The 144,179-nt window shown below is 37.4% G+C and overlaps 6 protein-coding genes and 1 pseudogene across 10 annotated transcripts in view; all 7 read left to right on the plus strand.

The window, feature by feature from the left end:
• psma6l (proteasome 20S subunit alpha 6, like) overlaps positions 1 to 967 on the plus strand; it is a 5,944-nt gene extending 4,977 nt beyond the window's left edge. The window contains exons 5-7 of the mRNA XM_048161289.1: positions 1 to 9; positions 489 to 583; positions 707 to 967. The exon at positions 1 to 9 is cut by the window's left edge and continues 170 nt beyond it. Of these exons, the coding sequence (XP_048017246.1) occupies positions 1 to 9; positions 489 to 583; positions 707 to 764 (162 nt within the window). The 3' untranslated portion in view covers positions 765 to 967. The remainder of the gene's footprint in view (positions 10 to 488; positions 584 to 706) is intronic.
• A 3,746-nt stretch (positions 968 to 4,713) lies between these two features.
• On the plus strand, positions 4,714 to 14,740 carry LOC125249075. Of its 5 annotated transcripts, none has more exons than XM_048161264.1 (6): positions 4,714 to 4,998; positions 6,103 to 6,253; positions 9,359 to 10,442; positions 10,550 to 10,705; positions 11,051 to 11,143; positions 13,542 to 14,740. In XM_048161264.1, the coding sequence occupies exons 3-6, from the start codon at positions 9,384 to 9,386 to the stop codon at positions 13,833 to 13,835; spliced, it is 1,602 nt and encodes a 533-aa protein (XP_048017221.1). In that variant the 5' UTR covers positions 4,714 to 4,998; positions 6,103 to 6,253; positions 9,359 to 9,383; the 3' UTR covers positions 13,836 to 14,740. The 5 variants fall into 5 exon arrangements, with proteins under 5 accessions (XP_048017221.1, XP_048017220.1, XP_048017223.1 ...); XM_048161266.1 differs by having other exon boundaries at positions 4,955 to 4,998; positions 6,146 to 6,253; XM_048161265.1 differs by lacking the exon at positions 4,714 to 4,998 and having other exon boundaries at positions 5,022 to 6,253.
• Positions 14,741 to 15,749: 1,009 nt separating this feature from the next.
• Positions 15,750 to 47,675, plus strand: LOC125249074 (annotated as a pseudogene).
• A 13,087-nt stretch (positions 47,676 to 60,762) lies between these two features.
• LOC125249073 (NACHT, LRR and PYD domains-containing protein 12-like) lies at positions 60,763 to 109,510 on the plus strand. Its single transcript, XM_048161262.1, has 11 exons — positions 60,763 to 60,904; positions 62,526 to 62,622; positions 63,715 to 63,828; positions 65,604 to 65,717; positions 67,119 to 68,846; positions 70,097 to 70,177; positions 75,717 to 75,890; positions 88,614 to 88,784; positions 95,985 to 96,158; positions 107,885 to 108,058; positions 109,072 to 109,510. Exons 1-11 carry the CDS (start codon positions 60,868 to 60,870, stop codon positions 109,082 to 109,084), a joined length of 2,877 nt encoding a protein of 958 aa, XP_048017219.1. The 5' UTR covers positions 60,763 to 60,867; the 3' UTR covers positions 109,085 to 109,510.
• On the plus strand, positions 75,897 to 88,597 carry LOC125249069. The gene is made up of 3 exons (XM_048161258.1): positions 75,897 to 76,444; positions 76,961 to 83,670; positions 84,195 to 88,597. The coding sequence occupies exon 2, from the start codon at positions 77,204 to 77,206 to the stop codon at positions 83,303 to 83,305; it is 6,102 nt and encodes a 2,033-aa protein (XP_048017215.1). The 5' UTR covers positions 75,897 to 76,444; positions 76,961 to 77,203; the 3' UTR covers positions 83,306 to 83,670; positions 84,195 to 88,597.
• A 10,160-nt stretch (positions 109,511 to 119,670) lies between the features above and the next one.
• LOC125248297 (proteasome subunit alpha type-6-like) lies at positions 119,671 to 120,812 on the plus strand (the record flags this gene model as incomplete). Its single annotated transcript, XM_048160016.1, has 3 exons — positions 119,671 to 119,919; positions 120,341 to 120,435; positions 120,559 to 120,812. Coding segments are annotated over 3 exons (402 nt in total), but the record flags the coding sequence as incomplete, so codon positions are not given.
• A 22,574-nt stretch (positions 120,813 to 143,386) lies between these two features.
• Positions 143,387 to 144,179, plus strand: part of LOC125248298 — a 14,933-nt gene continuing 14,140 nt past the window's right edge. Inside the window, exon 1 of the mRNA XM_048160017.1 lies at positions 143,387 to 143,447. Within this exon, the coding sequence (XP_048015974.1) occupies positions 143,387 to 143,447 (61 nt within the window). The remainder of the gene's footprint in view (positions 143,448 to 144,179) is intronic.

A 144,179-nucleotide genomic window follows, 5' to 3' on the forward strand; every position in this document is an offset into this window, starting at 1 on the left:
ACCGTAGAGGTGTGAGACACAATTACGTAGTGCTTTAAGCAATACAGATTCATTCACAGTAATAAAGTTTGGATGAAGTCTCTTCTGCTCACCAGGGCTGCATTTATTTGATCAAAAATGCAGTAAAATTGTGAAAAATTCTTACAATGTGAAATATCTGTTTTCTATGTGAATATATAGTAAAGTGTAATTTATTCCTGTGATCAAAGCTGAATTTTCAGCATCATTACTCCAGTCTTCAGTGTCACATGATCCTTCAGAAATCATTCTGATATGATGATTTGCTGCTCAAGAAACATTTATGATTATTATCAGTGTTGAAAACACAACAATAAGCAATGGAATTACATATCATCAAAATATTAGGCCACAGAAAAACACCACTGAATCATAATCATGCATTAAACAGAGTGCTGTATATTAATAATAATGGTTGTTTGTCAGCAGTGTGTTGACTGAATATTGCAATGCTCACTTTTGTCCTCTAGATGGCGATCTCGTGTTTGTCTACTGTGCTTTCCATGGACTTCAAAAGCACTGAGCTGGAAGTGGCTGTTGTGACCAAGGAAAACCCTAAATTCAGGTACAGAGAGAGAAAGAAGCATCAGACATCAAACATTCACTTCACAAGAAAATACAATAAAAGCTTCTGCTGAAGGAATGAATGTAAACATATTTATAGAGAACATCTGTCTGTGTGTTTCAGGACTCTGACAGAAAAAGAGATCGAGGATCATCTGATAGCGATATCAGAGAGAGAATAACCTTCAGGTTTCCACGTTTTTATAGAATCCACTGAAATGAAGCGCCTTCATCTGGCGTTTGCTCGTTTCTCAGCTCATAGTTTTACACTGAATTTGATACAGATTATATTTGGTGTCTGTCACTTGGTGAAAGACAAACTCTCAGTATGTAAGCCACCAGACAGTCAAATAATTCTCAAATAAACATGGTTTTGTCAGTCTAAGTCATTGAGTAATATTCAATTTCTTCTTTAATTAAAATAATACATTGATTTCTTTCATTGTGTGCTTTCATCGTTCTCCAGCAGGTGGCGTCATTTATTCACTAAATTATTTACTCCTTCAGTATTGTATCTTCACACAACTTTGATTTTTTACTTTAATTACTTGGACACACACTAGGGTGGCCAATATAGAGTTTTTAAGATCTATCGATGTATTTTCTAAAGCAATATAGATTGAGACTATATCATTTATATCTATATAGCCTGATGTCACATTGCTTGCTCTGAATCAGAGCTCGATTTCACCAGGTGAACTAAAAGCAGACTGCACACAAACTGTCCAATTCAGAGCTGAATCATGGCTATACGCACAGAACATGTCAAAGAAATGAAACCAGACACCTTGTAATCACTGTTGGCTTTGCTTACATGATGGATTATCATACATCTTACAAGTTATTTTGGCAAAAATGACATGTGACCAAATTCAAGGTTATTTTGGCTAGCAGTGGGTTACTCATAGCCGGACTGTATCGGGTCTAAAGTTAAACTTGACATTGAAATGACGGTTATTGCTTGCAGGGTACTCTCATAATTCATATTAAAGGTATCGACACATTTTTTTCATAACTTCTGACACAGATTAAGACACAACTATGACTATAAGTCTCTCAGAATAAAATGGAGGTCAAATACTGAAGTTTGAGTCTTAGATCTTTTTAATGATGTACATTAACTTTGAACTGATTTAAACATGTATAAATCCAGTGTGTCAGTGTCCTGGTGAAGGTTAACAGGTTAAGGATAGGCATGTGACGGTATCAAATTTTCATGTTGCGATTAATTGCTGAAGCTTTTATCACAGTATACGGTATTATCACGATATTGAAATAAGTTGCAAAAAAAAAAGTGTTGTGATAGTATAACAAGTTTAAGAACTCTTTTTGTAATAAAAAAAAAAACTCTGAATGTTTAAATACAATAATACAATACACACACCAAAAATATATAAAGTAAAATTTTCAAACAGATTAAAGTGCAAAAGAATTGGGCTATAAAGAACAACAGGAAACACTTTACAATAAGGTCTTATTATTTAATGCATTAACTAAGATTGAGAAGCTACATTTGTTACAGAAAGTATTATTTTTTGTTAATGTTAGTTAAGAAACACAACTGATCATTGTAAGTTTTATCTCCGCTCCATTAAATAAGTTCTTTTGATTTTAGTAATGCTATTAAACAGTAACTAACAAATTAACATTAACTAAGAATAATTAATGCTTAATATAAGTATTTTTCATTGTCAGTTTGGTAATAATGAATTAACATGTTAACTAATGAAGCTGTACATCTCAAAGTTTTACTGAACAATAACAATCAGAGCATTTCTAATCATGTTGTAGTCCAGATTAAAATATAAAAATGTTTAAGTTTGAAAATAAATAGCCTATTAAGTCTTTAAGTATTAAGTATTTGGTGCTGTGATGAACAACATTGAGATTACAAACAAATTAATGTCTGTTTGAAGCTTTTTAAAACTTTACTAGCATAGCTGCTTTGTTTGCGGGGTTTCCGGGGTAACCGCTGCATTTCTGCTGTTCCATCAGCACCCTCTGCTGTCAGAGAGTGAACACGCACTTTCTTTAAGCGCATGGTCTCATGCAGGGGTGAGTTTCCCGAAAGCATCGTTAGCCAACTATGGTCGTAAGTCCCATTGAACTCTATTGGTAATGGCAGAACTTGCGACCATAGTTCGCTTTGGGAAACGCACCCCAGGTTGTTTTTTTTTTACATCTGAGCGTGTGTCCCTTTGACGCAGAATACAGCCGTGTTGTGCAGTTTACGGTTGATGATGGGGAAAGTATTCTTAAATGCATTATAAAAATTAATTATTTGCAATTAAAATTATTATTTACATTATTTTGAAGTGCCCCCGATAACAATATTGTGCATATATCGCATTACCAAATATCGGCCCGTTAGTTAAGGAGTTCTGTGTTTCAGAGCTTGAATACAAAGATTTGATGTTTTGAAGTTGTAAGTAAATTATCTGTGACAGTATTATTTATATGTAATTTATTAATAATTCACCATTTCTTTTTTCCAAAAATATCTTAGGTTTTTCCACCATGCTCAAGCCACTTCCTTCTGGAGCAAATTAAAGCAGCTTTTGCCTTTACTTCATAATGTTCATTTAAATCCCCTTTGTAATTTGATGATATTTTCAGCTTCTTCCTCTGTTTAATCTGTTTTATCACATCGGACACCAAACTCTTGGATGATGTCTTGTATCTACATACATGATATATCTATACATCAAGTCTTAAATTATTACATAACCCAGAAACAATCTTGTTACTAACATCATCTTTTACACCTTTGTGAGGCCATCTATCTCAGTTATGTGGGACACATTATAATCACCCCCAAGTATAATTTTGTCATTCATGTGTTTAGTTGACAGGTCTGCAGTTTGAGAATAGCGACCCCTGCTGATCTATTTGAAAAACAGATATGACTCAAGAAAATGTCCCACTGACTCTTCCAAAAACTGTGATCAGCCCTTCAACTGTGTGATTTCTTGTAATAAATAAAAATCAGCCCTTTTATCTTTCAAGAAATCTTCAAGATCTTTCTTCTTTTATTTATATTGTGGATTAACCTAACAGAGAAATAATGAAAAAGTCAGGATTAGAAATAGCTTGAACAATTACTGCACCTTGGTTTATAAGCATCGATTCAGGGTTAACCCCTCAATGTTTATGAACATGAACTTATTAAAAAAATTCTATATATTTTCTATATTGAAGGTGAAGGAGAGGGGGTGATAAACTGTCCATGGCATGCTAAAATTTGCTGTTAACAACAAATTTGATGTTAACAACGTGCCAATTCAAGTTAGCAGTATTATCATGTTAGCAACATGTAAAATCATGTCAGAAAAATGCTAAATCATGCTAACATGTTAACTCATACTAGCATTGTGCTAAATCATGTTAGCAACTACTAATGTATTACAATACATTACATTTATATTAGGGTGACCAAACGTCCTGTTTTCCCAGGACATGTCCTGGCCGTCCTGGTTGTTTTTTTATGAAGTGATGAAAATGTCCTTGTTTTCATTGTTTTTCACTTGGGCCAATAAATTGACCGGTGTTACGAGATTTTCAGTTTCCGAAGATGGAGCATTAATATAAATGAGTTTCGCAGACATGCGCGATTGCACGTGCAACTGAGAATATTAGTTCACATTGTATCTCAAAACATTTGTGGATTATTCCATAAAGGTAACTATATTCTCAGCGTCACGGCTGACTTATGCCTAAACTCCAGTTGTTTACTACTTCTAGGTAAAAGTTTATAATGTTTTCATTAGTATGCATGATTTGTGCAGTCGTCTGTAACTGAATAACAGATACTTCGTGTAACAGCAGAGCAACCTTCAGCTATCATCTACAATGAGTTCAGCTCGTTGTGCTCTTCCTTTGTACCTTGCGATGTAACAGCTGATAGGCCTATATAAATTTCTTTATAACTTTCATGCTTATTTGTTAAGTAACAAAAAACTGCTGGGAAAGATCAGCTCTACAGCAAAATATAGATGGGCAAACAAGGAGGATGAGGAAGAAAAACAGGATGAAGAGGAAAACGAGGATGAAGAAGAAAACTAAAGATATATTTTTTGTTAGTTTTTGTAAGTTTGTGCTATTTTTTGTTAAATTTGGATTGCTAATATACACTGAAAAAAGTGATTTTGGAGAGTGGTAAATATAATCTGTGGAAACCATATAAAATGTACATGATTATTGCAGCCAGCCAACGAATTCTAAAGTAATGGGTAAATTCTACATATGCTACCCATTCGTCAACAGTAAGAACCATCACATAGAAAAATGCAGTAAAATATACCCCCAAACTGTGAGTTTTTTTTGCTTTAAATTGCGCATGCGTCAGCCCGCGTTTTTGAGTGAGTGTGGACGACGCTGGATCCTCTCTCTGGCTGCCATCGAACAGCAGAAGTGAAGGTAAGCTATTTACATAGGAGTGCTGTATATATATATATATAATATATATATATATATTTAATTATGAGATATTACACTTCACTTGTATTCGGCTTTCGTTTGTTTAACATGCCATTACTTGAAATTAAAGTTTGAATCTGTCGCTGGCGTCACCATGGCCCGGGACACATCAAGCCACGTCGGACAACGTCGGACCGTCGGTCAGGCAACTTGGTTTATTGTGTTCCATGCGTCGGTTTGATGTGTTCAAATAAACAAATTGACCCCGACGAAAGCAGACGTGCCGTTGCTAGGATGAGAATGCGTTGACACGCAACGGCACATCTGCTTTCGTCGCTGCTAGTTCTTTGCCATCGGTTTGTTGTGTCCCGGGCTTTCACCGTCCTTACTGCCGGTAAGTTGAAATGCCGTCGTGGTGTGCTTTTTACAAGATTGGTCAGCATGCATGACTGTGTCTGACCGCTGGTTTTAAGGTTAGAAACTAGTCAAAGCCAGCTTTTTCTAATATATTGAATGGGCGCAGGATTAAAAATAAAAACATAGTAACGTTACCACTGTATCCCACGAGTGTGTGTGAAAACACCAACTGTTGCTGCACCTAAGTTTTTTAAGGAATTGTGGGATCACGTACAACATTTTAGAATTGATTTTATATTATATTTGTTATTGTTAGAACATCAGTGCTTAATAAATGTTTTCATAATTTTGTAATATGTTCTATGAAACACATTACATCTATGAAGCTAATTATATGAAGTATGAATATTAATATATGTAATTGCAATGCCTTTATTTAAGTCAGTACACAGTCTGTTATTTCTGCATGACCGTCCCTTGTCAGACAGACAGACTGCCCAGATCAGAGGAGCACTGATAAACTACCATATTTCCCCAATTAATCACCGGTCTGCAAATAGCCGCCTGGTTCTTTTAAACGTCTGGGGTTATAATCCATTTTGCATATTAAACACCCACCCGAATAACCAAAGGGGGTGATTATTTGCATTATATTGAGGTAAACCCAAAATCATCTGTACAAAATCTAACCCAGGTGCATGTCTGATAATTTGTTTTGTGTAATTTTTGTTTTTATTTCTGTTGTAGGCAGTCTGTGTATGTGGACACTCACTATTTGCCCTCTCTTCAGTTCCTCTTGTCTGTCCTCCACAAGCAGAGACTCACTGATAGACCACTGTTACCAGTTCTAGTGTTGACACATCCACCCACATCCCCACCACAAGTGTATCCTTTACAGGTATGCAAGTTTTCCAAATAAAATAAATCACATTGTCCTTAAAGGTATAGTTACCTTAACTAAAGTCCTCAGTTATGGGAAAATGAACTGGAAATGTAAGTTGTGCAAATTCACAACATCAAAAAGATTGGACCTGCTGAAACACAGCAGACTAATACATGAGCATTTAGGTCGAGTCCACTCCATACCCTGCCTCTATGCAGATTGTCCTTGCACAGTCAAGACATGGGGTGCATTAAGGACACATTTGTCAAGGCATCATTCTCAGTCAACCCAGCCAGGAAACATTTTGTTTACATGCATTGTCTGTAATTCATGCTCTTTTGACAATGAGAGGCATTTTTTTGAACATCTTGGTGGCCATCTAAAAAAATTTGAAACTGTGACATGTGTTTTTGAGGGTTGTGATTACAAGACCAACAAATATACAACATTCCACAGCCACAAGAGTAGAAAACACAACCCACATTTGTTGGAAGATTTCAAGACTAATGTTCTTTATCAACACCAAAACAACCCGGATGAAGAAAGTGATTTTGTTGAGGATGAAAACGACTGTGGCTTAGTCCTTGAGGAGGATGAGGACTTGAACAAAATTATTACTAAAAGAGTGGGGTTGCTCCTCCTGAAAATGGAGAACATTTTTAATGTCTCAAATTCATGCATTAATGAACTAGTAGAGGAATTTCATTTCCTTACAGCGTCTGCATCTGGCCCCGTCATTAAAGAGATCATTCTGAGTACTTTGAGAAAACATGGCTGTACATTTGAAGACTCAGTGATATCAGAACTGGTCAAAGACCTTTGCCAGCTAAGCCCTGTCTGTGCTGCTTTACGAGTGGATGGGCCTTTCAGCAGTAAGTTCAGGAGAGAGCAATTTAGTAAGGAGCATCTCTCATCGATTGAACCAGTTGAGTACATACTTGATAGTACAGAGAAAAAATCATTTCAGTATATACCAATCCTCCCATTATTATCTCAACTTGTGAACAACAGCCACATTCAAAACACAATATTACAAAACAAAAAGACATCTGATGCCTCTTCTGGATACAAATCGTTTAATGATGGATCTTTACTAAGAGAAAACAGCTTTTTATGTGAGGATGAACTTAAACTCCCACTCATATTATATATAGATGACTTTGAGATATGCAACCCTCTGGGAACATCCCGCAAGAAGCATAAAGTCACAGCAGTGTACTGGGTGTTCGCAGACATACATGCCACATTGAGATCTACACTGACTTCCATTTACTTAACCATTTTGTGCAAGGCAAATGATGTCAACCAGTATGGCTATGCAAAGGTTTTGGACCCACTGCTCAGAGATTTGAAGTCCTTTGAAGATGAAGGTATTTTTGTTTCAAGTCTGGGCAAAGTGGTCAAGGGCACTGTACTTGCTGTAGTCGCTGACAATCTTGGTGCTCACTCAATAGGTGGCTTTGTTGAAAGCTTTTCAGCTTCACATTTCTGTCGCTTTTGCATTGGAGAACGGTCACAGATCCAGGAGCATGAAGTAGGAGAAGGACTGTTTCCTCCACGGACTAAGTCCAACTATGCCATGCATGTCAAAGCAGCACTGTCTGATCCAGCAGAAGGTCACCACTGCGGAGTTAAAAGACAGTGTCCCATCTCAGACAGACTCAGTAAATTTCATGCTATATCAGGTTATCCCCCTGATGCTTTGCATGATTTGCTCGAAGGAATTGTACCTGTGGAAATATCACTCTGTCTTGATGTGTTAATCAGAAAGAAATACATCTCTCTTCAGGAGCTCAACCATTCCATACGTTGCTTTCCTTACAAATGGAGTGACAAAAGAAACTGTCCACAACCCATTGCCCCGCATTTCAACTTACGAAAAAGCGTAGGAGGTAACGCACACGAAAACTGGTGTTTGTTGAGAATGATGCCACTCATGATTGGTGACAAAGTCCCAGAAGATGAGCCTGCTTGGGAGGTTTTGATGAACCTTAAAGATGTTGTGGAGCTTGTCATGGCTCCTCTCCACACAGATGAGACAATAGGATACATGCAAAGTAAGATCTCAGAACACCGTTACAGATATTTTGAAGTGTTCCCAGAGGAGAAAGTTCGACCAAAACACCACTTTCTCGAGCATTATCCATGGCTTACAACTGTTTACGGGCCACTGGTACATTTCTGGACTATGCGGTTTGAAGCCAAACATCGATTCTTTAAAAGGATTGTGAGGCAGACTGGGTGTTTTAGAAACATTCTCATGACAATGGCAAGAAAACACCAATCAATGATTGCGTATCATACCAACAATTGCAACAACCAAAGGCCAGCACTGTCAGTGTCCCAGAGGACTCTTGTGGCAGTTGATGTTCTTAAAGATGGCATTAAGGAGTCCTTCGCAAGGAAGTTCCCTGGGGAAGAGTTTGTGAACATGACAAATAAAGCAACCATTTTAGGCACAGACTATAATATTGGCATGGTGCTGCCGTTTGGCTCAACAGGAGGCCTACCTGACTTTGGAGAAATCCAGCAAATAATCATTGTGCGTGAAACTCCTGTCTTTGTTCTGAAATTGCTTAGTGGTTGGTATTGTGAACACCTGAGGAGTTTCAAAGTAGAGCCAACAGGAGAGACAGAAATCCTTAAACATTCTGAATTAAAAGAAACATACCCCTTGGCTGCATACAATGCAGCAGATGGCCGTATGGTGACCCTTAAACACTTCATTTGCACATAAGAGTAAGTGTAATGGGTTGATTTTATTTATGTTGTCATATCAAATATGTGTGCACTTTTCAAGTAGATATTGAAACAATTACTTAACAGCTGTATGGCCAGGAATCCTGTCTTATTTATTTATTGTAATGTTTATTTAACGGGGATGATTGCCACAGAAAATGGGAAAATGTGATGCATACTTACTCTCCTTTTTTCTCCTCCTTTCCTCATCTACCTCTTCTTAAAATAATAATGATAATCAAAGATTATTTATTGAAATTTCCACTGAACTAAATATCTGTTTATTGCTTTGGCAGAAGAATATTGAAGCAAACCTATGCAAGTAAGCTCATCAACTATTAATAACCTGTCTCAATTTCGTTTCTTTCTCTGTCTCTACAGCTGAGGAAACACACACCAAACAACAATGGCGGTCCATTTAAGAGTCGTTTTAGAAGAACACAACATTCAAAAGCTGAAACTTCCAACAGGAATTCCAAATACAGTGGAAGATCTTGTTTCCATAGTTACTGAAACTTTTCAATTGCATGGGGAAATTGGACTACTATACCAAGACAAACACTTTGACAATGAGTTTTTCAGTGTCACCTCAACTGCTGACTTGTATGACAAGGCCACTGTTAAAGTGATCCTAAAAGAGCCGACGATAACCCTTGACCTACACCCAGTACTTGAATCATCTACATTGAGTTCAGTGAGCACCTATCCTGCAAGTACTACTGAAACGGACATCTGCCCTGCAGATCATGATGCATCCTCAGAGGTGTCAAACTACGCATCGTCAAGTTCCAGTGACACCATTATTCTCCCTGATTCATGTCGCTCTGCTGCATGGCCAGTGCCATTCCAAGTACCGGAGTTTTCCCGAGACCTAGAACTCATCCTCGCAGAGGCAAACAACTCATATGATGCCACTGGAAGACACTTCATGGATGCCAGTGTTAAATCAGCAATAATGCAAGAGCTTGCAAAAGTAATTTTTTCTTACACTGCTTACCCAACCAATCAGCAAATCCTCTCAGTGGCTGAAGCCTTGGTTTCTAAGTTTCCGTGTCTTAGGGAGCCGGGATCATTTGCAGGCTTATATGGCTGGCAGCAGCGCATAAAAAACAAGATGCACAATTACCGTGCCAAGCTAAGATCTCGAAAATATTCTTACCCGGAAATTGAAATCAACACCTTAAAAAGGAAGCATCCGGGTGATGCAGTGCCTTCGAAAAATGTAAAAAAGCCCAAAAAAGCAGAGGTTAATTACCTCCCTCCGCACCCTACTGGTGAAAGCCAAGAGACTCTGGAGAAAGAGAGGCTTGAATTAATTTTTGAAATTACAAAGAAAAACAATGCAAAGATAATTGCAGATAAAATGAATAAAACCTTCTCTAGCCGAAGAGTTGAAGTGGTCAGCCTCAGCCCCTCTGTGGGTGTGTTTAAAGAAAGGTGGCCAGCATTATTCACTGAGGCTCAGGTGAGAATGTCTTGTAATTTTTTCTTCCCACTAGGATACATTCATGTGATTACTATGAGAGCTGGTCTTTAATTTAAAATGTAATTTTTGGTCCTTTTACTTCCTAGATCAAGGAGGAGTTTAGACGCATCACAACAGTTTCCTTGGAGGAGACATTCATGAGGAAGCTCGATGAGTACACACCAGGTCTTTTGCGGCTAATGCGTGCCAAAGGAGGAGCAGCTGGTTGCAAGATGCGTCCTCTGCTGGACACTTTAAATGACGTATGTTATTTTATTTTTTCACAAATATGTAATTATTGATATGAGTGAATTAAAAGTAAAGTAATTTGTAAACAGTTGCTTTGTTGTGCGCAAAGTTGAGCTCCTTACCAACTTAAACCTTTTAACATCAATGTGTGAATTCGGTCTTATCCATCCATTTTCTTTACTGCTTTGTCCGTTCGGGTCACAAGATTTTTGAGCCAACCCAGCATTTATCAGGCGAAGGGGCAGGGTTCACTCTGGACAGGTCGCCAGTCTGTTGCAGGGCCAGAATTCGGTCTTAGTATATGTAAATCACTCCCCACACCGCTAACAGTCTTATCATTAAATTGTATCTCCCTACAGACACAGAACATTGATAAAAAAAGAGATGCTGTTGTCTGCTGCCTCATTAACTACCTCGGTGAAAGACAAGAAGATCTTTTCCATGACTGCCAGGTATGTCATATTGATAACAGATTTTTGATTAACTCAAGGGATCCTCCTCTCCTCTCCTCTCCTCTCCTCTCCTCTCCTCTCCTCTCCTCTCCTCTCCTCTCCACATAGGGCTGGGCGATATGTCGCATGAGATTGTCATGCGCATTTCGTCAGTAAAGCCGGTTCCCTGATTACCGCTAAATCGCCATCACCTGCTTTCAAATGGAGCGGCATTTAATAGACAGAGCCGTAGATCACTGACAAGCTACGCAATATCGCGTTCATTATCGCAGATGAATCGCCTTCGATAATGAACCCGATTTTGCGTGGCTTGTCAGTGATCTACGGCTCTGTCTATTAAATGCCGCTCCATTTGAAAGCAGGTGATGGCGATTTAGCGGTAACCAGGGTACCGGCTTTACTGACGAAATGCGCGTGACAGTCTCATGCGATATATCGCCCAGCCCTACTCCCACATGGAAAAAACCTATATAAACATATATGTTTCAATATAGGTTTTGATATAGGTTTTTAATATATATGACATATATAAAATTGGCCGTTTTCCTATATTATATGTACATATATGTACATATATGTGTATATATATGTGTATATATACAGTACAGTCCAAAAGTTTGGAACCACTAAGATTTTTAATGTTTTTAAAAGAAGTTTCGTCTGCTCACCAAGGCTACATTTATTTAATTAAAAATACAGTAAAAAACAGTAATATTGTGAAATATTATTACAATTTAAAATAACTGTTTTCTATTTGAATATATTTCACAAATTAATTTATTCCTGTGATGCAAAGCTGAATTTTCAGCATCATTACTCCAGTCTTCAGTGTCACATGATCCTTCCGAAATCATTCTAATATGCTGATCTGCTGCTCAAGAAACATTTAATGTGTACAATTGTACAAAATATTTGTGTACAGTATTTTTTTTCAGGATTATTTGATGAATAGAAAGTTCAAAAGAACAGTGTTTATCTGAAATCTAATCTTTTGTAACATTATAAATGTCTTTACTGCCACTTTTGATTGATTTAATGCATCCTTGCTGAATAAAAGTATTCATTTCTTTAATTTCTTTAAAAAATAATAAAAATAAAAATTCAAAAATTCCCCAAACTTTTGAAAGGTAGTGTATAATGCTACAGAAGCTTTGCATTTCAGATAAATGCTGTTCTTTTGAACTTTCTATTCATCAAGGAATCCTGAAAAAAAAAGTACACAACTGTTTTCAACATTGAAAATAATCATAAATGTTTATTGAGCAGCAAATTAGCATATTAGAATGATTTCTGAAGGATCATGTGACACTGAAGACTGGAGTAACGATGCTGAAAATTCAGCTTTGTCATCACAGGAATAAATTACTTTGTCAAATATATTTAAATAGTACACAGTTATTTTAAATTGTAATAATATTTCACAATATTACTGTTTTTTACTGTATTTTTAATTAAATAAATGTAGCCTTGGTGAGCAGACGAAACTTCTTTTAAAAACATTAAAAATCTTAGTGGTTCCAAACTTTTGGACTGTACTGTATGTGTACATATATATGTGTTGTCACAGATCCCTTGTCTCCAGAACTCCAATTCCCATGATCCTCCTGTTCTCCACACCTGCACTCACTTCCCTCGTCATCTCCCCATCATCACATATCATCATCACCTGGACTTCCTTGTTAGCACTCCCTATATATATATGGACTCACTCCCTTCACTCCTTGTCTGTTCTAAATGTTACATTGTATGTGTTGGTTGTTGTTATGCTCCTTCGTTTCATTAAAGTACCCATCTTGTGGATTTCCGTGACTGCCTCGTCTTTGCAAACACCACCCGTAACGTGTGTACATATGTACATATAATATAGGAAAACGGCCAATTTTATGTCACATATATTAAAAACCTATATTGAAACATATGTTTATATAGGTTTTTTCCATGTGGGACCAATTTCACGTGTTTGCACATACATAAATTCTTGCATAATTTTTTTTCGTTAATTCTTAGTTTTTGCCTTGATAATAGAAAATATGAGCTAAGGCATCATGTATGACAGTCAAAAATTAGATATGAGCTACAAAATGACCAGATCCTGCCATTAGCTATATAGAAGACATATACTGCATATATGCGGCATATATGCAGTATATATGCAGCATATATATTATCATATATGTGCATATATGCTGCATATATGTGCATATATCCACATATAGGTTCTTTCCATGTGGGCTCTCCTCTCCTTTCCTCTCCTCTCCTCTCCTCTCGTATCCACCTTCTCCTTTTGCCTTCCACTCCCCCTCTGCTCTCCTTTTAGATAAACTGAAATATATTGAAACAGCATCTTAAATAAAATAAAAATGTGTATGCTTTTTGTTTGTTTCTTTTTAACATGTAGGAATGTGAGGACTACACAGACAAAACGATGAAGGTGATTGTTAAGCACAATGTCATGGCTGAGGAGGATCCATCAGATTTGTCTATTGTGATCGAGGGAAACCAAGTGATGGAAGGATGTGGAAGCCGAACAAAGGCATGCATACTGCTGATGGGACTCATTTATGCAATCAACATCGAATATCCAAAGGAGCTGAAGAACACGTTTGAAGCTTTTCAAAAACTTTTTTTGGAAATTGACGGGGCAAAACTACTGAAAAAGGTCCACAGCCTCAAAAATAAGCTCATGCAGTAGACACACATTTCCCCTGTTGTTCGAAGAGGATCTTTTGTCTGGACATACTTTTAATGGAGTTGTAATGGAGTGTAGTTTTATATTTTTCTTCTTTTCCTTTATTTGCTCCACACACAGACACAGATCCATCCACTCTCTCTCAGCCCACTCCATTGCTCTGTGATTTCCCCCAGATTGACAGAAAAGGAATACCAATAGAAAGTGGCCTGAAGAATTTTGATCTCTCCTTCTACCCTCTTTCCCTCCCCATTTGTTTGTTTCTTTTATTCTCATCCTATCTTTTGAGAGTGAGAGCAAGCTCAAAAACTAAAGAAATATCTTTATCCAGATATTTGATACTGTACATGCACAGAAACAACCATGTGGAGTTTGTGTGTGTGCTTTTGATTTTTAAAATAGAATAAGTGGCATGTGTTGTTTGCAGTAGCCAATTATCCAGAAACAACATTTGAAACTGTTCTTAGTGAGTTATAAAAAGTCAATTCGTTCATTGTTGTGTGAAGCTGTTGTACTTTATCTAGCACTTTATTCTGTGTTTTTTGATAATTTGGTGCATCATTGCTGCATATAAACAAGGCTGTTCGGTTATTTGTTATATGAATACCTGGACCACAGATTTGGTCAGTCACTGTTGTGTAAATCTGAAGAGACACAAAGAGTTTAGTCTAAGAATTTAGATACAACAAAATCTTAATGTGATTGGACATCCAGCACTGCTCTGATCTCCTCACTTCTCCTTTCATTTTCTCTTCTCCCTTCTCTCCTCACTTCTCTTTTCCGCTCTGATCTGGATGTCCTAAAACAGGGATATGTTTTATTATCCAACATTATTGAAACAACATTTGATAGATCAGTGAGTTATAAAACAGGTTCATTACTTGACATGTTTGTTAAAGCTGTTGTGCTGCACTATATTTTGAGTGTTTCATAGGATTTTTTGGATTAAAAACATTGATCTGATGAACCATCTGAATGTCTTTATTGTGGGGGGTAAATTTTACCTTCTCTGAATAAGTAATTGTTATTAACTGATATTAATTAACTTTGATTTGAAGAGATAATTTTTACCTAATTTTAATGAGTAAGTAGCTGTTGAATATATACATAAATGTGAGGTATTGTTACCCAATTTATGCAAGCATTTAATAGCTTTTTACTTCAGATAGTTTATACTCAATATATGGGATTAAATCTACCCCACCAAAGTCGATGCAAATTGTTACCTCACATTTATTGGGTAAATTCTATAGATTAGTTTTTACAGTGTAGCAGAGGTATTTTTTTAGGTATTTATTTTTCTAATACAGAAGAGACATTATTTCTATCATTATTTTATTCGTTATTTTTGAAACTTGTCATAATAAAACATGTTGAGTAACCTCAGAGTCTTTGGTTATAGATAGTATTTTGTAATATTACAATTTTCTAAACATACAGAGGAGGCATACTTTAAATGTATTGAAATTATAAGGCATATTTGAGTAAACTTCGAGTATAATTTGAGTATCTCATTGCCGGGCCGAGTGTCCTGGTTTTCGGTAATCAAAATATGGTCACCGTAATTTATATTAATAGCAAATTTGTCGAGTAGCTATATGAATACATGAATGCATTTTATAAGAATAAATAGACTAATTGTTTTTAATACAATTTTCAGATTAAAATTGCAACAAAAAAATTCATAAATTACTTCTGCTGCTGAATTATACGTTCAGTTAGTTTACTATTTTCTTTGTCATAGACATAGTGACAAATATTTTTCTCTTTTTATTTAAATATATTTTTCTCTATAATGAAGTAGCCTAGTTTATTTAGTGGATTAAAGGATTGTGTTTAACAAAAGGGTGACCATTAGTGTACATGATTCATACAGTATATGAATAAAGAGGAGGATGAGGATGTTGGTCAAAAAAAACAACAAAAAAAAACTTTTCCAGTCGCCATTTTAAGCTGGCAAGATACCAATACAATACGGGAAAAAAGAACAACAACGTGTTTAGAAACGTTTATCAAAGTTTATGCAGGAATTTCCGTGTATCTTGATGTTAAAGCTGGAGGATTTGAGAAGTTGTATCTTGTAAAAGTTTGATCGAGGTGAGTGTTCATGTGTGGAGACTTCCTCATATTAATATGAATCTCTGCAGGACATTTTAAGTGATGTTATGCAACTAACTAAAACGACTTTTTTCCTCGCGATAAGTCATTTATATCCCAGCCACTGGGCTAGCCATTATTTTTAATCAAAGGAGACATAGGCGTGTTATCCAAGCATTTATGAAAAGCCCCTTGTAGGAGCGACTATGAGGTGTTTCTCCCTCCTGCAGATACCTTTGAGGTCTTGATAAATTCAAATTGTGGCGTTTTTTTTATTTATTTTTTATTTATTTTTTTATGTTTATAATCCAGTAGTTCCGTAATAATTTTGTCTTTTATGCGTTTAATGAAGAACTCTCGTCCTCTGTCCAAACACACCGCGCCCTCTTTAAAGGGGGGGTAAGTAGATTTTCACAAACGCTGTTTGGAAATTAGTCAGGCTGACACCAACAACAAAGGCTGTGTTTACACTTGGCATTAACATGTGACCTGTACCTGGATGTTGTCCACATATGCATTGAAAAGACAAGTATAAACGCGTTTGTGATTGGAATGTTATACGATTAACGTGTCCTGATTCGGAGGTAGTCAAGGACGCTTTGTGATCTCAGTGTAATGTAAACGTGATCCAGCCATCGCATCTACATTCAGAGGGCGTAATACTGCCCAGTCTCTCTGCTTATCTGTGAGAAAATAATGGACAGACGCAGTTTTGACAAGAAATTAAACTTCTTTGAACTTTACAATAAACGTGAATCTTTAAAACAGTTTATTTAGATTTACATGATACCTTGTGTGTCATTTTTCATTTGAACTGTGCAACATTATCTAAACGAGGCAATGGCGTGTGTTTTTATTGTTTCAGTTTATTCATCTCCCATTTCTGTCAATATAGTCATCGCTATAACCTTAAACCCGGATGATGTGTTGTTTAACATGATCAACCCAGTTAATTTTTGTATGATCAACTCTGGAATATTTCTTCATTTATTAAAAAAAAAAAAAAAAAAAAAAAAAAAGAGAGAGAGAGAGAGAGAAACTTAATTTGATCTAAGACTGGAGATTGCATTGGAAAATAATGTAAATGAGTGAAAGCAATGGGATGTTGTTTAATTTGTATGTATTTAAGTATCTTAAAGGATTAGTTCACTTTCAAATAAAATTTTCCTGATTATTTACTTACCCCCATGTCATTCAAGATGTTCATGTCTTTCTTTCTTCAGTTGAAAAGAAATGAAGGTTTTTGATGAAAACATTCCAGGATTTTTCTCCTTATAGTGGACTTCAATGGCCTCCAGACGGTTGAAGATCAAAATTACAGTTTCAGTGCAGCTTCAAAGGGCTTTAAACGATACCAGATGAGGAATAAGGGTCTTAGTGAAACTAAAATCTGTCATTTTTGATTTTTTTTTAAATGTATATGCTTTATATAAACAAATGATCGCCTTGCACGTGCTTCCGCCAAAACTGCACTTTCGTATTCTACTTACGGAACGAACGCAGCACCAGTTCTGTTTTATCTGTAAGTTGAATAGGGAAGGTGAAGGACATACAGCGTAAACTTTTTGAAGAATACGAAAGTGTGGTTTTGGCGGAAGCATGTGCAAGACGATCATTTGTTTATATAAAGCATATACATTTAAAAATTTTTTTAGAAAAATGTCATTTATTTTTTGTTCTTCCTTGTCAATCATTAAAGGGTTAGTTCATCCAAAAATGAAAATTCTGTAATTTATTACTCACCCTCATGTCGTTTCACACCCGTAAGACCTTTGTTCATCTTCGGAACACAAATTAAGATATTTTTTGTTGAAATCCGATGACTCAGTGTGGCCTGCATAGCCAGCAATGACATTTCCTCTCTCAAGATCCATTAATGTACTAAAAACATATTTAAATCGGTTCATGTGAGTACAGTGATTTAATATTAATATTATAAAGCGACGAGAATATTTTTGGTGCGCCAAAAAAACAAAACAATGACTTATTTAGTGATGGCCAATTTCAAAACACTGCTTCATGAAGCTTCGGAGCATAAATGAATCAGCATATCGAATCATGATTCGGATCACTTGTCAAACAGCCAAACTGCTGAAATCACGTGACTTTCGCGCTCCGAACCACTGATTTGACACACTGATTCATTACACAGAGAAGCACAGAGAAGGTCCTTTTCCTGGAACACGCAGAAGAAGAAGCCTTGAAGAAGCTTTGAAGGTTCTGATGTCTGGGCAGATGATCCTTATTCTCTGGAACACACAGATCTGGAGGATCTCTGATGAGAGGATTTTGAAGTTGCTGCAGAAGATATTTTGAAGATGGGGGCTAAGCTTGTAGTCGTTGTCTCTGGTGCAGTTTTCAAACTCCCCAAATTCACTTCTTGCAGAACTTCCTTGTTTCTCTCTTTAGAGCTTCAGAGTCTTGAGAGAGCAACTTCACGACTCTGTAGAGAAGGAGGTAATTGCAAATTGGCACAGATCCAGTGTTTTGATTGGCTGATGCTGTCAGAAGTGGCCGCTGAATGGACATGAGATTCATTTAAATATCTTAAAGTTCACATTTAGAACAATGTCCTTAAGGTTTTTTTCCTATGCATAATTCACTTTCCAAACCAGTTTCAGGTTAACCTTGGCATCGTGCTGAAAACATAAAGACCAGACATCATTGAGTTATGTTGAACTTTTACCTATTCATTAATGTATACCTTAATAGGCAAGTTTGTATATTTTGCATGAACACAAACAACACTCATTAAGTAAATAGAGTTCTGATAATAGAAATGGAGAAGATTTGCTCTATTTTGTCCACTGTGTGTCTATTTTGTGTCATTTGTGACTTCAAGCCACTTGCAGACTTTTCTGGTAAGTGGAGTTCAGCTCATACCTCAGGCCTTAGGACTGAGTGACTGGGGTGAACAATGGGGAAAACTGTGATTAGGATTAGCCTGCTCAATGACATACTAATGTCATCATTCTTCCTTTGCACAAATGGTCCTTGATAGGCTTATCTTCTAGCCTATCTATTTCCTTGTTTGCTTCTCTTGGAGGTGTGAGTTTTGGAGTCCTGTGCTTTTCATCATGGCAGATGAGGTGATGAGGAGAGTCTTCCTTCATGTCTGCCTGCTGATCACTTACACTCGTATTGTGTGTGTAACAGTGGCCAGCTAGTGAGAGTGACGCACACTGACAACTGCTAGAGAATTCTGTGTTTAGCGTCATTGTTAGTGCACTCAACTCGCCTGGTGAGACACCTCGACCGACTCAGAGCAGGGTGGTTAGGATTGGAGGGTGAGTTTTAGAGGCGGAGCAGTGAAGAGAGGGGTGGGTTTGTTTGGGTTGATTTCAAATAATGTCTAGCAGTTTAAAGAATGATCAACTCTCTTGCAAGTCTTCTACGTTAACAGAGAAAGGGGTTGAGAATGTTGATGTCGTTATCAATAGCAGGAAAAGTATTGAAAACGCTGATTAAATTCTGTGATTTGGGATGTCAGCACTGTCGAATATTTATCCATTTTACCAGGGATGTTGGAGTCTGAAAAACTCTAGATAATTTCGGACACAGCATTGCGGTCACTGATTTGTCTCTCAAAAAACAACAACAAAGGATTTCAAGTGCGCATACATTTCCGATATCAGCTTGTTCTTGCCCTGCAGGCTTTTATTCAGTGCGTTCAGGTGACTGGTCAAATCAACTAAAAAAAGAAAGGTCTGCCATCCAGTCAGGGTCATTGAGATTTTTTTCTTTCAAAAACAGGTCAATTTCAGACCTCAGCAAATAGAACCGTTGTAGAAGAGAGCCGCGACTCAGCCACCACACGTTGGAGTGATATAGTACGTCACCGTATTCTGCATCAATATCAGACAAAAATGCCCGGAATTCCCTGTGGTTGAGCGCTTTTAAACGAATCAAGTTTATAGTTTTCACCACAGTGGTCATCACATCGTCCATCTGGAAGGCTTTGGCACAGAGCGCTTCCTGGTGTATGATACAGTGCATTGAATCTAAAGGATTAAACTGAATGTGTTCTCTGTTACAGTTCAGTCCAGCAGAAGAGCTCAAACCCAGAGTCCAGCTGTGTGTCTATAAAGAGTGAACAGATCTATGGATCCACCACGAAAGTTTAAGAGAGGAAAAAAACAGCCTGATCTCAGGTATAGAAGTGTGAGTGAATGCAGGGCTAGTTGTAACACAAACACAGTAATCTAAAGGATTAAACTGAATGTGTTCTCTGTTACAGTTCAGTCCAGCAGAAGAGATCCAAACCCAGAGTCCAGCTGTGTGTCTATGAAGAGTAACAGATCTATGGATCAGCCACGAATGTTTAAGAGAGGAAAAAAACAGCCTGATCTCAGGTATAGAAGTGTGAGTGAATGCAGGGCTAGTTGTAACACAAACACAGTAATCTAAAGGATTAAACTGAATGTGTTCTCTGTTACAGTTCAGTCCAGCAAAAGAGATCCAACCCAGAGTTCAGCTGTGTGTCTATAAAGAGTGACAGATCTATGGATCAGCCACGAATGTTTAAGAGTGGAGACAAACGGCCTAAACTGAGGTATAGGGGTGAGCGGGGCACAACCTAATGCGGGGCTAGTTGTAACATGAACACAGTAATCTAAAGGTTTAAAGTGCCCCTATTTTATTTTCCTAATTTTGTTTTGGGAGTCTCCTACAACAGGTTTACATGCATGCAAGGTCAAAAAACACTTTCGTTTTATCATAATATACATTTAATTTTACCTAAGTTCGAAGATAGAGGTGTTTGTTAGAAGCAGTTTGAAGAACTGTCTCTCTAAACTCCTTCTTTCCGTGAGCCTACGCTGCTCTGATTGGTCTACTGTGTGCACCGAAACGCCAAACGGAATGCCCTTTGCCATAATTGAATGAAAGCTATACATTTTACTGTATCAATTCGAGCCCGAATAATGAAATGTCTGAAGTAGAGGTCTTCACGGGTCCAAAAATTCATACCCGAACCCGAAGAGACCCATAATTGTGCTACACGGAACCGACCCAGGCCCAACTATTATTTTGAAAGTTGGACCCGGACCCGTGCAGCACCGAGAAATGCCACAAATGTACTACCCGGAACCAACGCGGACCCTTCATTATTTGAAAGCTGGACCCGAACCCGGCCGGGAAGACACAGACCCGACTGTCCCAAACATTTTTTTAGAAAAACTAAAATCTGAATGTTTATTGTACTGAAATCTTACTGATATGTCACTTGCATAATAATTTGGAACGCAGTGTAGACCTCTAGTCTGAAGTAGTCAATCAACCAGAAACTGATTCGCAATCACGACTGGAGTACGATGTTTCTCTATGGTAAGTGTCACCTTAGTTTGCGTAATTTATAAGACATGATAGCAGCGTCACTGTTATACTTTATGTAACGTTAGGTGCTTATTAGAATGCCAAGCGAAGCTGAAAACCTCTAAACATTTAGGCCAGATGTGTACACACTTTTTCGTCATAATGTCATTGTTTGACATTACAATGGGTATTTACTGTTTACAGAGAGAATTGTAAGACAAATCAGCTCAAATTAAATTAATTAATTTATAGGGAATTATAAAGTGTCACTTAGTTTACAACTGAGCAAATGAATTGTCCAGCGTTCATTTGCTTGGGCCGTAATAAGCTCTTTTAGCAGATATGAATATCCAACTATCGTGAAAACACTATTTAGTAGCAAGGTAACATTTAGATTGGCAGTTTAAGAAAGTAAATTTACAAGCACTTAACAAAGACACTTCTTTTAAAAAATCTACAGGAGACTGTTATTCTAACACAAACTAATATCTAACACAAATACGCACACACAAACACACCATCATACGTGGAGCAAACAGATAGGAAATTAAAAAGAGAGAGTTGTAAGAGAGAGTGAAATGATGAGCATTTCTATCAAAATATGCATTTCATAAGAACTGACCTGAACGAACCATGAATCACAGTAATTTAATGCACCAGTTCAGCTTTAGGATCTGGAAGCACTTTCTTGTTGCTTGTCTTTGAATGTGGATCCCCTTTTCAGCGTCCTTGGCTTGGAGAAAAGGGTTTTGCCAGGTTAAAAAGATGCGTTTTTTGTCTAGACTTAAACTGACAGAGTGTGTCTGCATCCCGAACAATGCTAGGAAGATTGTTCCAGAGTTTAGGTGCCAAACAGGAGAAGGATCTACCGTCTGTGGTTGATTTTGATATTCTAGGTATTATCAGCTGGCCTGAATTCTGAGATCACAATAGATGTGAAGGACTATAATGCGTTAAGAGCTCGCTCAGGTACTGGGGAGCTAAACCATTTAGTGCTTTGTAAGTAATTAGCAAGATTTTAAAATCTATACGATGTTTAACAGGAGGCCAATGCAGTGATGACAGAACTGGGCTAATATGGTCATACTTCCTAGTTCTAGTAAGAACTCTAGCTGCTGCATTTTGTACGAGCTGTAGTTTATTTATCAAGCGAGCAGAATAACCACCCAGTAGAGCGTTACAGTAATCTAGCCTTGAGGTCATGAACTAACTGTTCTGCATTCTTCATTGAGAGCATATGTTGTAGTTTAGATATATTTTTAAGATGGAAGAATGCGGTTTTACAGATGCTAAAAACATGGCCTTCAAATGAAAGATTGGTATCAAAGAGCACACCCAGGTTCCTAACTGACGACGAAGACTTAAGAATCAGGTATGGCCAGGTATCGTCTTGTTTCAAAGGTGGCTTTTTCTCCTCCCCAATCATAAACTAAGCATTCTCTCTAAGTGTTCCCACTCTCGGCAGAGAATACAGAGAGTACTGTTTAGATTTGATTTCTATTAAATGGAATATGATACATTTTACACAGATTTCATTCAAGCCATGATCTAAACTGAAAATAGAGATTTGCGTTCATACCAGACAGGACATGCTTTCAATCAGCATTCAAAAGTTATACAATTACGTGAATTGTGAATGTTTCTAAGGATACTTGGTCACATGTATAAGTTGTAGACAGGATATAGAATTATACATGTTTGGTAAGTCCATTTAGAATTGGTTTGGAACAATATGATATAGTTTATTTCTGTCTCTGTGGGTTTTTCTGTGTCATTCAGAGGTCAGTCAGTGAAAGAGGCCTGCCTTGTCTCTCTGTCTCTTTTGATCTGGAGATCAAACACTCTTTATCTTCTTGTGGCATAAAATTGTGTCGTCTTTTCAACCATTTGGTTTCTACAAATGGCTTGAAGGAACACTCCACTTTTTTTGAAAATAGGCTCATTTTCCAACTCCCCTACAGTTAAACAGTTGAGTTTTACCATTTTTGAATCCATCTCCGGGTCTGGCGGTACCACTTTTAGCATTGCTTAGCATAGTTCATTGAATCTGATGAGACCAATAGCATCTCGCTCAAAAATGACCAAAGAGTTTCAATATTTTTCCTATTTAAAACTTGACTCTCTGTAGTTAAATTGTGTACTAAGACCGACAGAAAATGAAAAGATGCGATTTTCTAGGCCGATATGGCTAGGAACTATACTCTAATTCTGGCATAATAATCAAGGAACTTTGCTGCTGTACCATGGGTGCAGCAGGCGCAATGATATTACGCAGCATGTCTCACAAATGTCTCCATGGTTGCAAGGCATGCTCCCTGTGCAAACGGGGTCACAGGCGCTGCGTAATATCATTGCGCATGTATTATAATGTCTGCATACATTGATTGCTTTTTATGAAACTTCACCTGTGTGTTTGTTATAGGATGCTGATCACACGGATATGACTATTGTGAGTCAGTTATAGCTAGGGGTGTGACGAGATCTCGTGGCACGAGAACTCGCGAGACTAATATGTGACGAGATTTCTCGTCGAGGCGAAAAGTAGTCTCGTGATGTTGTTGCCATGACAGAGTGTTAGGATGATTAGGAAAGAATATGCCACCGCTTCGTTTACATTACGCCTCCACTGTCGTTTTGCTTTGTATTTAAATAAAAAAACATTTAATTCAGTTGGATAACGGTCACCGCCGCTCCATATTTACAGATTTATGCGCGATCGCTAAAAGTGAAAGTAAACGCGAGCGCGCATTCAAACGCGTTTTCAATACCCTCATTTTGAAAGCGGCTCCCTGATGAATGCAAATACCTCTCAATATGAAAGCTATTTTAGGCTGGGCACTGTAGTTGTAACCATCTCTTAGCTCTGTATCAAAGAAAAACGTTGGTCTTATTTGCTCTTTGAATATTGAGAGAGTGTGATTTTGATTGCACTTATTATAAAGTGTTACCATAAAACTGAATAACAGTTTCTCTTAATCTTATTAAGCACAAACAATAAGGTTTCATTTGTTAACATTAGTTAATGCACTGTGAACTATCATGAACTAACAATGAATGACTATTAACTAACATAAACAAAGATTAATAAATACTGTAGCAAATATATTGCTCATTGTTAGTTGATGTTGGTTAATTGATGTTAATAAATGAGACCTTATTGTAAAGTGTTACCATTTTTATTTATACTGTTTTTATGATCAGTTTGGGGAAAGGAGTTCAGTTAGGAGGTCAAAAGTCGTAGAAGTTTATAAATCATGTACAGTAAGGTCTGAAGAGACTGAAATCATACAGAAGAGAAGTCAGTCAGTTGAGTTAGTGGCAAAACCTTTTACAGTACTTGAGTATTGTTGTCTTTTACTGCATATGATAATTCATACTCAGAAAGTAGAACTGAAATGACATTGATTACAAGATGATTAGTTAAAACATTTCAAACACACCTGCAGAATATTTTTTCTAGTCATGTATTTCGCCATTGAGGATTTCTTAAAAATAGTGTGTAAAAATCTCGAGTCTCGTCTCATCTCGTGAGATACCTGTCTCGTCACACCCCTAGTTATAGCACCACAAATTGGTAGCAGGAATTGTTTCACTTTCAAAATGCTTTGAGGTCACTAAGGTTGTAACGGTATGAGAATGCCACGGTATGATAACCGTCTGAGTAAATATCACGGTATCACGGTATACTGTATTAAACAATCAATTTTTATTTATATCATCAATTAAAATGACCAATAAATTAATTAAAATGTTTGTTTTCTCTATTCAGATTTCAATAATCAAAAACAATCAAATACATTTAATAAATTATTATGGATTAGAAATTGAACAACTTTTATTAATAATTAAAATTCAGAAATTCTGCTTTGACAATTCTTCTGGCTTTTATTTTTTTTAATACAAATATTATCAAAAATCATGGAAATGAAATTAACTTTTTTATAATTATTTTGAGAAGTACATTCTATTTAACAATCATAATAAATTTGTCAGTTAAAAACCGGTCTTTTATTTTGACGGGATGTAGTGAAGAGCTTTGAGTTTCGGTGTATTTGACAATGGTTTTTCTCAAATAAAATGATGAAATGCTCATTAAGCGCTATCTCAGAGCAACCGTGGATATGTTTGTGTTCATGTCCTCTGATAACGAGACGGCAAACACTTAAAAAACAATAAGAGCGCCGCGCATACTTAAAGGTGATAGAGAGGATTTTTTCGTCGACTGAGAATCCAAAGACTGTTACTGAGTTTTTGAAATGAGCGCATGCGTAAGAATAACCCCCCTCGTTCACAACACATTTCAAAGGAACGCCTCCCAAAACTCGTAAACACCCGTATTGGAACATAAGTGTTTACCACCGGCATTCGCTGTGTCATGTTTTTTGGATTCATTATGTCGGACTCACCGCAGGTAACTCATAATCTGCAGTTGTTACTCCTGTCTCCTGACAAAAACATTGCATGCGGCGCCTGTAGAGTGTGGAAAGTTACTGGAACGCGCAGCTGCGCTCGTCTCTCACACAGAACGCCATGGCAGTGATTGACAAGCCAGAGGGCCAATCGTTTACGCCAGTGGTTCCCAAACTGGGGTACGCGTACCCCTAGGGGTACGTGAGGTGACAAAAGGGGGTACGTGAACAAACTGCAGAGTAGTTCATTTAATTCTACCTTAAAATAATATTAAACCCGAACATGTTTTTCTAACTGCCAAAATGCTGTAAATCCAGTACATTTAATCAAATTACCTCATCATTTGCAGTCAAAAATTACTGTATCCACACATAAGATAGATTGCATGCAAAGTGTGCTGCCTTATATCGCGCTAAATTACTGTCGTTCTCGACAATGCACCTTTGTAAAAGTGGGGATTTAGCACTTACTTGCATGAAAAACAAATATAGACACACATAATGGATTCATTTCGATTTAAGACTCAAACTTTCTCCGGTACAAAAACATACCTTGTGTGAGTTCTTGTATTTAATGATGATAATGAGCAAGAATGCAATTGTTCCCAAATATCCACACGACTGCAAACGTGACATTATTATACAACAGGTCAAAAAACAAAACGTACATTTTAAACACAGTACTGTCAGTATTTACTCTATTTTGCAATGAAATAATAGTTCAAACGAAAACCACAGCAGAACTACAACACACGTCTGTGTTTTGTGAACAATTCTGCGGCTTTGAACGAATCGAGAGAGTCAATGATTCAATGACTCATTCACAGCCACTTGCTTCGATGACTCACTCATAAAAACAGTGACTTGCTGCCACCTACTGGCGGTTTTAGTTTAATATTTAAAAGTTTTATTTAGTTTATTTAGTTTACCATCTTTGCATATTTCTCTATTGAACATTTTTATTTAAAACATTATTTATTTTATAAAGTTATTCATAAAGGTAAAAAAAATGCACTGGAAAATCAATTTAGGGGGCAAATTTTGTCCCTTAATGGTAAAGGTGTGACTGCAGTCGAAGTGGAAGAGAGGGGGTACGCAGAAGGATGATGATCTCTTCAGGGGGTACATCATGCTAAAAAGTTTGGGAACCACTGGTTTACGCGATGATCGCGTAAATGATTGGCTGATGTTTTTAAGGCCCTACCTTGTGCACAGATGATGTATATTAATATTATTACTTTAAGTGCACCTAATAAATAGTCTTTTACCAGTTAGTAAAGACAGTTTCAAGTAATATTGCAAAAATGTATAAAACAAAACATCCTCTTTAGCACCTTTAAGTATGTAGTACACGAAACAGCGCAGCTCTTTCACACAGGCAGACACGTTAAACAGACAGATATATTTATACAGCAGTCTGTTTGCGTTTAATATTCAAAGACCCCGCCTAGACCATGTCGTGATCTGATTTATTGTACAGCTTTGCTTTCGTTTTATCCATCAGTCCAACAAATCGCGCGTTTTTACCTGACATCGCTGCGTTATACTGTACATTCCATTTTCATGACTGGATTCCGGGATTCCCTCTCCATCACGCACATCATACGACCTAAGTTATAAACGGAACACACCTGCATCTACACGGATGGCGTTCTCGAATATAGGTCAACATGTTTGATGTGTTTCCTCCTTTTGCAGGTAGGCCTACTTTGCGCCCGCATTGTTTTTGGATATCTACACTCGAGGACAGTGTAGATATCCGCGTTTGTTTTTCTATATCTAAGTATTCCCATACTGCAAATTGTAACTTATTTTTCAACGGGGCACAGAGAATAGAGATGGCAACTTTTGTCTCTGACATTGTCTGCTGTATGTGTGGGTGTGGAGCAAGTTTTGTGAAGTGGAAAGTTGTTGTCTATGTGCAAGTGAAATTCTGCGTCTTGATTTTTAAAAAAAATTTTTTTTACCATACCGTAAGTAAGCAAATGTACACGATATGATAATCGTACGTGTTCATACCGGTATATCGTTACAACCCTAGAGGTCACCCTCTTTTTTTTTTACCCGATTTGTTTCAAACTTCATCAGTGTAATGTCAATACACAGCAGATTTAGACCTGTGATAAGAATCGTGATATCTCAAACACTGTTGCCATGGCAATGCATCAAACTTTAATTTTCATTTTGGATGCATTTCAGATGCTTAGCATGCTTCAAATAGCATGAAACTCGATACAAATGTCAGAGATGTCAACTAGTGGGCAAAACCGTAAAAACAGGCAGGGAGGAGGGCCTCTATAGCGCCATCTTTGATTGTGGGGGGTTAGTTTAAACTACAGTCACCAAACACGGCACACATATTGACCTCATTAGGCTGGACAACTTTCTAATTTACAGTCATTAGCTCTGACCAACAGGAAGTCAGATATTTTGGTTTGAATGTGGATTTTTTTACACACAAACGCATAGACGTAGACTCTCTCTCTCTCTGTCCAACCCCCCTACCCCCTACCACCTCCTCTCCTCTCCCCTCCCCTCTCACTCCTTCAGTCTCTGTGTGTGTGTCTGTGTGTGTCAGTGTGTGTATTACAATCTTGATTACTGGTTTTTAACCCTTTTACGGATTTATTGATAAACTTATAAAACTTTTGAACTGCAAATGATAACTTCACATGCATTTGAAATTGAGCCATGACACTATATCACTATTTGGACTGGACTAGTTTTCTAAATGTTGTTTGAGTTACAATTATTATTACATGACATCTGTGATTTCATGTATTGGGAGGTCAAAAACACATGAAGAAAAGTGTTGTCCGCCATTGCCCACCATGCACAGTTGCTCTTAAGCCACCGGAGTGGCGGTGCCACCAGGCTTGGGCCCATCATCGCTGCTTGCAGCTATATTTTAATGTGTTTTTCGCGGTATTCACACTGAAAACCAATGCTGCCGCTTAGTCTTTGTGCCACTCACTGGGTGTTACAGCAGTCATAGCGGCCAATAGTGACGTCAAGTGCTCACCCTCTGTAGCTGTGTTTTGCAGTGTTCTTTGCCAATCTCAGTATTGTTCATTTTTAATGATTAAAAAATGTCATTATTTTAAAATGTTTATTAAAAAGTTATTAAAACATATAGTGATTTATATAAAAATATTGACAAAATATTTTAGTTTTGTCTATTTTTTTGATTACATAAAACAACAATTTAAGCTGTCATATGGTCGTGTTACAACGTGCCCTTCACATGTTACAATGTACCTCACCTAGGGGGCATATTTTCATATTTCACTTCCATTTTTTCAGGGAAAATAAAGAAAAAAGTATGTCATTTAAAAGTGTCATGTGATCGTGGTTGATGTTCACCTGAGTTGAATTAATTCTGTAATTATGTAGTTGATTTGAATCCCTAATTCCTAATATTACCCTTTTTCTCAGTTGCTTTGTTACATTTTTCGAATTTTGATTAAAATTTGCAAACCAGTAAGTTCATTTCTCAAAATAATTGTAATCAAAGTTTGACACAGAATATTCCAGTAAATGTGCACAACATGTATAAGTCTGTATGCTTTTTATTTTACTTAGTTTTGAAAGCAGTTCAGTCCAGCAGAAGAGATCAAAACCAGAGTCCAGCTGTGTGTCTATGAAGAGTGACTGCTCTATGATGAAGCCACCAATGTTAAAGAGTGGAAACACACAGCCTGATCTCAGGTATATTATTTCTATATAAGTAATGGTTATAGTATTTTATTTTTATTAAATTGTTATTAATATACAGCAGTGTAATGATCTGGATTTGAACAAAAAAAAAAAATTACTGAGTTCCAATCCTGCAAGATTTTTTACACTCCTCATTCTGATTTAAGGTTAAATCTTCTATCCAGACAAGGTGAAAACAAAACTTAAAATTTGTTGTTGTTTAATTAATTTAGGTGCTGCAATGCACATCATACATCACTCAAACACATGATTAATAATTGAAACATTTCAGAAACCTAATTATGTTCTGTGTCCCATTATACAGCAAAACAAAAAAATAATATTTTTTTGTGATTTATGGCTGTTTACTTTACATTAACTTGTGTAATAATGTGTTGTGTTTTTTTTTGTTTTTTTTTAATTTTACAGCCATGAGTCTAAACCTGCTGAAGTCCTCAACACATTGAGATCAAATCTGATGAAGAAGTTTGAGTGTTTGTATGAGGGAATATCAAAGCAGGGAAACCCAACACTCCTGAATGAGATCTACACAGAGCTCTACATCACAGAGAGTGAAAGTGGAGAGATCAATAATGAGCATGAGGTGAGACAGATTGAGACACAGTCCAGGAGAGCAGAAACAGAGGACACACCGATCAAATGCAGTGACATCTTTAGACCTTTACCTGGACAAGACAAACCCATCAGAACTGTGCTGACAAAGGGAGTCGCTGGCATTGGAAAAACAGTCTCTGTGCAGAAGTTCATCCTGGACTGGGCTGAAGGGAAAGAGAATCAGGACGTCCAGCTCATATTTCCACTTCCTTTCAGAGAGCTCAACTTGATGAAGGACAAAACACTCAGTCTTTCAGACCTTCTTCATGTCTTTTTCCCTGAAACAAAAGAAATGGAAATATTCCAGTGACAAATATAAAGTGTTGTTCATCTTTGATGGTCTGGATGAGTGTCGTCTGTCTCTGGATTTTCAGAGAGATGTGAGGTTGTGTGATGTGACTGAATTAGCCTCAGTGGACGAGCTGCTGATGAACCTCATTGTGGGGAATCTGCTTCCCTCTGCTCTCATCTGGATCACCTCCAGACCAGCAGCAGCTGATCTCGTCCCCTCTGAGTGTGTCCATCGAGTGACAGAGGTACGAGGCTTCAGTGACCCACAGAAGGAGGAATACTTCAGGAAGAGAATCAGGGATCAGAGTCTGGCCGACAGGATCATCTCACACCTGAAGTCATCAAGGAGCCTCTTTATTATGTGTCACATCCCAGTGTTCTGCTGGATCTCAGCCACTGTTCTAGAGAAGATGTTGAGGAAATCACGGAAAAGAAAGCTCCCCAAGACTCTCACTCAAATGTACACACACTTCCTGATCATTCAGACCAACATCAAACTTGAGAAGGACTATGAGACAGACTATGAAATGAACGTGAAAGATGAAGACGTGATCCTCAAACTGGGGAAACTAGCTTATCAGCAGCTTGTGAAAGGAAATCTGATCTTCTATGAGGAAGACCTGAGAGAGTGTGGCATTGATGTGACAGAAGCATCAGTGTACTCAGGATTGTGCACTCAGATCTTCAGAGAGGAGTTGGGCTTGTATCAGGGGAAAGTCTTCTGCTTTGTTCATCTGAGCATTCAGGAACATCTAGCAGCTCTATATGTGCATCTCTCCTTCTTAAACAAGAACATCAATGTGTTTGACCAGATTACCAAACCAACTAATGGAGACAAAGTTTCACTATCTGATATCCATCAGAGAGCTGTGGATGAGGCTTTAGACAGTAAAAATGGGCATCTGGACCTTTTCCTTCGTTTCCTTCTGGGTCTGTCAGTGGAGTCTAATCAGAGTCTCTTACAAAAACTAATGACACAGACAGGAAACAGATCTCACAACAATGAGAAAACAGTTGACTATATTAAAGAGAAGATCAGTGAGAATCCCTCTCCAGATAAATACATCAATCTGTTTCACTGTCTGAATGAACTGGGTGATCTTTCACTAGTGAAAAAAGCTGAACGCCGTACGTATGGAGGATTACGTCATGTGAAACTCTCCTCATCTCAGTGGTCAGCTTTAGTTTTTGTGTTGTTGACCTCAGAGAAGACAATGAAGGTGTTTGACCTGAACAGATTAATTGGAGGCAGAAATGATCAGTAAGTAACACTGAGTACAATCATTACAGTCTAAAACATTATGAACAAAGAGAAACAAAGAAATCAGAGATTTTTCAATTACAGGGCACAGACTGATTTCTGGGATGTTGTACGTAATTTGCGGGTGCTTCTCAAATGGCAGATGTAGACATTAACAAAGTACATTTACTTGAGTACTGTATTTAAGTACACTTTTTGAGTATCTGTACTTAAGTATATTTTTTTCTGGAAACTTGTGACTTTAACTTCACTACATTTGAAGACAAATATTGTACTTTTCACTCCATTACATTTCTATCAAGCTTCTCGAGTAAAAAAAGTCGTTAACAGCTTTGAAAATCAGTGGATGATTTTTTTTCTCCTTCTCTAAAACGTGATTGTTTTTTGCAGATGACAGACAGCCTATCAATAATGACTCGTGTAATGCCATGTCGGGAAGTTCAGTGATTTCCCAGCATGTTTTGAACACTGATAAGTTAGAGTAGAATAGAATAGAAAACTTTTATTGTCACTGTACAGCTGTACAACGAAATTTAGTCTCATTCAAGTGCACACACATACAAATAATACACGTAAGAAAGAAATATATAATAAATAATGAAAAAATATGTGCTCTTTATATTTTGAATAAAGAGTATATTGCACATCAGAAATTGCACAAAGCCCTTATTGCAAGGGGGAAGAGAATCTTATAGCACCATGAGAAAAACTAGAACATTTGATTGCAAAAAGCTTTCTTGCATATGTAATGTAACATTATGTTAGGTGGCATTTAGAGCTTGTACAGCTATTGGATAAAAACTGTTTTTGAGTCGGTTTGTCCTTGTTCTAATGGATCTGTACCGTCTGCCTGATGGAAGCAGATCGAAAAGAGAGTGACCTGGATGAGATGTGTCCTTTATGATGCTGTAAGCTCTCTTGAGGCAGCGAGAACTGTGTAGGTCCTCCAAGGTTGGGAGACGGCACCCAATGATTTTCTCAGCAGTCCTGATGACCCTCTGAAGCTGTTTTTTGCACATCACAGTGCAGCTGGAGAACCACACACAGAGGCAGTAAGTGAGAATGATCTCTATGGTGGAACGGTAGAAGGAAACCAGCAGACTCTGAGTGATGTTGTTCTTCCTAAGGACCCTCAGAAAGTAGAGTCTCTGCTGTGCCTTCTTCACTAATTCTGTGGTGTTCATGCCCCATGTCAGGTCCTTCTCAATATGAACTCCCAGGAAACGGAAGTCTGTTACCCTATGGGATGAAGCAGCGGGGTAGGCTGACTCATCACCCCCTGAGATGAGCCCTACTACTGTAGTGTCATCAGCAAATTTAACAAAGGTGTTGCTGGAGTGGAAAGGTGTGCAGTCATATCTATAGAGGGTATAGAGCAGGGGCTAAATACACAGCCCTGAGGGAAGCCGGTGCTGAGACTAAGATGAGACTAAGAGCTGTTGAGATGTGGGGGCCTGCTCTGACCCTCTGTGTGCATCCTGTCAGGAAGTTCTTAATCCAAAGACATATGGAGTTAGGCAGACCCAGGTCTAACAATTTACACACCAATCTGTGGGGGAGGATTGTGAACGCAGAGTTGTAGTCCACAAAGAGGAACAGAGTGTAGTTCCCCCGCTGCTCCAGGTGAGTCAACACAGTGTGACGAGCTACAGCTACTGCGTCCTCCGTGCACCTATTTGCCCTGTAGACATACTGATGTGGATCAAAGTTGGGGGGCAGAAATGATAGAATATATCTCCGTACCAGTTTTTCGAAGCACTTCATTATCACAGGGGTAAGTGCTACTGGCCGGTAATCATTGAAGCTGGTAATGGATGATCTTTTGGGCAGAGGGACTATAGCGGAGGATTTCAAGCAGGGTGGTACAACAGACAGGGATAGGGATTTGTTAAAGATTGTAGTAAAGATCCCAGCCAACTGGTCTGCACAGTCTTTCAGAACATGTCCGGGGATGCCATCAGGGCCCGCAGCTTTCCTGGGATTGATGGCTCTCAATGTGTGCCTCACCTCATGCTCCTCCACAGAGAGGGTGAATTTGCAGTTGCTGTGGGCCGTTGGGTGCTGTATGGCTGTATTGTGTAATTCCACCACAAAGTGGGCAAAGAAGAGGTTCAGCTCCTCTTCCAGCGAGGCGTCACCCTCAGCAGTTCCATGGCCGGACCTGAAGTTGGTGAGATGCTGAACTGCCTGCCACACCTGCCTGCTGTTGTTACTATCCAGATGGTCATCAATCCACTTCCTATAGTCAGCCTTGGCTCTTCTGATGCCTCTCTTCAGATTGGCTCGGGCTTTGCTGTAGAGAGCCCTGTCGCCAGACCTGAAGGCATTGTTTCTCTCCTTTAGCAGCTGCTGGACCTCCCTGGTCATCCAGGGTTTCCGATTGGGATAGACCCGGATGTGTTTGTCCACTGTTACAATGTCTGTGCAGTTCTTTATGTAACACAAGACAGTATCTGTAAACACTTTGAGGTCCTGGTGTCCAGTATGTTAGCTCTTCTGGTAGCACACTTTACATGCTGGTGAAATTTTGGGAGCACTGCTATAAAATCTGCATGGTTGAAATCCCCCGCTATTATGTGCACGGTGTCAGGAAACATGCTCTGCTGTAAGCTAATGTTGCAGTACAAGTGTCTGAGAGCCGAGTTAGCGTTAGCATCCGGTGGAATGTACACGGCAGTTATCATGACCACAGGGCCTGCATTTAACAGTCACACACTCCAGGTCCGGGGAGCAGTGACTGGCTACAGTCACTATGTTAGTGCACCAGTTGTTATGAACATACACACATAATCCCTCTCCCCTGCTCTTACCGGAGTCACTGGTCCTATCATGATGTTGTACCGTGTAGCTTGTTAGCTCGATAGAAGAGTCCGGAATGGATGAATGTAACCAGGTTTCAGTTACAAGTAAAATGGAACTGTCCCTGCCGGCAAAGTTTGTTGCAGCCAGTAGTCTCAATTCATTCATTTTATTTGTGATGGATCTTGCGTTGGTGAGGAAAAGGCTGGGAAGTGGTGGTTTGTATGGCTGCTTACATAGCCTCGTTTAGGAGATTGTGCCGGTCATAGACGTTGTTTGCCCAACAGAATATATTGGGAATTAGAAACACATAAACCACTAATAAAACAAAGCACCGAAAGTGAGAGTACTGAGCAGCAGTGTCTATGCACGCTGTCATCTTGGTACTACCTTGGTACTACCTACCTTTTGATTGCAAAATGGAAGGAGTCAAGTCATCTTCATTCATATAGCACTTTTCACAATACATATTGTTTCAAAGCGGCTTCACAGTGACAATAGGAAAATTCTAATCGAGCTTAAGTTGGTTCTTGATTGAATCACTTCCGTTGTAAAAACTGTTAATGATTACTTTAGGGGCTGCTTAGATGACATCTTTCCTACTGAAAACCGAATAGCTTTAATGTATTCTTGCCTATAGTCTATAGTCTATATTTGCGTGTTTGTGTATTTGCGCAAAAGCTTGATCTTTTTTTTTTTTTAAGTGATATTTGCCAAATTACTTTACTGGTACGCATAATACAGAAAAATTTGTTGTGTCTGTGGATCTATGCGAACTGGAATAATTTTGATAACATTTTGTCTATACATAGAAAGGAAAGGGAAATGGGCCTTCGCAGGTTATAGATTAGTTGAAATGTCAGGGCTGCGTTCCAATTGTCTATGAAACCTATATTATTCTGCGAAGACTGTAAATAGCGTGAAATATGTTAATATAATTATGTGTAGAGCTGCAGGATTAATCCTAAAAAGATCATGATCTAGATTCAAATACCCACACAATCTCTTTACTAAATGATAACAATTCGCCTTTCTATTAAACCTTTGACAAATATCATACCGAAACATTCAAATCTGTGTTGTTGCTGCTGCTGAGCCGGAAAGAGCAGTTATCATATAATGTTACAGGTATGAAACGGCTCCAAAAACAGCCATTTCAACCACACAGTATCATTATTTCTTTCTTCGTAACAAATATTCAAATTATCACAGAAGAACTGGGATAAAAGTTTACATTTTGCATATAAACACTGATGTCTATGATCAAAACAGGGCAAAAACCTTTTGAGTGTATGGGTTCATTATGAACTGTAATGAACAAAATAAACAAAAATTGTGTTTTCAGAGATGAAGGCATACTTGCTTTTTTTTTTTTGTGTGTGTAAATTAATCACTGAACACTAAACTGCCAATAATGTAAGCCACTGGGAGACACAGACGGCTGTCATTCACTGCATTGCATTAATAAAAAAGCCAGTTAATATAAAGATTTTTAATACAATAAAGTTTCAATAGTATTTACGTGCCGTGATCGTGGTGGCGGGAACGTGTGACGTAGCCATGAGCACTTACTAGAGCCTCTCATTCTAGTGTTTAATGCTGAGGAGGACTCGAGTCTACAAGCTTCAGAAGAACTGGACTAGGAAAGACACAACCTCACTAGGATGCAGCCTTTTGTTTGAGAAGCTCCCAATATCAATATGTGGGAGACTCCTAGAACTGGAGGATGATTGACATAGTGATAACCATAGCAACGGACGGGACAAAAAAATCTGATGTCAAAATTGATCTGTGCACTAAGTGTTGTAGTGTAAATGAAGACTAATGAAGACCTGCCACAGCTACATTGACAAGAAAAAGAAAATAATTACCTTTTTATTTTCAAATAGTGGCACAGAAAACACAGCAGATGAAGTTCTTCAGAAGCTGCTGCCTGTGGTTACAGCAACTAGATCAGCTGTGTAAGTAACACTGAGAACAATCATCACTGTTAAAACATTATCACATTTCTAGCTTAAACATTATAAATTAATGATTTAATCAAAAATATGTCACTCTTAAGCTTTTAAACATAACCATTTTTATGACATTTGTATTATTTTCAAATGCGCATTTATAATGCATGTATGATAAACATTTATATTTAGACTTTTTTATATATTAATTTTAATTTGATATAAATGTTAATACATTAGTGAGATCAAATCAGAGTGATTGAGATTGTAATGAACATATAATGATTTTAGATGAATCACAGTTAATGTGTTTGATATCTGATATTGGATATCACATCACATCAGTGGTGAGGCTACATAAGGTCAGGGTGGCACTGACCCACTCAGATTGATGGCTGCTCCTCCCAATCAAATGACACACCAAATAATTTATTTGTGGGAAAAGAGAAAAATCACACATAAATGGCAATATATATTGCTCAAATACATGAATTTAACCACTCCTGGTTAAGCATGAAAAACAAAAGATTTATTCAAATTCTGAATGGATTGTATATAGTATAGAAAGTTTAGAGCGTTCCCTTTATAATAATTAAAAAGCTGTCACCAATCTTACACTGAACAAAATTATAAACGCAACACTTTTGTTTTTGCCCTCATTTTTCATGAGCTGAACTCAAAGACCTAAGACTTTTTCTATGTACACAAAAGGCCTATTTCTCTCAAATATTGTTCACAATATTTGGCCTTTTATTGTATTAAAATATATGACCTTTTACTGTGGCCAGCCTAAGGCACACCTGTGCAATAATCATCCTGTCTAATCAGCATCTTGATATGCCACAACTGTGAGGTGGATGGATTATCTTGGCAAAGGAGAAGTGCTCACTAACACAGATTTAGACAGATTTGTGAACAATATTTGAGAGAAATATGCCTTTTGTGTACATAGAAATAGTCTTAGATATTTGAGTTTAGCTCATGAAAAATGGGGGCAAAAACAGGTGTTGCATTTATAAATTTGTTCAGTGTAATTTTGTTCTTTGTTATGAGAGGATTTACCACCATGCAGAACTCAGCACTGGACAAAAACTCTGACTTTGAGCATTGAGTGGATTCTAGCTTAAACACCTCTGATTGGCCATTGTGTTTAAGAAATCAGCAGACTGTGATTGACTACATTGCTCAACGCTGCAAAACATGCTGTAATTAAAAATGTTTGACGCTCAGCCTATGATTATTTACCTTATGTTTTTTGCTCATATTTTTTCCATTGGTTATTTTAGCAGTCTCATTAGACATGATGTCACACTGCTCAGGCCCCGCCCACGGCTGCATTACCTTGCCACTGCATCACACAGCACCTTTGTTGAAGAGTGATTTACACACAACAAATCTAAACCAATGGAGCAAAAAATAGTATACAAATAAACACTAACAATGAACATGATGATGGAAAAAGATGTGCAGAAAGATGAGCAAAATGAAAAAAAAAAAAAATTTCTGACAACTGAAGAGGAATCTCATTTAATTCACATTTATATTGATCAAATTCATCTTTTTTCCATCTATAACACTGTTTGTGTGAACATGATTAGATGAATATCAGTTACATTATATCATGCAGAGTTGCTTTTATTAGAAATCTTTAAAATTTACATGGGCTACAGAGAGAGTGAAGAGTGTGTCATTGTTCTCTACAGGTTGGAGGATTGTGGTGTCACAGATGAAGGTTGTGCTGCTCTGGCTTCAGCTCTGAGATCAAACCCCACACACCTGAGAGAACTGGATCTGTCTGGGAATAATCTAGGAGACTCAGGAGTGAAGCTATTCTCTGCTGTACTGGAGAATCCTCACTGTAAACTGGATACACTGTGGTAAGATCATATGTGTCTCTTACATGAAACTGTGTTACTGTTAATATTGCAATTTCAATAATTCATAAAGTAAAAAGCAAAACTGTTGAACAACATGATCTAATTACCATTCATCAATTTAATGTCAGGTCTGTTCATATGATGTAAGAGAATTAATATATTTTTGTTTGAAGTGTACTTATTTCCTCCTGCTGTAAGTTCATGTGATTAACCTGCAAATGATTAAACACATGAGCTGCTCCTCATTAAGGTGATACTACTGTACTGATAGTCACACTGAAAAACACGCTTTGACATCAACATTTAACACTCATTACTTTAAACACAACAAATCTCAGCACAGTCATGATTGTATAATTGCTTATTTATCATTTAACAAATAATATCCCTATTATTTATAACAAGCTGACCTCAAGTACCTGTTAAGTGCAGCTGGAAGCAATGTGAAATGCGAGCAAAAGTCTTTTTCCTCGTCAGGAAAGAGACTTTTGAAGGTATGTAGGCTTGTGTTTTATGTAACCGTTTTTTTTGACATATGTTTGACAAATGTATTATCAAATATAGGCGTTTATAGTGTATGTATATTAACATTTATCTATAGACTTTTAAAGGGAAAACAGATGGTATTTAATGTATTTCGTAGGAATTTAACTTCGTCAGCTATAGAAAAATCCTATAGTTTCCCCCTGATATTTAGTGACAGTTGGCATGGGCCGCTGTCAGATGACAGTTGCTCGCCCCCTCTTTCTTCCCTGTCCTGTCCTGCCCCACCCACTCCCTCCCTTCTTCTCACAGCCGTCCACACACACTTAAGATGATTGTGAGGTAGACTTGAGCTGAAAGAGACTCTAAGGTTCGTAAAATTAACCTCTTCTGTAACAATTTTCTAGATTTCTAGATGTGATATACAGTTTTAATTTATGTCAGTTTTTATATAGTCTTTCTCACATAATCTCTTAGAATAACATTAAAACTCACTGACATAATTGTTTAAAAAGAGATATTGCACAAATTATGAACATACAATTATTTAATAAATATTTCTGTTGAATTTGACTACGTGTGTTATGATAATGTTTTGTGATCTATGACACAGACCAAGATCATCTAACATGGTGATTTGAGTTTGTTATTGGTTTCTCTTTGATAATGAAGTCTCTGTTGATCTAAGAGAGTGAAGAGTGTGTCATTGTTCTCTACAGGATGGATAAGTGTGGTGTCACAGATGAAGGTTGGGCTGCTCTGGCTTCAGCTCTGAGATCAAACCCCTCACACCTGAGACTACTGTATCTGTCATGTAATAATCTAGGAGACTCAGGAGTGAAATTCTTCTCTGCTGTACTGGAGAATCCTCACTGTAAACTGGAGAAACTGTGGTAAGATTATATGTGACTCTCAAATGAAACTGTCACTGAATTTTATAATTTAATTTATGTAATAGGGGAATCAAACCATTATTACAGTTAGGGCTGTCACTAACGGTTATTTGGTAATCAAGTAATCTGTTGATTATTGTGATAATAAAAATAGAGTTAAGCAAACAAAGGCCTTTTTTTAATGACTTAAAATAAATATATACAGGGTTTGAATTGAAGAAAAGGGAGTGAATATTATTTATACTAGATAAATTATTCACAGTTGGCAACGCTATTTACGCTATTCACACTAGCTCCGTCCACCAGTAACTTGTTTTAAAAAAGAGTCACAGAATTCATCATCTTCAGTGGCGTAGAAGTAGAGAGCAAAGGCCTTTGCACGAAATTCACATGCAAAATTTTCACACGTTAAAAAATAATTCAACCTCACATTATGTATATAAAATAATGCTTTTTAAAGCAGAAGTTAAATTCTCTTGACTAAAAATTAAAATAAAAACAAAAACACACACTAATTAGCTATATATTTATATATTATTAGTTGCTGCTATCATAAAAATAGACTTACTTGTAGGTTTAAAATTCTACATATGGCACATTTATTATTCAACAACAAACATTTTATCAAAATGTATAATTTAGTCAAATTATGGCGATCCCATTCTTTTGAGCTCCATCTATTTGGCGCGAATGCGCATGGCGGCGCTCACTCACGGAAGTATGAAGTTTAGAGGAGAATGAGATTCGCTAGCAGAAGGCTCGTCTACTCCTGACAGCAAAATGGAAATTTTGTATGACTTTCTAACATTTACAGATGGAGAATATACCTGTGAAATATAAGTTATGCGCTTAGGAAAACACCACATCACAAAAGCATTAAACAGTGCAATTATCTGTCAGCACATGAATCTGTCAGAGCATCTGACGGGGCAAGCCGCTTTAAACGATAGGCCTACGTGTTAACTATATCTTAATATTTCAAGTTATTTTTAAAGCCTTTAATATTAAGCATGTCTCATGTTTAGGCCAAACTATATTGTGCATTTCCCCCACAGCAGCACTCTGCATCCACCGATGTTTTTCAGATGCGCTTGTATAAAACTAAGTGTATATTGATATAAACAGTATCGCCTCATTCCATATCGTATATTTAAATATATCGGTATATCATACAAACTCAATATACCACCCAGCAGTAATATATATATATATATATATATATATATATATATATATATATATATATATATATATATATATATGTGTGTGTGTGTGTGTGTTATCTGTGATGTAGTTAATCTGGTTTATTTATTTTTTATTTTTGACTGGTAGAAGTTCTGAATGGTTGGTAAGTTAAACAATTGTGTAGGTAGGCTGGTGAGAGGCTGGTTTCAACACCCTGCATATATAATAACAATGGTGCAATAATGTATGATTCAAATAAAGTATCAAAAGCAAGTAATCATACAGTTTTATAGAACAACACTTTTAACATACATAATATAATGTACATTGTATAAACAACCATATTATGTATTATAACAAATGCCTGCAGAGAGTGACTGCATTGTTGTTGTCCTACTTTACATCAGATCAAATCCCTATTTAATACTGGCCAAATGACATTCAAATCAAATTTTAACTTAATCTTTAATATTTGGCAATTGCTTTATGACAGGAATGCTACAGCCACTGTAATTTCTTGAACAAGAATATTTGGACATCATACTGCTTTTTTGTTACATATTGTATTGCAATAACTTTATTGCATGTTCACGGGGGCTGGGTTTATGTAAATTTCAGGGTTAGTGATGTCACTAAGGTGCCATCTTCTCAAGTCACGTTTGATCTCGTTAGTCTCCGTGAGATCTCGTCTCACTGTGAAATCGTTCCTACAATAAACAGGTGTGTGGTCTCACGGTCCTACTCAATCATCTAGTGTGTACGTTCAGAGGATAACAATGTTAAAAATCGGTTGAAACTGTCATTATGTCTGTGATCTCCCACAGTTTTGAAATTAAGATTTGAAAATCGTCTACTGTGTCCCAGGCCTAAATGAAGTGTAAGGAATAATGTTTTTCTATGTTCAAGTGTCTTTAGAGTTGAGGTGATTGATCTGTAAATGATTTAACTAGGGTTGCACAGTGTACCGGTACTATGGTAGTATCACAATACTAAAGCTTCAAAATACTGGCGATGCCATTGTATTTTTTAAACGGTAGTATCGTCACCATAAGGAATGTTGTATGTGTGGCAGGTACACTTCAATTGAACATGCATGCCTGCAGATTTTTATATTTGAAACATTAATCTCATAACATTATTTGTGCAATTGTAATTGAAGTGCAATGCAAGCGTAATGTCACTTCACGCAGCTTCTGTGCAGTGCTAAGATGAATTTTGTTTACAATGATTCATTTGACTGGTAATAAAAGCCTGTTATTCATTCTTAATACTTCATAATGAAGTATTAAGAAAAAAATCTGGTCAGTTTTCATGTGTTTATGAAAGTTTGGTTCATTTTGTATACTGCATGGTATCGCGATACTGCTTGGTATCGTGATACTTCAGCTGGTATATTATTGTAAGAAATTTTTATGGTATCGTGACAACCCTAGATTGAACACAAGGAGATACGATCAACATTAAACAATCTCTACTTTAAACACACTCAATCCCAGCACAGTCAGGACTAGTGTTGTCAAGAATATTGATATTTCAATATTTGTATTGATACTGAAATATATGAAAGGATTCCAATACTCCTTTGTGCAGTATTGATACACCAATACCAGATGCGCTTTCTTTCTCTACTCTCTGACAGCGAGTTCACACACCCTCCTGTCTCATTCACTCCGGTTAAATACTTTTGGTGTGTCCCGGTCTGAATTTCAGTGTGGCACTGTACAAATTCTACTCATTTCTGCAGATTTCACGCTCCCATCCGAAGCGTGCACATAATAATTCTAGTGCCAAAATGAGCTCTCTTTGGTGGCTTACTAACTGTCAAATACACTCAGAAATAATGTCAAAATGCTCATTTTGGTGTGTATTAATCTAAACACAGTCATAAACAGTTCAGGAAGAATGTGTAACAGTATTTTGGATTTGTGTGGGTCAGGTCTTAAAGGGACAACAGCCTAATAAACATGCCGCTCTTTATGTTCTTAATTTTAATCAAACAACAAAAGACAAAGAGAAAATGACTGATTATCTTGTGTAACTTTAATTGATTATTCTGTATTTCATTTTACAATGATTTTACAGTGATATCCAATGTTATTTTAAATTTGATTAATCTGTTTCTTTATTCAGTTTCATACCTGAATGCTACTGTTAGACCTACCTGAAAAAATAAAGCAGTCCATTTCATTTGTATCTTTATTCTAATGTATTTATTTTCTATTGTTAATTTGTTCTTATTTCATTACAATTTACTTGTTATTTTAATTCAATTTACCATTTGAAATCAAGGTTCTTTTTGCTGTGTGTAAGCTATTGAATGCAAAATTCATATGAATTTAACTTTGTCAGCTATAAAAATCCTACAATTTCCCCCTGATATTTAGTGAGAGCTGGCATGGGCCGCTGACAGATGACAGATGCTCGTCCCCCTCTTTCTCCCCTGTCCTGCCCCACCCACTCCCTCTCTTCTGCTCACAGCCGTCCACACATTTAAAGGATTAGTTCACCCAAAAATGAAAATTTTGTCATTAATTATTCACCCTCATGTCATTCTACACCCGTAAGACCTACGTTCATCTTTGGAGCACAAATTACAAAAACAAAATGACAACTTTATTCCACAATTTCATCTCTTCAGTATCAGTCTCCAATGAGCATCAGGGACTGATACGGAAGAGACGAAATTGTTGAACAAATTTGTTATCTTGTTTTTTGGTGCACAAAAAGTATTCTCGTTGCTTCATAAAATTAAGGTTGAACCACTGTAGTCACATGAACTGTCTTAAATATGCCTTTACTGCCTTTCTGGCATTGAAAGTGTAAAATAACATGCTGTCAAAGGAGGCTTCAATGAGCCATCGGATTTTATCAAAATATCTTTATTTGTGTTTCGAAGATGAACAAAGGTCTTATGGGTGTGGAACGACATGAGGGTGAGTAATTCACGTAATTACAGCTTCACAATTAATAGAGAGACGGTATGACTAATTCACACACAATCACTCTCTCATGCATTAAAATAAATGTACTGATACTGTGCTAATTTATCTGTATCTGATTTACAATGAGCAGAAATCTGTAAGAAATATTACGTCCCATAGACATAATAACTGCTGAAAGTGAGCTGTTAAGTTGGAGCATGCTTTCATTAGGAAAAAATATCCCACCTTTTAATAGTCAAGCATATTTGCAGTACAAACCTTGTCAGTGAACTATAAGGGTAAAAGAAAAACAAAATAAACGTTCATTAATCGTAATCAAAGTCAAATGTTCAATTAATCGAGATTTTGATTTTAAGTCATAATCATACAGCCCTATCTTAGAATAACAGTAAAACTCACTGACATATTTAATCATCTAAAAAAGAGATACTGCACAAATTATGATCATACATTTAAAAATATGTATTATTCCTGCTTGAATTTTACTGCAGGTGTGTTATTATAATGGTTTTTTTTTTCTATGTGACACAGACCAAGATCATCTAACATGGTGATTTGAGTTTATGTTATTGGTTTCTCTTTGATAATGAAGTCTCTGTTGATCTGAGAGAGTGAAGAGTGTGTCATTGTTCTCTACAGGTTGAGTAATTGTGGAGTTACAGATGAAGGTTGTGCTGCTCTGGCTTCAGCTCTGAGATCAAACCCCTCACACCTGAGAGAACTGGATCTGTCTAATAATAATCTAGGAGACTCAGGTGTGAAGATCTTGTCTGCTGTACTGGAGAATCCTCACTGTAAACTGGAGGAACTGTGGTAAAATCATATGTGACTCTCACATGAAACTGTTACTGAATTTTATAATTTAATTTATTCATAAAGTAACAAAATGGAACAGGGGAATCAAACTGTCATTACATTTATTTTTTAACGTAATCTTTTTAATATTTGTCAACTTCTTTATTAAAGAAATGCCACAGCCTCTGTAATTTCTTGAAGAATATTTGGACATCAAAACATGCAAACTCAACTCAGAGATTAAACATTTATTTTAAAATCACGATGAACAGTTTGCATATTTCAAAGATATTGACGTACTCTCTTGTGTTGGTGTAGGTCAAGGGTTGGAAAGTTTGGTCCTAGAGAGCCGCGGTCCTAGAGTTTGGCTCCAACCCTGAAAAAAAAAAAAACTTACCTGTCTATAGCCTTAGTAATCCTGAAGACATGATTAGTTTGTTCAGGTGTGTTTAATTAGGGTTGGAGCTAATCTCTGCAGGACAGTGGCTCTTTAGGACCGAACTTGCCTACCCGTGGTGTAGGTTAATAAATTATTTACCTTACTAATCTGATGAAATGGCACACTGTGATCCAGATGAATTTTATAAACAACCCAAACTCACAGCATATTCAGAGATGGAGTTTGAGACGCTCCATCATAAAAATAGTCATAAACAATTCAGGAAGAATGTGTAACAGAATTTTGGATTTGTGTGTGTGTCAGGTCTTAAAGGGACAGCAGCCTAATAAACACCAAATTGATCAGCATTTATGTATGTAAAAAAGCTTAAAAGCTTTATCATATAAAGTGATCTCTTCAGAAGAAATTTTTGATTGGCTAAACCAGAATATGCAGCGTTTTTTGATACCCTATGGCAGTGGTTCCCTTCCACATTCCTGAAGGCCCTCCAACACTGTACATTTCCATATCTCCTTAATCAAACACACCTGATTCAGATCATAAGCTCATTAGTTGAGACTCCAAAAATGCTCCTAAAAATTCCCACAATGCACCGTGAAAACCAGGGAGCATTGTCGCCAAACTCACTGGAAAGCAAGCCTGCAACCTTTAGCCAAAAAAGGGTAACGGCTAATGCTAACTGGCGGTACACAGGGAAAGAGCTTTGAACAGCGGGCACTAACATCTCTGCCATTACACAATAGGCTGAGAGGTGCCGCACATGATTATGTCAGCCATTACGCTTTCTCCAATGGTAAGAGATACAGACCCTCTTATTTCCCTATAATATACAATCTCTGCTCCAAGGGGTGCTTCCAGGAATGTGGTTGGGAACCTCTGCCCTATGGTATTGCATATCGATATCATGACATGTATCAAGGTATCGTATCATGACAGCACAAGTCAGAACATTGATACATGAAGAACAAAAACTCATCCTTAATGACCATCACATCCATCTCTTTTCCGTGATCATCTTTACATATTATTTAATGTGATATACATAATTTGTTATATAAGTTTTTTATATAAGGTTTCCCTCTCACACAAACACACACAAATAACATGGTAAATCTCACTTACATCAAACATGGTGATCTGTGCTTTTTTTAATAATGAAGTCTCTGATCTGAGAGAGTAAAGAGTATGTCATTGTTCTCTACAGGTTGAGTAAGTGTGGTGTCACAGATGAAGGTTGTGCTGCTCTGGCTTCAGCTCTGAAATCAAACCCCTCACACCTGAGAAAACTGGATCTGTCTGGGAATAAACTAGGAGACTTAGGAGTGAAGCTGCTAAAAGATCTGAAGGATGATCTACATTATAAACTGGAGATACTAAGGTAACAATAGTTTTTAACAATTTTATCAACATATTTTCATTTAAAGTTCAAATGACTGTTTTACTCACTAGAAATAAAAGGAAATTGTTCAATGTAGAGACCTGTGTGGGAAGGATTTTTTCAGTCATGCCCACTCCTGCAAAAAATGTTCCTGCTCCTGCCTGCAACATTCCTGCATAAAAGTAGCCTATATAGAGTTTTGTCAGTACATCCATGAAATTAAGATGAAATATTAAGTTATGTGTCACCACAACATCCCAGCATAAACGCTTCTGATAAAATATTTGTTATTAAAGCATTAGCATTCACAAAACACAGTTAGTTTTACCAGAAAAGCAAGCTGCAGCGTGCATGGTTTGGTATGGCAGAATGCGTGCAAAGAGCGCTCCCTTTATAATGGCGAAAAAGCTGACATCTCACTTCAACGCAATCTCACAAAGCTTTGTTACAACACAATGAATATATGAACAATGAATCTTTCATAATGTTTACACTTTGTGTGTTATAATAATAGGATTTAAAAAGTCAGTTTTTTTATTCTAAACTTTATAAAACCATTGCTCAACACTGCAAACAATAAATAGAATAGAATCTGGCATATGCTTGCCACTGTAAATTGTTTTTATTTAATTTTTTCTTGTTGCTTTTCTGCAATATATTAATAACAATGTATTCGTTTTTTTATATTTTATGTTTAGATATTTCTATTTTGTGAGAGTCCTGCAAATCATTTTATTCTCCCGCAACCCACACACATGAGCATCTTACCACCCATGCCCACACGCGCCCATCAAATCTTGTCCTGTACCGCACTCTGTTTCGTTGGGTCCCGTGGGAGTCCAGGTCTCTAGTTCTAGGTTCAGTAACAGCATATTTCAGATAATGAGTCTTAAATTCAGCTTCAGTTTCTAAAGCAATATTATCATGTTAGAGAATGAATTAATATAGCTTATCTAGTCAGTGCTAAGTTTTCTAATGAAAAGATGTGACAGATGTAATGTCTCATACTGCATATGTGACTGTTTGTGTGTTTTATTTTAGGATTTAGATGACAGTCTGATCTTCTGAGGATCATCTGATGGTGAATAAGAATCCACTACAGAGACTCACAGTCAACAGAATCAGAGACTGAAGATACAGTGACTTCACTGTTATAAATTAAAGGCCTGTACACACCGGGACGAATATCGCGCACGATTATCGTTGACATTTAATGCCTCGTGACTAAACAAAGGGCGCCAATGTGAGTGTGCACACCGACACGAAAAACCCTGACTAGTGAACTAGGGAGCTGATTGAGACACATGCTATGGATGCTCTGCCACTTTTTGGCCACACCAATAGATGTGTATTATTTCTGTATTTTGTATTTGTTTTTTTTTCTTTTGCATTCAAGAAATATTGTTGAGAATGTCTATTTCATAAATATGTTTATTTGCACTACCGTTCACTTGCACTACTGTCATTATGTGACTTATTTGCACTACCGTTTCTGACTACCATCTCTCATATGTCATATATATGCCATTTAATATTTGCATTTTTATCCTTAACGTTATTAATATCATAAATATGTTTATTTGCACTACCGTTAAGCGCAAACACCACATACTGTCAGGGAGTGAATTTGCACGTTCACTCTGCGCATCGCCAGTGAAAATCGCTTGGGTATGAACACAAAAAACATCTCGAAAAACGCTGGTGATAAACGCGTGCGATATTTGTCCCGGTGTGTACAGGCCTTAAGACTTCATTTAGATTTCAATGATCCTCTGACAAACATGATGAGGCGGCAGTGAAACACCTTTTATTTCAGAGCAGCAAATTACAGTTTCTCATTCAGAAATTAACCTTTTTATTTGTATAAAGGAACAGTATAAACAGTATTTGTTACAAAGAAAATAGAGCCTGAATATGTTTGTGTTTGTGTTGTACCAGCAGAGGGAGACAAAGGCTAGAAAGATTAATTTCTCATATTTATACATATTAAAAAAACAGTTGCAAGCTCACTTTAAGAAAACAAATAATGGAAGCTTGAGTGTGTACATCATGATTTTAATAATAGTTGTATTACATTTTTATTAAAGGTGCAGTATGTAATAATCTTGTTTGCTAGAAGTCACTAGAGGCCAAAACAAAGGCGTAACTTGATGATGCCAAGTTTGAGTGCAGAATCTTGGGACATGTGATCGTCACCTCAACAGACGGTGGAATAGAATTGGGATAGGACTCAGGGAGAAATCATGTTCATGGATGCGATTATTAACGTTACTGTAGTATGAAGCAGAGCAGGACCGAGTGTTGTGGAGCTGAACGAGGCCGCTGGAACAATTGCGCAACACACATTATGTCACAGTCGCTGGCACCGCTTCGGCTTTTCCAGTCATGAGTATGTGGAAACACGGCTCTGTTTATCATATTAGATACATTTGAGAGTGTTGAAAATGATGTTATAACGTTACTCTGTGCGTTCACTTGGTGGCTGCTGTGAGACACTGTTACACACTGCAGTAAGATAGATCGATTTTACTATATCATATTAAATATTGGATGGCTTGTGTTGATAAATAACATACAATTAATTTTAAAACGTATTGTATGATGGAGAAAATGCTGTATAACTGTTATTAAAAATAAAGCTGCATCTGATTATGCTATGTTAGCTATTTGACAAAATAGGGTTTTTCTCTGAGGCATGGTAAAGCATGGTACTCGCAAAAAAAATCAAGAAAATTAGATTTAAACAAAAAGACTAAATGTGTTGAGCGTATTTGGTGTTTCCATGGTTTCTACAAAATAAAACCGGAAACAAGGATAACGCGGGTATGACGCAATTGACAGGCGACTCCTCACACGTCCCGGAGCATTGATTAAAATTGCAGTTTTCTCACGATTTAGAAACAGTTGGAAACAATTGGGATATTTTATGTACTCAAGTGAACAAAATATATAACACTGGCCTAGTGGTTTTTTGATATTTTACTGCAAAAATATTACATATTGCACCTTTAATGTATTAAAGGGGCCATATGATGCGTTTCATGTTTTCTCTTTCTTTACTCTGTTATGTAACTGTTTGTGCATATATAAGATCTGCAAAGTTACAAAGCTCAAAGTCTACAAAAAGATTTATTCTATCTAATGCCTGGTACACACGATTTTGGGCTGTCCCAGATGAAATATGATCATCGTGAAACAAGCTCCTAAACATCGTACAGTGAGCGAGGTTCAACACATTCAATGGATTCTTTAAACATGACTGCTAAAAGAGGAGAAAACTGACCACTGAACATTCCAGAATTCACTGGTAAACCAATCGTTCCCTGGATACTTATTATCTTTCAAGCCTACACTAATATCTTTGTCACAAAATAATTTTAATTCTTCATCTAATTTCTTTGTTGTGTCAGAAATGTTACTCAAAAATAAATCTGTTTCTCTATGAGGGTCTGAAGTATATAGATTTTTATAAAACTGGGTGACATATTCAGCAATATCTTTATTGTTTTCACATGCTTTATGCTTTATTATTAATCATGAGTAACGTATAGATGATATATCCCTATTACGATTTTCTAAATATTATTCTAATAAATATTTTGTATTTTTCTCACCTTGTTCCATCCACTTCTGTCTAAAGTCACCTCTAGCGTTGTCTGCATAAATTGTGTCTAATTGTAATTGCAAGGAAAAAGTTCGTCATTTGTTAATATTTGTTTACTGGATAATTCCATTATTTCTTCAATTAATTTATTTTCTTTCTCTCTCTCTCTCTCTCTCTCTACTCTCGAGCTCTCTTAATTGCAGCTACACTTAGTATTCAAATTTCCTTCATTCCCAATTGTGACCAAATTTATTGTAGATACATGCCCATTTCTAATATTTTCCTATGATTTCAGTGGCTTTATTTTTAAACTATTCATTCTCTAATAAGTTTTTATTTAATTTCCAATCATTTGCTTTATATGGAAGCCCGTATCTGCCACTAAATAAAAAAATAAAAAGAATAATTGCGCCTTTTATCTCAGAATTCTGACTTTTTATCACGCAATTGCGAGTTTATATCTCAGAATCTCTCACAATTGTGTGATAAAAAGTCAGAATTCTGAGACTTTTTATCTCGCAATTGCGAGTTATAGGACTACTATCATCTCATTGATGTAACTGCTTTATTTACATTGCGTGTTGAGGAGTAGTTTAAAAGTCTGAACTGAGAGGATGACCCTTTTCACCCGAAGTGCTATCATTTTTATTATTTTTATTATTAATATAATAACTGTGCTAAATGTAGCCTAAAAGGCAGACTGGGCATCACGAGCAGCCGGGAAAAAGAAATCCCGGTGGCCTGGCTGATTTGCCACATTGCCCAGCTTGTATTTACCTAGACTACATGTTCGTTATTACTTTTAATATAGCCTACTCTTGGTCAGGGGATAAGCAGCGGACGGAGGGCAGCTCGCGAGCAGCAGTCCTTGCCAAGATCCTTCACATCAACATATCTACTTGCTGCAAGTTGGATGTTGGATTCCCGCAGTAATGGCATGGCATTAAATAAAGTAATAATAAATAAGTCAATATAACTATAAACAAGATGGGCAATGTGCCAAATCAAACTAGGCCTATTTGTATTAATTTATTGGAATTAATAATAAATAAACCATAGTCTTGCAAACCGCATCTAATGAACAGAATTAATACCTGTGCTAGATTTTAAGCTAATGAGAAGCGCGTGAAGTGCAGAAGCTCAAGCGCAAGAGAAAACATCTGCATCTTTACTGGTAAATATTGTATTTCAAACGAGAGCTAAAAACCTAACAAAATCATTGCTCTTTATATATATATAATGTATGTGTATATATATATATATATATGTATGTGTATATATATATATATATATGTATGTGTATATATATATATATATATATATATATATATATATATATATATGTAGGCTATATATATTCGCTTGGTAGTCTTTTTATCTTTCATGCTGCTCGTGGCACCTGCCCTCCGTCTGCTGCCTATCCCACTGAAAATGAACTGGGATCTCGTGGTTATACAGTATAGTACCAAGTAAATGCATCCCCCTGACCAAGAGTATAAGGTATAAATAATAACGAATAAGTAAATAAATACAAACAAGCTGGGCAGGCCACCTGGATTTCACTTTTCCCAGCTGCTCGCGATGGCCAGTCTGAGACTGCCTTATATTTAGCACAGTTACTATATTAATAATGAAAATGATGGCACTTCGTGTGAAAAGGGTCATCCTCTCAGTTCAGACTTTTAAACTACTCCTCAACACGCAGTGTAAATAAAGCAGTTACATCAATGAGATGATATAGTCCGCGGCCACACCCCCGTGCCAATGGTACAGCCCACGGCGCAAATAACAAGACAAAAAATGTAAAAATAGAAAATTGGTTAGATTTCATTTATTCAAATGATTGTTTCTAAAGTCATAATTTAGCATAATTATCTATTAAAGAAGTACGCGAAAAAACAAGAAAAATGGTCCGTGTACCGGACCGTGTACTTTTGCGTCCATTCATTTTTTCTTTTTTAAACCAGAAATGAAATATGGAAAATGTGGTTTCTTTGTTTTTTATTTTAACACTGATGAATAGAATTAGCAGATACAAGCTAATTTTCCTTATGCAAGATTATTATTTTGTGAAAAATAATATAGGCCTAAATGATATACAACTTGTTTTTCTAATATGTAAAAATGCTAAATTTAAAGGTGCGTTCACGCGGCCTTGTAATTCCTGTAGTTACGAGATTCTAGCTTGTAAAAAGCGTTCACGTCCTCATAGAGATCGTAGTTACAGCTTGTAAGCTGGGAGTTTTCTGAAAGCTCCCAGATGTACCACGTGGCCACTATACCACCTGACCGTGGCCACTATACCACCTGACCACCTAGATTAATTTAGGCGTTGATAGTGGTGCCATGGAAACGCATAATTCCCAGTCCAAGGACCAAAAGGACATGAACAGCTCCGAATATAACGTCACGTGTTGTCATTTCAAGATACCGGTAAATACAAGGTGACGTGAACGCAGCAATACACACACACACCCCACGAAGTCTTGATTTGCCGAGGTGATCATTTCTGAGCGTTTTCTGTGGACTGTTTTTCTGTTACCAATTGGACTGTTTATCTACCTGTGATTCTCCGCCGCCTACCCTGATCCTTGCCTGTTTCCTGGACTCTGTTTCTGCCTGCCGCCTGCCCTGATCTCTGCTTGTTGTAAGACCCTGATTCATTGCCGCCCGCCACGACCATTGCCTGTCCCTGTTTATGCTTCTGCCTAGCCCTTGCCTGTACAGTGCTCATTTGAATAAAAGCTGCAAATGGATCCTCACTCTGTTGACCCATCATTACAGTAATAAAGTTTGGTATGATTTTTTTTTAAAGTCTCTTCTGCTCACTAAGGCTGTATTTATTTGATCAAAACTGCAGTAAAAATTGTGAAATATTATTGCAACGTTGAAAACAAATAATAAGCTATAGAACTGCATATCGTCAAAAATATTAGGCCACAGAAATACACCACTGAATCATAATCATGCTTTAAACAGAGCGCTGTGGAGTAATAATAATAATAGTTGAGATGTTGATGTTAGTCAGCAGTGTGTTTGACTGAATATTATAATGCTCACTAGTGATGTGTCGTTCTTGAACGATTCGTTCATTTTGAACGAATCTTTAATGTGACTCGGGAAGAACGAGTCGTCTCGGGGGGTGATTCGTTCAGTCGCGCATGTGCAATATTCTACAGGTTCTGTACTGCTAGAAGTAGTTCACCTGATGATTCAATTGATTAGTTCATTTCATGAGTCTTTCGGGTTTTGAGTCGTTCCTTAATCACGTGACAGACTCATACACTAAGACAATGCATTCTGAGCCAGAAAGAGAATTGATTAGTTCTTTTTATGAGTCTTTCGGGTTTTTGAGTCGTTCCTTAATCACGTGACATACCCATACACTATGCTGTGTGACCCAAGCACATTATATTTATTAGTAAATAACGTTAACTCTCCAGTTTTGTTTGAGTTTGTGTTACAACTGTTAAAGCTGAAGTTATCATAACCTTGATGTTTTAAACTAACATTAATAATTCAAATTCAAAATGTTATTTGCTTTTAATTTATGTCATTATGTCCTTTTTGAGCAATCTTCTTATATTAGACCAATATGTCAAGTCTGCCTAGGAAAAGCAATTATTATAACAGCAAACTCAAAATTGGAGTAAAAATGAACAAACTAGGCTATAAATACTTTGTATTGTAGGCTTGGATTATTATATTATTATATAGCCTAGTGTTTATTTACAGATAGACAGTCAAAAAGATAAATTAATCAATATTTTATTTATAACAGGGCTTTATTTATTCAAGAAACAGTAACAAAAACAGTGACAGAAATGTCAGAAATAGCGTATGGGTCTGTCACGTGTTTAAGGAACGACTCAAAACCCGAAAGACTCATGAAGAGAACTAATCAATTCTCTTTCCGGCTCAGAATGCATTGGCTTAGTGTATGAGTCTGTCACGTGATTAAGGAACGACTCAAAAACCCGAAAGACTCATAAAAAGAACTAATCAATTATCTTACCGGCTCAGACTGCATTGGTTTAGCATGGGACTGCCTGTCACGTGATTAAGGAATGACTTAAACCCGAAGACTTGTCAGACAAGAGGTGAGGTGAGCTTAATCAGCTTGTCATAAACTGAAGACCCAGGTAATGAATTAATCATTTCTGAATCTTATAGCATTGTAGTTTTGTATTGTTTGTAGTGGGATCAACGTTTGCATAAGTAGTAGATGTGTTGGGGAAGTAACACGTAACATTTTAATTACATTTTGCTAAAATGAACGAAATGACCGAAAAAAGATTCGTTCATTTTGTTGAACGAGACTCAAAAGTCCGAGTCAGTAAAATGATCTGAACTTCCCATCACTAATGCTCACCTTTGTCTCCTGTCCTCTAGATGGCGATCTCGTGTTTGTCTACTGTGCTTTCCATGGACTTCAAAAGCACTGAGCTGGAAGTGGCTGTTGTGACCAAGGAAAACCCTAAATTCAGGTACAGAGAGAGAAAGAAGCGTCTGACAGCAAACATTCACTTCATAAGAAAATACAATAAAAGCTTCTGCTGAAGGAATAAATGTAAACATATTTATAGAGAACATCTGTCTGTGTGTTTCAGGACTCTGTCAGAAAAAGAGATCGAGGATTTACACAGAGAGAGAATAACCTTCAGATGTTTTTATTTGATACGCCTTCAGGTGTTTGCTCGTTTCTCATTGTACACTTTGTCAGATTGTATTTGTCACTTGGTGAAAGACAAACTCTCAGTATGTAAGTCAGCAGACAGTCAAATAATTCTCAAATAAACAAGGTTTTCAGTCTGAAACAGGATTTCAATCCGCCTGCAGGATTTTATCTCAGGGGACGCACAGAATTAGCCCAACCCGCAAAAACTCGGGTATATCGCATGAGATTGTCATGCGCATTTCGTCAGTAAAGCCGGCTCCCTGATTACCGCTAAATCGCCATCACCTGCTTTCAAATGGAGCGGCATTTAATACACAGAGCCGTAGATCACTGACAAGCCACGCAATATCGCGTTCATTATCGAAGGCGATTCATCTGCGATATGAACGCGATATTGCGTAGCTTGTCAGTGATCTACGACTCTGTCTATTAAATGCCGCTCCATTTGAAAGCAGGTGATGCCGATTTAGCGGTAATCAGGGAACCGGCTTTACTGACGAAATGCGCGTGACAATCTCATGCGATATATCGCCCAGCCCTAACGCACATAAACACATTTGACTTTACAACACACAAATGCACACCTTTATTTATTTTCATTTTCTCTTGCTCTCTTAATATGTCATGAGTGTACGCAGATAGATTTTAATAATCAATTTAAAAATTATGTAAAAAATAAAAACGGCATAATTAGCGCCCTCTCAAGGTACGCAGAGTGCGTACAGCCATACGGCTGCAGGCGCCACTGATTAAAATAATACATTGATTCTTTCATTGTGTGCTTTCCTCTTTCTCCAGCAGGTGGTGTCATTTATTCACTGAATGATTTGCTCCTTCAGCATTGTTTTCTTCTGTAGCGTGTTCCTGTTTGCTGTGCTAATCTTCACACAACTTTGATTTATTTTTATTTTTTTACTTTAATTACAGTAATTGTGACAGGGAGTCATTCTCTTTTGCTTGGACACACACTTGGGTGGGCAATATAGAGTTTTTAAGATCTATCGATGTATTTTCTAAAGCAATATAGATTGAGACTATATCATTTATATCTATATATCCTGATGTCACATTGTTGCTCTGAATCAGGGCTCGATTTTGTCAGGTGAACTAAAAGCAGACTGCACTCAAACCATCCAATTCAGAGCTAAATCATGGCTGTACACACAAAACATGTCAAAGAAATGAAACCAAACACCTTGTAATCACTGTTGGCTTTGCTTACATGATGGATTATCATACATCTTACAAGTTATTTTGGCAAAAATGACATGTGACCAAATTCAAGGTTATTTTGGCTAGCAGTGGGTTACTCATAGCCGGACTGTATCGGGTCTAAAGTTAAATGTGACAGTGAAATGATGGCTATTGTTTGCTCGGGACTCTCATAATTCATATTAAAGGTATCTACACTTTTTTAAATTTTCATAACTCCTGACACAAATTAAGACACAACTGTCACTATAAGTTCTTAGAATAAAAGAGGTCAAACACTGAATACATGAAGTCTTAGATCTTTTTAAAGATGTATAGTTTGTCAAGGTAATAACAATAAATCTAACAGTAATTTTGATCTGATTTAAACAAAGATCAATTCAGTGCATCAGCGTCCTTGTGAAGGTTAACAGGATAAGGAGTTCTGTATTTCAGAGCTGGAATACAAAGATTTGATGTTTTGGAGTTGTAGGTAAAGTATTATTTATGTGTAATTTATTAATTGATAATCTTTTGCCACAATCTTTTTTTCCAAAGAATGAAAATATCTTGTGTTTTTTCACCATGCTCAAGCCACTTCCTTTTGGAGTGATTGAAAGCACCTTTTGACTTTTCTTCATTATGCTTATTTAAATCCCCTTGTAATTTGAAGAGATTTTGAGCTTCTTCCTCTGTTAAATCTGTTTTATCACATCGAACACCAAACTCTGGTATGATGTCATGTCTATACCTGATTAGTCTATACATCAACAAGTCCTAAATTATTACATAACCCAGAAATAATTTTACTGACATCATCTTTTACTCTTTGGGAGGCCATCTAAGTTATTTTCTGGGACACATTAAAATCACCCCCAAGTATAATTTTGCCATTCATGTATTTAGTTGAAAGATCTGCAGTTTGTTTCTCTGATTCATGAAGTAACAGCAGATTTGTAGATTTGCAAGTAGTACCATAAATATGAGCTATAATATTTTGCATATGTGAGTCCTCTAGTATGAGTTTTAACCTCCTTCATTATTATTACTCTTATTGTGAACAATTTTCCCCCTGAAATTTCCTTTGAGAATAGACCCCTGCTGATTTATTTGTACCATGACACAAGCAAATGTCCTTACCCCACTGACTCTTCCAAAAACTGTGATCAGCCCTTCAACTATGAGTTTCTTGCAATAAACAAAAATCAGCCCTTTTATCTTTCAAAAAAAAAAAACAAAACAAAAAAAAACCTTTCTTTTATTTATATTGCGGATAATCCTAACATTAGAAACTAATGAAAAAGTCAGGAATTAGAAATAACTTGAACAATTACTGTACTTGGTTTACTAAGTAGCGCATCAATTCCCCTCAATGTTTATGAACATGAACTTATCAAAAATAAAACATTATATTTTCTATATTGTAGGTGGAGGAGAAAGAAAGGGAGGGGGGGCAGCATAAATCATGCTAGCAACATGTTAACAACAAGCTAATCATGCTAGCAACACATGCTAGAAACATGTTAGTTGCGTCCCAAATGACGCACTATACACTATGCACTATTATGCACTATGTACTCATCCATGTAGTGTGTAAATTTTATATGGTTATTTTGTCATTAAACATCGACGTCTGATCCCCCTCCGCACTTCCTTTTTTCCGTTAATTTAGTGCATCATCCGGGTATTTAAAGTGCACTTTTTCTTTTTGGAATTTTCTGTGTGAACACACTACTTGCACTATTTGCACCTTGTGCATCCTTATGGACATTTTTTGTCCATTTCAGTTTTGTTTTTTGTTATAAGTGTGCCTTTGTTAATGCCAACTACATGAATTTTGGCTCAGGTGTTTATTTTTATTGGAATTTTAATATTTTACCCTCATTTCCTTCAAAAAATCAATTTTACCCTCTGTACAAAAAATACTCACACTTAGGACCTTAAGGACAAAAATGTCCACATTGAAACCCATTAAAACTGCAATTTTTTAACCCAGGGACATTTGACTATAAAATGATACAATATTTGCAAATAGGCATTCATTCTATCGGCAAGGCTTCAAATTTGACATTTTTACCATTTTTTACTAGATTGTGCCATATTTTCAAATTTGGCATATAAAAGAAATACTCACTTTATTTGTATTTTCTGCTTATGCATATTATAGTCTATGATAAAGTCAATTTTAAAAATAATGCAGCTATAATTGTGTGGGTATATTGGTAAGGATGCCAGAGTGTAGTTTGCATGTGTTTACTGAAAATTTAATTTGTGTAATTAGTTTGAAAGAAATTATATCATACTGGCAATCAAAAATCCCACTCCATGTATGAGTCACACCCTTGGCAGGGTCATAGGGTCATGTGAAAACTATGAAAAAGGTCAAAGAAGGTTTTGAGGTTTTTTTTTTTTTGACCAAACACGCATTTTAACCCTTGATTGCACTTTTTCACTTGTTATTGTTTTTGTACGGAGATAAGTTACGCTTGAATTTGAAGTAGAAGTTCAGAAGCCCCTAAACACATTGTTTTAGTTTTCACCACAAGAAAATGCTGATTTTTTTAGTCTGGTAGATATTATACAAAGTTTGAGTTCACACAGGTATCCTCACAGCCAAACCTATAAATATGTGGTGCTTGAGGGGTTGATCATTTCATTGTTTGAAGAGACGTTACTCAGCAGAGGAAGCTCTGAAGCTAGTGCTGCCCACTGAGAGTGAGCACACAGGTGCATTAGAAGCTGAGGATGTAAAGAAACCGATTTCTAAAGCGTTAAATTTCTGAAAATGAATGAATGTTTGGTAATTATGAATAGAAGAGATGCTGATAAAAAAAAAACAGTCAGTGAAAGTGGAAAAAAATATTAATATATAATATTTCTATGACAGTTTTTTGGCATGGACATTTTTGTCCATTATGGACCTAAGTGTTAGTTTTTATAAAAATCTGACACTACATAAAAAATATAAATGCCTCAAAATTAATGTTGTTGTTCTTCATTGACCCACCCAAGAATCTAATAAGCAAAAAAAAAATAATTCTGCTTAGCATTTAGTTTATGAAAATTAACTACTATTTTTAATTTTTTCATAAAAAAACACCTATGGCATTATGTAAACAAACCAGCATTTAAAGGGTTAAAGTTCTTAAAATGAATGAATATTTGGTATCTATGGATAGAACAGATGCTGGTTAAAAAATTTACATCACTGAAAGTGGAAAAAAAATATTAATAAATCATATTTCTATGACAGTTTTTTGGCATGGACATTTTTGTCCATTTTGCACCTAAGTGTTAGTTTTTTAAAACATTTGACACTACATAAAAAATATAAATGCCTCAAAATTAATTTTGTTGTTCTTCATTGACCCACCCAAGAATCTAATAAGCAAAGAAAAAAAATTCTGCTTAGCATTTAGTTTATGAAAATTAACTACTATTTTTAATTTTTTCATAAAAAAACACCTATGGCATTATGTAAACAAACCAGCATTTAAAGGGTTAAAGTTCTTAAAATTAATGAATGTTTGGTATCTAATTGACATCAGTGAAAGTGAAAAAAAATATTAATAAATCATATTTCTATGACAGGTTTTTGGCATGGACATTTTTGTCCATTTTGCACCTAAGTGTAACTTTTTTTTTGAGTGCACAAGGGTTAAAAATGTCATAGAATAGTGCATAAGTACATGAATTGGGATGCACATGTTAATTGTGTTAACATAATTATATATATATCTCAGTGGTGTGCAGTGGTGTTCTGAAATAAGGAGGCACATTTTTTATGTATTTATGAATCAATATAAATTCATGCATTACTCTTAATGTTGACACATCTTCCTTGTTAAATGAACATTATTTTACATTACATCAAAAAAGAAACCAAATACAATTCTATTTTGTAATTTTACATTAACAATGTATTGTAATAAATTATCTATTTATCAAAACCAAGTCAATCTCATCAAGTTAGTGTTTTAAGCATTTCTACATTCATTCCAAAATAATAACTAAAGGCAATAATAATTTAAACAATATATTTTATTTGTGTTGTGATGTTTTTCTTTTTAATAGTCAACTTAGGCTATTTTGGATCATCAGTCATGCTCCGTAAACACCGTCTGTCACAGACACGAAGATGTATTTTTAATTTCACCAATCATATACAATCATAACCAATTACATCCAATCATAGCGCGATGGAGACATTGCCTCCTCTCATGTGACTTTCCTCCATTCATTCTCAATTACCCCCCACAAAACCCACCACATGCTGGGAGTCTGATGATTTTCTATGGTTTCCTATGAAAGCAAAGGGAGGCACGACTCCTGCTGTAACTTTACCTGCAGGTGTCGCTGTTGGGCAGCGTTCCTTTAGAAATACGAGTGACTTGTGCTCTTTTTAATGTCATAATTTGTGTTGTTTTATATGTAATATGGATTATTTTCTTATCCTATTTTTTTCTCATCCTCTTGCCTACTTGGAGGAAACACCCATGATATATATATATATATATATATATATATATATATATATATATATATATATATATGTAAGTATCTCACAGTATCTCTCTCTCTATCTATCTATATATACACACACACACACACACACACACACACACAGTATCTCACAGAAGTGAGTACACCCTTCACATTTTTGTAAATATTTACAAAAAGTATGAATACATTTATATATGTTATAAGAATACAAATAGTGGCCTAATTTGTTTTTATTAACATTTTCAGATTTTATAAAATTACTCTGCAAGAAAGTTTTTTTCATAAATTGCTTATGCTGCAGAATTATGCACTCACTTAGTTTAATATTTTCTTTGTCAAAGCTTATAATTTATATTTTTATTAATTTGTTGTTTTCTCTAAAATGAAAGTGTTTATTTAATGGATTGTGTTTAACAAATAAAAGGGTGACCATTAGTGTACATGATTCATACTGTAGGCTATATGAATGAAGAGGAGGATGTTGGTCAAACTCTCAGGGATCAGGAACAATCCCTCTTCTACTTCACGTGACTGTCATTACACAGGAAAGCATCTTCAAGAACGAGAACAAGAAAGTTCATTAGAGTTTTAAGTTTTAAGGGTTAGTTCAGCCAAAAATGAAACTTATGTCATTAATTACTCAACCAGATTCCAAACCCGTAAGACATTAATGTATCTTCGGAACACAGATGAAGATCTTTCTAAAGGTATACTATTTAACTTTTGGCGCTTTAGAGGTTAATAAACAAACTACATGCGGAAGAACATTGTAGTAGTGATGGGATTTATGGCTCTTTGAGGGGATCCGGATCTTCGCGATCCGTTCCTTTCAAAGAGCCGTTCAAAAGAACGGCTCTTTTGGCTCTTTTTAAATATTTAGTCAGTTTTAAGAAGCCAGCTTGGGGGCATCTCAGTTTATCCTGTAAATAATCACTGGGAGGAATGATGAGGTGAGATTTGTAGTCAAATAATTAAAACTCGGATATCACACACCAATATCTGAGTTTGAATTATTCTGAAATATTGATTATTACCTCATTTGTCATGTGTGGACTATATTCCATAGGGTTGCACAAATCCCTCTGCTTAGAGAGTGACATCACTATTTTGGATTTACCTTTAGTACAAAGTGTGTGTGTGTGTGTGTGTGTGTGTGTTTTGTTATTCATACAATACCTACTCACAAATAAACATCAAAAACAAAGCCAGCTGCAATGAATTTCTGTGCAAAACAGCTTTTACTACAAACACTTCCACACAAGAACATTGTTATCACACAAGAACATTTTGATAGAAAACAAAAAATATTTAAAGTAGATAAAATTAGAATAAATAAAATGGAAATGTCTACATACTACATACTATTACTACTGTAAACTTTGCAAATAGGACATCAGCCCCTTCAACTTCCGCTCCTACCCAATGACAGAGGAACGCAGGGTTTTTTTCCACTGGAGTACTCACGTGAAGGATGCGTGCACAACTAATAACTAATATCTGCGCTGGGTGCGCCCCTCCCCCTATAACTGTTCTGTCTCGCGGAGGAGCTCATTTGTGTGCATCTGTGTGAAACACGCATAGGAAAAAAGAACGACAGAAAGAACGGCTCCCCTCCAGCCGCGACTCGGCTCCCATCGTTCATGTTTATGAGCCGTTCAAAAGAATCGGTTCGTTCGCGAACGTCACAACTCTACATTGTAGCCGGAGCGCTTTGAAATAGTCTGAATAACTTATTATAGGTGTACCTATCGTCGTGATTCGGGATAAGACAAAAACACAGGTTGGAAGATGGATTCATGATGTACTCGATCATATACATTTCTTAAATTTTTTAACAAAAAAGTCGTTCAGTCTCTGTTTACGTCTCTCTCGTCACTAGAAAGTTAAAGTTCTCATGTCGCCATTTTAAGCAGGTAAAATATGATACGGAAAAACAGCATCAAGTGTTTAATAGAAACGTTTATCAGAGTTTAAGCAGGAATTTCCGTGTATCTTTACGATGTTAAAGCTGGAGGATTTGAGAAGCTGTATCTTGTAAAAGTTTGATCGAGGTGAGTGTGTGTGGTGTTTTCCTCACATTAATATGAATCTCTGCAGGACATTTTAAGTGATTGTTTGATATAAAATCTTTAATAAAGGGTTTCTTTCACATTTCAAGGTTTCTTTTGTGTTTGGTGATGTCTGTGATTCTTCAGTATGACTGAGCTTGAGTTTACACAGTCACATGATCCTTTTTCTCCCACTCTCAAGATATGTTCAGTTAAATTATGAAGGTTGTTAAATTAATTTAATCGTTTCATTTAGTATCTGAATGTTTTGTTCATTCAGAGTCATTGGAGGAGATCAAACTCATCAGATTCTCCTGCAGCTTCATCATGGCTGATTCACAAGGATCCAGAGATGGAGATTTTTCTCCAGGATGCAGGTACTTTCAACAAACACTGTTAAATATTGTTACATCACATAAAAAGATAATTTTTTTATTAAAGGTGCCATCGAATGGAAAATTGAATTTACCTCGGCATAGTTGAATAACAAGAGTTCAGTACATGGAAATGACATACAGTGAGTCTCAAACACCATTGTTTCCTCCTCCTTATTTAAATCTCATTTGTTTAAAAGACTTCAGTAAAACACGCAGATCTCAACATAACACAGACTGTTACATAACAGTCAGGATCATTTATATGTACGCCCCCAATATTTGCATATGCCAGCTCATGTTCAAGGCATTAGACAAGGGCAGCCAGTATTAACGTCTGGATCTGTGCACAGCTGAATCAACAGACTAGGTAAGCAAGCAAGAACAACAGCGAAAAATGGCAGATGGAGCAATAATAACTGACATGATCCATGATAACATGATATTTTTAGTGATATTTGTAAATTGTCTTTCTAAATGTTTCGTTAGCATGTTGCTAATGTACTGTTAAATGTGGTTAAAGTTACCATCGTTTCTTACTGTATTCACGGAGACGAGAGCCGTCGCTATTTTCATTATTAAACACTTGCAGTCTGTATAATGTATAAACACAACTTCATTCTTTATAAATCTCTCCAACAGTGTGTAATTTTAGCTTTAGCCACGGAGCACCAACAAACTCATTCAGAATCAAATGTAAACATCCAAATAAATACCATACTCACATGATCTGATGCATGCATGACGAACACTTTGTAAAGATCCATTTTGAGGGTTATATTAGCTGTGTGAACTTTGTTTATGCTGTTTAAGGCAGTCGCGAGCTCCGTGGGCGGGGAGTGTGAGGAATTAAAGGGGCCGCAGCCTGAATCGGTGCATTTCTAATGATGCCCCAAAATAGGCAGTTAAAAAAATTAATTAAAAAAAATCTATGGGGTATTTTGAGCTGAAACTTCACAGACACATTCATGGGACACCTTAGACTTATATTACATCTTGTGAAAAAACGTTCGATGGCACCTTTAATGTAGTTCCTATCATACAGAATGAACACAGTAATCTAAAGGATTAAACTGAATGTGTTCTCTGTTACAGTTCAGTCCAGCAGAAGAGCTCAAACCCAGAGTCCAGCTGTGTGTCTGTGAAGAGTAACCAGTCTATGGATCCGCCACCAAAGCTTAAGAGTGGAGACAAACAGCCTGATCTCAGGTACTCAGAATAACATTTCTATAAAAGATTATAGTATTAGATTTTTGTATTAGAATATATGAAAGGTTTAGCTCAAATGGTTAGTTAGTACTAATTACTTGATTCATTTGGGAATGTTTATCAATTCAAGGAACCTTGAAGGAATTGATTTCAGATAATTAATCAATGTATTCATCCACTGAATCTCTCCATACAACTATCTGTCAGTTGTATTAAATTATCACTGTTTTGTCCATAAACAGTAACAATTAATATTGATCAGATTGATATTCTGGGCACAGTAGTAGGAATCTGACCGAACCAGTGACCTCAATTTGTGAACATAAATCCAACAAACATCATCATGTGTGCAAAACTCTACTTGACTACTTTAAGACACACTAACACTAAAAGGAAATGCAACACATTAGTATTTGGGTCTTTAACTCTTGTGCGTCCTTGTGCAACATTTTTCAGTCTTTTTCAGTTTTGTTTTTGTATTTTTGATTATTTTGCCTGTGTTAATGCCAACTGCATACATTTTGGCACAGGTGTGTATTTTTATTGGAATTTTACTATTTCACCCGCATTTCCTTTAATAAATCTATTTTACACTAGTAACACAAAATAGTTACACTCAGGACCTTAACCCTAAAACAGGCAAGAGTAGAAGAAAGGAGGAAGAAACATCAGTCATACATGTTTTCTTTAGGAAGAAAGAAGATCCGTTTAGATCCACTCTTGACAGACAACAATAACAAAAAACTCCCTAAAAATTCCTAGCTCTTCCATCCAGATAGCAAAATTATCTGTTTTTACTGTTATTTCTATTTCTTATGTTCTATTTGTATTGTTCTCCTTTATGTAAAGCACTTTGAATTACCATTGTGTATGAAATGTGCTATACAAATAAAAGTTGCCTTGCCTAGAAAATGATCATCAAAAAATCATTTCATATCACTTTTTATATGATCTGGACTTAAGTAAAACATACTGTTATTTAATGGAATTTTTTAAATATCTGATATAGTTTGGATTTTATGAGTTGTATCCACCAGGATACATTGCCTTATTTAGGTACAAAAAAAGTAGGTAGCCTACAATAAAATTGAGGCATATACATTTATTGTATTTTTTAGTTCAGCAGTGAAAAAATACAAAAAATGTATATGCCTCAATTTCAGAACACTTAGACGTGTCATACATGCAGCACATTTTGCATATTACATTTTTTTTTTTTTTGCATGAAATAAATCACAGAAATATGTATGACTTTGGCTTTTTTTTTTTGTACCTAAATAAGGCAATGTATCCTGGGCCTCAACCTCAGGTGGGAAACTAGCCCTTGAGGTCCACTGTACTGCAAGGTTTAGCTCCATCCCTAATCATCATATAATGTGATTTATGATACAACTTATAATTTTCTAAGTAACCTTGAAGACTTTGGTTAGATTTTTCAGGTGTATTTGATCAGGGTTGGAGTTAAACTCTGCAGGACAGTTGCCCTCTAGGAGCAGGTTTGGACACCCCTGTTCTACCATAAAATGAGCTGTGTGAAACTCTGCAAGAAAATATCTAGTTAAAATGCAAAGATGTATTCAACTAAATGTAATATCAGTTTTAAATATTGTATTACATAACAGAAAAAGAACACAGTTTTTGGTCCCCCTTCACATACACAGCTCAAAGAAACAGTTTACAGAAAAAAAAAAATTGCCTGTGTTTTTGTTTTGAAACTAACATTAAAGAATGAACACAGTAATCTAAAGGATTCAACTGAATCTATTCTGTTATAGTTCAGTCCAGCAGAAGAGCTCAAACCCAGAGTCCAGCTGTGTGTCTATGAAGAGTAACAGGTCTATGGATCCGCCACTAAAGTTTAAGAGTGGAAACACACAGCCTGATCTCAGGTATATCTTTTTCTATAAAATATATGCTTATAGTCACATAACTTTTTTGGTCTGGTTCTCAAGGGAGCACCTGGAGATACTTGGTACTCAAACTTTACGCGACACACTTAACCTAAAAGCTGTCCTCATCACTTTCCTCCTGACTACTCTCCTCACTATCTTCTTTTCTCTCGAACATGGTAGATGATGATAATGATTTTTTTTGTTTGTTTTATTTTACTCAAAGTTTGTTTTCTTTCTCACCTGTTCACTTATAACATAACTGAGAGAATACTTGCCGAGACAGGTATTTTGACATAATTGTGTGTGTATGTCTGCGAAAGAGGAATTCATTCGGTATTCGAGTGCTGTCTGACTGCCTCTCTCTCTCTCTCTCTCTCTCTATCTGCGTGCACGCGTTTCGGGGGTAACCAATAACAGCTCGCGAGTCCCGATTTTCGCCTCTTATTCCGCTTTTAAAATCGTTTGAATGTGTTAATTGGCGAGACAAAACACGTCCAAGTGATAAACTTTCACTCTTTGATGGTTAAATTTAGCAGTTAATCTGCGAATCACATGCGTGCTGAACCGTTGGACTTTATCCGTACGGATCACGGATTAACTGCGATTCCTTGCACACATAATAATTAAAGAACATACTTATCATCATGATTGCTATCTTACCAGAGATAGAGAAAAATCCTACTCCAGTAAGTAAACGTGTCCTTGTGAACGTGTCTTCTAAAATGTTGGCACTCAAAAGCGCTTCCCTCCATGTTTTCTGGTGCAAATCGTTTATTTTTACCACGCATGCATACCTGCGTACCACTTATGTGCACCCCTGCTTATAGTATATGATTTTTAATTAAATTGTTATTAATATACAGCAATGTAATGATCTGGATTTGAGCCAAACAATTCTAAGTTCAAATCCTGCAAGTTTTAGTCCAGGGATGGCTAAGTTCAGCTCCAACCCTAATCAAACACACTTGAACAAGCTAATCAAGTCCTGAAGGGTTGCTAGAAAGCTATAGGCATGTGAGTTTTTATCAGGGTTGGAGCTAAACTCTGCAGGACTGAGGCTCTCCAGGACTGGAGTTCACCACCCTTGTTTTAGTCTATTAATGATTACCATTGCCCTTGTACCCTCTTCATTCTGATTTAAGGTCAAATCTTCTATCCAGACCAGATATAAAAAAAAATGGTTTCAGGTAAAATGTAGGACTTTTTGTTGTTGTTGTTGTTTAATTTTAGGTGCTGCAATGGACATCACACATCACTCAAACACATGATTAATAATTTAAACTTATCAGAAAAACCTAATAATGTCCTATAATACAGCAATAAAACAATCAATTTTGTGATTTATGGCTATTTACTTTACATTAACTTGTGTAATAATCTGATATTTTAATCTTACAGCCATGACTCTAAACCTGCTGAAGTCCTCAACACATTGAGATCAAATCTGAGAAAGAAGTTTGAGTGTTTGTATGAGGGAATATCAAAGCAGGGAAACCCAACACTCCTGAATGAGATCTACACAGAGCTCTACATCACAGAGAGTGAAAGTGGAGAGATCAGTAATGAGCATGAGGTGAGACAGATTGAGACACAGTCCAGGAGAACAGAAACAGAGGACACACCAATCAAATGCAGTGGCATCTTTAGACCTTTACCTGGACAAGACAAACCCATCAGAACTGTGCTGACAAAGGGAATCGCTGGCATTGGAAAAACAGTCTCTGTGCAGAAGTTCATCCTGGACTGGGCTGAAGGAAAAGAGAATCAGGACGTCCAGCTCATATTTCCACTTCCTTTCAGAGAGCTCAACTTGATGAAGGACAAAACACTCAGTCTTTCAGATCTTCTTCATGTCTTTTTCCCTGAAACAAAAGAAATGGAAATATCCAGTGACAAATATAAAGTGTTGTTCATCTTTGATGGTCTGGATGAGTGTCGTCTGTCTCTGGATTTTCAGAGCGATGTGAGGTTGTGTGATGTGACTGAATCAGCCTCAGTGGACGAGCTGCTGATGAACCTCATTGTGGGGAATCTGCTTCCCTCTGCTCTCATCTGGATCACCTCCAGACCAGCAGCAGCTGATCTCGTCCCCTCTGAGTGTGTCCATCGAGTGACAGAGGTACGAGGCTTCAGTGACCGACAGAAGGAGAAATACTTTTGGAAGAGAATCAGTTGTCAGAGTCTGGCTGACAGGATCATCTCACACCTGGAGTCATCAAAGAGCCTCTTTATTATGTGTCACATCCCAGTGTTCTGCTGGATCTCAGCCACTGTTCTAGAGAAGATGTTGAGTGAAGCAGAGAGTGGAGAGATTCCCAAGACTCTCACTCAAATGTACACACACTTCCTGATCCTTCAGACCAACATCAAACATGACAAGGACTATGAGAAGAAAGTGAAAGATGAAGACATGATTGTCAAACTGGGGAAATTGGCTTATCAGCAGCTTGTGAAAGGAAACCTGATCTTCTATGAGGAAGACCTGAGAGAGTGTGGCATTGATGTGACCGAAGCATCAGTGTACTCAGGATTGTGCACTCAGATCTTCAGAGAGGAGTTGGGCTTGCATCAGGGGAAAGTCTTCTGCTTTGTTCATCTGAGCATTCAGGAACATCTAGCAGCTCTATATGTGCATCTCTCCTTCATAAACAAGAACATAAATGTGTTTGACCAAATTATCAAACCAACTAATGGAGACAAAGTTTCACTATCTGATTTCCATCAGAGAGCTGTGGATGAGGCTTTAGACAGTAAAAATGGGCATCTGGACCTTTTCCTTCGTTTCCTTCTGGGTCTGTCAGTGGAGTCTAATCAGAGTCTCTTACAAGAACTAAAGACACAGACAGGAAACGGCTCTCACAACAATGAGCAAACAGTTGACTATATTAAAGAAAAGATCAGTGAGAATCCCTCTCCAGATAAATTCATCAATCTTTTTCACTGTCTGAATGAGCTGGGTGATCTTTCACTAGTGAACGAAGCTCAACCTCGTATGAGACGTAGAGGATTACGTAATGTGAAACTCTCCTCATCTCAGTGGTCAGCTTTAGTTTTTGTGTTGTTGACCTCGGAACGGACAATGCATGAGTTTAACCTGAGGGGCTTAATTGGAGCTGGATATGATCAGTAAGTAACACTGAGTACATTACAGTCTAAACACTTTCCGCACTCAAGGCCAAAAGGAGTATAGGCTACTTTGAAAGGCTTGTGTGCTCAACTGTGCCCGTTAAGACAACTTTTATTTTCTTTCACACACAGCACATATAAACAACTTTCTAATAAAGCGACCAAATCTGCCTGTCAAGTGATAGATGAACTGCCTTTTTATCTTTTTTAAATTTAAATGAAAGGCAATGTGGATAAACATTTACAGCCACAATGTATAGAACACCACACAAGGATATAGAAGAAAATTAATAAAAACATTTTGGATCAATAAACTTAAAAATATATATAACTGCAGATAGGTATGCTTTTCACTTGGCAAATTAAATCGGCAAATTGCCAGTGCAAGCAAGCTTTAACTAGTCTACAGCGCAACATTGATGCACCGAAAAACAATCAAAAATTAATTTAGGGAATTGAATTAGAACAGAATATACCGTTCTAATAAATAAAAATAATGAAAAAACTAAATAGTCATGTGTGCAAAATGCCTAAAGTGCAGGGGAACAAATATTCAAAACACAAGCCACAAATAGTTAAATTAGATAACCCTGAGTGATCAATAAATAAATTAAAGTTAAAGAAATTATTAAAATAACAAAAATATAGCCAGAATTGTCAGCTTTGTCTTTTAAACTGCAGAGACAATAAACGCTGAACTGGAGTGGCAGTAATTTTAGCTAAACATGTTCACAGCATCCAAAAATCAAATTAGAACTGGCTGAAATGATTTGAAATCACTTGTAGCCTAACTGATCGAAAAACATCCAGTCTTTTAGGGGATCTGCCTGTGTCCGTTTGAGTCTTTTCAAATAGTGCGCTAGTCAGCTCGTTAACGTTGGCCGACAGAAGTGCGCCACAGTGTTTGTCGTTGTTGAGTGATAGGACATGAGCTATTGGCACAATTTGCATCTTACTTTTTTGTATTATTTTTTTACCATTTCAAAGTGTATCCAATTCCACACAGATATTATCCCAGACATTGTTAAAGATTTAATCCCTGCCGCCAAGATATTGAGCGCCCCCATATCTCGTTTCATAACACCCCTGCGAAGATTCGACTGTGAGATTGGTAGTCGAATCAGGCTCCTCCTATCGAAGCATTGAATTGTTGACTATTCAGGGTCACCCCTATTATTATTATTATTATTATTATTATTATTATTATTAGCATTATTAGCATTAGTAATGAACTTTTTTTTTTCAAATAGTGACACCCTGAAAGCACAAAATACAGCAGATGAAGTTCTTCAGAAGCTGCTGCCTGTGGTTACAGCAACTAGATCAGCTGTGTAAGTAACACTGAGAACAATCATCATGGTTAAAACATTATAACATTTCTTACTTAAACATTATAAATTAATGGTTTAATAAAAAAATATGAGTGTATATGTGTGTGTGTATATTAGGGGTCTAACGGTACACGTATTTGTACCGAACCGTTTCGGTACAGGGCTTTCGGTACGGTGCACGTGTGTACCGAAGCATTACATTGCAACCAATATTCACCACCAATAACCGCAATAAGCTCTGCGTTTTGTTACTTTGTTAAGTGTCATCCTTCAAATTCTGTCCACGAAATCATGAAGTTTAAACAGAAAATGCCATTTTGACGTGCTTTGATGTGGGGTGACAGATCACTGTACAGGCGCCTCAGTTCAACCGGCAGCGCGAGCGCGGAGCGCAAGTGAATGTGTTCATCTCTTCCTCCTTAATACTAGTTACAGAATAAACATGAAAGAACATCTGAAGGTATGTTGCAAGATTCAGTACAACTTACTGAAACGGTCATATCTCATGTAATCGCTCATTCAGTGTTTCAACGGTGGAAAGACATCAATGAAAGCTTCCGTATTCAACAATATGTCATGATGCATTTACCTCAGAAAAGCCATTCAGTGTTCACAGCTTGTTAGTTCGCGAGAGAAATGAACTCTTTCGCTTAATATATGCACTGTATTAGCCAATATATTCATTATTCTACTTAACCTTTTAGTGATATCCTGATTAGGCTATTTAATTTATGTTTAAATAAATCTGATGTTAAAATAACAGCCACTGTGTAGAAATGATTATATTTCAACAACGAATTGGAGTAAAAACATTTAGAAGTTAATGCAAAAACTGCCTTAGGTGCAGCTTACAGGTTTGCATACAATTTGTTATTTGAGTGTTGATTATTTTATCTAAAAATAAAAAGCAATTGAATTTAGGCTAATAGTTTGGGCTTCTTTCAAGTTAGGGCTCCCTACATAGTTTATAGCATTAGCAGAGATCATTTTTTTTATCCTTAAGAAACTTTTAGTTTTAATTTAATTTAATATATTTAAAGACAAAAACACAATTTGTTCAGTAAACCTCTGTTTAATAATAAAAAAAAGCAATTTTATGTTTAGTTTTCTCTCCACCTGCTGTACCGAAAACTGTACCGAACCGTGACTTCAAAACCGAGGTACGTACCGAACCGTGAGTTTTGTGTACCGTTACACCCCTAGTGTATATATATATATATATATATATATACAGTGGGTATGGAAAGTATTCAGACCCCCTTAAATTTTTCACTCTTTGTTATATTGCAGCCATTTGCTAAAATCATTTAAGTTCATTTTTTCCCTCATTAATGTACACACAGCACCCCATATTGACAGAAAAACACAGAATTGTTGACATTTTTGCAGATTTATTAAAAAAGAAAAACTGAAATATCACATGGTCCTAAGTATTCAGACCCTTTGCTGTGACACTCATATATTTAACTCAGGTGCTGTCCATTTCTTCTGATCATCCTTGAGATGGTTCTACACCTTCATTTGAGTCCAGCTGTGTTTAATTATACTGATTGGACTTGATTAGGAAAGCCACACACCTGTCTATATAAGACCTTACAGCTCACAGTGCATGTCAGAGCAAATGAGAATCATGAGGTCAAAGGAACTGCCTGAAGAGCTCAGAGACAGAATTGTGGCAAGGCACAGATCTGGCCAAGGTTACAAAAACATTTCTGCTGCACTTAAGGTTCCTAAGAGCACAGTGGCCTCCATAATCCTTAAATGGAAGATGTTTGGGACGACCAGAACCCTTCCGAGAGCTGGCCGTCCGGCCAAACTAAGCTATCGGGGGAGAAGAGCCTTGGTGAGAGAGGTAAAGAAGAACCCAAAGATCACTGTGGCTGAGCTCCAGAGATGCAGTCGGGAGATTGGAGAAAATTGTAGAAAGTCAACCATCACTGCAGCCCTCCACCAGTTGGGGCTTTATGGCAGAGTGGCCCGACGGAAGCCTCTCCTCAGTGCAAGACACATGAAAGCCCGCATGGAGTTTGCCAAGATGGTGAGAAATAAGATTCTCTGGTCTGATGAGACCAAGATAGAACTTTTTGGCCTTAATTCTAAGCAGTATGTGTGGAGAAAACCAGGCACTGCTCATCACCTGTCCAATACAGTCCCAAAAGTGAAGCATGGTGGTGGCATCATGCTGTGGGGTGTTTTTCAGCTGCAGGGACAGGACGACTGGTTGCAATCGAGGGAAAGATGAATGCGGCCAAGTACAGAGATATCCTGGACGAAAACCTTCTCCAGAGTGCTCAGGACCTCAGACTGGGCCGAAGGTTTACCTTCCAACAAGACAATGACCCTAAGCACACAGCTAAAATAACGAAGGAGTGGCTTCACAACAACTCCGTGACTGTTCTTGAATGGCCCAGCCAGAGCCCTGACTTAAACCCAATTGAGCATCTCTGGAGAGACCTAAAAATGGCTGTCCACCAACGTTTACCATCCAACCTGACAGAACTGGAGAGGATCTGCAAGGAGGAATGGCAGATGATCCCCAAATCCAGGTGTGAAAAACTTGTTGCATCTTTCCCAAAAAGACTCATGGCTGTATTAGATCAAAAGGGTGCTTCTATTAAATACTGAGCAAAGGGTCTGAATACTTGGGACCATGTGATATTTCAGTTTTTCTTTTTTAATAAATCTGCAAAAATGTCAACAATTCTGTGTTTTTCTGTCAATATGGGGTGCTGTGTGTACATTAATGAGGAAAAAAAATGAACTTAAATGATTTTAGCAAATGGCTGCAATATAACAAAGAGTGAAAAATTTAAGGGGGTCTGAATACTTTCCGTACCCACTGTATATATATATATATATATATATATATATATATATATATATATATATATATATATATACAGTGGGTACGGAAAGTATTCAGACCCCCTTAAATTTTTCACTGTTATATTGCAGCCATTTGCTAAAATCATTTAAATTCATTTTTTTTCCTCATTAATGTTCTAAGAATTCAGACCCTTTGCTCAGTATTTAGTAGAAGCAGCCTTTTGATCTAATACAGCTATGAGTCTTTTTGGGAAAGATGCAACAAGTTTTTCACACCTGGATTTGGGGATCCTCTGCCTTTCCTCCTTGCAGATCCTCTCCAGTTCTGTCAGGTTGGATGGTAAACGTTGGTGGACAGCCATTTTTAGGTCTCTCCAGAGATGCTCAATTGGGTTTAAGTCAGGGCTCTGGCTGGGCCATTCAAGAACAGTCACGTAGTAGTTGTGAAGCCACTCCTTCGTTATTTTAGCTGTGTGCTTAGGGTCATTGTCTTGTTGGAAGGTAAACCTTCGGCCCAGTCTGAGGTCCTGAGCACTCTGGAGAAGGTTTTCATCCAGGATATCCCTGTACTTGGCCGCATTCATCTTTCCCTCGATTGCAACCAGTCGTCCTGTCCCTGCAGCTGAAAAACACCCCACAGCATGATGCTGCCACCACCATGCTTCACTGTTGGGACTGTATTGGACAGGTGATGAGCAGTGCCTGGTTTTCTCCACACATACCGCTTAGAATTAAGGCCAAAAAGTTCTATCTTGGTCTCATCAGACCAGAGAATCTTATTTCTCACCATCTTGAAGTCCTTCAGGCGGGCTTTCATGTGTCTTGCACTGAGGAGTGTCTTCCGTCGGGTCACTCTGCCATAAAGCCCCGACTGGTGGAGGGCTGCAGTGATGGTTGACTTTCTACAACTTTCTCCCATCTCCCGACTGCATCTCTGGAGCTCAGCCACAGTGATCTTTGGGTTCTTCTTTACCTCTCTCACCAAGGCTCTTCTCCCCCGATAGCTCAGTTTGGCCGGACGGCCAGCTCTAGGAAGGGTTCTGGTCATCCCAAACATCTTCCATTTAAGGATTATGGAGGCCACTGTGCTCTTAGGAACCTTAAGTGCAGCAGAATTTTTTTTGTAACCTTGGCCAGATCTGTGCCTTGCCACAATTCTGTCTCTGAGCTCTTCAGGCAGTTCCTTTGACCTCATGATTCTCATTTGCTCTGACATGCACTGTGATCTGTAAGGTCTTATATAGACAGGTGTGTGGCTTTCCTAATCAAGTCCAATCAGTATAATCAAACACAGCTGGACTCAATTAATTTTATTTTATTTTTAAATTTTTTTTTTTTTTTGATTGGCAACAATTCTCAATGCTGCAAAACACGCTGTAATTAGGAACCTTTGCCGTTCTGTCTATGATTATTTATCTTCGTTTATTGTTCATTTTTTTCATTGGTTATTTCATTTATGAATGGATTTTGTTGTTTTCTCTCCTGACAACTAATCATATTTAACTAATCTTAACTGTCATTATTTTTGTCCCATGTATTGTAAAATTATATCATTTCAGAGTAGGGATTGAGGTTGGCCATATTTCACCAAGGTCTGTATTATGTCATATCTAACATAATCCTTCCTCCCCGCTAGATGGCGATGTCTGCCATAGGTTTAGTTAAACTACCATTCGAAAAACTTTGGATGCATCCGAAAACCTGGGCAGCTGACTTGTCGCCTCTGTTAAACTGTTACGCTGCCTCAGAAGTCTGTCCAAAATCAGTTTCGTAAGGGGCCTTCTTTAACACTGCCTTGCAAGTTATTGGCTGAAAAGGCAGCATTTATGAAGACACCTCACGAAACTGATTTCAGACAGACTTCTGAGGCAGCTTAACAGTTTAATGATCTACAGCGAATTAGCGCAAGCTTTGGTGAGAACTAAACAAATATTTAATTACTACAGTAGTAATTCCTTGCTAGAAATGACATCAAAAGTGCAAAATGTTCGTCAAAAATGTACATTTACAAACAAACTGAACAGCAAATGCAACTTTAGGACGGCATCTTTATTTTTCTAGTGCAACTTTCACAGAATGGAACACACAGGATTATGGGATATCAAAGGCAGCGAAGGATACATCTATGCTGCCTTCAAAAATCAATCAGATGAAGGTATCTCAGGAAACAGGCCGTGCCTTGATGCCCTCTTTAGACCTCAATAATAGAACAAAGATATCTGCTATGCAGACATACAACAACATTGTATAATGAGTTATTATATTTTGTTTAAATTTAATTAAGCATTTTTGTATTTCTTTTTCAGTTTCACAAAATAATGTAACAGATTGAGAGAAAAAACATGACCACTGCTCACACAACAACTTTGTTGGAGACTTATTTGCACAGAACAAAACTAAACTAATGGAATAAAAAATAATACACAAACAAATAAACACTAACAATAAACATGATGATGAAAAAAGATGTGCAGAAAGATGAGCAAAATTAAGAATATTAATTTCTGATAACTGAAGAGGAAACATTTAATTCACATTTATATTGATTAAATTTATCTTTTCTCAGTATCTGTCTCCATCTATAACACTGATATTGTGAACATGATTAGATGAATATTAGCTACATTATATCACACAGAGATGCTTTATTAGTAATCTTCAAAGCATATATGGGCTACGGAGAGAGTGAAGAGTGTGTCATTTTTCTCTACAGGTTGAGGGATTGTGGTATCACAGATGAAGGTTGTGCTGCTCTGGCTTCAGCTCTGAGATCAAGCCCCTCACACCTGAGATATCTGGATCTGACTGGAAATAAACTAGGATACTCAGGAGTGAAGCTACTCTCTGTTGTACTGGAGAATCCTCACTGTAAACTGGAGACACTGAGGTAAGATCATATGTGACTCTCACATGAAACTGATTTACTGTGAATTTTGCAGTTTCAATAATTCATTAAGTAACATCAAAATGGTATATAATGCAAACTATTGAAAAAACATGATCAAATTACCATTCAAATATCACGTCTGTTCATATAATGTAAGAGAATTCATATTTTTCAGTTTGAAGCTTTTTGCTCTTTTTCTCCTTCTGCTGTGAGTTCATGTAATTTATCTGTAAAAGACTGAACACATGAGCTGCTCCTCATTAAGCTAATACTGCAGTACTGATAGTCACACTGTCAAGTCAAACTGAGAAAGATATAAATTAATTACAAATTTAATATAAACAAATAAATAAATAACATGGAAAAATATAAATAATAAATAAAGAGCTATAGTAGTCTCAGCCAATCGGAGCAAGGGGCAGAAAAGAGGAACTGAAAAAAAAATCCAGTGCTGTGAGGAGCGCGGCTGGCGAGCTCTGCGGAAATTCCTGGCTGAACGCAATAAAGAAAAGTGCACAGATGTCCAACATCATCGAATCCCGGAGTGGAAGCCGGTGAGCACCCTTAATAATTCACTTTTTGCGTCTGTGGGTGAAGCGGGATGATGTTGGTGTGGCGACAGATGCCGTCCCGGTTCATGACACAGCAACTATGTCTGTGCTCGGCGCTGGAGGGTTTATGACTAATTTTTGTTTCAAGTTAATTTTAGTTCTTTGTTGTGGATTTTAAGGGTTTTGAGGTACTAGTGCATTGATTTGTTTATCTGCGTTTGCCTTTCACTTTGATCACGGGAGAAATTAACGATTATTTCTTCAGTCCACGTGATTAAAATAGATCGTTAAGATAGTATGATAATTCTAATTTTACGTGTGCATTTTGCAATTGTATGTGTTTAGGTTCATTTTCTGGAATGTAGATGTGGCAGATACAGATATTAACCTTGTTAATAACTTCATATGAGAATGCTTCATGTATATAAAAAAAAAAAAAAGCCTCAATGATAAAACGGATGTTTAATAAGTTTTACATACAATTCATTTATATTTTCTGTATCTTTGTTTCTGTTAAAGGTTTTTCACCTTTCTTGCTGGCATATTTGATACTTTCAATAAAAAAGAAGAGTGAAATCCAGTCAAGGCTCCATCGATGATGTTTCCCTCCCTTTCAAGCGGGGATATTGTGCACATAAACAAATAAGCTTGACAGTGAAAAACCGGGAAACCAGTAGCAGCTGGAAACCTGTGACACTTAAAGAGACAAGAGACACTGTTTGAAGAATTATAAATTTCTTCCCAACATTAACTGAAATCAAAATGGCCGAGCAAGCGACCGGGAAGTCACTCGAGCAGCTGAAAGCAGAAAGGACAGTGGAGAAAAGAGCATTCACACGACTAATTAACACCATAACCAGAGCTTATCAAGAGATGACGGAAGATGATCTTCACGACAGTTTAAGTAAACTCACTAAGCAAGCAGAGAAAGTCATGGAAGCGAATGATGATCTTGAAACGGGCATCGTCGCAGAATTAGAGGCGGAGCTGGACGCAGACAAGTCAGCTGTGTTAACAGAACAGCAAAAAGGCGACCTTGAAAAGACTGCGAGTGAGTGTGACTTAAAACTGAAAGAAATTAAAGGTCTTCTTCAAGAAACTCTCTGGGCCAAGTATGGAGATCTTGAATTGTCCACAGCGCTGCAGGTTGCTGAAGCTGAAAGTGAACGTGTCGCAGCAGTAGTTCCAGATGGAAATCACGAAGCATACGACTTCATGCTCAGTCACCTTCAAAATTTAGTAAAGACTGCAAAAGACCTGTACAGCCGGTGGCAGCGGTGCATCCCATCAGGTGATCAAAATAACTTCCGCCAAGGCCTGAGAAGTCTCGAACTCAACGTTACCAGATTAGTTTCGAGAAAAGCTGATTTCATTCGTGCGAGACGAGAGGAAGAGGCAGAGAAGATAACACCTCCACCGACAATCTCTAGCTACCCTGTGGCAACAATTAAGTTAAAGCCCACGTCCCTCCCAAAGTTTACAGGTAACAAACGTGACTTTCACAGATGGAAAAGAGACTGGGAAGCACTTCAAAAGCAGGGTGAGCCTACTGGTTCCAAGGAGGTTAAGAAGATTCAGGTGCTTGACAGTCTCGAAGAGAGGATTGTAAGAGATCTTCGCCTCACCGCTCATAATACAGCAGATGATATTTTCCGTGTCTTGGAAAATCGCTACGGAAATGTGACAGCTATTGCTATTGAAATAGTGGAGGATTTGCAAAAAATACCTGCTATAAGAAGTCACCACCCACGGAAAATAGTCGAATTAATCCAAGCAGTAGAAAAAGCACTTGGAGATTTGAGTGACCTTGGAAACACTGGCGCTATTAAAAATCCTTTAGTGACAAAGTCAATTGAAGGGAAACTACCTGAGTCTCTCAAGAAAGAATGGCTTGTTCATGTCTCTGACCAGCAAAGCTCCATCACACCAGACAACCGGTTTGATAATCTGTTAGCATTCCTCAAAAAGCAAGAGAGCATTTACGAGCAGCTCGAACAGCTAAGGGATGAGGAATCAAACAGAAGGGAGTCAAGAACCGAGCCAAGGTGGGCAAGAACAAAGTCCACAAAATCAAGCAACGACCAATCAGGGTGTGTAGTCTGTGGTGACGTTAGACATAAAAGGAAGCTCTACTTCTGCAGACAGTTCCGATCACTGAAGCTAGCAGACAAAAAGGCTGCAGTAAGAAAACTGGGAGCTTGTAAAAGGTGTCTCGAAATCCACGAGGACCATTCATTCTGCAAACCCACCTATCTATGCAAAAACCAAGCCTGTGAAGACGAGAGTGTTCCTGAGCATCACTACTATTTATGCCCAAGTGCTGAAAGAAAGGAAAGCAGTGCTATCCAGAAAAAGAGCAAGTTTCATACTGAAGGAGGCAAAGGCAGAAAAGACTACACAAAAGATCAAGAAGACTTCCTCAGTAAACTTCCACCAGAATTAGCACAGCAATGCCGAAGTGTGTTCTCAAACACTGCAGCAAGAGCGTTTAATGTGACGAAAGAACAGCCAAGTTTACTAGCAGAATGTGGGTTGCTAGAACTGCCAGTAATCATGATGCTTCTCAATGTGACCGCTAATGCGGGACAGAAAATTGGAACATTAATTGACTTAGCATCAGACACTAATTATATAACACACAGTGCTGCAAATCGTCTGAACCTGAGAGGTGAAAGAATCACTCTTGTCATCCATGGAGTCGGAGGGATGAAAGTTTGTGTAAAGACCAAGCGGTATCTTCTAAAAATCAGAGTAAGAACTCTCCAGGGCACTCTCAGGTCACATCAGTTGGCTTGCTATGGATTAGAAAGCATCGCCGAGATTCACAAAACAGTGCTGGCTGAGCAATTGCAAAATTTCTTTCCAGATGTTCCCCTTGTCGAACTTGAGAGGCCTAAAGTAGTCGAGCTGCTTATAAGCCATCGAGAAGGCCAGCTAGCCCCACAGAGAGTCAGGGTGGTTGGAGACCTGGTTCTATGGGACGGTCCCCTGGGAAAGACAGTTGGAGGAACTCACCCCAAGCTTTTCGAAGAGGTTGCTGTATCAGCTCACAGGTCCAAAACGCACTTCGCAAGGTCGATGAGAATGGCAGCTGTGAAGTATGAGGAAGTAACAGAGTACTGTCCACCAAACAAGCCATTAGCCAGATTTCATGAATCAAGCACACCAACCAGCACCCGAGACTTTCTGGAGTGGTGGAAGTGGGATTCCATTGGTGCAGCATGTGAGCCTAAATGTGGTGGCTGTCGCTGTGGAAATTGCCAACCTGGTGGGAAGGAAATGACTCTTGCTGAGGAGAGGGAACTCGAAATAGTAAGAGAAGGCCTCTCTTATGTCATAGAAGACAACCACAGCAAAGAACCACACTGGCACGCAAAGTATCCTTGGATGGAGGACCTAGCTTCCTTGCCAGACAACAGGAGTGCAGTTGAGGCTACGTTCTTGAGGATGGAAAAACAGCTAGCCAAAGAACCTGAATGGAAGGCTGCTTACAGCGCTCAGGTGCAGGACATGCTTGACACAGGGGCTGCAGTAAAGTTATCCAAAGACGCAATTGCTAATTGGATTGGGCCTGTATGGTATGTAAGCCATCTTATTGCTCCTAACCCTCACTCAGTCACAACACCAGTGAGGCTTGTTTGGAACAGCAGCCAAAGATTCAGAGGTGTCAGCATGAACGATTTGTTAGTGAAAGGTCCAGACTTTCTTAACCAGATACGTGCTGTCCTGCTGAGGTTCAGGAGTGGAGTGTACGCGGCATTAGGGGACATCAAGAAGATGTACAATTCAGTTTGGTTAGAGGACAGAGAAATGCATCTACACCGATTCCTTTGGCGAAACTCTGAAGACAAGGAGCTGGAGGAATATGCAGTCACACGAGTCAACATTGGAGACAAACCAGCAGGGTGCATCGCGCAGCTAGCAATGCGTGAAACTGCTAATTTGCCATCCTTTGCTCACCTTGAGGAAGAGCGCAGAGTGCTCCATCAAGACAGCTATGTTGACGACATTCTCACGTCCCACAACGACTTTCACCAGCTGAGGTCCATCACTGCAAATGTGGAGCTGATCTTAAAGGCAGGAGGGTTTCTTCTTAAGCCATGGGTATTCTCAGGTCAAAGTGGGAGGGGTGACCCAGAAAATGAGCCCTCTGTAATCAAGGAAAAGATCATGGTTCTACCAAACCAAATGCACGAGGACGACAATAAAGCACTTGGCCTGGGTTATGACGTGGAAGATGACAAGCTCCATGTGATGACATCAATCAATTTCTCAAAGAGAAAAAAGAAAATGAGACTAGGTCAAAATCTCTCACAAGAGCAAGTCAGAACCCAGACACCGAATCCACTGACACGTAGGGAGTTGTTGAGTCAGATATCAGGGGTGTATGATCCGGTAGGCCTAGTGACTCCCGCCAAACAGAAGGGGGCAATTCTAGTCCGCAGAGCTTTCCAAGAGGCAAAAGATGGAAAGGTTCCAGTCAGTGAAAGTTGGGATACTGCCCTCTCGGACGGTCTAAGAGAAGACGCGGTTAAGCTCTTTGAGGAATACGTCCAGCTTGGCCAGATCAAATTCCCTAGGGCTTTAACTCCTCCAAATTCCAATGGTGAACCCTGCGCGATAACCTTTTCAGATGGGAGCGAAAATGCTTATGGTGCGGTAATGTACCTAAGATGGAACTCTGATCAGGGATCAGTGATCAAACTTGTGGAGTCCAAAGCCAAACTGACACCATTAGACCACAAAGGAGACGCTGTCAAAGCAGAGATGTGCGGAGCAGTGTTCGCTTCGTGGCTGCGGAAGTACTTTGAGCAGCATTGCCAAATTCGAGTTGGAAAATGGTACCACTTGGTTGATAGCCAAACAGTCCTTGGCGCTATACAGCGAGAAAGCTATGGCTACAAAACATTCTTCGCTAACAGGATTGGAGAAATCCAAGGAATTACGAAGGCGCAGGAATGGTGGTGGATACCAGGTCCACAGAACATTGCAGATATGATCACTAGGGGGGCTAATCCTCAAAATCTTGATGAAAATTCAGAGTGGCAGAATGGGCCGAAGTTCTTGAGCTTACCAGTAGATGAATGGCCAGTCAAGTCAGGAAAGGATTTGGCAGCTTCTGCCCGAGAAAGCATCAGTAAGCTTCAAAAGAAGGCATTTGCAGCTGCACTGGCAAGGTCTAAAGCGAAAACGCAGGAACCAGTTGAATTATCAAGGCAAAATGAGGATCTTATCCAAGTCCAAATATATCCCAGAAGACCACCTGCAGGATTAGCTGTCCAAAACTTATTCATTGTGGAAAGATTCAGTGATCTATCCAGACACATAGTTAAAACAGTAGCTTGGGTTTGGAGAGCAGTGAAGAAGTTCCTTGGCAGGGATCGGACCCTAAACAACCCAAAGTGGGAGGCAGTCTCTTCAACAGGAACCATATCAGTGAGGGAAAGAGAAGACGCCCTACGAGACATTTTCCTTGCTGCGCAAGAAGGTATAACCTTCCCCAACACCACCAAAGACAGGCTGGTAGCCTATAAGAATCCAGACTCTGGGCTATTGGTTTGTGGCGGAAGAGTGCAGGTTTTTAAAGAAGATCAAGTTAGTGTTCCAATCCTTCCCTACAACGCATGGGTGTCTACACTGCTAGCCCGAGAATCTCACAGAGAAAGCCACGGGGGTTTGGCTGAAACTTTACTTAGGATGAGGAGGAAGGCTTGGGTCATCAGGGGTAGACGAATAGCCCAAAAGGTTGTTGACAGCTGTGTTCAGTGTCGGAAGACCAAAGCAAAGAAATGCCAACAAGTGATGGGTGATTTACCACCAGAGAGGTCGCAGCCAGCTGTACCCTTCGAATTTACAACAGTGGATCTCTTTGGACCCTACCTGGTGAGAGATGATGTTAAGAAAAGAGCTTCTATGAAGGTCTGGGGAGTTGTCTTTTGCTGTATGTCAAGCAGAGCAATCCATGCAGAGCTGGTAAACACCCAATCAACTGAAAGTTTCTTAATGGCCTTCCAAAGATTTGCTGCAGTTAGGGGCTATCCTAAGAAGATCTATTCAGATCCAGGAACCAATTTCATTGGGGCAAGACCAGTTCTACAGGAGCTTTACAAATTCTTGGAGGGCATCGACAAGTCCGCTCTAGGAGAAATGGCCGCACAAAATGGAACAGAGTGGATGTGGAAGATCCATCCAGCCAATTCTCCACACAGAAATGGAGCTGGAGAAGCTGCAGTACGCATTCTAAAAAGGGCACTCCAAAACTGTGGAGTCGAGTCTACTCTCACTTACAGTGAATTCCAAACAGTCCTTCAAATGGCAGCCAATCTCGCAAACGAACGGCCCATCGATGCCAGAGCACAAGCCCAGGAAGACTGCATCCAGTATGTAACTCCAAATGCACTACTGCTGGGGCGAGCATCTCAAAGCGGTGATGTCAAAACATTTGACTTTTCCAGTTACCCATTCAAACGCCTCCAAACAATGCAGTCGATGGTGGATAAATTCTGGAGACACTGGAGCCAGCTTGCAGGTCCTAATTTATTCTTAAGGACAAAGTGGCATACCATGCATAGGAACGTTGCAATTGGAGACATTGTCTGGATAGCGGATCAAAATGCACTCAGAGGCCAGTTCAAACTTGGCAGAGTAATCAGTGTCAATCAAGACAGCAAGGGTGCCGTAAGAGACGTCAATGTCCGAACCTTCCCAAGTTACCCTGTTCCTATCACAAAGCCCTCAAAAGCAACAACTAAGAACCATCCAGTGTCAAAAAGATGCAAAGAGAAGATCCCAAGTACCGTTCTTCACAGAGACATCAGAAGACTGGTGGTCCTTCTTCCAATTGAAGAGCAAATGAACAAGTAATTTAGTAAAACAATCTAACTTGTCTACAATTAGTAGTGCCAAACAGTTTGCCTTCTAAGCATTGCGATTTCCACTTGTATCCAAGGAAAATCGAGTGGGAGGTGTCAAGTCAAACTGAGAAAGATATAAATTAATTACAAATTTAATATAAACAAATAAATAAATAACATGGAAAAATATAAATAATAAATAAAGAACTATAGTAGTCTCAGCCAATCGGAGCAAGGGGCAGAAAAGAGGAACTGAAAAAAAAAATCCAGTGCTGTGAGGAGCGCGGCTGGCGAGCTCTGCGGAAATTCCTGGCTGAACGCAATAAAGAAAAGTGCACAGATGTCCAACATCATCGAATCCCGGAGTGGAAGCCGGTGAGCACCCTTAATAATTCACTTTTTGCGTCTGTGGGTGAAGCGGGATGATGTTGGTGTGGCGACAGATGCCGTCCCGGTTCATGACACAGCAACTATGTCTGTGCTCGGCGCTGGAGGGTTTATGACTAATTTTTGTTTCAAGTTAATTTTAGTTCTTTGTTGTGGATTTTAAGGGTTTTGAGGTACTAGTGCATTGATTTGTTTATCTGCGTTTGCCTTTCACTTTGATCACGGGAGAAATTAACGATTATTTCTTCAGTCCACGTGATTAAAATAGATCGTTAAGATAGTATGATAATTCTAATTTTACGTGTGCATTTTGCAATTGTATGTGTTTAGGTTCATTTTCTGGAATGTAGATGTGGCAGATACAGATATTAACCTTGTTAATAACTTCATATGAGAATGCTTCATGTATAAAAAAAAAAAAATAAAAAAAAAAGCCTCAATGATAAAACGGATGTTTAATAAGTTTTACATACAATTCATTTATATTTTCTGTATCTTTGTTTCTGTTAAAGGTTTTTCACCTTTCTTGCTGGCATATTTGATACTTTCAATAAAAAAGAAGAGTGAAATCCAGTCAAGGCTCCATCGATGATGTTTCCCTCCCTTTCAAGCGGGGATATTGTGCACATAAACAAATAAGCTTGACACACACTGAAAAACATCTATTACATATGTAACCCTCATTCCCTGAAGGAGGGAATGGAAACGTACATCGGAACTGACCAACGAATTGGGATATCTAGAGGCCGATCTGTTTCGAGTGTAACTAAAACGAGCTCATGCACATTGGTATGTGATTATTGCATTCAGCTGCTTTGCCTCGCAGCGTGGGTATAAATGAGCAGCAAGTTCAAGCGCATATCAGCTTTTAGCTGAGGAGCTGAGCCAAGGTGGCGACCCGGCACCCCAGCAGAGGTACAGCAGCTGTTACATATGTAACAAAGACGTTCCCTTTTGGTCAGACAGAGCTTATGCAGAGAAATGAACACTGCCCACTCACTGAACTTTGATAACACTGGGAAAGCGTAATCTTTCCATAGAAAAAGGAACGCTGTGGAACCCACATCCTGCAGAAGGTTTAGTGGAGTATGCATATACGGACTAACCCAGTAGTGCTGTACTTCATATCGAAGTCTCTGAGTGGCTCTTACCTGGTTTGGGAGGATGCAACACATGGGAGAGATGGCAGAGCGTACTCTGCCAAGGTAAAAAACACGGGCTTCTGCTTAGGAGCTTTACCATGGAAATTACACATATGGGATCCCCCTTAGGGTCGCACAAATGGACACCCAGCCTAGAACTGGTACTTGTGGATACATCAGATGTAGGCCTGGTGCCAGACGCTCCGCCACGTCCAGCTGCCGAAGGGTGCTCACAGGACTCAACAGGGTCTGCCTCGTAGGGACTCTCTGGAGAATTGAGTGCATGTATTAGCACAGCAAGCTGACACTAAGCTGGGGCCTCTCGGTGTCTCTGATTGGTTGAGGTGAGAACACGGGAGGAGACCGGCTTGACACAAAGGCTATAGAATCTAGCGAACATGTTAGGTGTTGCCCAGCTCGCAGCTCTACAAATATCTGTCAGCGAGGCGCCATGTGCCGGCACCCAGGAGGACTCAACACTTCTAGTAGAGTGAGCTCGCAGCCTGAGCGGGCAGGGCATGCCTTGTGCTTGGTAAGCCAAGGCGAAGACCCCTTCTGCTGACCTCCATAACAAAGAGCTGGTCTGAGGTTCTAAAGCTTTGCATTCGGTCCACATACATTCGTAATGCTCGGACAGGACAGAGCAAAGCTACGGCTGGGTCTGCCTCCTCTGCGGGCAGTGCTTGCAGGTTCACTACCTGGTCTTTAAAAGGAGTGGTAGGAACCTTGGGCACAAAGCCAGGCTGGGGTCTCAGTACCACATGGGCATCGCCCTGCCCGAACTCTAGGCGTGATTTCGTTGACCGAAAATGCCTGCAGGTCCCCTACCCTCTTAATTGAGGCCAATGCAACTAGAAACAAAGTCTTCATGGTTAAAATCTCCAGATCAACTGATTGCAAAGGCTCAAAGGGGACAATCTTTGAGAAAGCAGATCCTTCTTCAGAGAAATCGGCCAAGTAGGGGCTGTTGCAAGGAGCATCAGTTCTGGGAACCAGGTCCAGTTGGGCCAATGGGGCGCAACTAGCAGGACCTACTCCTCATCCTCCCTGACCTTACACAGTGTCTCACTGGGGGAAACGCATATTTGCATATGCCCTGGGGCCAGCTGTGTGCCAGTACATCCGTGCCGAGTGTCCCCCGGTCAGAGAATAAAACAACAGGCAGTGAGTGATTTCTTGAGAGGCATACAGGTCTGGACCGTCTCCATTCTCCTGGGAGTGCAGCTAATGATAGCTCGTCGGCCACATGGTTGAGCGTGCCAGGAATGTGAATGGAACAAAGCGACCTCAGATGCTTCTGACTCCAGAGGAGGAGATGGTCGGCAAGTTGCAACATTGATGGTTGATGTACGCAACGGCCACAGTGTTGTCCATCTGGACCAGTACATCTTTGCTCTGTAGGCGCATTTTTAGATGGCTCAGTGCAAGATGTACTGTTAGCAACTCTAGGCAATTGATATGCCAATGCAGATGGGGTCCCGTCCAAACCCCTGTGACTGCATGCCTGTTGTAAGTGGCACCCCAGCTGGTGGCAGAGGCATCTGTGAATACCACTATGTGCCTGGACATTTGTTCCAGGGGTACTCCTCCCCATAGAAATGAAGGGTTTGACTACTGGCTGAAGGTTATGGTGACAAGTCGGTGTGATTTTTACTGCTGCGTTTGCCATGCCCATTTCGGGATTCAGCCGTGAAGCCAGTGCTGAATTGGTCTCATATGAAGTAAACCGAGCGGTGTTACTGCCACTGTGGCTGCCAACTGGCTGAGGTGACTGAGCACCAAGTCTCTGTGTTCGCATAACTGATCTTGAGACTGTGCTAGTATGAGCCAGTCACTTTCTCTCAGGGGAAGAAGGGCCGCCTCCGTGACTTTCATTAAGACACGGGGAGATGGGGCCAGCCCGAAGGGCAGGACTTTGTACTGATATGCCCAACCCTCGAATGCAAAGCGCATGAATGACCTGTGTCGAGGGAGAATCGAGACATAAAAGTAAATGTCCTTCAGGTCAATGTGGGTGCATGAGAAGGCTTGGTTGCATCCTCAAGCCGCCAACTGCTGCCTGTTAGCGACAGAGGAGGATTAGAGTGGTCCGGTTCTGCAATGTCCACTGTTTTCTGTGCCCTGTTGGGACCCAGAGAAGAAGGAAACTGCTCTTTTTTTGACAATGTGGGTACTGCTGGCTCTGGGGTCAGCGTCAGAACAAAAAGAAAAGCAAACTGTGGATTCTCCACCTGGTCCTCCTTCGGGAGGAGAAACCAATTGTCCAACCAAGAGGGTTCGGGATGCAGTGGAGGGTTCCACTCATGCCCGACGCTCTCAGTAGCCCGGAAAAGCAGAGCCATCATCTCTGGGTCTGACTTGGTCTATGCTACCACACCCAAAGTTGGGTAGCACAGTCAAATCATCATCTCCAGAAAGAGTGGGTGCAGACCTCAAAGGTGGCCCAAGCCGTTCCTCAGGCAGCTCTACTGGCTGTGGAGCAGAGGAGAGAGGGGGTCTAGGGGGTTGGTTACCCAAAAGGATCAGCCCTCACTATAACCAACATTTAACACTCTTTAAACACACTAAATCTCAGCACAGTCAGGATTAAGAGTCCATTAATTTTAATTGTAGAAAACTAGATAATGTAGAGATTTATTTTTAGTTTTAAAATCTTCATTGTATCAATATCACAGATTATGACATGGCGAAACACTAAATTACATAGATGACATGTCTGTCATAATTATTCATGAGATTGTGTGTTCTTATCCTATGAGAAGACATTTCTCTTTATTATTCATGACAACATGGTGCTTTCCTATGCCAGACGCTTCAAACTGTAAGATCACGTAGTAGATAAGAGAGGCATTCGTGGGTCACAATTGTTTGTGTCCATGGTGTAAGAGTTCGAGGGTGTTGCATGGCTTTCCCTGCGATGCTGTCAGGGTGAGACACTGGCTGCAGGCGGTTGGTTTGCCATCAACTACTGACATAATCAAATTGTTTGATGCAAGCATTTTTCTGAGAGCTAGGAGAATCTTCTGTTTCACTATTCATCTTTATTGTCAGTGCCCTGAAGGTGTGTAGATTTGTGCAATTGGTTTTTATTACGTGTTTCAGAAATTTATTATCAAATATATGCATTTATAATGTATGTTAACATTTATGTTTATACTTTTAAAGGGAAAACCAGATGGTATTCAATGTATTTCACATGAAATTAACTTTGTCAGCCATAAAATTTCTAGTTTCCCCCTTATATATAGTGAGAGCCGGCATGGGCCACTGACAAATGACAGTTGCTCATCCCTCTTTCTCTCCTGTCTTGCCCTGCCCCACTCGCTCTTTCCTTTCTTCTCACAGCTCTCCACACACATTTAAGATGATTGTGAGGTAGACTTGATCTGAAAGACGGGGGTTTAATGACTCTTTAATGTTTATTACATTAACCTCTCCTGTTACAATTTTTTCTAGATTTTTGTGTGATATACAGTTTTAATTTATGTCAGATTGCATATAATCTTTCTCACATAGACAATCTCTTAGAATAACAGTAAAACTCACTGACATATCTAATTAATTGTTTAAAAAAGAGATATTGCAATTACAAATTACAAACATGCAATTAAATAAAATATTTGTCCTGCTTGAGTTTGACTGCAGGTGTGTTATGATAATGTTTTGTGCTTTGTGATGCAGACCAAGATCATCTAACATGGTGATTTGAGCTCACGTTATTGGTTTCTCTTTGATAATGAAGTCTCTGTTGATCTGAGAGAGTGAAGAGTGTGTCATTGTTCTCTACAGGTTGATGAAGTGTGCTGTCAAAAATGAAGGTTGTGCTGCTCTGGCTTCAGCTCTGAGATCGAACCCCTCACACCTGAGAGAACTGGATCTGTCTAATAATGAACTAGGCTCAGGAGTGAAGCTGCTCTCTGCTGTACTGGAGAATCATCACTGTAAACTAGAGAAACTGAGGTAAGATCATACGTGACTCTCACATGAATCTGAGTCACTGTGAATTTTGCAATTTCAATAATCCATAAAGTAACATCAAAATAATAAAGGAATAAAATGCAGGAAAAACCAACTATTATTACATTAATTACAAGCAAAACTACAAGCGAAACAACATGATCAAATTACCATTCAAATTATTATCATGTCTGTTTATATAATGTAATATAATTCATCTGTTTAATGTTTTCTCTTTTTCTCCTGCTGCTGTGTTCATGTGATTGATCTGTAAATGACTGAACACATGCTCCTGCTCCTCATTAAGGTGATACTGCAGTACTGATAGTCACACTGAAAAACACACTGACATCAACATTTAACTCTCTTTAACTCCCTGAGGTCTGATAACGCGCCGGCGCGTTTTGCAGTTTTTTTTTCACATTGCAGCAAAACAGGCTTAAAATACTCCGTCATTTTTTGTCATAGAGACATAATATATCAATTGAAACTATAGAATATCTTCTTTTATTTGTATACACTCAGAGTAAAAACAAAATGTGCTTTTTGCAAAATAAAGAAAACTAAAATGATGCATGATCTGTCCTCTCCCTCTGAACAAAGTTTAATGTGATAGTTCTCAGAAAATGAACTATAACTTAGTGAATACTAATCATGTTTTAAGGAACGTTGAAATGTAAGGTTTTACATCATGTAAGTCATATCGAAAACAAAAATGCTGTGTTTATGTAATCTGTATGAAAAGAGACACATGTCAGAAGTCCGTGATTTAGCTCATTATCCGCTAATGCGGCCACGCCCACGGAGCGAGCACTATTCAGACGCAAATTCTCAAGTCAATACAGGCATACATCGTCTCAATCATGTATTTATTGTCTTGAAAAGTGTTTATCTGTATGTAAAAGCCTTGGTTAGCAACCTCTAGAAGACATGCCGTCACTTCCTGAAATGTTCTCTTCTCTCTGTGCACATTTGTGGACTAAATGTGCACAGAGCGCCCTCCGGCTGCAAGTATGAAAACACCATTCCTGAAATGCCCTCTTCTTCTTTAGAATAATTTGTGGACTAAAGGTTCAGAGCGCCCTCCGGCTGTTCATATACACCATGATGAGCTTGAGACATCACAGAAGGTTTTTTCACAGCCTACCTGACTGAAAGGCCTCATTAATATGCAGCACCATTAGAGGTTCTTTATGCGATTCTTTTGTCTTCTCAGGTGTAAATGACCCATTATTCATGACAATTCACGCCTCCATGCATACTGTGTTTCTTGACAAAAAGTGTCTTAGTAGGAATTATATTTTTTACATAATTTTGAAGCAAAAACTCTAGTCTACAACCTCCAATACCCAGAAGTCTTGTAAACACGGATTTAATATATTTTTTTGGCCTTTTTTCAGTGACTTAATTTTTTTGTTTTTTCAATAACCAGGCATAAACGTTATTCCTTCAAAAACACAAACATGTACATACATGTTCTTCACATATTATTGTAGCCTAGTTTGTGCTGAATACAGTGTAATGACACCTTTGTCATTAATATGTTTATGAAAAACTGAAAAAAGCACAAATGTCAGGGCATGTCAAAACTTCTCCAGGCCCCAAATCAGCCTCAGACTCCAGAGGGTTAAACACACTCAATCTCAGCACATTCAGTTTAACACAGTCCATTAATTTTAAGTGTATAAAACTGGATAATGTAGAGATTTTTTTTTACAGTACATCAATAATTTTATAGTACATCAATGACAAGTCTATGCCATAATTATTCACAAGACTGCGTGTTATCCTATGAGAAGACATTTCTCTTAACTGTCTGGGGTCGGCAAATGCGTTGGGGTGTTTTGGTGGATTTTCTTCACATAGCAGCAAAATCGATTTGAAATACTCCATAATTTTTTTTTGTCATACACATAAAAGTAATACATCATTTTAAACTACAGAATGTCTTCTTTAATAACATCAAAACGACGTGCTTTTGTAAAATAAAGAAAATAAACAGGGTGCGCTGTCGGCTGTATAAATCTCTGTGGATTTCTTTCTGAAATGTGTTTCAAAAACGATCTGAAACTCAGGAAATAGTTGTCACACATACATGAGAAACATGTCTCTAGAAAGCTTAGAATGTCTACTTTTATATGATATAAGTTACGTTGAAACTTTCTCTCTTTATGTAATCCATATGAAACGAGCGAGAGGTACATTCTTTCTTGTCTTAACTAATTATTTTTAATGTGCCACTCCCACCGCTATTCATACCTTAATCATCCACGCGATCCTGTAAATGCCCCTATTCTCAATGTAAACAAAGTAACTTCATCAGTCACTTCGAGTTTGGAAGACAAACACACAATGTGGAATAAGCCTCGAATTTCCATCAGAAGAACATGATGCAAGGCTTGATTCAGCAGTGGGCCTTTTTTTTTCTTTTTTACTTTAATATGCACAGATTTTACTAGTTGGGCTTTTTCCAAACTGAAATGTGTGATATCGAGTAAAACGTTGTTGAAATATGAAATGTATAGATAGGTAATATATCAATGCATGTAAATGTAATATGACACAGGGATGTTTTTCATGCTCTATAATATAATATAAAAGCATATGATATGAAATATGTGTATGTGTATGAAATCTTTGCAAATTTATTAAAAATAAAAAACAAAACAAAAAAAATCACATGTACATAAGTATTCACAACCTTTACTCAATACTTTGTTGAAGCATCTTTGGCACCAATTACAGCCTCAAGTCCCTGCATATGATGCTACAAGCTTGGCACACCTATTTTTGGGCATTTTCTCCCATTCTCCTTTGCAGGACCTCTCTAGCTCCATCAGGTTAGATGAGGAGTGTCGGTGCACTGCATTTTTTTTTTTTTTTTTTTTTTTTTTTTTTTTTTTTTAGATCTCTCCAGAGATGTTCAATCGTGTTCAAGTCTGGGCTCTGGCTGGGCCACTCAAGGACATTCACAGAGTTGTCCTTTAGCCACTTCTTTGTTATCTTGGCTGTGTGCTTAGGGCTCGTTGTCCTTTTGGAAGATGAACCTTTACCCCAGTCTGAGGTCCAGAGCGCTCTGGAGCAGGTTTTCATCAAGGATATCTCTGTACATTGCTGCATTCATCTTTCCCTCGATCCTGACTAGTCTCTGAGTTCCTGCTGCTGAAACACATCCCCACAGCATGATGCTGCCACCACCATGTTTCACTGTAGTGATGGTATTGGCCAGGTGATGAGCGGTGCCTGGTCCCCTTCAGACATGACGCTTGCTATTCAGGCCAAAGAGTTCAGTCTTTGTTTCATCAGACCAGAGAATTTTGTTTCTCATGGTCTGAGAGTCCTTCAGGTGCCTTTTGGCTTCCATCTGGCCACTCTACCATACAGGCCTGATTGGTGGACTGCTGCAGAGATGTTCTTCTGGAAGGTTCTCCTCTCTCTACAGAGAAATGCAGGAGAAATGTCAGCGACCATCGGGTTCTTGGTCACCTCCCTGACTAAGGCCCTTCTCCCCTGATCACTCAGTTTGGCCGGACAGCCCGCTCTAGGAGTCCTTTTGGTTCTAAACTTATTCCATTAATGGATGATGGAGACCACTGAGCTCATTGGGACCTTCAATGCTGCAAAAAAATTTCTGTACCCTTCCCCAGATCTGTGCCTCGATACAATCCTGTATCGGAGGTCTCCAGACAATTCCTTCGACTTCATGGCTTGGTTTGTGCTCTGACATGCACTGTTAACCGTGGGACCTTATATAGACAGGTGTGTGCCTTTCCAAATCATGTACAATCAATTGAATTTACCACAGGTGGACTCCAAGTTGTAGAAACATCTCAAGGATGATCAGTGCAAACAGGATGCACCTGAGCTCAATTTTGAGTGTCATGGCAAAGGCTGTGAATACGTACGTACATATGAATTTTTTATTTTTAATAAATTTGCAAATATTTCAAATTTCTTTCACATTGTCATTATGGGGTAATGTCTGTAGAAAATCCCTTTTGGAATAAGGCTGTAACATAAGAAAATGTGGAAAAAGTGAATCGCTGTGAATACTTTCTGGATGCACTGTATGATATATATATATATATATATATATATATATATATATATATATATATATATATATATATATATATATATATATATATGAAGAGTTTGGTTCCAAAACGTTTTTTAAAAAAATTGAGTTTCCGCCACAATCAGTATTGTTACCTGGTCGGTATTGAAAAGCCATTCATTAATTTTGTACAAAATGCGATATCCATTGTGTTATTCTGTCATGTTTTCTCCCTTTATATTACATCTTGTGAAATGGAGATTCTAGGGCACCTTTAATAAATTGCTAACACATTTTAATTCAGTATTACGTATTTGAGTCAATTTCACTCATCTCAGTATAGCAATATAGTTTGGGAATAGCCAATATGGTAATTTACTAATGTAAGTTATGTGTAGTAGCTTAATGAAACCGCACGTCGATCTGCCCCATTAATTCACACAGACACACAAAACTTGCAGGATTCATATTTAAAGTCTTTTTGTGGTTTAATATTCATAGACACTACATCACGATTAGAATAAAAAATTTGCGTCTGAATAGCGTGCGCGTTCCGTAGGCGTGGCCGCATTAGTGGATAATGAGATGACTCGTGAAAGACTGACATCTCTCTCTTTTCAAACAGATTACATGAACAGAGGATATTTGTTTTTGATTTGACTTACAAGATTTAAAACCTGACATTTCTGACAGTTCATTTTCTGAGGACTATCAGAATGGACTTCATTCAGAGAGAGACTGCAGCTCGCGCATCATGTTAGGTTTCTTTAATTTGCAAAAAGCACAGCATTTTGCTTTTACTGTGAGTGTACACAAATAAAAGACATTCTGTAATTTCAATTGATATATTACTTTTGTCTGTATGACAAAAAATGATAAAATAGTATTTTAAGTTGAATTTGGGCCTCCAAAGCATTCTCTTCTATTTGCAACAACTCCAATGCAGTCTATTGCATCAACAGGTCAAATTCCCCTAAACTAATGCCATTCCTCATATGGCTAATCTGGTCTTCCACTTGCAATTGGTTTATAAATAAAGCATAACATATAGCAAAATTTAAAAACCAATGGCTCAAATTCTGCCTTTCAGAAATTTAGGACATTGGCTCCATATGCAAGCTTGTCAAGCACCCCAGTTGCCACTCTATGTGGGTCTGACATTTCAATAAATAATCTTCATGCCCACAGAGCGAGCGCTATTCAGACGCAATTTCTGGGGCAATACATGTATACATTGTTGCAATCGTGTATTATTATCTTCAAAAGTGTTTATCTGCATGTTATAGCCGTGGTTAGCGATCTCTGGAAGCCTCTGTTGTTAGTTCCTGGAATGTCACATGGTATGTCTATTCTTCACTGAGACATGTGTGGACTAAAGGTGCATAGAGCACCCCCTGGCTGCAATATGCGCTCATAGTGATGACAATAGATACTGAATAAATATTACTCCTATAGAAAATTGAAATAAACATATAAGAATCCATCAATAATTATCCAAATGTGCCATGATTTTAAGCTAAAAGCCCTGATGGATGTTGTTTTGTCAAAGGTAACGACTCTGTTTTTCATATTCATAACTCCTGACTCACAGGAATATAACAAATTATGGTCACTATAAGAGTAAAACAGAGGTCAAAATGTGAAGGTTGGGTCTTTTTAATGATGTATAGCTTGTCAACTGCACATTAACAAAGTATATTAAAATAGAAACCAATTTTAGTTTGAGACTTGAGACTTCTTTTAAAAACATTATAATAGTAATGCGTCCAATCTTTTGACAGGTACTGTAATTTAAACTATAATAGGCGTATACAAAAACATTTTTACGTGCAAAAATATATATGCATCCATGAGATCACAAAAATCATGTTTTTTTGTCAAGAGTGGACAATAATACTGTTATCAGCATGATCACAGAAGGTTTTTTCACATAGCCTACCTGACTGAAAGAGCTCATTATGGGGGTCATTATGCAGGTCATTATGCGGGTCTTTGTCTTCTCAGGTGTGAATCTGTAAAGAGTCAGAATTGTACAGATCAATTTGCAGTTTATTTGGAAAGGTGGCAAAATATTGAGAAAATCATCTTTAAAGACCTGAAAGGATTTTTAGAGTTGTTCTTTTCTGAGTGACAAACACAAATTGAAAGACTCATAACTCCAGAACTGTAGCAAGGAGAGTCAAAAGGTTTGTATCGTTTCATAGAACCCTTTTTAAATTTTTAGAAAATATAAATTACATTACAATTGGACATTTCATGCTGAGAAACTGATGATAAAATCTTGTGTTATTCCACGTTGGAAAATAAGAATGGACGGTTCGGGGAACATTGCATAACACATTGCATCCCGGAAAGACGAGAGACATATTTTTAGCCAAATATGTAACATCATTCCGTGAGTAATATCTTGTGATCAACACAATGGATTATGTTGTTTTATGTTGGGCTCATTTTAATCTGTAAATGATGATGTGCCATGATCTATGATCTGTGCCATGATCTATGATCTGTGCAATTTTCATGAAGTTATGAGCAAATTGCCACGTGAAATCGACATTTGTTTACAGTTAGTGCCTGTGCGCTGTTTTTGTTGTAAACTCAATTTGTGCAGACTCATTAGATGGTGAAAATAATGCAACAGGAGCTTGTTGGAGGCATGATCTGAATGTGTAAAGTATCTGATTTTGTTTGCAAAAAGAATTATTGTGCTACCTACTTGGTGTCAGTTACTATTGGCTCTTAAAGTGAGACATGCAAACGGGAGTCCTTAGCAACACATATTACTTACAAAAATACATTTTTGATATATTTACAGTAGAAAATTTACAAAATATCTTCCTGGAACATCATCTTTACTTAATATCCTAATGATTTTTGGCATAAAAGAAAAATTTATAATTTTGACCCATACAGTGTATTGTTGGCTATTGCTACAGACATACCCGTGCGACTTACGACTGGTTTTGTGGTCCAAAGTCACATATAAGTTTTAAATAAGCTTTCCCTCTCACACAAACAAATAATATGGTAAATTTCACTTACATCAAACATTGTGATCTGTGCTTTTTTTTTAAATAATGAAATCTGTTGAACTAATCTGTGTGTCTGATCTGAGGGAGTGAAAAGTGTGTCATTGTTCTCTACAGGTTGTTGGATTGTGGTGTCACAGATGAAGGTTGTGCTGCTCTGGCTTCAGCTCTGAGATCAAACCCCTCACACCTGAGAAAACTGAATCTGTCTGTGAATAATCTTGGAAACTCTGGAGTGAAGCTGCTCTCTGCTGGACTGGAGAGTCCTGACTGTAAACTGGACACACTGTGGTAAGATCATACGTGACTCTAAAATGAATCACTGTCACTGTCACTTTCTAATTACATAGTTCTAGCGAGAAACTCTGACGTATGCAGGCTGGTGGGTCTTTAGCTAATTTGTAGCGATCACATCATTATCTACACAGCACAGCTGATTGGTTGCTATTGCATCAGCAGCCAATGAGCCTGCTGCTCAAACATTCAAATATTTGGCATTGATTGCTGTTAGTAGTCTGCAGTGTCTTTCAGAAGGCATCTGAATCAACATCTAAGATAAGTAAAAATTATCTTTTATTCCACATATGTGCTTGTGTGTGGTCTGGTTTTCAATTCCTAAATTAGCTTTCTTACAAGTTTTAAACTAGTGTCATGTCAACAGATGCATGAGTGTATCACTGAAGCATATAAGCAGCAGTTTTACTGCATGGTATACAGCAGCGGTCTTTTGTTGTTAGCGCTATTTTATACGCAGTTTAGCAAGTCTATGAAAACAGTTAAAGTGATATAAGCACTGTGCTTTATCGGCGTCCACCATATTTAGTTGCATTACTCAATGACGCATTCATGTTCAAGAGCAATGTTTATTAGCAATGCTAATATGCGATGCGATCTGGAAAAACCCGTCAGATGTCGCGATGGAACGTTTTCAGTAAAGTAAAAAAATAAGTCGAATGTCATTTTTTTGTCAAAATTGGGTTTTCATTAAATTAAATTAAAATTAAATTATCATTCTATAACATCTTGTCTATCATCTCTAAAAATATCTTGGCAAAATTTGCCTGTTAAGTGCAGACAAATAGTGATTTATAGTGGCAAAGCTGTCTTTTTCTAACGTTACTGTTTAAGAACACACCCAGCGGAGGTAAAAAAAAAAAAAAAAAAAAAAAAAAAAAAAAAAAACGGCCATGGCTTTGCCTCTCTTAACACTACAAAGACAGTTCACCTATCAAAATAAACCACATAACTTGGAGAATTAAGGTGTATAAATGCAAAATTTCCCACCAGTCCTGTATAAACCCGAATACAACTTTATCATGAGAAGGCGGAGCACAAGAGAACAACGGAGCTATAATGAACACACATGTTCTAATTATGTGTTTATTAGAGGTTGAATTCAAATTAAATACTGCCAAATACTGCCCATACTACTTCTGAATAGATGTCTGCTTTATAAAATGTATGAAAATATGGAAATATGTGGTTCAGATTACTCAAATAAATGGTGGTGTGCTTAAATTGGTCAGATATGGAGCTTGGATGTCATCTAGTGAAAAAGTTTGGTACTGCACCCAAACAAAATGAAAGCTATTTTATATATATATATATTTCAACCTAAAATTTGGAATGTTGACATTTTTGGATTTTATTTTCTTGCAGTTTAAGAGTAAAACATGCATTGTAATCAGGGCTTGACATTAACTTTTTTGCTTACCAGCCACTCTGGGTAGTGGTTTTCCAAAGTTACTAGCCACTCAGCATTTTCACTGGCCACAATTTTGATGTTGGTAAATTACATTTTATATGATTAAAGTTGACTTTATGCTTAAATTACTTTATTTATATTAAGTCATTTTACTTGATTTAGAAGATTTAAAACCCTTTCAAACTTTTAAATGCAGATTGACCACCCAAATCAAGACTACATTGTATATCAGCTGTTAAGTACAGGTGGACAAGAGGTGGACAATATGAGCATGGGCTAATATGAGAAATTTTATTAGGCTATATAAAAGAACAAAGAAGCAAATTACAAAAACAATGGTAAATTAAAAAATAATCTTTTTTCAGATACAGTAGGTTTATTCAACATATAGCCTACATTTATTTAACATCTTTTGTTGTTTGATTAACATTAATGACAGACAAGTAGGTAGGCCTATTTAATTGCTGAATGCATGGACGTAACTGACGCATATTCAGTTATTACCCACCTGTTTACGTCCACTTAAGCCATAACCGACTGTATTCACGCGAGAGATACTCCACACGATGGATATTTAGACATCTGTGTGTGCACTTGTATTTGACTATTCAGGCACGAGGAGAACTGATCGCGCGCGCGACAGAGAGAGAGTGCTTCTGTTGTGTGTCATTCAGCGCAATTCCGCCTATCCCTCCTTCACTAACTGCACATAAATAACGAATTGTGTGATTGGATTGTAATTTTGTGCTACGACGATCTTCGACGATCATTTGGCTGTAATCTGAAATTATATTCAACCCGCCAAAGTGGCTAGTGGGAGTGGCTGTCATACCCGCCACAGCTGAAATCTACCCGCATTTGGCGGGTTGGCGGGTGTTAATGTCAAGCCCTGATTGTAATATATTATTATAAAATATAAACAATTATATTTTTACATTTTCAGAAACTTAAGCTTCTATAACTTTTTTTGTATTTCACTTTCATAATTTATTTTTAATTCTACAATAATCTGACAAGTGTCTTCTTTAAAACAAGACCAACTTTAGGTCTATATTCTGAAGCATTCTTGAATTACAACCATTTATATTTGGACAGTGCATTTTTATGTCTTTGCGAAAAAAGGGGGTGACAGTTATTTAAAGCTGTTTTTCTCAAAATTCCATTCCTGAAAATCAGTGCGATCAGCCGACTTCAGATAACCATAACTTTTGTTACAGACAAACTATGAAAGAAGTAAAAACAGATTTGGAAAGGGCTCGAATCCAGCTTTCATATGGCATTGAATGACTGTGATAGGTAAAATTTCACCATGTGATTAGTTTTCGCAGAGTCACTTTAAAGAACTATAAATGCAGTTAATACTAAGCGTCATGTTTGTTTGTATTCTGGTGGCTTCCAAGCATAAGCTGGATCATTATGCAGCTTTATCTATGCAGCGGCAAATGGTCTATTGTAGTATTTCTGTGAGTGTGCATCTAAGCACGGATGAGAAGGAAGTAAAATCAAGTCAAGTCACCTTTTTTTATATAGCGCTTTTTACAATACAGATTGTGTCAAAGCAACTTTACATTGATAACTGGTACATAATTTTGGCTGCACAGCAGTTCTTAAAGAATAGTGTCAATGCAGGCAGATCAAAGGACTGTTGAATAAATGTCAAGAATACTGTTGAATATCAAATGTCAAGTCAAATGTCAAGTGTCCCCAACTAAGCAAGCCAAAGGCGACAGCGGCAAGGAACCCAAACTCCAACAGGTGACATCAGGTGGCAAACAAGTGGCAAATAGGTGTTAAAATGGAGAAAAAAACCTTGGGAGAAACCAGGCGTAGTCGGGGGGCCAGTTCTCCTCTGGCGAACAGTGCTTTGTTACGAATCAGGTTGATATCATAAATCTGATAGGATCGCAACAATCAAAGTATTTATTTCAGTTCCATCCAGTTGAGGATCGTATTCATCATGCCGGTATGGACGGTCTGTTGAGGAACTGTGCTACTGGCTGTCGTGTTGATGATGTCTTCACAGTGGATGATCTAGTTGACTCAATCTCTGCTGATACTTCAGGGCTGCGTTGTGGTTGTGACCAGTTGAGGATCGTATTCATCACGCCGGTATGGTCGGTTTGTTGAGGAACTGTGGCACTGGCTGTCGTGTTGATGATGTCTTCACAATGGATGATCTAGTCAACTCGATCTCTGCTGATACTTCAGGGCTGCTGCGTTGTGGTCGTGTCATGGCGCCGGTCCTTGGTCTCAGCTGGATACAGCCCGGATCCGGTTGACTACGGTAAACCTCGGGATAAACAGAAAGACTAATATTAGCGTAGATGCCATTCTTTTTCTGATGTAACGAGTACATCTCATGTTATAGGAAGTGTTCCCGGTTCCGGCTGACCTAATTTATGCAGCCTAATAATCCTTTAACGGATTTGAAAATATAAATTGATAATGTGTTATGTGTATGCCAGGTTAAAGAGATGCGTTTTTAGTCTAGATTTAAACTGACAGAGTGTGTCTGCATCCCGAACAATGCTAGGAAGATTGTTCCAGAGTATAGGTGCCAAATAGGAGAAGGATCTACCACCTGCGGATGATTTTGATATTCTAGGTATTAGCAGCTGGCCTGAATTCTGAGATCGCAATAAACGTGAAGGATTATAATGTATTAAGAGCTCACTTAGGTACTGGGGAGCTAAACCATTTAGTGCTTTGTAAGTAATTAGCAAGATTTTAAAATCTTTATGATGTTTAACAGGAAGCCAATGCAGTGATGACAGAACTGGGCTAATATGGTCATACTTCCTAGTTCTAGTAAGAACTCTAACTGCTGCATTTTGTACGAGCTGTAGTTTATTTATCAAGTGGGAGGAACAACCACCCAGTAGAGTAATTGTATAACTAATAAGTATTAACATACATGTTTACATTATCTGCATAAATGACATTGTTTATTCAAGGGTCATGTTGTATTAGCTATGCTAACATGTTGATGCAGCTTGGTCATTCATTATTGCTCTAATGGTTAATTATCAATAAAAACATAAGGGTTATATCTTTATCCAATGACTCAGGTGGTTGCTAGGTTGCCATCTTTATCAGTTTGCAACGTTATATCTATTGCTCATGAGAACACAGAATGCATTTCTAGTGCTAGGCCAGTCGGCAAGGTAACCAAGGCGCACATAACATCACTAGTGCTAGGCCGGTTGGCAAAGTAGCCAAGGCACACATAGATAGTAAAACATACGGTCCCATATATATATATATATATAAAAAATTGCAGTACATACATCTGGGCCCATATGTATAAAACTTCTCAGAAGACTTAAGTGTCAAAAAAGTCTTCAAATTTTTACTAAGAATTTTTCTAAGAATAGGAGACTTTTATAAAGAAGCTAAAAGCAACTTTTAGTAAAGTCTAAGACTGATTCTTAAGTGCTGACTTAAGTGTTGTGAACTAAGGACTACAATGATGTCAACTCAAAATGGCTGCCCTCAACCTCTGAATCAGCAAATAGCGAGCCTGCAAGGGTGACGTCACAGCAGCACAACACCAATAATTTAATATTATTAAAAATAAATATTTAAAAAGACACTGAAATGTTTTAATATTTATATGTATTATTAAAAATAGCTTTACATTGTGCAAAATTATCACAAATTAGTATTGATGGTGTGGAATCTTTTTCAAATTATATATGTCTCCTCATTTACAGTTAGAGCAATGATGTGTCATGAGTTCATCAACGGCTCCAACAACTCCAGGGAAGTCCACAGTCAACATAAAAGTGGCTTTCTTTTGCCGCATGGTTTGATGGACAGTTGGAAAGTCAATGAACTGCCATAGAGTAGTGGCCAAATGTGATGTCCAGCCATATGAAAACTGATATCTTCAACCTTAATTCAAATATTTTTAAAAATGTGTTAAAAGATGTAAGCATATCGTGTAGCTGTGCTTGGAGTCAGTTGTTTCATGTGTGATAATGAAATGAAATTTCAAATTATTTCAAATTATTTTTGGCCAGGCTGTTATACAAAGAAATTATGAACACATGCAAAAACAAGAGAGAACCAATTAAATATAAAAAAACGGATTATGTTGTAGTCAATGTCATATTTTAAAACATTTAAATAATATAAACATAAAAATAAAAATATTTTCCACCTGTGTAACAGAGGCCAGACAGTGAGAGTTTTTCAGTTAAACTACTGCACACTGACGCCTGCTAGAGAATATGGTGTTTACAATATTGATAGTACATTCGCCTCACATGACAGCAGTGATCGGGCCGGGGTTTGAGACCGACTCAGTGCAGGGTGGTTAGGATTGGAGTCTGAGTTTTGGAGGCGGCGCAATGAGGAGCAAGGTGTGTTTGTTTCGGTTGATTTAAAATATCAACAGTGTTCAACAACTAATTTGAGAAATCGCATACAGCACTTTTAAAAGTAATATTTCACATTCATTATTGATTAAGTAATTAATTGACAATCAAGTTTATATCATTTTATCAACTCAATGTCATCATATAGCTCCAATACAGCATATCTTCATTGGAAAGCGTGTTTCCTCTTCTCTGCTGCCATCTTGTTACTCTTAACTAGGTTAAGACACCTCTACAGCTCTCTTAAAAAATTTAGGAGCTAAGACCTAGTCTTGACACTTAGGAACCTTTTTGAATCACACTTATTCTTAAGTCTAAGAATAAGAGTAAAATTACATCATTTATAGAATTTTGACACACTTAAGATTAAAATTTAAAATTTTAAAATGTACTGTTTGTCCTTCTTCATGTTTATATAAGTAAAACTGTCTTTAAATTTCCACTAGAGAAATGCATTATGCCCTGTTTTCCCATCCATTTTTTGTGTGGGATTGCATGTCTGCACTCTGCAGGTTGCTGATATCTGAACAGGCTGTGCACGTTTTTTTTTAAACGGACAGAGTCGGAGAATCGATCAATATTGGCTCGTTGGTTAAAAATCCTCAAACAGCTTACGTTAATAGCCTATTAAATTAAATAAATGACATTAAACTTCAAAGTAATCACTTTGGTAATCTAAAATACTTTTTGAATGTAACTGTAATTTGATTACCATCTATTTAAAATGTTGCTAATGCCATATTTCACTCCTACTGCTGTCTTTGTCGATTAGTTTCGGGCATGTAGAATTAACTTTATCTGTTTGATCCATCGTGTGTTGCTCTGTTGTCGCATTTGCTGGTTTCGTGTCTGTTTGAGTAGCACACTGCCGCCTAGCGGTCAACTTTGCATAAAATACCGAAATGAGCAAAATTATGATATTGTACCGTTTGAAATATAATAAATACCGGTATTTTTCCAGTACCGGTATACCGCACATCCCTAATTTCTGCATTACCTTTTATCTCCAAGGTGTTGGAAAAAATTGTGTTTGACCAACTTCTGTTTTTTCTTAATGATACCCAAATGTACTTACCAATTAAGAGAAATGATCGTTCTGCCTTTACATCCTTACTAAATTGCCTAGATGAAGTGAAATCTTGGCTAGCCCAAAATTTAAATGAAGTTTCATTTTTTTAAATGAAGATAAAACTGAGGTGATCGTTTTTGGGCCCACTGATAATTCTCAGGCTACCAGCTTAGATTTGGGTCTATCTGTGTCTAGATCTTCATGTATTCGGAACTTGGGCGTTCTGCTTGAAGAGTCTTTAAAGTTCAACAAACACATTTCCTCTGTAATAGGCTCTAGTTTTTATCAACTTCATCTGTTGTCTAAAATCAAACCTTTTCTAAATCATAAAACTTTAAAGATGGCTGTTCATGCTTCTATTACCTCACATTTAGACTACTGCAATTTACTTTCCTGCGGTATTTCACAGTCTCAAATTACTCGTCTTCAGCTAGTCCAAAATGCTGCGTAAATGCGTAAATCATAACACTCCAATTTTGAGGACCCTTCATTGGCTGCCAATTAAATTCAGAATTGATTTTAAAATCCTTTTATTTGTTTATAAATCTGTATGTAATTTCACCCCAATCTATTTATCTGAATTGTTGCAACCATATACTCCATCCAGAAATGTGAGATCCAGTGACCAGAACCATGTGTTTTCACATATAATTCATTTTAAAAGAACCAAACCAGAAAGGGAACCAGCCGAAGGTAACCTTAGTCCTTTTGATGTTCACAATCTAGTGTACTGAAAAGAGAACCCAGTTCTTTTTTTGGTCCTCTTCAGCATTGAAGTGATCTCAGACCCTTTCTTGTTCACACCACAAGTTCATAAGAACTCAGACCCTGGCTTTCTGTGTATTCAGTAACACTGCTGCATCTTTACAATTGTTAAAATAAAAAAATACAGAAAAAAATAAGCATTGGATAACTGATCAGAATTTTATCACATCACAAGACAGGTTCAACCTAATCAACCTCATTTGGTACTATAATCTTAATGTCTGCTGTAAATCTTTTGTAGCTCAGAAAAATAACAATAATAACAACACTTCACAACAACGTTTTATTAATTACCTTTGGTAATTATTTTAGGTATCATGAATTAACAGCATTTATATTAGGGGCGTGCAGTGGAACCTGTATCTGTAGTAATTTCAAAATTATGTATATCTGTATTCAAATAAAACTGGAAGTGACAGCTTTAACCAGAGGTTTTACAATTACTTGAAGACTGTCATGTCTATGGTTTTAAATTTATATCTATTCCCTTCCTAGTTCAAATGTGCCATGTGTGTGTGTGTATATATATATATATATATATATATATATATATATATATATATATATCTTTGGCATCCTTCTGTCTCTGGAGAGAATGGAGTCAGTCTGTTGTGGAATTGCAGTGCCTGCTGTGCCTGAATAGTCCAATACGAGAGCGGCAGAGTCTGTTGCAGTAGCTACAGGTGAAGCCAGTGACTGCTTCTGTGGACACTGACTAGGGCTGCACGATATATCGCATGAGATTGTCACGCACATTTCGTCAGTAAAGCTGGTTCCCTGATTACGCTAAATCACCATCACCTGCTTTCAAATGGAGTGGCATTTAATAGACAGAGCCGTAGATCACTGAAAAGCCACGCAATATCGTGTTCATATCGCAGATGAATCGCCTTCGATAATGAACGCGATATTGTGTGGCTTTTCAGTGAACTACGGCTCTGTCTATTAAATGCCGCTCCATTTGAAAGCAGGTGATGGCGATTTAGCGGTAATCAGGGAACCGACTTTATTGACGAAATGTGCGTGACAATCTCATGCGATATATCGTGCAGCCCTAGCACTGACTCTGCGGGATTCAGGCTTCCGGCTTTCAGGTCACGCTTGCAGACGTCTTTGTACCGGAGCACTGGTCTGCCTGTTGGTCTAGTGCCGGAGGCGAACTCACCATACATGATGTCCTTAGGAATCCGGCCATCCTGCATTCGGCAGACATGGACGAACCAGATGGACAAACCAGCATAGGCATCTTTGTGAAAGGAGTGTGTGCGTGTTAAATGTTTTTGCCTGGGCCTGTGTTTGAGACACGGTCCTGCCAGGTGATGCCCATGATCCTCCTTAGGCAGCGCAGATGGAAAGAATTAAGTCTGCATTCTTGACAGGTGTACATAGGTACACTCTCATCTTGGTGTTGGTGGTGAGCATGCTGTTGTTCCACACTTTCTTGGTCAGGTGAGCCATCGGACATCCCATCCAGTGCAGTAGGGTGAAGAGTCCTTTCCTGCTGACCAAGTCGAAGGCGATGTAGAGTGGCTGTCTCTACTCCCGGCACATCTTCTGTAGCTGTCTCAGTGAGAAGATCATGTCGATTGTTGATCTCTGGAATCTGAAGACGCACTGCGCCTCTAGATAGATATGTTCAGCTAGTACTTGGAGTCTGTTCAGCACCACACGGGCGAAGACCTTCCCCACAATACTCAGCAAGGAGATGCCTTGATAGTTGTTACAGTCATTCCGATCTCCTTTGTTCTTGTAGAGCGTAATGATGTTGGCTAGGGCTGGGCGATTTCGTCAGTAAAGCCGGTTCCCTGATTACCGCTAAATCGCCATCACCTGCTTTCAAATGGAGAGGCATTTAATAGACAGAGCCGTAGTTCACTGATAAGCTACGCAATATCGCGTTCATTATCGAAGGCGATTCATCTGCGATAATGAACGCGATATTGCGTAGCTTATCAGTGAACTACGGCTCTCTCTATTAAATGCCGCTCCATTTGAAAGCAGGTGATGGCGATTTAGCGGTAATCAGGGAACCGGCTTTACTGACGAAATGCGCGTGACAATTGCATGCGATATATCGCCCAGCCCTAATGTTGGCATCTCGCATGTCCTGAGGAACTGTTCCCTCCTCCCAACACTGAAGGAAGAGTTCATGGAGGTGGTCAAGGAGGACACTCTTCTTGCCAGCCTTGATGACCTCTGGGGGAATGCCGTCTCTGCCTGGAGCTTTGCCACATGCTAAAAAGTCAATGGCCTTGCTGAGCTTGTCTACAGTGGGCAAAGCATCAAGTTCTTCCAACTTGGGCAAGGAGGTGGTGTTCTCCATTACAGTGTCAGTGACGACGTTCTCCCGCGATTATAGCTGCTGGTATTGCTCCGCCTATCTCTCCATCTGCTTACCGCGGTCTGTGATGACATCGTCTGTAGCGGACCTCAGGGGAGCGATCTTGATGGTGCTTGGACCAAATGCTTTCTACATGCCCTCATACATGGCGTGGATGTTCCCACAGTCTGCAGAGAGCTGAATGCTCTGACAGAGGTATAATCATTAGTGCATTTCCTGGCAATCTGCTGGCTGTCATTTCTGGCCTTCCTGAGTGCTGCTAATGCCTTCTCTGAAGGCTCGCGCTTGAAGTCTAGCAGAGCTGTACGTTTGGCTGTGATGGCTGGCTCAAGTTCGGTTATTCCTGCTTCAAACCAGTCTGTATTTTTCTTCTTCCGCTTACCGAAGGTTGCCATGGCCGAGTTATAGACGGCGTCATGGATGTGGCTCCATCTTTCTTCAGCGCTGTTGTCTGGGCAGTTCTTAAGGGCCTCTTCAATGGCACTGGCAAAGTGTGTGAAAACTTCTGGGACTGATGTCAGGGCTGTGTTGATACGTGGCCGTCCTTTCTGCTTGGAGTTGTGGATCCGCTTGGGATAAAGACGAACCTTGCTCCCAACCAGTGAGTGTTCAGTGTCACAGTCAGCGCTATGGTAGCTGCAGGTAGTAAGTTCAGTTCAGCAGGGGTCTACTGGTAATGACAAGAACAAAGTGAAATAGTAGAACATATATTCTTTTAATGCGAATTTGTACATGAATTTTGGCTTTCATTTCAGAGTTGGTTACAATCTAAAGATATATCAATACACCCTTTGAATGTGATCTCAATTAAAGCTGGAGTGTTTTTGAATGATAACCTAGAATTGTTTATGAACAATCTGATTGTTTTAGGTAAGCACTTTATCCACAGATGTAAATATCTAAAGATTAAACCCTGTTTCAATGGTTGGAAGAATGATTGAATATAATGAATAGAATAGAATGATGCTATTTGCAAAATTTCTCTATTGGATGTCGGACGGAAATGCCCTGAAACTGATTTTTGCTTTAGACTTGTGTTATTTGACTAAGACACGAACCCCCTCCTTTTTTTGTTTTGTTTTTTATATTCTTATTTTTCTCCCTTGGTTCTGTTCTGTTTTGTTTGTTTTTTGTTGAGGATTTTTTTTTAAAACATTGAGTACTCAAATTTAAAAGAGGAATTGTGAAAGTCCTGGGAATTGGGAGTTGAAATGATTGCCATTCATTAATTTTCTGTTTAAATTAAGTGTAAGAAATAATATTTTTCTGTGTTGGAGTGTCCAATCTCTCTTTCTTTAGTTGAGGTGATTGTGTGAGTGATTGATCTGTAATGTTTGTACACATGAGCTGCTTCTCATTAAGGAGATGCGATCAACATTTAACACTCTAGACTTTAAACACACTCAATCTCAGCACAGTCAGGACTTTGATACATGAAGAACAAGAACAAGATTAATTCATTCTTAATGACCTTCAAATCCATCTTTTTTTTCTGTGATAATCTTTCCATATTATTTAATGTGATATACATAACTTGTTACATAAGTTTTTATATAAGCTTTCCCTCTCTCTCTCTCTCTCTCTCTCTCTCTCTCTCTCACACACACACACACACACACACACACACACACACAATAACATGGTAAATCTCACTTACATCAAACATGATGATCTGTGCTTTTTTAAAATAACAAAAGTCTGTTGATTTGATCTGTGTGTCTGATCTGAGAGAGTGAAGTGTGTCATTGTTCTCTACAGGTTGAGTGATTGTGGTGTCACAGATGAAGGTTGTGCTGCTCTGGCTTCAGCTCTGAGATCAAACCCCTCACACCTGAGAAAACTGGATCTGTCTCTGAATAAACTAGGAGACTCAGGAGTGAAGCTGCTCTCTGATCTGAAGGATGATCCGCATTATAAATTGGATATACTAATGTAAGAAATTTATTAACAAATTTCATCATATTTTTATTTAAAGTTTAAATGGCTGTTAAATAAAAGGAAACTTTACCAGGTTCAGTAACACCACATGTGTGTGAATATTGTTTCTGAGATCATCAGATAATGAGTTTTAATTTCAGCTTCGGTTGGTCTCTGTAGGAACTTTAATCTCTGTTTAATATGAGTGTAATTCTGCTCATAGTGTTGTGATTGACTGAAAATAATATTATTGATATTTTCAGCTCTATGTGTGTGATAAAATTTGAGATTTGGGTTATTTGTTATTTACTGATATTTGTAGTGGAGTGTAATGATCATTTCTGCTGGTTTTGTATCAGCTGTCGTGTCAAAAGCCGCTTTTCCATCGTCAGGCAGAACGGTTCTCATTGCGTAACCGTTCCATTCTATGCTGATCCGGGCCAGCTGGTATGGTTACAGTTTCATTTTCCACTGTGGGGCTGATAATTTAATTAAATTGAATTGATAATGGCCGCTCTTTGAAATGTAATACAAAAACGTCAGTCATTGTCTTGGTAACGCAACGGTTTACTAATTATCAGATATTTCTTTTAATTGAGTTATTAATTTTGTTTACATCACTCAATTAGAGCACTTAGCCAGCTACAGAGAAACTGGTAGCCAGGCAACAGACAAGTGACCAATCCCAAGTGGCGACGTCACTTTACGGATTCTACCAGCACGATTCAGGTTAAACAATCGTGCCGAGAATGGTTTGTAATCATGCCGTGCTATACCTGGCTCTAATGGAAACACAACTGGAACTGTTCTTTACCATTCCAAGAACCGTTCGGCCCAATGGTGCAAAAGCGGCAAATGTGACCTTTCATGTCCTTTTGATCTTGTAAAGTGACTTTGAGCATCAGATAAAAGTTATATTGTCATGTTTGAGAATGAATTGATATATCTTATCTAGTATAAAGATGAAAAGATGTGACAGAAGTTATGTCTCATATTGCATATGTGACACTGTGTGTGTTCTATTTTAGTACATTCGGATGACAGTCTGATCTTCTGATGGTGAATAAGGATTCATGACAGAGACTCACAGTCAGCAGAATCAACAGAGACTGGAGATACAGTAACTTCACTGTAATAAATTAAGACTTCATTTAGATTTCAACAATCGTCTGACAGACCTGATATTTCAGAGCAGCAAATTACAGTTTCTTATTCATAGATTAACCATTTTATTTGTATAAACACACTGTATAATATCAAAAAGGTTGGAGTTTTGTTAGAGAAAATATAGAGCCTGAATATGTTTGTGTTTTACCAGCAGAGGGAGACAAAGACTAATGAAAGATTCATTTTTCATCAAGCTCCCTTTTGGAAAACAAATAATGGAAGCTTGAGTGTATACATTTTATAAAATTATAGTTGTATTTAATTTGTATTAATGTATTAAAGGGGGTCATATGATGCGTTTTCATGTTTTCCTCTTTCTTTAGTCTGTTATGTAGCTGTTTGTGCATGTATAAGATCTGCAAAGTTACAAAAGGCTGAATCAGAGTCTGTAAGTGTGTTTTATTATTTGTTGAAGTATTTGCTATTGACTGTTCAAATGCAGAGTTCTGTGCAGTGTAGAGTAATATTGTTTGTCATTCTAATGATCAAAAGTGCAGGGATGGATTTATGTTTACAAACATAGTATCCTCTGTTCTCCGCTTATAACTTGTGGTGAAAAGATGACAAACATAAATGCACTACGCGTTTTGTTTCACACTCGTGGCATTTCTCACATTTAGCTAAACCGTGGCTTGTTACTGCAAATACATACAAGTATCGATCGATCGTCTTGGTTATCTGCATTTTCAGAATTGACTCGGGCTCGAACTGATATGGTAAAATTGATGACATTATTAACTGTCTTTGGAAGCTGAAGCTCGCAATTATGGTAAGGATAGTTACATTTCCGACACCCCCTTGAGATGTTTGGCCAATCACAACACACTGGGCCAGCTGGCCAATCAGAGCACATTACGCTTTTTAGAAGGAGGGGCTTTGTAGATATCGACATGTTTTAGAAAGATGGGTCATAGAGGAGCTATAATAATGCACAGTATGTGAAAAATAATGTTTTTTGAACATTAACACTCTGGAGTCAGGAAACTCTCCGGATACACGTGCAGGATTTTTTTCAATTTCGTCATTTGTTATATGAAATCCAGAGCCGTTGGTCAGATGCTGGATGAATGTCGGAGCACATCACAAGCTTCTCCTGCATTTCCATCCACTGCACTGGGAGGAGGCAAAGGAGATGTTGCTGCTACACCAGATTATGATCCACAAATAAATTTAAAGAGATTCACAAAAATATAATTTTATACACAAATGAATAGAATGAGATCCACAAATATATGCTTGGAGATTCACAAAAAAAAAAAAATTCACAAATAAATAAAATAAGATTTGCTAATAAAAAACATAATCACAAATACGTTTTTATGCCACAAGCAAAATTATGCCTGCATTCATTAGTGAATCGCTTTCTGTACATTTGTGAATTGCTTTCTGTGCATTTGTGGATCTCTTCCTGTGGATTTGTTTATCACCTCAGGCATTTGTGGATTTTGAAACATTTCTATCGTCATGACTGCAGACTCCACCCACTGTCTATTTAATCCAATCAGATAACGCCCATATTGCGCTGACCAATCGTGTTTGCCTTACAATCAGGGTGGGAACAGACCCAGAACTCGAGTCGCTCGCTATCAGTCTCTTCAACATGGCCAATTAGGAGGAGTCAAGACAGGTGAGTGATGCTAATCATATCATTATTGTAGTAATATCCAAAAGAAAACAAATAACGTTATATGTAATTTTGTTTCCCAGTTTTTCAACAGCTCTGGTGTTTCCTGTATCGCTACTGAACCCATCCATCAGTTCATGTGTGTTATTATTAAAACTATTTTAAAAAATGGTTATTAAATGGCTACTGAATTAAACATTAAACATGTTACAGTTTAAAATATTGTTGGAATATCTATTTACTAAAAATATAAAACTTTTTTTCAAAATCTAAGAATGTATACTGTGCAGTATTCACCAATTAGACTAATATTTCATTATGAACAAGGTTTATTGAATTGACCAAATGTCCTGTGTTTATGTGGTAATGCATTATAGGACACAGTGAGACAGCAAATTCTTCACAGATTACTTTCCAGAGTGACTTATGCTCTGGAACACCCACCGATCTGGACATTGAATACTTGCAATTTGTTTGCCGTCAAGAAGTGACTTTGATTACTGCCATGTCGGCAAACATTGGGATTTCACAAGACTTAGTCAGAGGTTTGATGGACTTGGATTCTCTTATTCAGCAGCACAAGGACAGTCAGCAGGTGTAGTGTAGTGGAGATTGAAAGACCACATGGATGTGGACGTCCAAGAATCCATTTATCAAAAGACAGACTATACCACTTTCTGAAGCTTGGATTATCCCAGGAAACCATCAGTAAAATTTTAGGTGTCTCTCGTACGAATATCCATCGTCGGATGAGAGAATGTGATTTTTCAGTCACATCCCTCTACAACAGCTGCACAGATGAAGAACTTAAATCAATGGTGTCTGAAATCAAAAGCACAATGCCAAACATAAGGTACAGAGTTGTCAGAGGAGCCCTCATTGCCAGAGGACATAGAGTACAGTGGGACAGAATTTGTGCAGATATGCATCATGTTGATGGCCTCTGTGTTCTCTCACGGATGTCCCAGCTTGGTTGTGTTGCTCAGCGAATGTATTCTGTACCATACCCAAAGTATCATGTACATATAGATACAAACCATAAGCTCATAAGGAAATGTAAATATCTTTTTTTTTTTAAATGCATATTTTTATTTCAAATGTGATGTGTGCACAAATATCCTTAATATCCAGTGATATTAACAGACCAAACTCAGTAAACATCATACTAATAAAGTATACTATGTAAGGAAAAGCAGTTGAGCCCAGAATTTAAACAAAATGCAATTAATTTCACAAAAAGCATTTTCTTTCCATAGAAAATACTTAATGTGGCTTAATGTACTAAGACAGTCATATTAATAGACCAAACTCAGTAAACATCATACTAATAAACCATACTATGTATAGCAAAGCAGTCAAGCCCAGAATTTGAACGCAATTTGTTTAATTACTGTATACGTTAAGTGTTTTCCTCCCATAGAAAACCGTTATAAAGAAAACGCTTAATGTCACTTAATGTAGCCTACTAAGTGATATTAAAAGATCAAATTTTGCAGAAACCAATTTTTCTGTATAGTATGCTTTATTAGTATAGTATTTACTAAGTTTGGTCTTTTAATGTCACTGTCTTAGTACATTAAGCCACGTTAAGTGTTTTCTTTATGGAAGTAAAATGCCTAACGTGTAATTAAAGGATTAGTTCACTTTTAAATAAACTTTTGCTGATAATTTACTCATCCAAGATGTCCATGTCTTTCTTTCTTCAGTCGAAAAGAAATTAATGTTTTTGATGAAAACATTCCAGGATTTTTCTCCATATAATGGACTTCAATGGTCACCAGACGGTTCAAGGTCCAAATGACAGTTTCAGTGCAGTTTCAAAGAGCTTTAAACTACACCAGATGAGGAATAAGGGTCTAGCGAAACGATCGGTTTGACCCTTCGCCGGGAGTTTGATTGACAAGCGATCTAACCAATCAGAATGCAGAATCCGCCATTACGTTTTTCGTTTTTCCATGTTTGAAACAACATTCATTCTCATGTTCATTCATGTTTATTTGACGCTGTAAATGGACTAGTAGGAAGAGACGATCGGTTTACAAGCCTCTTGAGCTGAGGCGCTACAGCAATCTATCACGGCCATGGTCACGACACATTAAAGATCCACAAAACGTTTTTTATTGTTTGAATTTCTAAAAAACGACACAGTTTGAAAGCTGGGACTTTGTTTAATATCATAAGTAACCTGCTTTGTCTTGTCTGTCGACGTGTTGTCAGTATCCTCTTTGCTCTGCGATGTATTTTTCACTGCGTGTGGCGTGACAGAGCCACGGCTTGTCGGACAAAGCAACAGTAACTAAGGGGGGAGGGTCTTTGCAAAGGGTCAGTTAACTGACGGACAGTATCTCTGTCTGTAACAATTCTGGACATCCAACATTTCTACGATAGCCGTTCTGCCGTCCTGAAGTCTAAAGCTGTTGGTGTATAAAATGTGCCACTTCAGCACTTCAGACAAGTTGCAAAGTTACAAAGTTGATGAAACATGGTAGGTATTAGTGTTTTAGTATTAAGCCCACTAGATGGCAGTAAAAGCTGTTTTTTTCTCCTTGAAACGCTGTACTCATGTACAAGGTTACCATGGAAACATTCTATATGCATATTCCTTCATAATGCATATGTCCGGAGATTAATCTTTATGTGTCTCCTCCAGTAAAATCAATTTCTTTATTGGTAAATCCATGCTAAAAAGAATCCTTTTCGATGTCTTCCATTTTATGTTTAATAATAACAAAACAGCAATCCTGATGGTCAGTCGCAATGAAAGGAAACGCAAGCAAAGTAAGAAACTGGGGGAAATAAATTTTCACACAGTTGTGAGAAAAAAAGTCAGAACTGCGAGAAAAGTCAGAATTCCGAGATAAAAAGTTGCAATTCTTTTTTTTTTTTTTATTTAGTGGCGGAAACGGGCTTCCATAGTAACCCATGATACCAGTAAAGAGAAAAAAAGTTAAGAAAAGGGGAAAAAAATACTAGAAGAAAATTCATCCGATCACTGATCGTGCTGCAGTAAGAGACACCCTAGCCAATAGTAGCGGCGCATTAAGTCCCGCCCATTGGTCGCGCCGGTGTTACAATATATTCGGTTCCTGAACTATTCTGTTCCACTGGGTGGCGCTTACGCGAATATTCATGATATCCTTCTATTGTGGGCGTGTCCCTGAGACAACGCGCAAGTGAATGGAACTGAAAATATTAGTACACGCTCCTCAAATCGCATCGGTTTAATGGATTATTTCGAAAAGGTAATAAAATATTCAGCGTTAAGCAACAATTCACATGTTCAAAGCAATGCATAGTTTGTGTGATATAAATCGTCAGAACTATTTTGCCTGATTGAGTACAGGACAGGCATTCAGATAAACAGTTAACGTAATGATACATCATAACAAACATGAGCGAATAACCTTGTTTTACAACGATGTGTTTTCTGTTTAGCTTTTTTATTTGTGAGGCTTTAAAAAGTTTTTGAATAGTTTGATTATTTTGCTTCCTTTGTTGTAATTGACAACTTGAAACAAACCTCTACAAATGTATCTGTGACCTAATAAAAAGCTATAGCCTGGTGTGATTATTCTGTCATCCTTAATTTCTTGATTATTTTGATATTTCAGTGTTTATCACCACAGTAAGACTTACATAGGCTACCCTTTATCAACACCAAACTACAAATATTTCCTGTTTTCTCATATTTTACTGGATATCATGACAAATTATCATTATAGTCCAACAAGTAAATGCACACTTGATGTTATTTGTCACATATTTTTGTGACAACATCATTTTTTTTTGTGTGTGTGTGTGTTGAGTTTTTCACTTTCAACTGTTTTTCCAGCACATTTATTAACATGTAAATATTTGTACAAACAAAAAGATTCAACAACTGAGACATAAACTGAACAAATTTCATAGGCGTTTGATCAACAGAGTATCTGAAAGTCTGATGTGGCACCAGCTGCTTTACAGAGCATATCATCCTCATGGACAGCACCAGATGTGCAGCTCTTGCTGTGAGATGTTACTCCACTCTTCCATCAAGGCATTTCACATTCTCAAACATGTCTGGTGGGACTTATGGTTACATGTGGTTTGGCACTGGAAGGACAATCAGCTGTCCTTCTTTCTCCCTGTAGCACTGTCTCAGGCATCTTCATGTGTGTGTGTGTGTGTGTGATGGAGGGATTCCCGCCGCTGTTTTGACTCCTTTACACATTTTAGAAACATTGCAGTTTATTGCTCTGTTCACATCTGCATTCCTCATACCTCCTGCAGCAGGACTAAGGCACGTTCGCACAGGTGATCAGAGACCCTGGGGATCTTTATTCTGGTGTTTTTCAGAGTCAGTAGAAAGGTCTCTTTAGTGTCCTAAGTTTTTGTAACTGATTACCTTGATTGACCTATAGGTGCATGTGAAATAATTGAAAAACATGACAAACATTGCTAAAACCTTTTCTAAATATCTGTAAAGCTTATTTGGATTGTACAAAGTTATCTTTAAAATATTATCCTGAAAATGTTTTCATCTTTTCTTAGTTTAATTTTTTTAAAACAACAAATTCAGTTGTAGCCTATATAAATATTAAATACATTAAATGTTATAACAAGTACAGAAGTAATTACTCTATGAATGTAACTCAAATTGAAAAGACATTAAAAAATTCAAAACAATGTGTGAAAAGAAGCAATGCTAAATGTGAGGTTCTGAGGTAAATATTAAAACAGGGCCTTGGCACTCGGGAACAGCCTTCATGCATGTCCAGATCACACGCTGCCAGAGCTATCCAAGACTTCAGCTCTCACATCCAGCCTGAAACAGACAGTGACTTTACAAGATGATGAATGTAATGTGGAAACATCACAAAAGCAAAACAAAACCATATGACATTGGTGATAATAACAAGTATAACGTCATCTTGTAAAGTAGCTGTCTATTTTTTCTGTGCATTTGTGCTGCATTACCTCACAGAATAAATTATATGATTATTATCAGAATTTTTTTATTTGACTGCTTTTGAAATTGTTTTAAATCAGGTACATAAAGTTGTTTGAGTATGTGTTATGTTTGACACATTTCAGGGTTTTGTGCTGCAATATCCTGCCTTGTCAAACTTTAAATAAAACTAAACTAAACTATAATTTTCTTATCATAATTATAATATTTTAAACAAAAATAACATTCTTTAAGTAGCTGTTGGCATGAAGACTGTCATCAAAAAGCTCCAAAGATTTATATTGCAAAGGAATTTACCTTTTCGAAATAATCCATTAAACCGATGCGATTTGAGGAGCGTGTACTAATATTTTCAGTTCCATTCGCTTGCGCGTTGTTTCGAGGACACGCCCACAATAGGAGGATATCATGAATATTCGCGTAAGCGCCACCCAGTGGAACAGAATATTTCAGGAACTGAATATATTGTAACACCGGCGCTGCTTTCAGCGTGAGCAGATGAGAGAGAGTCAGAGCAGATCAAAATTCATTGATCTAACTGGAAATGTGATTGAGTGCACTGAAAGTGGAGCTTTTGAAGTCGATGCGTCAGCCTGACATGTTGTCATCCGGTTTCAGACGGAGACTCGAGTGGTCGTTTGGTTACCACGACAATAAACAATGTAAACAGGAAAATGATCAATCCAGGGATAGTTAAAAAATGGAAATTGTTTTTTTTTCATACTGTCAATCACTCAAAGATGATTTGGGACCCTAAAACAAAGACATTTAAATATATGAAGCATACTGTCTAAAACAGAACAAATTAATCATCTGCTACTCAACTCGAATCTGGACTACCTCTGCTTGTCTGAGACCTGGCTCTTTAAAAATGCACCCTCTGCAGCACTTAACATCCCTGGCTATAATATGTTCAGAAGAGACAGAGAAGCTGCAAAAGAAGGTGGTGTTATGATATATTTATAAAAAAATATCCAGTGCTATGAAATACAGTGGCTTAGTGGTTATGAAATGGAATTTCAATGGATATTTAAACTTAGGTTTAAATATCATGTTATCTCAACAAATGTCATTTACAATTATTGTGCTTTATCGTCCCCCTCCATCCGATGGAAGTTTCTCAACAAAGAGACTGTTATTTTTGGAGATTTCAATATAAATTGGGAGGAAACATCTTGCAGAAAAAACCTTAAAAGAATAATGGACAAATTTGATTTTGTTCAAATGATCAAGGGGCCCACAAGAATCACCACATCAAGCAGCACCCAGATTGATTTGGTATTTACAAACCGACCAGAGAGAATAATCAAATCTTATAACATGTTAGCCGGTCTTTCTGACCACAATCTGATTCTTGTGGCCAGAAAGCTCTCAAAGAAGAGATTTCGCTCATGTATCGGAGAACGCGAGTTTGTTGGAATCCCCCAAAACAAACAGGAAAGTTCTAAAAATGCAGTACAATGAATTGACTGGAAGCATATATTGCTGGGTTCAGACTGTGATAAGAATAGTGGAATTTTCTCAACAACAATTGAACAAACAATTAAAGATTTCAGCTTTAAAATCAGTAGAAAGCACACAAAAAAAAGCTCTACCCTGGACGAACAACAATATTCTAAAACTAATGAAGGAAAGGGATCTTGCATTTAAAGCGGCAGTTAAAAATAAATCAGCTAGTGCTAGAAACTTGTTTACAACATTACATAATAAAGCTGTTAAAAACATACGAAAGGCCAAAGCTGATTTTTTCTTGACTATAATAGAGAACGCAAAAAGAGATTCTAAAACAATCTTGAACCAATTAAAAAAACTTGTGGGACAGGACACAAAAAGAGAAAAACCTTCAGAAATTATGGTAAATGGACAGCTTACTAATAATTCATACAAAGTTGCAGATGCATTTAATAACAGTTTCGTTGAATCCATGGTGAAAATTGCCCAGTCCTTCCCACCCAGCAATATAAATACTTGTACAATAAATGCTACAGAGCCAGCATTTACCCTGGGCAGTGTCACAGAAACTGATGTTGAACAAACTAAGATCATTCAAACCATCCAGAACTAAAGACATATTTGGCATGGACACACTCATGTTAAAAGAACTCGGTCCAATGTTAATTGCTCCTATAACCAAAATTCTCAATTGTTCCATTTCTGAGACTGTATTTCCCAATTCGTGGAGGAAATCAGCTGTCATTACAATTTACAAAAATGGTGAACCTCTGTCAATTTGCAACTATAGACCAAATAGTATAATACCTACAGTTTATAAAGTTGCAGAGAAGTTAATTGCTCAACAAATAATCACTCATTTAAACACCACATAATTTTCCCTTCACCCTATGCAATTTGGTTTCAGAGCTCAACACTCTACAGAAACAGCAAACTGTTTTTTAATAGAAAATGTTAAAAGCCTATTGGATAAAGGTGGGGTAGTTGGTGCTGTGTTTCTGGACCTGAAGAAAGCCTTTGACACTGAAAAACCATAAAATACTAATAGCCAAACTAACTAAATTTAATTTTTCACCAGGTGCAATAAACGGACAGAATCATATTTATCAAATCAATCACAGTCAGTGAGAATCAATGATCACCACTCTCCCTCCCTCCCGTTGTCCACAGGTGTCCCACAAGGTTCTGTTTTGGGCCCACTGCTTTTTTCTCTCTAGATTAACGACCTTCCCTTAGTTTGTTCAGATGTTTCCATTCAGATGTATGCAGATGATACGGTCATTTATACACATGCCAATAACACCACACAAGCTGCAGCTAAACTAACACAATCTATGGTCCATGTTACGAATGGCTAAACCAGTGCTGCTTAAAACTCAATGTCAATAAAACAGTAGCTATGTTCTTTTCCAGATCCAATGTTGCAAATAATAAATCTATAGAGGTTTTTGTCGCCGGGGAAAAAGTACAAGTTGTGTCTGAATATAAATATATTGGGGTGTTAATAGATTCGAAACTTACTTTTAAATCACAGATTTAATTGCAAATTAAAGTCTACAATCGTGCTAAATTTAATATTTCAAATTTTCGGTTCATAAGATCACACTTATCACTCCAGGCAGCCAAAATGCATTCTATGGTCATGTCTCATATAACTTACTGCTTAACCACATGGTCACAGGCCAACAAAACAACACTAAAACCCATAGAATCATTGTACAAGCAGACAATTAAAATACTGGATAAAAACCACAAAGACATGACCACTGCAACGTATTACAAAAGCATCATCTTTTAAGTTGGGAAAATGTCATCAAATACTCAAACCTTTGTCTGATTTACAAAATCATCCATGGTCTGTCATCGCCTCCACTCAGCCAATTTGTGAACATAAGAAGTACCACACATCGGGTAACTAGAGAAGCAGCAAGGGGAGATTGTATTGTTCCTCTCCACAAAAGTGCATTCAGTCAGAGTGTCTTTTCGATTAGTGGAGCTCAGTCCCTGGGAGCATCAGAGAACTGGGCACTTACAGTCTGTTTAAAAGACATCTAAAAACATGGTTCATAACAAACCAGACATGCCATAATTAATTTTTTAAAATATTATTAGGACTGTCCCCCCCCTGATCTGATTGTTACTTCTGTCTATTTTTTCTGCAGTTGATTGTCTGAATTTGTTTTAATGTGTTGTAATTGTATCTGTACTGTCTCTACACTGTATTTATCTACAGACTTTAGCTGTGTTTTTCACTGCTCGTTTATGTTTGCTCTGTTCTTAAACTTTTAATCTTAATAATGTTTTTTTTTTATTTATTTTTTTAGGGAGACTCTTTCAGGGACTATGGATGAAAAATAGCCCTTTTGGCTAATTCTAGTGCATTTACAGCAATGTTAATTAATGTACATTGTCCCTGTCAAATAAAATAAATAAATAAATCGTGCTCGTGTGGAGGCTGGCGAGTGGAAGCATAAGTTCAGTTACGACATCACAGCGGACATGTTGTGTTGGCATATCACGGATCTCTCGCAGGTTTACACGCACCTGCTCTACAAATGTGACCCGGCCGGGTATTTCTGCGGGTTCAGGGCCACGAGCGTCGGGGCCAAACACACGGAGGCCAACAGCTACCTGGAGAAGAAGCTGAAGAAACAGCCTGAGCTGACGTTCAGCAGGACTGTAGAGGTGTGACACAATTACACATACAGATTCATTCACAGAAATAAAGTTTGGTTTGAAATATTATTACAATGTAAATCAGCTGTTTTCTATGTGAATATATAGTAAAATGTAATTTATTCCTGTGATCAAAGCTGAATTTTCAGCATCATTACTCCAGTCTTCAGTGTCACATGATCCTTCAGAAATCATTAAAATATGATGATTTCTGATTATTATCAATGTTGAAAACATAACAATAAGCAATAGAATTACATATCATCAAAAATATTAGGCCACAGAAAAACACCACTGAATCACAAACAGGCTTTAAACAGAGCGCTGTGTATTAGTAATAATAATAATAATAATAGTTGAGATGTTGATGTTAGTCAGCAGTGTGTTTGACTGGATATTATAACACTCACTCTTGTCTCCTGTCCTCTAGATGGCGATCTCGTGTTTGTCTACTGTGCTTTCCATGGACTTCAAAAGCACTGAGCTGGAAGTGGCTGTTGTGACCAAGGAAAACCCTAAATTCAGGTACAGAGAGAGAAAGAAGCGTCTGACAGCAAACATTCAGTTAATAAGAAAATACAATAAAAGCTTCTGCTGCAGGAATAAATGTTAACATATTTATAGAGAACATCTGTCTGTGTGTTTCAGGACTCTGACAGAAAAAGAGATCGAGGATCATCTGATAGCGATATCAGAGAGAGAATAACCTTCAGGTTTCCACGTTTTTATAGAATCCACTGAAATGAAGCGCCTTCATCTGGTGTTTGCTCGTTTCTCAGCTCATAGTTTTACACTGAATTTGATACAGATTGTATGTCACTTGGTGAAAGACAAACTCTCAGTATGTAAGTCAGCAGACAGTCAAATAATTCTCAAATAAACATGGTTTTGTCAGTCTAAAACATTGAGTAATATTCAATTTCTTCTTAAATTAAAATAATACATTGATTTCTTTAATTGTGTGCTTTCCTCTTTCTCCAGCAGGTGGCGCCATTTATTCACTGAATGATTTACTCCTTCAGTTGTATCTTCACACAACTTTGATATTTTACTTTAATTACTTAGACGCACACTTGGGTGGGCAATATAGAGTTTTTAAGATGTAAAAAAAAAAAGTTTTTAAGATGTAAAAAAAAATTTCTAAAGCAATATAGATTGAGACTATATCATTTATATCTATATAGCCTGATGTCACATTGCTGGTCTGAATCGGGTTGATTTCACCAGGTGGACTAAAAGCAGACTGCACACAAACGTCCAATTCAGAGCTAAATCATGGCTATACGCACAGAACATGTCAAAGAAATGAAACCAAACACCTTGTAATCACTGTTGGCTTTGTTTACATGATGGATTATCATACATCTTACAAGTTATTTTGGCAAAAATTACATGTAACCAAATTCAAGGTTATTTTGGCTAGCAGTGGGTTGCTCATACCTGGACTGTATCGGGTCTAAAGTTAAACGTGGCGGTGAAATGACGGCTGTTGTTTGCTGGAGACTCATAATTCATATTAAAGGTATCGACACATTTTTTTCATAACTCCTGACACAAATTAAGACAACTGTCCCTATAAGTTTCATTTTTAGGGTAGAATTATACATTCACTTAGTTTAATATTTTCTTTGTCACAGCTTATGATTATATATTTTTTATTAATTTGTTCTCTCTATAATGAAGTAGTGTGTATTAAGTGGATTTTGGATTGTTTAACAAATATAAAGTGTATATGAATTCATACTGTATATGAATGAAGAGGAGGATGCTGGTCAGGAACAACATCCTTCATCTACTCTACATGACTGTCTTTACACAGGAAAACATCTTTAAGAGCTTTCATTAGTTTAAAGGGTTAGTTCAGCCAAAAAAAAAGAAAGTTCTGTCATTAATTACTCAGCCAAATGTCCGGCGTAAGACATTCATTTATTTTCGAAACACAGATGAAGATCACTTTAAAGGTAGGCCTATACTACGTAACTTTTGCTGCTTTAGATGTTAATAAACATACTGGCCCCCATTTATCAAATGACCGTATGCCAGAAAACTTTTTGGCTGACCCAGTGAGCATTTTTCTGTCCAATGGTCATGCTTTAACTGCAATTTCTAGTATTGCATTAGTTTTGCATCCTTCTCTCATTTAATAATTTTTGACATTTCAGTCTGAGTTAAATCTCTTTTTGGCTCATTTTATCTGTAAAAGAAAACGTAGTCTACTTAATAATTCTGCACACCTGAATATAAGGCATTTTCATTTCCTGCCTTCATGAGAAATTATCACTTATATATGATTAAATACAAAATTAATAATAGTTATTAAGATTAATGTGGTTTGGAATTGGTAAAATGTGCTTGGAAAAATAATATGATCAGAAAGTCAACTTTCATAATAATTATGCACGCACTTACTGAATTAGGTAGCTGCATATACGTTTGAGCAGTTCATAACATTAGCTAACTGCTGCAAGTTGCAACACAAGACTAAACATCATCACTGAAAACACTCACGTGTCAAAACTCAGCATTCCTGAACATTGCACTTTCTGCAACTAATGGTGATGTTTTGGGCCAGTGATAAACACTTTGTTCTCGACTAAAGAAAAACCCAAGAACTTTTTAAAAAATTGTTTTTTTTACATTTTCTCTAATTTTTTCATGTGTTTTCCAGGACTGGACAATTTGTCATCAATTTTTCAGGTTTCAATGTTTTCCAGGACAAGTGGGAAGGTCATGAAAAGGTGCTGGCAGATCTCCAGTAGAATTCCAGTTGTCCGCTGATAGCAATACAGGACCTACACACAGAACACTAGTGCACATACACAGATACACGATTCACAGCTTCTTCAAGGCTGAAGTTGGCCCAGGCTCTAACTATAAACAGAAAAACTTCTCAAAACATACTGATAAGTTGTACTTTTCTCTCAGTGAGAGTTACAGACAATATACATCATTATTCTCTAGCATTTGAAGATGGAAAGAAAAATAAATGCTTTAAGTTGAAAAAGTCATTAAAATAATTTAATATTTAGAAAGACAAATGTTGTACCGTTTTCACAAATAGCACGTTTGCAAATATGAAATTGCATTTTATACAATTCAATAAACACGTAGTTAATATAAGTGACTTACATTTTTGATGCAATATTGTCTGTTTTTGGCCAACGAAAATAGTTGCAATCAAAGATCATACCAGAATCTTTACGTATCTCCGAGCAACACACAGCTTTGTTTTCGACTGATTCAATGGTTCAATTACCCATTTAAGACTCGGGGTCTGTGTCTCAATGTGCATATCATCCATCCTAAATAGTATGTGACATTAGTAATATTCAATACTATTTAGGGTGGATAAGGTGGATATTATGTACATTGAAATGCAGGGATTTAATTTGAACGATTCAGCTGAATGAATGACTCAGTGACTCACTCATAAAGATATGGAGCATATGACATGCAAGAAAAAAACATTTATAGTGCTCACAATTTACTAATTTCATTCCCTCGATTTATAAATCGTGCACACATTTTAGTAAATCGAGGGAACGAAATGGAAAATCATGTGCACGTTTTAGTAAATCAGGGAACAAAATAGTAAATCGTGTGCTCGTTTTAGTAAATCCAGGGAACGAAATAGCAAATTGTGCGCACGTTTTAGTAAATCCAGGGAACAAAATAATAAATCATGCACACGTTTTCGTAAATCCAGGGAACGAAATAGCAAATCGTGCGCACGTTTTAGTAAATCCAGGGAACAAAATAATAAATCATGCACACGTTTTCGTAAATCCAGGGAACGAAATAGCAAATCGTGCGCACGTTTTAGTAAATCCAGGGAACGAAATAATAAATCATGCACACATTTTCGTAAATCCAGGGAACGAAATAGCAAATCGTGCGCTCGTTTTGGTAAATCCAGGGAACGAAATAGTAAATCGTGCGCTCGTTTTCGTAAATCCAGGGAACGAAATAGTAAATCGTGCGCTCGTTTTGGTAAATCCAGGGAACGAAATAGCAAATCGTGCGCTCATTTTAGTAAATCGGGGAACGAAATAGTAAATCGTGCGCTCGTTTTCGTAAATCCAGGGAACGAAATAGCAAATCGTGCGCACATTTTTGTAAATCCAGGGAACGAAATAGTAAATCGTGTGCTCGTTTTAGTAAATCAGGGAACGAAATAGTAAATCGTGCGCTCGTTTTCGTAAATCCAGGGAACGAAATAGCAAATCGTGCGCACATTTTGTAAATCCAGGGAACGAAATAGTAAATCGTGCGCTCGTTTTCGTAAATCCAGGGAACGAAATAGTAAATCGTGCGCTCGTTTTCGTAAATCCAGGGAACGAAATAGCAAATCGTGCGCACATTTTTGTAAATCCAGGGAACGAAATAGTAAATCGTGCGCTCGTTTTCGTAAATCCAGGGAACGAAATAGTAAATCGTGCGCTCGTTTTCGTAAATCCAGGGAACGAAATAGCAAATCGTGCGCTCGTTTTGGTAAATCCAGGGAACGAAATAGTAAATCGTGCGCTCGTTTTCGTAAATCCAGGGAACGAAATAGTAAATCGTGCGCTCGTTTTGGTAAATCCAGGGAACGAAATAGCAAATCGTGCGCTCGTTTTAGTAAATCGGGGAACGAAATAGTAAATCGTGCACTCGTTTTCGTAAATCCAGGGAACGAAATAGTAAATCGTGCGCACATTTTTGTAAATCCAGGGAACGAAATAGTAAATCGTGTGCTCGTTTTAGTAAATCAGGGAACGAAATAGCAAATCGTGCGCACATTTTAGTAAATCCAGGGAACTAAATAGTAAATCATGCGCTTGTTTTAGTAAATCCAGGAAACGTAAGAGCAAATATTGTGCACGTTTTAGTAAATCCAGGGAACGAAATAGTAAATTGTGCGCACAATTTTGCCTAGTTTTGTCCTGCATGTCATGTCCGGGGCTCCGTACAGACAGTCACTTGCCGCCACCTACTGGTGGTTTAGTTTCATATGTAAGTATTCTAAAATGTACATTTCATATATACATTGTCAAGAAAATGCTAATCACTTGGTCATAAAATTTTGTTTGTGTGTGTGTAAATACATCTAAATTCCACTTCTGATGCAGAAACTTCCTCTGCAGTGGAAAAAAAATATTTTGTTGATACCGATTTTATTTTATTTGTAAAGCCCTATAGTCATATACAAATATGCTGAGTTAACAGAAAACTGATGGGAATACTGCTTCAGAATAAATGATATTTACAACACACACAAAAATAAAAACTACTAGATGTACGATGTTAGTTATTGTGTCGTGCAAAGTATTTGAAAAGGGCATAGATTTTATTATAATATTCGGTCAATGTACGTGAGCCGAGGAGAGTCAGTCGTCCCCCGAGTGAGGTAAGTGAGTCGCCCACTGCATACTAATGTAAACAGCTGGATACTGTCATACTGAACAGCTGAGCTCTGCACTGCACTGTTTAAGAAGTCGCGCTGCAGTGTTTGAGGAGTTTATCCAAGACTGTGTGCGTCCATTCGACAAAAGTGAGTTTAGTTTTATTCATTGTTTAAGATTGATTAGATATCTGTGTATCTAGAAATAATCGAGTATTTTGGTCAGAAATCCACTCGAGAGAAATGATCATGCATAACTTACTCCCGTGTCGTCATTATGAGCTAAACGTCATTGTAAAATGCTAAAATGTACAAATTCACATGTAAAAAAAGAATGATTTCATTTGTCAGAGGGAAGAAAAGAAGGGAGAGAGAACATAAAAATGGAGGCTTTAAGAAGAAAGAAAAATGAAAGGATGAACAACAAGAGAGTTAAAAATATCATTAGCTAAAACTAGGAAAACAAGCTATATCATGTTGAAACATTCAAGTATAGAGAGGTAAGTTTGTTAGGCTAATGTTATTTAATAAAGTATTGGAAGAAGGGAAACTCCCTGACAGCTGGAAGTAAGCCATAATTATTCAGAGAAACAAGGACAAGATGCTCGTAAATTCCATCAAACTACAGAACTAAAGAGTTGAATTCACATATGTGTAAACTGATGGAAAGAATGGTCAATGAGAGGTTTATAAATTTAGTAGATGAAGGGACACAATGGATGCAGTGTTGTGCTTAGAGGATGAAGTAAGAAAAGCCCAAGTGAGTCTGTGATGCAGTATTTTATTTATTTGGAGAAGGCATATGATATGTTATGGAAATAAGTAATGATTAAACTTCACAAGATAGGAATAGGAGGGAAAGTTTTTCATTGGATCATGAACTTTCTAAATTAAAGGAAGATCTATTTAAGATCTATTCATAATTTGGAAAACATTATGAGGTTTCTTGCAGGAGTAGAATGGAGAGTTTATATGTTGCCCTAATAAGGTCAAGACCAGTGTTAGGGAAAGTTGCTTTTAAAAGTAATGCATTACAATATTGTGTTACTCCCTAAAAAAGTAATTAATTGCGTTACTTCGTTACTGTAACGTAGTTCGTAAATATGGGAAGAAAGAGGCGGGAACCGGCGAACATTCAACAAAACTTTAATTCAAAATAAACAAAGACAAAACGAAAAGTAATGCCGGCAGACCCTCGCGGACGTCTGCCGGCCACACAAACATAATAAAACATAAAACAAAGTCCAGGCCTGGTCCTCTCTCGTCCTTCACTGTCGTCGCTCCTCCTTTTATGCTCCCAGAGCTCCTCTGTGAGAGACTCAAGGCCGGTGCGCCTCACAGGTGAAGCTCATTAACTCTCGCGTCACCGGCCTTGCGCCGTTCCCTCACGGCTCTCGCCCGCCCTGCTCGTCACAGTTACTATTTATGAAAATTAATGCGATACTTTATTTTTGCGTTACTTTTTCTCACTGGGGCTGGGCTTGCTTTTTTGTTTTTTAATAAACAACAAAAAAGTTCTATTTTCGGCAAAAAGGCCCTTTCACACCAAAAGTGAAGTGAATAAGCCTGAATAAGTGAATAAGGAAATGCATATTTACACCTGTACAGTAGAGGGCGCAGCTCAAACAAACCTTTCAGCGGTGCTGCCATTCTGGATTAAAGAAGAATAGGATACAGAAGAAGGAAGTTCTAGTTCTCATTTTTAAATCTAATATTACAATTACGCTTTCTTCCTAATGGTGGGTATACACCTTACAGTCTATGGTATACACTAAAGGATTTTGAAAGTCTTATAAGATTGTTAGAGACCACAAACATGAGGACAAAAAATCCTAGATGTGCTCCTGTGACAAAGTGTGACAAAGACAGCACACCACACACAAACAGATTTTCAACCTGAGTCCCAACTGTGAACACGGGAAATCTCTTGAAATTCCTCAAGACTTCAAAATTAACATGGCTCACGGTCGGTAGGAAGAAATTTGAGATAATAGTGTTTGAAATCATTTTGGTGTGTTTACAGGACACGTTGTTTAAACACAAAAAGAAATGTTGTTTCCACAAATTGACAGGCTGATCCTCCATCTCTGCTGTCAAAATCCATTTAACTTTGTGCTGCATCATGACTGTATGGAAGAGGATTAGGGCCAAGCAATAATAAAAAAAATAAAACTATCTCGAGATAAAAGTCGTTATGTTTTGAGAAAAAAAACATTTTAATTTTCACTTTCATTTTAAAGTGAACTAATCCTTTATGGTTCAGATTACACATGGTTCTATTTTAACACAGTTTTGGGGTCAAGGTTTTTGGTATGGTTTGGTATGTGCTGTGTTCAGGGAAAATAGGACAGCTGTCAAATAAAAATAAAGAAAATAAGAACAAATAAACTACAAGTAACAGCATTTATCACTTCAATAGAGCAAAGATTCAAATAAAATAAACAGTGCTTTTCAGGTTAATTAGGTATCTAACAGTAGTTTTCAGGTGCAGAATTTGAATAAAGTAATCAAATGTAAAATAACATTGCATATGATCTTCACTGTATAAATTAAATATATTTTAATCATTATTAAATTAGAAAAAAGCTGTTCTGTTGTTTGATTAACATTAAAAACACAGACAGCAGGAATATTAGGTTTTTCCCTTTAAGACTTAATGCACGATTCAGTATATATACTGTGAAGGGTTGGATTCTGGAATCCACTGCCGCTACAATACATATCTTTTGAGTGATTTATAATCAAGTTATTAATCAACATTTATCTTTCTAAATATTAAATTATTTGAATGACTCCTTCAACGTATGTTAAAGCATTTAATTTCCTTTTCATCTTCAAACACTAGAAAATAATTTTAAATATTGTCAGTACCTCTCACTGAGAGAAAAGTACAACTTATCAGTATGTTTTGAGAACCTTTCCAGTTTATAGTTAAAGCTCGGGCCAACTTCAGCCTTGAAGAAGTTGTGAATCGTGTATCTTTGTATGTGCGCTAGTGTTCTGTACAGGATCTTTATGGGTACTGGTGGACAGCTGGCATTCTGCTTGAGACTTGCAGATGCCTTTCATTACTTAACAGGACATCCTGGAAGTTCAGGGACCGATCATCAGCATCGTGATGGATGGAGATATGCTTCTGTCTATCTATCAATGCTAAACCATTTAGTGCTTTGTAAGTGATTAGCAAGATTTTAAAATCTATACAATGTTTATAGTGGAAGTGTGGAAATGTGAATGTATGCAAAGTGGCCTATACAAACACCTTTAAAAACTTGACTCTGGCTTCTGCTGATAAAACTGCTAACTATTCTTCGGTAAATTTTCTTCAATTGATTGCACTTCTGACTCCTGGGGCACTATCATACACCTGGCGCAAAGTGGCGCCAGACGCGATGCAAGTGTTTCTGCCTTGTAAATACCTGGTGTAGAATAAAGGTAAAATATATGAAAAATACAGCATTTAAAAAAAAACAAAAAAACAAAGCATTAAGACAAGTTAAACTGCGCCCCATAAACACAATCAAGCCTAGAAAAAAAACTGTGAACCACCCCTTTAAAGCTGGAGGATTTGAAAACCTGTATCTTGTAAAAGTTTGATCGAGGTGAGTGTTCATGTGTGGAGACTTTCTCATATTAATATGAATCTCTGGAGGACATTTAAGTGATTGTTTATTTGATATAAAATCTTTAATAAAGGATTTCTTTCACTTCAAGGTTTCTTTTGTGTTTGATATGTCTGTGATTCTTCAGAAGTTTAACAGCATATGTGTAAACATGTATGACTGAGCATGTATGACCACACTTGAGATATGTTCAGCTAAATTATGAAGGTTGTTAATTTAATCATTTCATTTTGTGTCTGAATGTTTTGTTGATTCAGAGTCAGTGGAGGAGATCAAACTCATCAGATTCTCCTGCAGCTTCATCATGACTGATTCACAAGAGATGGAGATAGATTTTTCTCCAGGATGCAGGTACTTTTAACAAACACTGGTATATATTGTATTACATCACATTTAACAGTATACACACACACACACACACACAGATCAAAGAAACTGTTTACTGGAAAAATTTATTTAGCCTATTTTTGGTTTTGTTTTAAAACTAACATGAAATATTAAATAAAAAGATCATACAATTTTCTCAAAGTGCATTTTGATGAAAAAATATTAATGAGAGACGAACACAACACATGCCTCGTGAACTTATATTATGCCGCAGTCACCGCTTCCGCTTCTTCTGGTCAAGCGTATGATGTAACACAGCTTTGTTTATTATATTAGATACATTTGAGAGTGTTGAAAATGATGTTATAACGTTACTCTGTGCGTTCGCTCGGCGGCTGCTGTGAGACACTGTTACACACTGCAGTAAGATAGACTGATTTTAGAATATCATAATAAATGCATGATGACGTGTTGATAAATGGCATGCATTTAATGTTAAAACATATTGTATGATGGAGAAAATGCTGTATTACTGTTACTAAAAAATAAAGCTGCATCTGATTATGCTATGTTAGCTACTTGACAAAATAGTGTTTTTCTCTGAGGCATGGTAAAGCATGGTACTCGCAAAAAATCAAGAAAATTAGATTTAAACAATAAGACTAAACGTGTTTTTCTGTCTATAAATATATCAAAACAGTTGTTCCCTTGTCTATTAAAACATGTAAATATTAAAATGTCTTTGGTGTTTCCGTGGTTTCTACAAAATAAAACCGGAAACCAAGGGTAACGCGGATGACGCCATTGACATGCGATTCCCGAATCCTTGGTTAAAATAGCATTTTTTTTCATGATTTACAAATAGTTGGAAACATTTGGGATATTGTAAGTTCTCAACTGAACAAAACACTGGCCTTTTGGATATTTTACTGAAAAAATCTTACATATTGCAGCTTTAATATGGTTCCTATCATAAAGAATGAACACAGTAAACTAAAGGATTAAACTGAATGTGTTCTCTGTTACAGTTCAGTCCAGCAGAAGAGATCAAACCCAGAGTCCAGCTGTGTGTCTATGAAGAGTGACCGCTCTATGGATCCACCACTAGATTTTAAGAGTGAAGACAAACGGCATGATCTCAGGTATATCATTTATATGAAAGATGTGCCTAGAATATGATTTTGTTTTCTTTAATTAGAGGCAAAATTTATCAGTCAGTCAGTCAGTCTAATACTAGCAATGAAATTTAAGTTAAATGTAAGCTGAGATTTTTCCCCTCTTATAGTAGAATAGATGTAAAATTGAGCAGATTTTTCTAACCGCTGGTTCAGATTTGTTAAAACATACATGGTGTCATGGTGTCTTAGGGTTTTGTATTGCCAAGATTCTGGCGATACGATACGCATCACGATATAGGGGTTACGATAAGATATATCATGATATATTGCGATACTGTAAGAAAGGTGATATATTATGATATTTCTTATTTTTTTTAGAAAGAGGATCTCATTTTAGAAAAAAACTGTCATAAAAAGACCACCATATGCATAAAACATGACAAAAATATAAATTTAAATAAATATATTTTATTTAAATCAAGACAGTATCAATTGCATTTATATTACTAATCACTATTTTTGCAATCTAAGTAAAGGTAAAATAGTAAAGTGACTGCAGGATTATTTAGGTACTGTATGTTCTAAAGGTTCACAGTATATCAGTTTTTAATTTCTAAAGTATTTAACAACAGAAAGTCATAGTCCATTTAATTCCTGCATGATTTTTTTTTCATATTTAACACTGTAAAGCAGTGTATTGTATATAGTGCTATTTAAATAAAGGTGCCTTCACAGACGTACTGAACTGCAGAGCTGGTGCAAACATATCCATGTTGCTATGATCAGATGCTTTCAGATGCTGCCACTGCTGTCATTTTTGTTGTGTTTATTTTGTTATTGAGAGGAAAGCATACAGTACGTATCACATATTCTATCAAAATGTCTCTCTGCAGCGTGGATGGCGCCGGGATGTTAAGTGAGCTCTCAGATTCAATGCATTTGATTTTCACTTGTCCTATTTTGCAAAAACAACATGTCTCTTGTCAATCTCCTTAGTGGTTTCTTTATAGTTGAAGCCAAAATAAGTCAATACTTCATCTCTGTATATTGCAGTGGGAGTCGGAATTATTCATCTTGTGAGCTGGATTTGCTAATGCTAACACTAGACATGCACACACCTTGTGCTTTGAGTCAGTTTACGTTTCGACTGATAACACTGCTGTCTAGCTGTTGGGTTTAAACCAAAGCCTTGAATTTTGGATGTAAATAAATAGATACATTATTGCCAAACATAATCACAATATTCACATGTATCGATACTTTCTTACACCGCTACACCACATTCTATTGTTTTTTCAATTTGTTTGTTTTGAATTCCTAATATTACCATTTTTCTCAGTCGCTTTGGAACATTTTTTTTTTAATCTTGGTTAACATTTGCAAACCAGTAAGTTCATTTCTCAAAATAACTGTAATTGAAGTTTGAGAGACACCACTGAGTTACTGACGTTAAAGCAAAAGTGTTACAACACTGCCTGGTCTTTCCTAAGACAGAAGATTCCAGTAAATGTGAACAACGTATATAAGTCTGTATGTTTTTTATTTTACTTAGTTTTAAAACCAGTACAGTCCAGCAGAAGAGATCAAAACCAGAGTCCAGCTGTGTGTCTATGAAGAGTAACTGGTCTATGGATACGCCACTAAATTTTAAGAGTGGACACAAGGGACCTGATCTAAGGTATATCATTTCTATAAAAGTTATGTTTATAGTAATTTTTTTATACATTTTTTATTAAAATACAGAAGTGTAATGAGTTCCAATCCTGCAAGTTGTAGTCTATTAGTGATTACCATTGCTCACTTGTGCACAGCTCTATTTATTTTATTGTTAATACATTCACACACTATAAAAGCTGTTGTTTTGTTACTCAGTTATTGTCACGATTACATCAATATCAGTGTGTCTGATTCTTTACCCTCTTCATTCTGATTTAAGGTCAAATCTTCTATCCAATCCAGTTAAAAACAAAACTGTGTTCACACCTGTCATTCAACCACAAGACTTTAATGAAAGCATGAATCCTGGTTTCAGGTAAAATGTATGAATTTTGTTGTTATTTTTGTTTAATTTTAGGTGCTGCAATTCACATCAAACATCACTCAAACTAATAATTGAAACATTTCAGAAACCTAATGATGTTCTGTGTCCCATAATACAATAAACAACAAATCCATTTTGTAATTTATGGCTGTTTACTTTACATCAACTTGTGTAATAATCTGGGGCCTCATTTGTAAAACTTTGCGTATGCACAAAACAGGCCCTGAAAGTTTGAACGCCACTTCCGACGCATAAGTTGTGATTTATAAAAACAAACTTGACGGGAAAATTCTGACCCATGCGTATGAACATTTTGGAGACAGAGCAGTTTGGCGACACCAATGGTGAGCTGAGGGACTGACGGCAGATGAAGGAAAACCATTTTAAATCCTTATTATGAGTCATAATCATAAATACAGTGCATGTTCACAATAACAGTTTAAATAAATAAAATAATGATTTAAACTCACTTGGAAACTCACGTTTTCATTTTGATATACACATTTACATTATTATTAAACTTTCACTAATGGCGATAAGCACTGAAATTACTGTACATTACGCAGTCATTACGGAGAAGTTAAACAAAAATGTTTTGAATTTCTATGAATTTTTTGCTGCTTTCAATCACTTTTCCCGTGACACGCTGTTTTAATGACAGTGAGGAGAGCTGGGAGCACAATAATTCCTCTTTAAACTAAACTGCAGATGTTATGACAAAATATTTTAGTGAGAACAATGATCGGTGATGCAGACTTAACTTGGATATTATGGAAGACACTGCTGGATTCGGTGGTTGAACAGTCCATTGTCCAGTTTTAATAGGTCCAGTGATAATATCTTACTGTACAACTGCAGCTGCAGGAGGTGTTGATGTCGTGTGAAGGATCTTCAAACAATTACCACTGTATTTGAAGGATACAATTTGAGGAAAACGGAAAGATTTGCACGTTTCCTTTTTTTAAAATACTTTGTCAGTACAAGACAATTGTATGTACACTGCAATAAATAAGTAGACCGATCTGTTTCCACTAAAAAATAGCCTATAAACTTCCTAAAAGATATGTTCACCTTATCAGCAAAACTGCATAAATTAGTTGAATTGTTTAAAACAATTAAAATACTATTTGGCCAGTGGAAATTTTATACAATTTTGTTTTTATGGATATTTTGATATATTTATTCTAAAACATAAAGAGGATATTGGATGATTTTTATCAATGTAGTGTATTGCACAAATTGCATTGATAGTCCGTATCTAATATTTTCCAATGTCTTGTACCTTTCATGGTGTTAGCCATGGTGTCACGTGGATGGGAACATGCATGGAAATGATATGCAGATGAGTTATGCATAGTAAAACTAGGTGTCATAAGCTCAATATATGGTGATTTCGGGGAGGAGACAGGGTGGAAATGCATGTACGCTCAATCTTCCGCTGACTGGGATTTATAAAAGGTTTTGTGCGCAGGTTCTGGCGTACACATGGTTTTATAAATCTGAATTTTTTTTGTGTGTACACAGAATTTAGTTTTTGCGCGTACGTACACTTTTAGGATGAAATCTACGCAAAGTTTAAAAATGAGGCCCCTGGTATTTTAATCTTACAGCCATGACTCTAAACCTTCTGAAGTCCTCAACACATTGAGATCAAATCTGAGGAAGAAGTTTGAGTGTTTGTATGAGGGAATATCAAAGCAGGGAAACCCAACACTCCTGAATGAGATCTACACAGAGCTCTACATCACAGAGAGTGAAAGTGGAGAGATCAGTAATGAGCATGAGGTGAGACAGATTGAGACACAGTCCAGGAGAGCAGAAACAGAGGACACACCGATCAAATGCAGTGACATCTTTAGACCTTTACCTGGACAAGACAAACCCATCAGAACTGTGCTGACAAAGGGAGTCGCTGGCATTGTCTCTGTGCAGAAGTTCATCCTGGACTGGGCTGAAGGGAAAGAGAATCAGGACATTCAGCTCATATTTCCACTTCCTTTCAGAGAGCTCAACTTCATGAAGGACAAAACGCTCAGTCTTTCAGATCTTCTTCATGTATTTTTCCCTGAAACAAAAGAAATGGAAATATCCAGTGACAAATATAAAGTTTCATTCATCTTTGATGGTCTGGATGAGTGTCGTCTGTCTCTGGATTTTCAGAGCGATGTGAGGTTGTGTGATGTGACTGAATCAGCCTCAGTGGACGAGCTGCTGATGAACCTCATTGTGGGGTATCTGCTTCCCTCTGCTCTCATCTGGATCACCTCCAGACCAGCAGCAGCTGATCTCGTCCCCTCTGAGTGTGTCCATCGAGTGACAGAGGTACGAGGTTTTAGTGATCCACAGAAGGAGGAATACTTCAGGAAGAGAATCAGTGATCAGAGACTGGCCGACAGGATCATCTCACACCTGAAGTCATCAAGGAGCCTCTTTATTATATGCCACATCCCAGTGTTCTGCTGGATCTCAGCCACTGTTCTAGAGAAGATGTTGAGTGAAGCAGAGAGAGGAGAGATTCCCAAGACTCTCACTCAAATGTACACACACTTCCTGCTCATTCAGACCAACATCAAACATGAGAAGGACTATGAGAAGAAAGTGAAAGATGAAGACATGATTGTCAAACTAGGGAAACTGGCTTTCCAGCAGCTTGTGAAAGGAAACCTGATCTTCTATGAGGAAGACCTGAGAGAGTGTGGCATTGATGTGACAGAAGCATCAGTGTACTCAGGATTGTGCACTCAGATCTTCAGAGAGGAGTTGGGCTTGTATCAGGGGAAAGTCTTCTGCTTTGTTCATCTGAGCATTCAGGAACATCTAGCAGCTCTATATGTGCATCTCTCCTTCATAAACAAGAACATCAATGTGTTTGACCAGATTACCCAACCAACTAATGGAGACAAAGTTTCACTATCTGATCTCCATCAGAGAGCTGTGAATGAGGCTTTAGACAGTAAAAATGGGCATCTGGACCTTTTCCTTCGTTTCCTTCTGGGTCTGTCACTGAAGTCTAATCAGAGTCTCTTACAAGAACTAAAGACACAGACAGGAAACAGATCTCACAACAATAAGAAAACAGTTGACTATATTAAAGAGAAGATCAGTGAGAATCCCTCTCCAGATAAATACATCAATCTGTTTCACTGTCTGAATGAACTGGGTGATCTTTCACTAGTGAACGAAGCTCAACCTCATACGAAATCATATGGAGGATTACGTGATGTGAAACTCTCCTCATCTCAGTGGTCAGCTTTAGTTTTTGTGTTGTTGAGCTCAGAGAAGACAATGGAGAAGTTTGACCTGAACAACTTTATTGGATCATTTATTAAAAATGATCAGTAAGTAACACTGAGTTCAATCATTACAGTCTAAAACATTATGAACAAAGAGAAACAAAGAGATCAGAGGTGTTTAAATCACGAGGCACAGACTGATTTCTGGGATATTGTACATAATTTGCGGGTGCTTCTCAAACGGAGGCTGTGTCCTAGTAAGGCTGCATATCTCGACTGACACGTCATTAAGCGCCTCTGAAGACCGTCTCAATTTGAAGGATCCTTTGAAGGCAGACTTCGTTTCATGTCCTTAATTCAGCTCATTTTGAAGGATGCATCAAGTGTATCCTTCATGTCCTTCAATCTCCCACAATCCTTTGCACACATTCCAATTCAGGAAAAAGAGCTGATGAAAAACGAGTCGCACTGAGCTTATGAGTTCATTATGAAGTGTAAGACAAAAATAATGTTTTCTGAGATGAAGTCATACATGTTATCTGTTGTTTTGGTGTAAATTAATCACTGAACACTAAACTGACAATAATGTAATCCACTGGGAGACACAGACGGCTGTCATTCACTGTACTGCATTAATAAACAAGCCAGTTAATATAAAGATTTTTAATATAAAGTATGTTTCCAAAATGAAGTTTTAATAGTATTTTGGTGCCGTGATCATAGGGGCAGAACATGCGTGACGTAGCCATGCACACTTACTAGAGCGTCTCATTCTAGTGTTTAATGCTGAGGAGGACTCGAGTCTACAAGCCTCAGAAGAACTGGACTAGGAAAGACACAACCTCACTAGGATGCAGCCTTCTGTTTGAGAAGATCCCAATATCAATATGTGGGAGAATCCTGGAACTGGAGGATGATTGACACAGTGATAACCATAGCAACGGACGGGACAAAACAATCTGATGTCGAAAGAGATCTGTGCACTAAGTGTTGTAGTGTAAATGAAGACTAATGAAGACCTGCAACATTGACAAGAACAAGAAAAAACAAATCTGTGTTGCTGAATATGTTTAGCAGCTTCTACAGTTAGATACTAAAAAACGGTTTCACATGTTTCACATTCACAAAGCTGTGTTTAATTAAAATATATGAGGATATTTAGCAAGGAATGTAATGTATTATTTATTAATGATATTATTATTAGCATTAATAATTGTTTTTTATTCAAATAGTGACGCAGTACACACAGGAGATGAAGTTCTTCAGAAGCTCCTGCCTGTGGTTACAGCAACTAGATCAGCTGTGTAAGTAAGTTATTGCTCAATGCTGTAAAACGCGTTGACGCTCCGCCTATGATTATTTATCTTTGTTTATTATTCTTTTTTTTTCATTGGTTATTTTATTAATGAATGGATTTTGTTGTTTTCATGAAACTGTTTGGCTGACAATAAATCAGATTTCACTAATCTTAATTGTCATAATTTTTATCCCATGTGTTGTAAAATGATGTAATTTTAGAGTAGGCCTTGAGGTCGGCCATATTTCACCAAGGTCAGTATCATGTCATATCTAACATAATCCTTCCTCCCCGCTAGAAGGCGTTGTTTGCCATAGGTTTAGTTAAACTACCATTCGAAAAACTTTATTTGTTAATGACTCATAGCGTCAAGCACACAAAGCAGTGAAACCTCTTCATCACAATGTTTATCAATCTGTATATGCTGCCCAACACACGCCTGCAGAGGACAGAATAGTCCCTCACTTTAACATTTCTGACCTCTCCACTGCATCACATGACACCTTTGTTGGAGACTGATTTACACACAACAAAACTAAACTAATGGAACAAAAAATAGAACACAAACAAATAAACAAACACTAACAATAAACATGATCATGGAAAAAGAGGTGCAGAGAGATCAGCAAAACTAAGAATATTAATTTCTGATAACTGAAGAGGAATCTCATTTAATTCACATTTATATTAATCAAATTAATCTTATGCAATTTCAATCATTCATAAAGTAACATAAAAACCCCTATTACATTCATTATAAGCAAATCTATTGAAACAACATGATCAAATCACCATTCATCAGTTTTATATCACGTCTGTTCATATGATGTAAGAGAATGAATGTTTCTGTTTGAAGCGTTTGCTCTTTTTCTCCTGCTGCTGTGAGGTCATGTGATTGATCTGTAAATGACTGATCACATGACCTGCTCCTCATGAAGCTGAAACTGCAGGACTGATAGTCACTGAAAAACACACTTTTACTCACGATCAACATTTAACACTCTTTAAACACTCTCAGTCTCATCACAGTTCAGGGTTATGCTGGTTACTGCTTGATGATTCAAATCACGAAATGCCTTAAACAATTAACTAAATAAACTGTGAAAAGGTTATGTTTACTAATACTTCAGGGACAGAATGGCGCCATCTGCAGGACAAACATCAGCCAAGATGGAGGAATATCTGATCAGAGCTGTGCACGGATACACATTATTAAATAAATCTAGTATCAGAGCTACTGCATTGCTGCGTTCCAATTCGCCTACTTATACTACGCCCTAAAAGTATGTACTCTTTCTGTGAACAAAAAGTACTTACTTTTGAGTGTGTAGCAAAAGAGTAGACAAGCTTTGGGACATACTAACACGTCATACAATCGCGTCCCCAGATAGCACACGTACGTCTGCAAGACGTCTGTTAAAGATCACTTCATCTGGAAAGCATCTGCTGTTTACAAACATCTAATAGACGTCTTTAAGATGTCAGTTTTACATACATTCTAAATCATAAACATCTTAAAGACGTCTTCTAAACGTCTATTTGACATCTGACAGGATACGTCCTATAGACGTATTCCAGATGAGCAAACACCCTAAATAATACGTCTTCCAGACGTAAACACGCACATCAAATAGACGTCTCCGAGATGTACGTGTGCTATCAGGGGTCTTTTCTCTCTGTCGCATCCTGTCACCGTAAACTGGCCTGTCAATCATCTTACATCCTCCACATTTCATTTAGTTAATTTCCTACCGTATCGGAGAGAAATGCAGCACGTTGATCTGCAGTCGCGGGTCTTTCATGTGGAGAACTCTCCTCATATTAATGCATAATGATGCATTTAAAAGTTAATGGCCAATCGGATCTTTATAAAAGTCCACATTGGTATTTGCATATGAAAAATAACACGGGTAACATATATTTTCTATCAGGTTAAACTGATTATTAGTCACTCAAATCTCTCAGCGTCGATCGCATATATCCGCCATGTTTTGTAGTTTTTTAACACTTTTTACTCGTGTTTGTAGTTCTGAACTGAATCCTTGTCCAATGCGCAATGGGTTGTGGGCAATATTAGCCTCTATACATGGGTTTCATGTGACGTCACTGTATTCTATCGCCGCCATATTTGGGACCGGTCACAGCTGCGCGCCCTGTTAAAGTCTATGGTGACAGCAGCTACAATTACCAGAGGAAGGCCAACGAAACACTCTCAGAAGGTTCACAACAAGTTTATAATATATCTTGGATATGTGGTGCTGTTAGCCTTTTCAACAGTCGTCAGAACTACAAATTTATTTGATCCCAAAGTAGTTAGATCGGCAGAATTATTGGCTTCATTTAGAAGGGACCACACCACTGGCAGCCAAACAGCAATGCACAACATTAATAACTGCTGGGACTGTCATTTACATAACATTATAACGAGAACACTATTGTAATAAAATGTTGTGAATTCTCTGTGTTGTTGTTTCAGCGTGTTGTTGTGGTAAGAGCGCGTCGACTGAGTTTGATTACATTGATTACATAACTTGTTCAAACTTCACTTGTGCATTCGCGTCATTTTGTACAGATAAAACTTATTAATTTTATTAAGTATAAATATCTGATTATTCTCATAAAGGATGTGTTTCGTTGAGGTAAATAACCCACAGAGCTGATGATCATCTATAGCTTCAGCGCGAGCGCTCAAAAAGTAAGACAAAACATTAATATGATTGGGACTGTCTTCTTCTTATACATGATATTATAATCGTATATATTTGTAAAATAACGTTGTGAATTATTTGGGCTTATTTTATGTGTTTCGGGGTTTCAATGACGTTACTTCAAGTTCATCTGTGCGTGATTTTGTGCAAATGCTAGTTGTAATATTTTTATTTTGTATTAATATCTGGATTATTTTATATAGGATGTGTTCCGATGAGTTAATTAACTTTCAGTTTATGGATTTTTTATTATCTTCAGCTTCAGCGTGCGCAGCTCAAACAGCAATGATTAAGTCATTAAAATGTTTAACGTTACTACACAGTAATATTAAAACTTTAATATTTCTTTTAGAAAATGAATGCATTATTTTTAATAACTAGCTCTTATATTGTTCTAGTATTATTTTCATCAACACATAGTTTGATTAATAATAAGGATCATGAACAATAACAGATTTTTTTTTCTCAAATCATCTCATTTTGATAACTATTATTTGAGCTGCGCGCACTGAATGAACACCCGTAAACTGAAGCGCTTTGCTAGAAGGTTAATTAACTCGACGGGACACATCCTATATATGGTAATTCATATATATTTATACAAGATATACATAAAATTACAACTTATATTTGCACAAAATCATGCACGCATACTTGAACTAAGTAATGTAGTCAGCTGGTGTCGTGAATTTGTTCATCCTGTAACAACACGCCGAAACACAGCAACTAGAATTCACAATATTTTCAAATAAATCAAATAAATTTGTAGTTCTGACGACTGTTGAAACGGCTAACAGCACCACATATCCCAGATATATTGTAAACTTGTTGTGAACCTTCTGAGAGCGTTTTGTTGGCCTTCCTCTGGTATTTGTAGCTGCTGTCACCATAGACTTAAACAGGACGCGCAGCTGTGACTGGTCCCAAATATGGCGGCGGGCATAGCGGAAGTGACGTCTTTGAAACCCATGTATAGACCTTATGTAGCCCCGCCCCTTTTCAGCGCTGCGCTCGTTGTCTTTTGACTTCCGGTTTGTATTTCCACAGCGATATTACGTTTATGAATGAACTGCTCGTTTTACAATCTTCCCGATCTACTGACATTTGTTAAGACATCTGCTTTAAACATAACAATGCTCATGATAACTTTCATTAACTCTACAACAAGTAAATCCACTTAACCAACTAATTATTCTTTGACAGCGATGCCATAGAAATGTACAGAGCTACCGCAAAACGGAAGTTCAAAGACAATTTCATAAAGATGGCGGCGCGCTTGTTTCTCTAGTAAATAAGGTCTATAGTGTGCACGGATCCACACTTCGAAAATCTACCGGAAATAGTAGACCATCCGGGGACTTTTGGCATACTCTTTTCAACATACTATGCTTTGGGACACACTTATTTTAATCTCACATACTATTTAGGATGGATAGTATGGACATTGGAACGCAGGGCAAGTGATTTTTGCTGGAAATCCACATATCCTTTGCTGGAGAGCGCAGCTCATGGTTGCTTAGTAACAGCAGACGCCACCGGAGCGCTTTGGAAAGGAGAAAGCGGCGCGGACGCGTTTTCCATGCGTTTTTAGACGCGACAACGGTTCCAAAAGGGTTCAAATGGTTCAAAGCACCAAACGCGAGTAGAATCAGCGCTGAAACTTGTCACTCGCCGGTAACTTTATGAATGTTGGTGAGAATCTGAGATTACATAGTACTGTCATAAAATGACCAACGGTTGTGATGTAATTACATAAATATAGGCTATAGTGTGACGCGCTGCATGTTTGCTGTAACAGTGCTGTGTTTTCAGTGTCGATTCACTGTAAATGCTGCTGCGTTTGTGACGCTTTCATTTGCATTTGAGAACGCAACATTCGTCATTAGAATCGTTTATAATTCTGTTGTTTACAAAGAGAAGTTTCAGTGTCACATGATCCTTCAGAAATGCTGATTTTCTGCTCAAGAAACATTCACTATTTATTATTAATGTTAAAAAGCAGTTTTTGCTGCTTAACATTTTTGTGGAAACAATGATACCATTCAAACATTTGTGGAAAGATTTAAAAAAGAGAGAAATTGATAGAATAATTCATCATACATTAAAGTGATAAAAAGTGAGAAGAGTGAAGACATTTAAAATGTTACAAAATGTTTCTGTTTAATAAATGTAATATATTTGATAAATGCACATACAGTAAATGTTGTTCATTGAACTTTCTCTTTTTCAAAGAATACTGAAAAATGAATGTATCACCATTTCCAGAAAAATCTGAAGCAGCACAACAGTTTTCAACATTGATAATAATCAGAAATGTTTCTTGAGCATCAAATCGAATTTAAATGATTTCTGAAAGATCATGTGACTCTGAAAACTGGAGTAATGATGCTGAAATTCTGCTTTGATCACAGGAATAAATTACATTTTATAATATATTAAAATAGAAAACTTGTTTTTAATTTGTAACAATATTTCACAATATTATTGTTTTTCTGTATTTTTGATCAAATAAATGCAGCCCTGGTGAGCAAAAGAGATTTATTTCAAAATAATTAATAATTTTTTCCACACTTTTGGCAGGTACTTTAATAATAGCAATTATATTAATACTTTTATTATATTATATAATATATTAATTATTATCATGATGATTAAATGCTGCTGGACAATAGTATGTATTATTACAATATAAGATATATCTTTTAATGTGATAAAATATATATTTAAAAATAAGTTCTGGGGGCGTGGCCAGATTACCTGCTCTTTTTATCTCTCTCTGATCACACACATTTAAGATGATTGTGAGGAAGACTTGAGGTGAAAGAGGGGGTTTGATGACTCTTTAATGTTCATTACATTAACCTCTCCTGTTACAATTTTTCTAGATTTTTATGTGATATTCAGTTTTAATTTGTTATATCAGTTTTTATAATCTCTTAGAGTAACAGTAAAACTCACTGACATATTTAATTAATTGTTTAAAAAAGAGATATTGCACAAATTATGATCATACATTTAAAAATATGTGTATTATTTCTGCTTGAATTTGACTGCAGGTGTGTTATGATAATGTTTTGTTCTCTGTGACATAGACCAAGATCATCTAACATGGTGATTTGAGTTTATGTTATTGGTTTCTCTGTGATAATGAAGTCTCTGTTGATCTGAGAGAGTGAAGAGTGTGTCATTGTTCTCTACAGGTTGAGTTGTTGTGGTGTCACAGATGAAGGTTGTGCTGCTCTGGCTTCAGCTCTGAGATCAAACCCCTCACACCTGAGACTACTGGATCTGTCTGGGAATAATCTTGGAGACTCGGGAGTGAAGATAGTCTCTGCCGTACTGGAGAATCCTCACTGTAAACTGGAGACACTGGGGTAAGATCATATGTGACTCTCACATGAAACTGAGTCACTGAATTTTATAATTTCATTTATTCATAAAGTAACAAAATGGAATAGGGGAATTAAACTGTTATTACATTTAGGGCTGTCACTAATGATTATCTTGATGATCAAGTAATCGGTCGATTATTTTCACAATTAATCAAGTAATCGGATATTTTTTGTGACAATAAAAATAGACCTAAGCAAACAATGGCCTTTAACATGATTTAAAATACATATATAATAACAATGGGGCAATAATATCTGGATCAAAAGCAAGTAATCATATGGTCTGATATAACAACACTTTTAAAATACATAATATCATATACATTGTATAAACAATTATATTATGTATTATAACAAATGCCTGCAGAGGGCGCCAACGGCCTGATGATTGTTGTTGTCCCACTTTACATCAAGTCAAGTACTTTATTGTCATTGTGTAACACAACAAAATTTATCTTGTGCCAACCCCAAAGTGCATTAAGAAGACAATACAAATGACTAACAACATCTAATTACAATAGTTAAAAACATGACATAGTTACTAATAAATAATTGATATCATACAATAGATAATGCTATAAAAAAATAAGCCATTAATTAAGACAGTAATTTAAAATATAGCAGCATAAATGTTCTTGTTGAACTTATTGAGCAGTAACTTATTTTACTTGGTCTGGGAGATCGAGTTCAACAAAGTTATTGCTGAGGGGAAACTGTTTTTCAGTCTGTTCGTGCGACACGGATTGATTGAAAGCGTCTTCCAGATGGGAGGAGCTGAAACAAATTGTGACAGGGATGAGTGATATCCTTATCGACATTATTGGCCCTTTTTAAACAGTGAGTTTTATAAAGATGTTCAAGAGATGGTAAATCAGTGCCAACAATATCCTGTGCTGTTTTCACAACCTGCTGCAGGGCTTTTTTGGCAGCTTTAGTACAGCTGTCATACCAGGCTGTCATACAGTTAGTCGAGATGCTCTCTGTGGTACATCTGGAGAAGTTGACTAACAGCTTCTGAGGAAGGTTAGCTCTCCTTAGCTTTCTCAAGAAGTAAAGGCGTTGTTGTGCTTTGCCTATCAAACATGCAGTATTGTCACCCCAGGAGAGATCCTCTGTAATGGAAACTCCCAGAAACTTGTGGCTGGTGGTT

Source organism: Megalobrama amblycephala, linkage group LG16 (assembly GCF_018812025.1).
Source record: "Megalobrama amblycephala isolate DHTTF-2021 linkage group LG16, ASM1881202v1, whole genome shotgun sequence".
Taxonomy (NCBI): domain Eukaryota; kingdom Metazoa; phylum Chordata; class Actinopteri; order Cypriniformes; family Xenocyprididae; genus Megalobrama; species Megalobrama amblycephala.

Bases quoted from the DNA above. Each gene is read 5' to 3' on its own strand.
- LOC125249069 (XM_048161258.1), top strand. From the start codon at position 77,204: ATGGCCGAGCAAGCGACCGGGAAGTCACTCGAGCAGCTGAAAGCAGAA.
- LOC125249073 (XM_048161262.1), top strand. From the start codon at position 60,868: ATGTATCTTCGGAACACAGATGAAGATCTTTCTAAAG. The intron at 68,847-70,096 runs GTAAGTAACACT...TTTTTCAAATAG, and splicing joins ATTGGAGCTGGATATGATCA to TGACACCCTGAAAGCACAAA. The intron at 75,891-88,613 runs GTAAGATCATAT...TGTTCTCTACAG, and splicing joins TGTAAACTGGAGACACTGAG to GTTGATGAAGTGTGCTGTCA.
- LOC125249075 (XM_048161263.1), top strand. From the start codon at position 6,336: ATGAACTGGAAATGTAAGTTGTGCAAATTCACAACATCAAAAAGATTG.